The sequence below is a fragment of the Mauremys reevesii genome, linkage group 4, assembly GCF_016161935.1.
Source record: "Mauremys reevesii isolate NIE-2019 linkage group 4, ASM1616193v1, whole genome shotgun sequence".
NCBI classification, from domain to species: Eukaryota; Metazoa; Chordata; order Testudines; family Geoemydidae; genus Mauremys; species Mauremys reevesii.
Genome location: NC_052626.1, coordinates 75324552 through 75454728, shown reverse-complemented (window position 1 = coordinate 75454728; position 130177 = coordinate 75324552). Strand labels below are relative to the sequence as shown.

Below are 130177 nucleotides of genomic sequence, written 5' to 3'. Positions count from 1 at the left end.
TTAGTGCAATAACCATTAATTTTAAATATATATAAGGTCTATATAGCCTACATATTTACAGGCATGGACTTAGATATGGAAAGTCTTAGATCATGTACTGTGATTTATGGATTTTAACCAGATTTAGTGTCTAGAAATTCACCATGTCTGTTCCATCCACTTGATGTCCACCAAGCTAAATGCCTGGTACCTTTGAATGTTTGTCCGTACCACTGTCATCTCACTGGCAATGACCCTGTTCGCCTATTCCTCTGGTACTACATCGCCCTGGTATCTTAAAGTGGTATCTCAATCTGATTCTGAGAGAGTTCCTACAGATCAGAATTCTTTTCTACAACCCATCCATGTATCTCCTCTATCTTCAATGCACAGCTCGAACTCTTGGCACTGAGACACACGCAGATTGATAGAAATACTATTGTGGGGTTGGGCCACAATCCTATACCAGATGCAGCACTTACCCTTCTGGCGTCCTTGAGGAGTTCCCCTAGATTCAAGGGCAATTTCTCCTCAGCACCAAACTCCAAAATGGTTGAGGCACTATTCTCAGTCTGCTACCATCTTTAGTGCTGATGCTGGCACAAGATCACTATCCAGGTGCTCTTCACCTATGGGTACTGTCCTGTTCTCATGGATGCTAGCACATGATCTCCACCTGGGTGCTGGTCTCTGGCCAGAACCATCCTCTGTGTTGACATTGCTACCCATCATGTGAGAGAGGTTTTACCTCCAGCTCCAGTTCTTCTCCCTTCTGAGCTCTTAATCCACTGGACCAGACAGACATTTTGCTGCCTCCAGTGAGTACCACCTCATCCTCCACAGATGAAGCAACTGTATCTGAGTCATCTACTCCAATCACTGATGACTATAAGGAATACCAGGAGCTCATGAAGAGGTTAGCTAACTCTGAGGCTCCAGATTGCATTAGTCCAAGATAACCCTCTTTGGCTTGTGGACATCTTGCATTCTTTTGGTCCAGCTAGAATGGCTCTGTCTATTTAATGAGATGACTTTGTGCCCTGAAAAGAGGTATCAAGGACCTTCTCAAGGACATGAATAACTTTATTCACATCCCACCCAGGGTGCTTGATGTTGGTGGCTGTGAATGAAAAATTGAGACACTAATGAACAAAATCCATTCCCAAGGAGACAGAAGCTAAAACACTTGATTTATTTAGAAGAAAAGTTTACTCCTCATCTGGCCTACAATTTAGAATAGCAAATCACTAGGTGTTACTGGCCAAGTATTGCATCCCAATATGAATAGTCATGTCTAAATTTCAGGACAAATTACCAGAGGAGGCAAAAGAGGAGTTTAAGGCCTTTATTAATGAGCATTGTCCAGTTCTCCACTCTTCTTTACAGGCCGCACTAGACAATGCAGACTCAGCAACTTGAGTGATGGCCATGGCCATTACTATGCATTGTGCTTCATGGCTCCAGGGATAAGGCATTCTGCTTGAAGTGCTGCAGACTATAGAAGATTTGCCAGTGAAGGCCCTAAGTTTTTCTGGCAAAACTGACAAGGCTCTGCACTCTTTTAAAAGATTCCAGGGCAACTCTGAAGACTTCAGGGATTTATACCCCTGCTGTAAAGAGGAAGTTTTTTCATCCTCCTGTCCGGTAGAGAGATCCCTTTTATCCATTATGGCAGCCTAATTACTCCAGGAGATACCAGAGGTCTCAGAAAAAGGGACTGCTTCCCCATGTTTCTCCATCATCTGCTACCACTAAACATTCTTCTACCTCAAAGCAGTTTATTTGACTTCTTGGTTGAGGACCGTGAACCGTTCATGGAGAGTTCTCCTCCCTATGGCAGTGGGTTATTCCACTTCCTAAGGGTTGGATCACATCAGACCAGTGGGTTCCAAACACAGTGGAAAGAGATATACTCTACAGTTTGCATCGATGCCTCCCATTCCCTGTCCCTTTCCAGTGACCAATCCCACAAGCCCATACTGATCAAAATAGTACAGTCTCTGTTGCACTTATGGGCCATGCAGGAAGTGCCCCCTCGTCTTCAGGGGAGGGATTTTATTCCCAATATTTTATAACAAAGGCCAAGGGATGCCTCAGATCCATTTTGGACCTGCAAAATCTCAACCAATTTAAAAAAAAAATTGTATGGTTACTCTGTCCTCTACTATTCAGACCTGTCTCCTAATGATTGGGTGCCCTCAACTTAAGGATGTGGCTATACGCCAGAGTCATTATTAAGATTTGTAATAGAAGAGGTTCCTTATCAGTTCATAGACCTTCCGCTTGGCCTGTCTTCTGCCCCCTGAGTTCTCAAAAAATGCACAACAGTGATGGCAGCACATTTTTGAAAGATGGACAGCCAGGTGTATCCATACTGGATAACTGGTTGCTCCATGGACAGTCTAGACAGCAGGTGTAAGAAGGGGAGCAAAGGGATCAGTCTTGCTTCCAGTCCTTGGGCCTTCAAAGACAAATCATTTTTTACCAATCTCATGAGCGGGGCTGGCTCAGGGTGTCTGTCTGACTCTGACTAGACACTTTGCCTCTCCCAAGAGCCACTGCATCCCCACAATGATGAGGAACTGCCTGAGACTGCTAGGGCATGTGGCAGCTTGCCACATATGTGACTCAGTGTGCAGATAGCACATGCGTAGCTTCAACTCATCTCTGGATCATGTAGTGGCGGTTGAAGTCAGTTAAAATCCACTGGATAGGCTGACTTACGTACATTCAACTCTCCTGTCCTCCCTGAACTGGTAGATGGACTCGGCCAAAATATGCAATGCAGTTCCCTTTGCTCTGACTCTAATCACAGATGCTTCAATACTTGGCTGGGGCGGGGGCACAAATCTGTGAAATGTAAGAACTCAGGGTTTATGGTCACATCAGGATCTCACCATCCACATCAGTATCTGGGAGCTTTGGGCTATATGCCTGGCCTGTTGAGTATTTCTTCTTCACATAGCTGGCTGCTCAGTGCAGATTCTCACAGCCAGCACTGTGGTGATATTTGACCTTAATGAACAGGGAGGGCCAAGTCTGACTCCTCCCTGCCCTCGCCCCCCCCCACTCCCTTTGCCAAAATGCATTGGGCCTTTGGAATTTTTGCATGAAGAATGGGATATCGCTGAAAGCATAATCTCCTGTCTGCTGGATTTCAGAATTCACCAGCAGACAGACTCAGAAGGTCATTCATTAGAGACCACAAGTCTCCCTCAGATCCACATGGGGTATACCAGAGTTGGACCGGTTTGCCACCTGCCAGAACAGATTTAATTTGACAGGAGGCCTCAGCCCTGGGTCAATAATGGGTGTCTTTCTGATGTTATGAAAGGGCAAGCTTCTTTATGCTTTCTCCCATCCTGTTTAGTGTCCAGAGTACTAGCCAACATCAGACAGGACCATGCCAGTCTAATCCTAATAGCACCTGGCCTTGTCAACATTAGTTTTTCAGTCTGTTGAACTTCTGAGATCCAATTCCCCTCCCTATGAATCCGAATGTAATCTCACAAGATCATGGCCAAACTGCATCCCAGCCTTGTCAGTCTGCATCAAACTGCCCAGATGCTAAGTGGTTAGATCATCAAGAGTCTGCCTGTTCTGCCACAGTGCAGAGTGTTCCTTTGAATAGGAGAAAGTCTTCTACAAGATATACAGACCTTATGAAATGGAAAAGGTTTTCATTTTGGTCCTGATAGAGGAATTCCTTCCACAGCTATTATCCATTTTAACTTGGACAACCTTCTTCATCTGTCCTGTCAGTTCATTCAGGGTATACCTTGCTGCTATTTGTTTTACCCTCCTATAGGGAAGTGGCAAATCTGTTCTCCAACCCAATTGCTATCAGGATTTTAAAAGGTTTACCTCCTGTAAAGGATTCAATCCATGCCTGAAATTTAAACTTGGTTCTATTAGGGTTAATGGGACTCCTTTTCAAACCATTGGCCATCTGTTTATTGTCCTGTCTACCAAGGAAGGTTGTGTTTTTAATAGCTATTACCTTGGCTAGGAGGGTTGCTGAGCTGCAAGCTTTTATGGCTGACCCTTTGCATACTTTTGTTTTATAAAGATAAAATGATTTTATGTGCTTACCCCAAATTTCTTATTAAGGTAGTTTTGGATTTTTATTTGAATCAGACTCTATCTGCTAATTTTCTTTCTGGAGCCTCACCCTCAAGGATGGGTACATTGGGTTCTGTTGTAGATCAATAAAACGTACATTGGGTATTAGAAAGAAGCAGCTTTTTGCTTGGCCAATCTAAGGGATTTCAGGTATCCCCTCAATTGTTTGTTTCATTTGCTGATTGTATGAAAGGGAAAACAGTTATCTCCCGGAGGATCTCCTGGATTTCTAGTAGTATTTGTTTGTTAGGACCTGGCTACTGTTTTATTCCTGCACAGAGTGCTAGCTCACTCCACGAAGGCTCAGGTGCCTTCAGCAGCTTTCTTGGGCAATGTTCTGGTTTCCAACATTTGCAGGGCTGCAGCGTGGTCTTTGATTCATATGTTTACCATTCATTATGCCATCTCCCAGGCTACCTGTCCTTATCTTCTTTTAGCAGAAACTGCATGTGAATCACTTAAAGTGGAACTGATGTGCAATGAATCAAAGACAAAACAATGGTTACATACCTGTTCTGTAACTGTTCAAGATGTGTTGCACATGTCCATTCCACAACCCACTATCCTTCCCCCTGCATCCTGGTTGCTAGATACATTGGCTTCTGCTGTGAGAAGGAACTGAGATGGCTCAGGCAAGCAACATGAGTGGGTAGAGGATGAATGTGCTGTCCTGACAGGTACCAAGATGGGAAAAAGTTATCCAGTTCTGGTGCATGGACAACTAAAGTAGAATGGACATGTAAAATACCTCTCCTTGAACAAGTTGTGGAACAGGCATGTAGCCATATATTTAGCATCAGCAAAATCTTGCATCAGAATGAATTCTTCTCCAAACATATTGCGCTAGGTGGAGTAAGCAACCTCCTTCCACTAAAATATAAATAGTCAGAGCTGTGGTTCTGTTAATAGCATTACCACTGTCAACACGAAACACGTTCCTTTGTTCTAACCATTGAATTTTTCTGCAGGCCAATTCTCATCCCTCCTGGGATTCATGAGCGGTCAGTGCTCTATCTGTAGGCATATAGTCATGCATGTGGCATAGTGAAGAATCATTACTCAGCCCTTTCTCATCTTCAAAGCATTTTACAAATCACTAATGAGTCGGGATCATAATTTCCCTCTTTGTAAAAGGAAGATAAAGAGACAGAGGCAAATAACTTGTTCAAGGCTGTAGCTAGTCTAAACTTAAAACTAGCTGCAGTACCTCCCAACTGCACCCCTTCGTGGAGAACATAAATAGCTTATCTAGCTGAGGCAGCAGTGGGGAAGGAAATACACAAGCAGCCCTGAAATTGCTTCTAGCTTTGGACTTTTGAAATGGGGAACTGAGGCTCAAGCCCCCATGCTCACTGCCTCTGGAAATAATCATTGGCATTTAGTAGCCAGCAGCATGATTATTGCTGTACAAACAGCAAGAGCTGCCCTGGCCTGAGGTGGTGAGCTTCCAGCATAGATCAGATAATAATTAGCAGCTAGGACTTTGGGGGCTACACTGCCAGTTAATTTGGAGATGGGGGTAGGGTGTGCTGGAATATTGTGGGACGAGGGCAGCTGATGGGTGGGAACCTGTGCTCTACCACTGAGGCTGCAGACACAGCTGGAAGGTTTAGGGCACCCCACTCTTTCTTCAGCTGCTCAACCACTGCTGATGTGTTTTCTAGCATAACAATTGTGTCTGAGGGCTTGGCTACACTTACAAGTTGCAGCGCTGGGAGTTACAGCGCTGCTCATGCAGCTGTGTAAGGGCCAGCGCTGGAGTGTGGCCACACTGACAGCTAACAGCCCTGCAGTGTGGCCACACATGCAGCACAATACAGCGCAGTAATTAGAGGTGCAATTTTGGCAGCAATACCACAGAACACGTCATTCCGCTTCCTGTTTGCCAGCGCCCCGTGGTGCATCGCTTCACATCCCAGCATTCATTCCGGCAGCGTTTGGCGCCATTGTGAGTGTCTTTCTGTTACTCTCTGTGAATCGCGATTTCTGTGGCAAATGGAGCCCGATCTGCTGAGGACTCTGCTGATGAGTGTCACCAGCACAACACGTTTGGCAGTCGAGCTATTCCTTCAGCTCCAAAGTGACAGTGAGGAGTCCGACGATGATATCAATATGGATTTGTCGACACTAGAGTGCAAATGCTCAGCACCGTGAACGCGCGCTTGGGCTCGGGAAACAAGCACTGAGTGGTGGGATCACATCGTCATGGAAGTCTGGGATGACAAGCAGTGTCTGCAGAACTTTCGTATGAGAAAAGCCACTTTCATGGGACTGTGTGCTGAGCTGGACACAAGATTGAGAGCTGCCCTGACGGTGGAAAAGCGGGAGGCTATTGCAATCTGGAAGATGGCAAATCCAGACAGCTACCGGTCGGTCGGGAACCAGTTTGGTGGAAAGTCGACCGTGGGAATCGTTTTGATGCAAGTTTGCAAGGCAATTAATCGCATCCTGCTAAGAAAGACCGTGACTCTGGGAGCGTGCAGGACATTGTGGATGGCTTTGCACAAATGGGTTTCTAACTGTGGAGGCGATAGATGGGATATTCCTATTCTGGCCCCACCTGGCATCAGATATTTCTCTATGGTTCTCCAGGCGCTTGTGGATCCATTGACATTTACACAGGCTGGCCTGGAAAGGTGCATGATGCACGCATCTTTGAACAGTGGCCTGTTCAGGAAGATGCAGGCAGGGACTTTTTCCCAGACAGGAAGATCACAGTAGGGGATGTCGAAATGCCCACTGTGACTGCCTTGGCTCATGAAACCCTATACAGGGAAGCTTGACAGGAGCAAGGACCGGTTCAACTACAGGCTGAGCCGGTGCAGAATGACTGTGGAGTGTGCTTGGCTCGCTGGAGATGTTTGTATGGGAAGCTAGACTTGGGGAAAGCAGCATCACCCTCCATAATATTTGTGAAGGGAAGGGTGAAACATTCAGTGAGGCATGGACCACCGAGGTTCAAGTCCTGGAGGCTGAATATGCACAGCCAGAGAGCAGGGCTAATAGAGAGGCCCAGCACAGGGCTTCAAGGATTAGGGATGCCTTGAGGGAAGAATTTGAGGCTGAAAGCCAACAGTAATGTTGCTGCCTTGCATGGGAGTGAATTGCACTGCTTACACTGTTATTCTATTATCCATAATAATAATATGATTTGCAGTGCCTCTTTCTTTACTGGGCTAAGGTGTCTTTCACTACCTGCTATAATAAAGACTGTTTTCAAAGCCAAGAATTGTTTTATTGAAAAGAAAAACTTCCTTGACAGACAGACAGACACACAACATTTCATTAACACAAGAGGGCAAGGGTGTGGGTTGGTGAACTGTACAGTCACAAGTTTGCATATGCCATGTCTGGATTGCTGTTTAATGAATCCTGCACTTCAGGGTGCATATACTGCATGGTGATGGGGTTGAATGCAGAGGGTAAGGGTGGTGGTAGGTATCAGGGCTGGTTGGGACAGGTGTTGGAGGCAGCTGGTGGAGGTAAGAGCCTGGATGCTGGGGAAAGGTGGTTGGAGCTGACATTGGGGCACAAGGCACAAAGGACGGGCGGGTGGGGAGTAGCACGGTAGTGCTCTGCTTGCATGGCAACGAGTGACTCTATAGACTCCAGGATGCTTAGCACCTCTTGGCCACTGCATTTCTGGTCCTGCTTTCTTTCTCTCGCCACTCCTTCAATTCTTTTCTCTCTGTAGCAGAGTGCTGAAGAACAGTTTTCAGCATGTCCTCTTTGCTCTTTCGGGATTTTTCTCAAATTTTGAAGCCTCTGTGATGTTGAACATCTGGGCAGTCCAGTCAAGGTCACTGTACACACAGAAATGACAACATTTAACACGGGCAGCATTGTATCCACTATCTCCAGACATGAATTGTTACACTGAGGAGTTCTCACTTGCAAGTTCTCACTTGCATTCTTTATCCCAAAAGGAAAACACAACAGAAGCCACGAAATGGTGAGTGAGGAGGCTTGAGTGAGAGGGGAGCTGGTTGCTTGGGTAATCTGGAGTGCTAGAGGGGTTGAGTGAAGATGCAGATGCAGGGGTGATCTTATCTCCCTATCTCTTCACTAAAGAGTCTCCCAACATTTTCACAGGACTTAATCCTGGAAGATGTTTCAGTCACTAGGGAACAGCGGGGGCTCTTTTAGAGCAATGTGGATTCCGCCCGGGACCCTATGCGGCGTGCCTGTGTTCAGAAATGGTCCCCTGGCCGAAGAGTGGCGCACTGGGACAAGGGACACAGTGGCTCTGCCTATAAACCCGCGCAGGCATATTGCCCACGCTCTGGATGAAGCTTTGCTGAGATAACTGAAGCAGATTACTGATAGACCACATCAACGGGCTATTCCACATCTAGACGCTGCCATGCATGCATCCATAACCCCCTTCCTCTCCAGAAACATTTCCACCCAGAAAATAACCTCTGCCTGTCCTTCTGCAACTGCTGGCTGCTGCTGCGATTGGGTACTTTCCTCCTGGCTTGAGAAGAGCTCCTGGCTGCATGCCTCCAGGAATCTGCGGTTTCTTCCCCATCCCAGGAGCTTCACTCAGCCTCCTCCTCCTCCTGTCCCCAGCCTGCTCAGAAGTGTCCATCGTTACCCTGGGATTGGCAGTATGTTGTCCATCTCCTTTGTAATAGGCACTCGCAGCTCTTTAACTTTCACCCTGCATTGTAGTGCGTCCTGATGGCCCCTATCCAGCATGTCCCTTGATATCTGCTCAAAGATATCGCGCAGCTGTGCCTGAACAGACGCCTCACCCCAAACACTGATGAGGTCCTGCCACCTGTGCTCCATGCTGGGGAGGCATGGTTACCTGTAACCTGTAACTGATTAACTGATTGCACTCCACACCTGGCTGCAGCAAACAGGAAGGAGATTTTTAAATTTCCGGGCATTTCACCTGAGGCAAGAGCAGTAGAGTGCAAACTGATGTGCAGAGTGGCTGAACAGGAATTCTGGGATAGCTCCTTATTCCCTGGAGGACAGGTAAAGCGCTGGTGAGTGTCGCTGAGCAGCGCTGGTGTCACCAGCGCTGCACTGCAGCGCTGGAAAGCCTCCACCAGCGCTGCAACTTGTAAGTGTAGCCAAGCCCTGAGTGTGGGGGTGATGAGTTACTCTTGAAGTCCTTTCCACCTCTCCTTTTCTGTCGCTGGGCTATGGAAATTGATGTGGCTGGGGTAGCAGGGTCTGTCTAGTTGACCATGGTTACTAGGACCCTACCAAATTAATGGTTCATTTTGGTCAGTTTCACAGACATAGGATTTTAAAAATTGTAAATGTCATGATTTCAGATATTTAAATCTGAAATTTCAGTGTTGTAATTTTAAGGGTACTGCTACCCTTCTGTGCTGGTGCTTTCAGAGCCAGCAGCTGCCAGCTCTCAAGGCAAAGCTGCCATCAGCAGTAGTGCAGAGGAATAGTATGGTATAGTATTGCTACCCTTACTTCTGTACTACTGCTGGCGGGGCATTACCTTCAGAGCTAGGTGCCCAGCTCCCAGCAAGGCAGGGCAGAAGGGTGGCAATACAGTGAATCCCCTACAACTCCCTTTTGGGTCAGGACCCGTAATTTGAGAAATGGTGGTCTCCCCCTGTGAAATATGTATAGTACAGGGTAAAAGCACCCAAAAGACCAGCTTTCACTGTCCTAGATGCGTTTTTTGTGGTAGTGAATTTGGTAGGGTCTTAGTTATAACTAGGGATTCTAGAAATACATTTGTGCCTGAAAACCATGGATTTTGAATTTTTACAGAGCATTTTTACATTTTGTGGAAAAAAATAAAAATATTTACAGTAGAACCCTGTTTATCTGAGTCCCCAATATCCTGCTTAACTAAACCACCACCTGCCTGAGAGTGGCGCCTGTCAGCCTGGGGGGCGTGGGGACTGTAGAGTGGAAACTTGGCTACAGGGGGTGCTGGTGTAGATCAGTAAAACATGCGCTTCACCTGCTACCGGTTGCGGCGAGGAGAACGGCCCCTCGGTTTCCGCGCTAATGATGGGGGGGGTTTGGGGATTTTTGTTTTGGGGGAGAATTTTGGATTTTTTTATCCCCCCAAAGCGCAGTGGGAAGCCTGGTTCTAACGGGGCAGCGCGGCCAGGGACCGCCAGCGGCCGCGGGGTGTCATGGGAGAAGCGGCTTCATGTAAAAGGATGTTGGGAGGGTTTCTAGCCCCTCTGGGCTGCACGGAAGCGCTGCCTCGGAGTCCCCGTCCCCCGGGGGCGGCTCTGGGCGCCGGGCTGGACACACGAGACGCCGCCGGCCCTGGGCGGGGCCGAGCCGCCTTCGTTTAAGGGCGGGCCCCGGGCAGGACGGAACCGGTACGCGGGGAAACGGAGCCGGGTGGCCCAGGAAGCGGCAGCAGCAACTTCCGGGCGGAGCGGGGCTGGGGCAGGCCCGGGCGCCGCGCTCGGGTCCCCGCGCAGCTGGGCAGGGTGAGGCGCCGCCGAGCTAACCCCGCGCTGCCCCCGTGGGGGCCGGGCAGACAGATGCTGCCCCTCGGTGGGCGGGAAACCGCAAAACCCTGAAGGGTGCAAACGCGGGTGGAGCTGGGGCCCGGCCCGACCCTCAGCCAGGGCCTGGCGGGCCTCGCTACTCCTGCGTTACTCCGCGCTCATCCAGCGCTGCGCTCCCAAGACTTGTGATGACAGACCTGCAACCGCCTCCACTCCCACCCTCCTCTGCATCCTTCACCGCCATTGCACGCAGCCCCGCCGCCCCGTGCACCCCCCTTTTCTGCTGCATCCTGCCCTGCTTCCCCCTGCACCAACTCGGCTGCACACACACCCCGGCCGCCCCATGCCCACTCTCCTCTCCACCGCTCCCCACCGCATGCACTGTTCTGCAACCCTCAGGCACCTCCTTTCACACTCCTGCCCCATTTCCCTCCACACACAATTCCCTTCATTTTGGTCCTCCTCACCCCCCCTCCCCACGCAGGGCTGCTGGTACTGGGGGAATGGTAGCACACACCCCCTGGCTTGAAGTGGTTTCCATCATACACAGGGTTTATAGTTTTTTTTTTAATGTCTTTCAGCAGCCCCACTATACAATTTTTTCTAACACCACTGCCCACGCATGCTCTCACACTTTCACCAGTATTTATTCCCTCTCCTGTGCCCCCTCATGTACACACATACATAAACTCCTCCTTGCCCCCAATAGGCGCACAACTACTTCTCCCTTCCAACACTTCCCTCCACCACCCACCACTCCCTTGCACCTGTGCATGCACACACAGACTCACTCTCCTCCTCCATGCACACACAAATAAACAGTCTCCTACACATGCACAGATGTGCCCACTTAGCTTCTCTGGTGCTCTGGGTGCTGCATAGTAAAACTAGAGTAAGTTAAGTAAAACTTAACTGCAGTTAAGCATAGGCATCGCCTATTACCTAGTCATTTGTTGGTTTGTTTTATTTAGGATTGTGTATTCATTCCCTCCCTCCATCTGTCAGTCTTTAAGGTGCCACTGGATGCCTTGTTGTTTTCATTCCCTCCCCATATTTCTTTTTCCTCTCTGAGGAGGTACCCTAGTTACTATGGCAACATAGATGTCATTAGACTAGGCGGTGCTAAGTAACATCCGCAAGGGCAGCATAAATTCTGTTTATAGGATATTCTGACACAGCTAGCAGGTTTGCAAAATGTACTAACCTAAAGGAACACTTTCATGGCCACATGTTTGAAACAGGTGCCTAGCTTGCTGTCTGTCTAGAAAAGATGTGGAATGTCTGGACACGCATAGTAGAATACTCAGATATAAAATCCCCCTCCTCCGCCCCCTTGTGGGGGGATGTGTAGGTCATCTCCCTGTAGAGTTTATGGATTAGAAAGCAGCATTAGGGAAGAGTGTAAGAAAAGAAGTAAACAGTGAGGAAAGGGACATTTATAGGAAATCAGAATTACTTACTGAGGTCTGCCTGGGCAGGTTATGTTGGGAGGTAAGCAGTGCCTAATTTGTAACGAAAGAGGTACCAGGGCTCAAGCAATTTTTTTACATTCATAACTGCTGCAGCAAGACCAGAGGTGCTGGGGCTATGAACTGTCAAGCCCTGGAACAAATTAAACAGTGGGGTTAAGACAAATGATGACGTCTATAATGTGTAATGCACCAGCTCACTAGAAAAGTGTTTCCATAAAATCTGTTGATATTTTAATACTGTACTTGGCTGTAAATTGCCTAACCAACTTGTTTTTTATGTTTGAAACACAGTGGGGCGCGGGGAATTAGACCAGTCTAAGGTGCTGGAAGATGCTGTGAAAAAGCATGGAAGATAAAAGACGGAAAGCCAGAGTACAGGGTGGTTGGGCTGGACCTGTTCAGAGCAGAACAGCCTCATATGCAGGCAAGATATTGTGTATTTCTTTGTGTGTTCCTGGTTATGTTAATCTTTTTTTCTCCTGTCTTTTTTAATTTTTCCCTAATATTTTATAGAGATATACTAATCCTGAATGAATTTGATTTCTTGTGTGATCCTGGACACATCATTTGATTCAAGTAGCCCAGCTGGAATATTGGAGAAAACTATAATTTCCCTGAGGATTGATACTATAGTTTAGCTGAGTTGAGCTGCCTTGAGGAAATTAATTATATAAAGACTTACTACTCATCTGTGACCCAGACATTTAGTATTATAGGGGGAGCTGGTAAGAACACCTGTAGCTTGGCTGTCTAATGCTTTGCATTAGAAGCCCATGTTTTTTCTAGCACGGGGTCGGCAACCTTTCAGAAGTTGTGTCCTGAGTCTTCATTTATTCACTCTAATTTAAGGTTTTGCGTGCCAGGAATACATTTTAACGTTTTTAGAAGGTCTCTTTCTATAAGTCTATATTATATAACTAAACTGTTGTTGTATGTAAAGAAAATAAGGTTTTAAAAATGTTTAAGAAGCTTCATTTAAAATTAAATTAAAATGCAGAGCCTCCTGGGCCAACGGCCAGGACCTGGGCAGTGTGAATGCCACTGAAAATCAGCTTGCGTGCTGCCTTCGGCCCACATGGCGTTGGTTGCCTACCCCTGTTCTAGCATATAACTTTGCCACCTTGTAACATGAAGATTGAAACTGTCCATGCTTGCCCTCTGCCTCGTGCAGATTTATGTATTTACTTATCTATTTTTAAATTTCAGAAAAATAGATTATCTATTCTGAGAGAGAAGTTAGGGGAAACAGGTAGGGTAGTTTTGCCAGTGTTAATTTTTTCCCAGCCATTTATTTGAAGAGCTCTAGTATTTTCATGCTTGGAATAAGAACTTGAAATTTGGTAAGGTAATAGTCCTGAGGTGAGAGAGAGCTTTTTGCTACCCCTGTAGAAATGTACTGAAATTTGCAGACTTAGAAGCAAGGGAAAGTCTCCATTTGCACATGTAGAACTTGTTATAGACTTGCTTTTAAAATCTCTATACATTCTGTCTGCACTGAGGCAGCTACTCCCTACCTTCACTGAGCCTTGTGCATACTAAGCATAGAACTAGTGATCCTGCCTTGGTGGACAGTGCTGCAGCAGCAACAAAATACCATTTGGTCTAGGGGAAGGTGTGCAGGAGGAGACCTTCCACTGGCTAGTGTTAATAATTCCATGCTCTTCACACTCATTATTATCAAGAAAGTCCTTATATCTCTGTCTTGGCAAGCAGACAAATCTAATTCCCAAAATTCACGTTGGGATGACTGAGAGGTTGCACAAGGACACTTCAGAGCTGGGAGTAGAATTCAGGTTTCAAAAATGGTAGACCCAGGTCTACTCCACAGCCTCTTTGCCTTTTAGAATGATGTGCCAAATCTGTGTTTGGCTGTGCTCTCCATAAGTGTTGTCCAAACTCCTCTGCAGAGCCGGAAATAGAATCCAGGATGCCTGATTCCCATGCTTGCAAAAAACATAAGAACATAAGAAAGGCCGTACCGGGTCAGACCAAAGGTCCATCCAGCCCAGTATCTGTCTACCGACAGTGGCCAATGCCAGGTGCCCCAGAGGGAGTGAATCTAACAGGCAATGATCAAGTGATCTCTCTCCTGCCATCCATCTCCATCCTCTGACGAACAGAGGCTAGGGACACCATTCTTACCCATTCTGGCTAATAGCCATTTATGGACTTAGCCACCATGAATTTATCTAGTCCCCTTTTAAACATTGTTATAGTCCTAGCCTTCACAACCTCCTCAGGTAAGGAGTTCCACAAGTTGACTGTGTGCTGCGTGAAGAAGAACTTCCTTTTATTTGTTTTAAACCTGCTGCCTATTAAAACTAATTATGTAAGTCACCCAAATGTATTTTGTCTCCACTAGTGGCTGATTCATACAGAGGATCACAGCTTATAACCAGTTTCTTCTGTAGCACAAATTGTAGTGGTCTGTGCTTGGTATCCGGGTTCCAGTCTTGCTGATGATCAATAGCAGAGTGGGGGTGCTCAGTATGTTTCCACATGAAATGTGGGAGCATGTGTAATTCTGTGGGCCAGTTAATGATAGAAAGGTAAGGGAGGTGTCATTTGATTGGTAAAAATATACAGAATCAAAATGACACCTCCCTTACCTTGCTATCGCTAACTTGCCCACAAAATGAGATTTTACTACATTATGCTCCCAGACTGTGATGGAATTCTCTTTTTTTAGTTTTTTTTTTTTAACTTAGAAAATTACACACACAAAACTGTTGAAAGAGCATTGCAAACTGAAGTGCTCCGAAGGTAGGAAATGCTGGAATTAAAGTTGCCTCTATCACCTTAATTCAGCCCCCCCGGTGTGTAGATTCTTTGGGTATGTAATAAACACATTTCCTAAATATCTTTTGAGTAGAACCATAATATTCCCTAAAGCCATGCCACTCATATTTTCAGCACCATAGGGGGATGAGCTCCTTGATGGAAAGCCTCTACTACCTTTAACTTACCATAAACAATGACCACTATGATTTTAAATGACTCATTTTTGTCAATTGGGTTGAAACAATTTTTATTTACTTCAGTTTATAAATTAGTAAAAAATGCTCCAGTCCTAGATTTTAGGTGCTTTTAATGATTATTATAAACACGCCTGACTCTTCCCTTGCTTTTTTTAAAAACTTTGACGTAAGGGGGAAGTCCTTGAAAACTGAACAGTGGTTCCATTAGTTGTCCCTTACTGGAATATTGGGTTTTCCGCATAGTGAGATGTTCAATTCTCTGATTCCACTATTTTGCTTGAGCCTGTTCTTTTCTTTGCCTTAGCTCCAGGGGCTTCTGCGGCCAGGAACCTTTTGTCAGTGGGCACTGATCAGACCTGGATGAGAAGAGAGCAGCTTTCATCCAAAAGACAATTTGTGTTTAAAGAACCAGCAGAGGTAAAAACGTAGATGGGTGTCCTGTCATTTCATCTTTTTGTTGATCAGTGGAAAAACAACTTATTTTTAAAATTAGTTGGCTGTATGAGGAGTAGTTCAAGAATACAGATATCTCAGTCCAAGCTTTTTGGGCCTCTATAACACACACTTTACAAACATATTGCATGTGTGGCTTACAGAAAGCTAGGATCATCTTAACTGACCCCAAATATTTTGATTTTCATTCTCTACCAATGAGAACGCACTTTGTTCAGCAAAAGCAAATAAAATATTCTGGTCTAAAGCCAGAAAAGTGAGCTCTGCCTATTGCTCCTTCTGCTGGGAATGATTCGTTGGCAGCATAGTCAACTTCTGACTTCTGGTGGGCAGAGGAGAGTTAAGATCCAAAGTTTCAACCCTTACCCCTTGGTCTGCCAGGGGATTACAGGGTAATGTGCTCACCCCAGTGGGAAGTGAGTTTCTTGAATGGAATTGGAGATTGGTTGCTTAGCCTTGTAAGACTGGAAAGGCAGTGCCTCACTTTTTTCTTGTAGCTGTGCCAACATGCTCTCTGAATGGGACTACATCCTGCTTTCCTCACATGGAAGGAGGTTTACTATGATGAGGCAAACTGAAAATGGTATAGTTGAATGGGCCCTCCAAGAGTGACATTTACGTGAGGGAGAGAAGTTGGTCTCACTGAGACAACTGGAATGATTATCAGGACAACATGGTTGCTGATGACTTCCATTCTAGACTTAAGCCCTACTATGTAGGTGCCGACTATGTGGGTGCTCTGGGGCTTAAGCACCCACCGAAAAAGACTAGGGGGTGCTCAGTACCCACAAGCCACCAATAGGTGCAGGAGACATGTACATGGCTCACAGTGAAACCAGAAGATGGAAAGCATCCACCAGCAAAAACAAAAGTTAGTGCCTGTTTCCCCCCCTACCCTTCCTTTCTGTTGCAGTGGTAACGATTAAACCACTTCTGGCTTTCACAGGAGACAACCATCCCAAGCTATGCAGGGGATTTTAGACTAGTAACTCTTGCTGACTAGTCTCTCTTAATATTTTTTGCTGCTTGTCTGAAACTGGAGAATTGCTCAGCCCCTCCCTCCAGGGAGTCGCTTCTGATTTTTAATCTGTGAAGGCAGGGAAAGGGATTCTCCAGTCTCAGCTGGTGTCCAGCATCTATATGAGCAAACCAATTCTCCTCTAGCTAGCCATACTTGCTGTAATTAGCAGGTGACTCCAAAGAAGTACTAGCTGCTGGTGGGTGTTTAAGTGTGATACTGTCACAGTTCCAAAACTGCCAGAGAATATATCTGTGTGTTGATTAGCATTTCAGTACTGAGGGGCAGGCAGGGGTTGAAATCCCAAATCCATTCTACTGGAGGTGGAGCTGGGACTAGAATCAAAGCCCCCTGTGAAGATTTTGGTATCTACACAATCACCACAGGTCTAGGAGTTCAGCCCTGTATAGCTGAGGCATGTCGGCCCATTGGTGTACTTACTTATCTGGTTTTCTTGTTGCCTGTCAGGTGGAACGCAAAGCTCCAGAGCCAAGAGTAATAGAGTGAGTATAATACTGGATTCACTACCCTCATTGTGTTACTTTCTCCTCCCCCAGCTCATGGTGGGATGGACTAGATGGGTCTTCTGCATTTCTAATTGCTATACCCCTGGAAAGAATTTTCAGTACAAAATATAATGTCCAGACTCAACTCTTTGATCCAAAACAGATTTTATATTCAGTAAAGTCCAAATCTTTTTTCATTTGTTTTAATTGTTTTGTTGGGTTCCTACAAACCAGTAGGAAAGAACAGTGGGGCTTTGTAATAAATTGGTCAATTATACATAATGGTTTTGGATCTGTGCAAAGGTGGTAGGATCAACACACATAGCTTTCTCCCATCCTCTTTATTCTTTTGCCATGACAATGTTGTTTCTATGCTTTGGGTTTGTAACATGTGGGGATAAGGCGTTAGGTTGGGTGTATTTGGAGGTTTGTAATCCAAAACTAGTGTGTGTTCGGGGGTGGGGGTGGGGTCTCCACGCTGAAGAATTTTTCTGCTTTTCTATTCAGAACAGGAACAGAATCAAGTAAACTGTCAGGTATATTTTTAACACTTTGGTCAGTGTGTTAATAGTGATGATGAAGGTCCCTAGATTTAAAACCTGTTTTTCCTTCCCAACAAAGTTAGCTTGCTGTGTATGTATTATCAATTCTCCCTTGTTAACATATTTATCTGGAATGATCCTTAATATAAACTGTTTTGGAAGTTACAGCTTGAAATCCCAAACTTCTTGATGTAAGGGCAGATCCAGATGCAGTCAAAATTCCAGGCTACATCTGTCCCATGTTTAGTGCAAATAGCAGGGATGGCAGATCAAACACTTTTTACCATGAGGGCTGAAGAATTGTAGCTGTTCTTAGGTGTGACCATCAGACTGATAGTGGGGCTGTGTATTCAAGTGCTTCAGGCCATTGATGATCTTCCAGTGTGACATGGAGAGCTCATTCCCAGTATATGCTTATTCCTTGTCTGTCTGCATGTGTCATCCAATCATTAAATTACAGACTTTGGAATGGAAATTTGTTTGGGGTCAGAGGAGTTTCCTTAATGGGCAGTTCCTCAGAGTTGGGTTGTAGAGCTAACTCTTAATATACTGTGCCAGTCATTTATTATTTCTTTCAAAAAATGTAAATATTTCCCTTTTGGGAATTTTACATCTGCAGTTCAAGTACTAGACTAGATAGCTATTGGTTACAGAAAACTAATCCAGGTGAAACACCCACGTGCCCAACACTGGTGTGGTTGCGAAAATAATTTCACTTAATGTACTCTTGTTATGGGACGTGCAGAGAGTTTCTGTCCTGATTCACTGAGAAATCATTGCTCTAGGATGTTACTAAATAGCATTTCACTAGAGGCACCTAGAAAAGCTATGACAGTAGCTGACCTTTCTGTCTGTTAATTAAAGCTTCACAGTTCCTATTTCAGAGTGGGTGATAGAATAGTAACAGAAAGGAAAGTACAGCTGTATCAAGAGAACTTAATAAATACATAATTTTTAGAAATACATTGAAGGCCCACTGGCCCTTTTCAGTTGTTCTACTTCTGTTTAAGGGGGGATCAGGGTGGAGGAGACCCCAGCTGCCATTATGGAAATCTGGCAAGCAGGATAGAGTTCATATAATGCCCTTTTCTTCACTAAGTCACTGTACATTATTGCACAAGTCTTTTGGGATTACTGCTTCAGCAATCCTCATAAACACCTCATGATATGCAATACACAGTTCATTAAATATCACTTTTCTCACTATTATATACATTAGCCTCTGTGGGCATGCAAATGTGCACAGTGCTGTACAGTAAATAATTGTGCAGCACAGATCAAGAGTTCTTGCCTCAAAGAATGTACATTCTAAAGCAAGAGTGTGATGTAGGGCTGCCCAGAGGATTCAGGGGGCCTGGGACAAAGCAATTTTGGGGGCCCCTTCCATAAAAAAAGTTGCAATACTATGCAATACTATATTCTCGTGGGGGCCCCTGCGGGGCTTGGGGCAAATTGCCCCACTTCTCTTCCCCCCCCCCCTCCAGCGGCCCTGATGTGATGTAGTTGATAGAGCAGAAGACTGAATCAGGAGAGGTGAATTATATTGCTTGTTCTACCACTGACTTGCTCTATAGCCTTGGGCAAGTCGCTTTAACTCTCTGTACTTCATTTTCTCCTTCGTAAAATGAGGAGGATGATACGTACCTCACAGGCAGCATAATTAATAATCTATGCTTTTAGATTCTTGGACAGAAGTGATATACAAGTGCAAAGTCTTGTTTATTAATAAAGTCATTACAAAACATCATACATGGATTGGGTGTGGATGTGAAATCAAATGTATGCGGAGGAAATGCTTCAGAGTACCATACATTTACTACAGTTCTCTGAGGGTGGGGAGGAGGTGGGTAATGGTGGTTAGTAGACTGTTCAGGCATATGGGACAGCATGAAGTTTGGAGCTAGTGAAGGAAACAATGGAAGTAGTTGAGAGACAAGCTCAGGCTGACCATTTATAGACCAATATCTGCACTTCACAGCAATGCAGCAGGTAGCTGATAGAACAACTATTTTACCTCATGCAGCAGTTAAAATGTCATTTTCAAATCTGTCACCTGGTTTATATGTGGCACGTAGCACTTCCCACAGCATATTTATTTTGCTGGGCTAGGTAAAAGTGTCTTCTAAGTGAAGTTCCTGAGTGTGGTCTCCTCAGTATGAGTCAGACTGTGTGTGTTTATATTATGTATTTGGAAGGGGAATAGGGCCATGAGGTCCTTTTTCCTTTAGCTCCCCTTCATCATCCCTCTCTACTTTTCTCTGGAGCCTGTAAACCCTGTAGTGAGTATGTGGCCAGAGTGGAGGCTCCCACAAGCAATGCGAGGTGATCTGTGAGGGTAGAGCATGTTGTTTCCACAGCACTCCCAGCTTCTGCTGGCCCTGTCTCTGGCTTCCTTCTCCCTAGCCTCATTGCTTCTTCATGGTAGTATGTTGCACTGCCCTTAGACCACTTTCCTTAACCCAGGTTTGCATGTGACTGGACCATGCAAGTCATCCATATGTATTATCTGTTTCTTGTATTTCATCCACCTGATGGCTGTTTCCTCTCCATGTCCTCAGTGAACAGGGCCTGTATGAGATCAGCACGTTGCCAACAGGAGTGTCTCGGTAAGTGGATGTATTTATTTATTAGCACCTTGGTTGCTATTGAGTAATGTAATGGCATTCAGTCTTTCGAAGGTCTAATCTCCACTGGGATTTTGGTGATGCAGAGGATGGCTCTGGCAGGGATGTTGTTTCTCCCATGCCACCTTATGTGTAAGATGGCGCTGGAGGGGGGATTCTGGCCCCTGGCATAACTGGTACATCAGGCTGCAGTGATGTGGTTAATTCTGAGCAGCATGGAAAAAGTTAGGAATCTATTGTTGGTGTGAGTGAAAATGAATTTATGCTGGTTATTATTGTGTTCAACTTCCAATGGTGTAGTGGAATAGATAAAGTGGCCTTGATTGATTAGTCCATACCCTAGTGTAGGTCACTATAAACTCTTGGCTAGCACTGGGCTAGTAACTCCATGTGTTCCTGGGAGTACAGCAGTGTAACAGAGGGGCATACTAATGGCTAGAGCCCTGCAAATATCCGCTTTATATCCACTGATCATTTTTGTGGATCGCGTATCAGATGTAGGTACAAATTTTGTATCCATGTAGGGCTCTACTAATGGCCTAAGGAGCCTTGGTACAACAGGATCCAGCTTTTTAACAGATTGCTAGTAGTTGACTAGCTATAGCAAGGCGTTCAGGCTTCTCACCCTTCAAAATGACTACCCCTTTTTATTGCTGATGGAATATAGGTATATTTCAGCAACAGTTCCACTTGAAACTGGTATATCTGGTAGCAGTAGGTGCTTATTTGCAGAGAATACTTTTTAGTACTTCTAATCCAAAACAGAAGGAGATGCAATGCGTGCAGAAGACACTAGTCCACATTTCCAGTGATCTGTGATCACAACTCTGTGCTAAGGAAATGAAACTCATTCCATACACAGCCTTCCTGCCAATAAAAACTTCTAGGTAGTCCAGAACAGGAATAAGGCACTCCATGGCTCGTTGTATCACATTGGCCAAGCTTACTGCCAGTCCAGAAATCCCTGCAAAAGCCATGAGAACAGTCCTGATGCTACATTCTAGATCCTCTACATGGAAGAATTCTACAAATCCCTCAGAGCCTCCTTGGTTAGCTAACCATTCTTGTTTGTCTGTGACTAGCAGGAATCATGATCATCACAGATGTGTTTGTGTGTGGATGCAATTCTTTTGGCTTATGCTTTTCAGGTGTTTTGCAACAAAAGTACCGAAAGAAACAAAGGTCACAATTCTACCTGTTTGTTATTCCATCACTGAAAATGTGGGTCATAACTGCAAACACTGACTTTAGATCCTCCTAATTCTTGATGTCTAGCTTCTGAAGCATCCCTGGGAGGCTCCCCGCTCCCGGTTCCTGCCTGCCCACTTCTTGTTAGGATTCTAGTCTTTTCTGATTAGACAGAGATTTAGGTGCATTAGGATGGTAATACTCTATGCCTCTAAACTGATCTCTGAATATTATTTATAATCTGACCTGCCAGCAGTGGAGCAAAGACAGCTGTTCTGTCATCTTTACTTATATTAGGATTATCTGTCTAGTTCTACTTTTCATTAATTTATATCCTTTTCCTGGTCAAAGCTGTGATATCCTGTGACCTAATAGGAAAGCCAGACAGGTAACTTCTATTTTCCGCTGACAAATGAATGCATGGTGGCTATATTGTATGGCTAAAGAAGTGATGGAAAAATTTTAGGTATGAAATTTGACTTGCTTTAAAATAATGAAAATATGAACAGAGAACAGTCTTGTGGAATTTAAGGCACTGGTTTAGTAAAAGACTTACGCACATGCTTAACTTTAAGCCACATGAGTTTAAGCATTTTGCCTGATCAAGGCCTAAAATGTTACTGCTTCGATACATTTTAAAACAAAAGCTGATAATCTCATGTATTTAACTAGCTAAATGCTTTTAGTTTCCCCTGCTTTATTTGCTTCAGAGTTAGCAGTAATACTTCCCAGATTTTTCTGCCTATCAATAATACAAAAATGTGTGGGGCATGACGAGGCACTGTATAGACTTGAAGGTTTTCATTTTGGCTCCATCTAAAAACTTGAAAAACATTTATTTTCTAAACACAAAAGGACAAAATCATTGACCAGCAGGAAGGGGGAAGTGACACACTGCTAGGAAGGTTTTACAAATTCTGAAGAAAAAAAGTATCTTCTGTATTAATTTGGGGATTCTGTTTGTATGTACAGTAGGATACAAATGCCAGTTATTGTAGGAATTGAAAGTCATGCTGTAGATAATCCAGAAGCAATTTTCCTTAGATGTGCAGTAACGTCTCAGGTTCAATCTAAGACCTCAGAATTGCAATAGCTTGGTCATTCTTAATATACCAGAACCTCTCCCAGTTCCTTTATTACGTCCTTTTAGTTGAGTTTCCTTTTGGGGTTGAATACTTCATAAAATCTCATGTTGTGCTGCACTGTGGCTAGAATTTTTTAATTGTGGCTAGTGATTTTGGCTACCCCTGTTTCTGGGTGCCCAACCAGAGAGATCTTAGGGTATGTCTACACTACAAGACTATTTCGAATCAACTTAATTCGAATTTGTGGAATCAACCTTATGAAGTCGAAGTTGTGTATCCACACTAAATACACTAGTTCGACTGTGTGAGTCCACAGTAACGGGGCCAGTGTCGACTTTGGAAGCGGTGCACTGTGGGAAGCTATCCCACAGTTCCCGCACTCCCCGCTGCCCATTGGAATTCTGGGATTTCCCCCCAATGCATGCTGGGGGGGGAAATGTGTCAAGGGTGGTTTTGGGTAACTGTCATCATTGAACCGTCAATCACGCCCTCCCTCCCTCCCTCCCTGAAAGAGCCTGCGGGCAATCTGTTCGTGCACTTTTCTGCTCAGTGACAGCGCGGGCGCCACAGCACTTTGAGCATGGATCCCGCTGCAGTTATGGCCGTTGTCAACTCCTCGCACCTTATCGTCCACCTCTTCCACAGTCAGCTGCTGAGAAATAGGGCTACTTTTCAATGGTGCTGCGAGCACTGGTGGACCATGGGGGACATTTTACCAACATCAACGTCGGGTGGCCAGGCAAAGTTCATGACGTGCGTGTTTTCAGGAACTCTGGTCTGTTTAGACGCCTGCAGGAAGGTAGTTTCTTCCCGGACCACAAAATAAGTCTTGGGGATGTGCAGATGCCTATAGTGATCGTCGGGGACCCAGCCTACCCGCTAATGCCCTGGCTCGTGAAGCTCTGTTCAGGCGCCTTGCACAGCGACAAGGAACTCTTCAAGTACCAGCGAGCAGTGAGCAGCGTGACCTGTGACTGTTCAGTTTCTTTACAGAGAAGCTGAACCTGCCCCTGTTTCTTTACCAAGTTACTGTTGACTAGCATCTGCAGTTACATACCGCGCCCACCCTGCTTCCCCAACTTCCAACACACGTTTAAAAATAAAATACATGTTCCACTGTAACTTTACAAAGGTTTCTTTATTGATGACTTTGCGTTACAGGGTTGAAACTGGGACACGGACTGTGCTGGGTAGGGTGTGCAGTGATGTAAAGACCGCCTGTAAACTTGAGGAATGACAGACTCCTGCTCCCAGAGCGGTCTGCAGTGCCGGACTGGATGTTTCAATGGAGCCTGCCATCCCTCCTTTTTGGGACTCTGTGTGCGGGGGCTATGTGGCCTTTTGGTGGGGGAGGACGGATACAAATTCCTCTGCTGCGTGGCTCTGTGGTCCAGGACAGGGACCGTTGCATGAGATCTGTAACCCCCCTCCCCCGCTACAAAGTCACGTACCCCCCCCCCCCCACAGAACCTGCAAACCACCTCCCATACCAACCAGGGTGCGTACTGACTGCAGTGTGTGTGTGACCTGCTGCTGATCCTGCCCCCATGTCTGTACCCTGGTAAAGGTGATTGTCCTGTCCAATTACCAACCCCCTTCCCCTCCTTCAAACACAGTCTCCTCTAAAAGAACATGACGGAAACAGTAATTAACAGAAAAGTATTTTTTATTATCAATTAGACAGTTAGGGGATGAAACTGGGATGGGGGCTTGGGTGAGGCGGGAAGGAAAGGACTTCTCAAAATTTAGGGTATGAGAGCTTTTGGGTACTTGAGCACTCTGCTGGGGTGCAGTGACAGTTTTCACGGCCTCTGGCGCCCCTCCTTCTGGTTATTTTGGGTGAGGGGGGTATGGGACTTTGTGGCGGGGGAGGGCGGTTGAAGATACACTGCAGGGGGGCTCTGTCCTCCTGCCTGAGGTCCTGCAGAACATGCACAAGGCGCCGGAGCATGTCCGTTTGCTCCTTCATTAGTCCAAGCAGCATTTGAGTCGCCTGCTTGTCTTCCTCACGCCACCTCTCCTCCCGTTCGCTGTGTGAGCGCTGGTACAGAGAGAGGGTCTTCCTCCACTGGCTCTGCTGGTCCGCCTCGTCTCGGGAGCACCCCATAAGTTCAGCGAACATCTCGTCCCGTGTCTTTTTCTTTCACCGCCTAATCTTTGCCAGCCTCTGTGAGGGGGATGCTGTGGCAGGTCTGGAGACAGTCGAAGCTGTGTGATGGGAAAAAGGGAGTGAATTCCTTGCAAAGATACATTTTTGCAAACAATGAACACAGTCTAGTCTGTCTCTGTGAATTCTGGGTTGAGATCCCAGTGCCTGATGGGGCAAAAACCATTTTCGCGGGTGGTTCTGGGTAAATGTCGTCAGTCATCCCTTCCTCCGGGAAAGCTACAGCAGACAATCATTTCAAGCCCGTTTTCCCTGGATTGCCCTGGCAGACGCCACAGCGTGGAAACCATGGAGCTTGTTTTGCCTTTTGTGCCTGTCACCGTATGTGAACTAGATGCCGCTGACAGAGGCGGTCCAGCAGCGCTACACAGCAGCATGCTTTTGCTTTTGCATGACAGCAGAGATGGTTACCAGCCATACTGTACCATCTACCAATCCATAAATTGGTAATAAGATGGTCATGGTTACCAGTCCTTTTGCACTGCACCATTTGCTGCTGTCATAAGTGCCCCTGGCTGCTCTTAGCCAGGGGCACAAAAGCCAAAATTGGGAATGACTCCCAAATGAGTCAATCCCTCCTTTTTGGTATCTAAAAATAGAATCAGTCCTGCCTAGAATATGGGCAAGTGTACTAGAGAACTACTGTATCAGAGAACCAGAGAGCACAGCTGATCTGTGTCAGATCCTGCATAGATTATGAGCTGTATGCTATTCACAGCGGGTGCTCCTACAACACCCCTACCTGTTCATTCCATTCTTCCCCCAGCCTTCCTGGGCTACCATAGCATTGTCCCCCCACTTGTGTGATGAAGTAATAAAGAATGCAGGAATAAGACACAGTGACTTGTTAGTGAGAAATGAGTGGAAGGCAGCCTCCAGTTGCTATGATAGTCCAGATAGGACATTAAGGAGTGTGGAGGAGAGGAGCCCAGCATCCTGCTGCTAGTCCAGGGGCAATTGAATCTTTTCTTTACACATGAAGGGTGGGGGCTGATGAAGCTCAGCCCCCTGTTGCTATGATGAAGACGGTTACCAGCCATACTGCACCATCTACCATGAAAAATTAGGTTCACCTGACATTGGGGGACCTGACAGATGCTAGTCGGCATGGTTACCAGTCCTTTTGCACCGCCCCATGTGCCAATAGGCTGATGATGACGATGGATATCAGTCATATTGTACCGTCAGCCACCCATGGCGGGGAGGGGAGCAAGGATGTTGGTGTTGAGTGCTGCACCATCGCGTCTATCTGCAGCATTCAGTAAAGATAGGGTGACATGTAAAAGAGTCAACAGAGGATTGTTTTCCCTTTCACTTCTGGGGGTGGGGGGGGGTGCGTAAATTGCCGAGCTATGCCCTGACCCACCGCGGACACTGTGTTTGACCCTAGAAGCATTTGGAGCTCAGCCAAGAATGCAAATGCTTTTCCGAGACAGCAGGAACTGTGGGATACCTTGCGTCCTCAGTCCCCCTCCCTCCATGAGCGTCCATTTGATTCTTTGGCTTTCCGTTACGCTCGTCACGCAGCAGCGTGCTGAGTCTCTGCTATGCCGTCTGTCCGGAGATTTTTTAAAAATACTTTGGACCAGGCGTAACATTACAGTAATTCCCCTAATTAGATGCAGGAGTCTCCGAGCGAGATCACGCTGAGGACGGTCACTGAAGGAGATAGAGAGCGCATGCTGCGTGAAAGCCAGCACAAACCAGGGCCCTATGCAGCCGTGCTCGGGGAGGCAATGCTCCCTGAGTACCTCATGAAAGCCTCGCACGGAAAAGTGTGCTACCACGGAGCACCCAATAAGGCAGCTCTCCCCAGGAACCTCCTGCGGAGGCTTTTCGATTACCTCCAGGAGAGTTTCGTGGAGATCTCCCAGGAGGATTTCTGCTCTATCCCCATATATAGAGAGACCTCCTTTTCACATACTTCAGATTCCTGTTATATTAAGAATAAAAGTTTACATGGTTAAAGCACTTACCGACTGCTCCTTCCCCTGATTCAGGATCCGGGTTAATGGCCGGGGAGGGTTGGTAGGGGATCTCCGTGACGGTGATGAAGAGATCCTGGCTGTCGGGGAAACCAGCGTTGTAAGCGCTGTCGCCTGCCTCGTCCTCCACAAACCCTTCCTCATCTTCCCCATCCGCAAACATCGCCGAGGAACTGGCCGTCGACACTGTCCCGTCGTCAGAGTCCATGGTCACTGATGGGGCAGTGGTGGCAGGCTCCGTAGCGTCCGTTTGCCGCTTTGATTTTTTGGTAGCCTTGTCTGGGGTCCTTGATTTTCACACAGCGCTGCTTTGCATCCCGGCTGTATCCTCTGTCTCTCACGGCTTTGGAGACCTTCTCGTAGGTCTTTGCATTCCCTTTTTTGGAGCACAGCTCTGAAAGCACAGACTCCTCGCCCCACACACCGATCAGATCCAAGAGTTCCCGGTCAGTCTATGCTGGGTCCCTCTTTCTATTCAGAGATTACATGAACTCCTCTGCTGGAGAGCTCTGCATCGCTGCCGGTGCTGCTGAGCTCGCCCCGATGTCCAACCACGAAATGAGATTCTAACTGTCCAGACAGGAAAAGGAATTCAAATTTTCCCGGGACTTTTCCTGTGTGGCTGGTCAGAGCATCCAAGCTCGGACTGCTGTCCAGAGCGTCAACAGAGTGGTGCAGTGTGGGATAGCTCCCGGAGCTACTAAGTTCGATTTGCATCCACACCTAGCCTAATTCGACATAGCCATGTCGAATTTAGCGCGACTCCCGTCGTCGGGGTGGAGTACCGAATTCGAACTAAAGAGCCCTCTAGGTCGAATTAAATGGCTTCCTGGTGTGGACGGGTGCGCGGTTAATTCGAATTAACGCTGCTAAATTCGAATTAAAGTCCTAGTGTAGACCAGGCCTTAGAGAGGGTAGATTTTCTAAAGGTCGTGAGCACCTACCTTCTAAACCCTGGCCTTTTTAACTCATCTCCTGTTGGTCACGTGAAAATGGAGGCACCCAACATCATTAGATGCTTTTGGAAAATCTTGGCCTGTTTCTACAGGAGGTGTAATTGCATTTAAATGCAGTTCCAAATTATCTGCTGACATCTGCACTATTAACCCTTGAAATTGGAGTATTTAATAAAAACTCAGGTATATGCACGGTGTACGTTTTCTACTTACTCTCTTCAATCTGTAACTTTTCTGCAATAGGGTTCATTTGATTCCTGGCTTCATTGACTCAAAACAAGCAGACTGGATGTTTGAACAACTGCTCCAAGAGATCCCCTGGAGGCAGAGAACTCACCTCAGGCAGGGTAAATGTGCAGTATTTCTCTATGTAATTGCCTTGACTCCTATGTCAAAATCCTTACTCTTGTTTTCATTTCCTATCACCTTGACTGTTAGAACTCCCTTGTCTCTTCCCTCCCAAGTCTCAGTTTTCCAGGCTCACTGGTAGAGGGTGCTGCTTCTGCTCAGTTTTTACATATCTAAAGAGGCATGTCCGCATCATCCTATCCTCAAACAACTCTGTGATGTCCCATTAATTCCAGATCAAAGTGAAAATTCCCCTCCTAGAACTGCTCTGCTCTGTCCCTTCAAACATTCTCACCATTGATGTTGCTAGTCTTCTCCTCTGCATTCCCAGCTTTTTTCTCTTTCTCTTCACACATCATCTCTCATTTAAAATCTCAGCTGTAAATAATTCTCTTCTCCCTTGTCTTTACCTACTACATTTTCTTTTTCTGCTTCTATTCTATTTTATTTAATTCTGTAAAGCATGTTGGTTGCAATTTGTTAGACTGAAGAACACAGCCTTACTTTAGACTGAGACACACTTATGTGTTCAGTAAGCGTGTGAAATGCCTGCTATTCCAGTTGTGTTCACTGGGAGGCACCTGTGCAATTTCTTAGCTGCTGTTACTCAGCTCTGGGCATAAGGTTATATTATTATTAACTGGTATAGAACAGGCCCAGAGAACCCTTGTCCTAGTCCTGCCAAGCAAGCCATTGGTCCTAAACAAACCCGTTCAAAGCCTGCATTTCTTCTTTGAGTGCTTGCTCATGTCCATTCCATATTAGGTATGTGTGCTCACCATATGCACCAATGCCAGAAGTTTTTCCCTCAACAGTATTCGTAGGGGACCGGCTCTGGCACCCCTGGAATGGCGCGATATAAGGGGCACCACCAGCTCCCCCAACCCTCAGTTCCTTCTTGTTGCCAGTGACAGTGCTGGAACTTCTGCTGCTTCGGCTGCCATTGTTTCGTTCTCAGTTCTTGCGAAATTTGAAAACCTGTAATATAGTTATTAGTTCTTAGTTACCCTTAGTAGTAGTTCTCAACTCTTCCTTAGTCCTGAATGGGATTCATCCAGGGGATGGGGCATGCCCCGGTCCCAGGCTTTAAGCCCTGCGATCGCTGCAAACAGCCTATGCCCATCAGTGATCTACATACCAGCTGCCTAAGGTGCTTAGGCGAAGGGCACATAAGTGACAAGTGCTGTATCTGCAAGTCCTTGAAACCTAGGACGAAGAAGGAGCGTGATGTCAGTCTGAAAGCACTCCTGATGGAGTCGGCACTCACTCCAGCACCAGAGCAGCAGTCCAACTCCGCACCGAGCACCGCGGCATCTGTACGCAGTGCTCCACCAGGACCATCCACGAGTCGGCACCGATTCCCCCTCCACGGCTTCTGTGAAGAAGCCAAAAAAGATTGTGAGAAGAAGATCTCCTATCTTCCAAAAGGGAAAGGAGAGGACTGGGGGCGAGCCACGACCTGTGTTGGGCAGCTCAACACCCTCATTGGGAACTTGGGCCTCAGGTTGAGCGGTACAGCCCATCCCGTACTTCACTTGCGACTCCAGATAGCGGTGCAGGCCCAGGCCAGCTTCAGGTGCTGTTGACACCTGACGTCCTTCAAACAGCTCAGGAGATCCTGACCCTCACGGTGCTGCCCACACCAGCTCCAGCAGTACCCCGGTCTTGGGGAAAACCCGCATTGGGACCTATATGTGTGTCCCCGCCTCAGTGGCCCCGTTCCTCATCGAGAGGGACGTCCCGCTATCGCTCGCCTGCCTCAAGCTGTCATGCCTCAGGACTAGAGAGGAAGGCTCAGCGGAGCCCTCTTTGGTCCGCGCACCAGGGGCACCGATTTAGGGACTTAAGGCGCACCTCACCAGTGGAATGGCGCAGACCCTCTGAGGCATGCGCCACCCAGCAAGAACTCCAGGACCAGCCCCGACCTTCTCCCAGGGCCCGATACCAATCCCGGGACCGATCAGATACCAGAGACCGCCGATCGCTGGGCCGTCTCCGCCCGTCTCCAAGAAGGAGATTGCCCTACTCAGGACGATCCTCCTGGCAACCGGCCCGTAGTAGCTTCCAGTCGATGTCCCAGTACCGGTCAAGTAGCGTGAGGCATGGATCACCGGGTTTCCGATGCAGATCCGCCGAATGCCGTCAGTCCCCAAGAGCCTGACCAAGACAGTCTCATTTGGACAGGTTAGCTTCAGGCCACAGCGGCCAGCACCAGTCGGACAAGAGCCACCACTTAACTCGATCCTGGTCACCCGGTACCGACCGCTACACTGGTAACTCTGGCTCGGAGCAAGGTTCTCTGACTGCAGGACAAGTCCCGGTACCGATGGTACAGACTACATTATCAGCAGCGAAACTAGCCCCATGGCCCCAAGAGCAGTGGCCGGTGCCATGGTACCCGACACAGCCTTCCCAGGCTGCCCGATCAGTTTCGGGAGCCTCAGAAAGGCCAGCAGCCTTGGTATCCTATCCCTTTCTGGTGCTCGAGGCTTCATGCGGTAAGACCCTGCAGGTTCAGGAGGACCCAGGGGAACAAGCTGCTGGACCACCAATGGACGTGGATGTTCCTGTGGCACTGGCATTGTCCTCATCATTTCCGGACAAAGCTATCATGAGGCCCCCTCACCCAGCGCCTTCAGGATGATGCCAGGGCTCACCAGGAACTTTTGAAGAGGGTCACTTCTAACCTGGGGCTTCAGGCAGAGGAATTAGAGAGTCCGAGGGCTCTTCTGTGTGATGTCCTTGTCTCCCGCAAGGTGGCCCTACTCCTTCATTAAGGAGTCTCCAAAACCACTAATGCCCTGTGGCGGACCCCCACTTCTCTGACCCCATCTTTAAAAGGGCCAAACTTAACTACTTTGTGCCAGCCAAAGGGCATGAGTACTTATATTTCCCATTCTGCCCCCAGTTCCCTTGTGGTCGAGGCGGTTAACCACAAGGTGAGGCAGGGATAATCTGGGGCCACCCCCAAAAATAAAGACTTGAGGAGGATGGATCTTTTCGGACATAAAATGTATTTGTCTTCCAGCCTTCAGTTGAGAGTAGCCAACCACCAAGCCCTCCCTGGCCGATATGACTTCAGTATGTGGCAAGCCATGGCCAAGTTCAAAAGGTTGCTCCCCGACTCTTCCAAGAAGGAGTTCGGAGCAATCCTCGGGAGGGTACAACTGCAGCCAGGGTGGCCCTCCATGCGGCATCTGATGCTGCTGCCTGCAGCACGGATTCCACTATCTCCATGCGGTGAGTCTCTTGGCTGCTCCTCTCTGGGTTGTCCCTGAAAACCCAGCAGTCAATGCTGAATTGCCCTTCGACAGCAGGGCCCTATTTGCGGAGCAAACAGACAGCAAGTTGCATGGCCTCAAGGACTCCCGCACCACCCTAAAAACCCTGGGTCTCGACACCCCAGCCCCGGCGCATAAGTGGTTCAAACTGCAGCGGGGCCGGGAAGTCAGCCTCAACAGGACCAGCCCCATAAATGAGCCAAGGGTTGCAAGTGCCGCCTGAGCCACCTGCCACCAACCTCTGCCCAGTCGGGCTCAACCTGTAATAAGCAGGGAGCCAAACAGTTGTTTTGAGTGTGCGCCTGCGGGTGGCCTACCAGACTCTTCCCCGGATCCATCTTTCCCAGTGTTCTCCAACTGCCTTTCCCCTTTCCTTCCAGCTTGGACTGCTATAACTTCGGACCGCTGGGTCCTCAACGCAGTGGAACAGGGGTATACCCTCCAGTTCCTTTCTATCCTCCTTTCCCACCCACCTTCCCCAGCCCTCTTCAGGGACCCCTCTCACGCAAGTCTCCTCACACAGGAGGTGAAGGGGTTACTACAGCTGGGTGCGGTGGAAGAAGTTTCTCTCGAGTAGAGGCACAAGGGGTTCTATTCCTGGTACTTTTTAATCCCAAAGGCCGAGGGCGGTCTGCGGTCCATCCTGGACCTGCAAGTCCTCAACAAGTACCTCCAGAAGCTAAACTTCCACATGGTCTCTCTGACTTCTATTATCCTCTCCTGGATCCAGGAGACTGGTATGCCACCCTTGCTTGGACTCATACTTCCACATAGCGAGCTTTCAAGGACACATAGCGGGCTTCCTCCGGTTTATGGTGGGGCCCCAGCACTACCAGTTGGGCCTGGTGACAGCACCGAAGATGTTTACCAAGTGCATGTGGCTGGTAGCGGCTTACCTCAGGTGCTGGGATATCCAGATCTACCCGTACCTCAACAACTGGCTCATCAAGGGCAGCTTCAGGTCTCAAGTTGCAGTGCTTCAAGCCATGTGTTGCTCTCTGGGCCTGCTGGTGAATGACAAAAAGTCAACGTTTGTTCCAGTGCACAGGATAAAGTTCATCGGAGCAGTCCTCAACTCTACCTGCACCAAGGCGTTCCTCTGCTGGAAGGGTTCCACATGATGGTGAACCTCATTGTGGAAGTCTCCGCATTCCCTCTGACTACAGCCAGGGTCTGTGTGTGCCTGCTGGGCCACATGGCAGCATGCACTTACGTGGTCTGCCATGCTAGGCTCCGGATGTGGCCCCTGCAACAATGGCTGGTGACAGTCTAGTCCCAGTCCCGAGACCCCCTGGAGATTGTTACCATTCCCCAGGCGATACTTACCTTGCTGCAATGGTGGACCAACCGAACAGTCCTGGAAGGGGTTCCATTCGACAACCCTCCTTACTCCATCGAGTTGGTGTCAGACGCCTCGGCTGGGGGCACATCTCAGCAACCTTCAGACACGGGATGTGGTCCCCAGACACGGTTACACATAAACGTCAAAGAGCTCCGAGCAGTCCGGCTGGCGTGCACAGTCGTCTTGCCCCACCTGTCAGGCAAGGTGGTACGAGTCCTGACGGACAACACAGCCTTGATGTTCTACATTAACAGACATGGGGGAGCGTGCTCGTCAGCTCTCTGTCAGGAGGTGCTCCATCTGTGGGACTTCTGCATCAGCCATGAAATCCAACTGGAAGCTTATCTTCCCGGCATCAGGAATACACTCGCAGACCAGCTCAGCAGGGTCTTCTCCTCTCACCACGAGTGTTCACTCCATACAGAGGTAGCCTGCATGATCTTCCAAAGGTGGGGAACTCCCCAAGTGGACTGTTCGCTACCAAACAGAACAGGAAATGCCACCAGTTTTGTTCTCAACAGGGTCTGAGCAAAGCCTCCCTCTCCAATGCCTTCCTCCTGTCATGGTCAGGGAGCCTGATGTACACATTCCCTCCGATTCCATTCATCAGCAGGGCCCTGGCAAAGATCAAGCGAGACCAGGCACGGGTCATCATGATCGGCCCAGCGTGGCCTCGCCAGCATTGGTTTGGCATGCTCATGAGCCTGTCAGCGGCCCCTCCCTGGCCCTGCCCAACCGACCGGACCTGCTGTTGTAGGACCGCGGTCGGCTCTTAGACCCCGACCTCGGATCCCTCCACCTCTCGGTGTGGATGCTGCAGGGCTGAACCCGGAGGAGCGGACCTGTTCGGAAGGAGTCCAACAGGTTCTCCTGGAAAGTAGGAAGCCCTCAACTAGACTGACTTACCTGGCCAAGTGGATGAGGTTTTCCTGCTGGCCATCCGAACAGGCATCTCTTCCTTGCTTTCCTCCATACAGGCTGTCCTGGACTACTTGCTCCATTTGAGGAACCAGGGCCTGGCACACTTCCATTAGAGTGCTTCTTGCAGCCATCTCCACTTTTCACCCACCAATCCAAGGACAGATGGTGTTTTCCCATTACATGATGGTCAGATTCTTGAGAGGGCTGGGGAGTCTCTTCCCAAGATGTGGGCTCCCGTCATGCAGTGGGATTTTAGCTTGGTCCTCTCTAGGCTCACTGGCCCGCCCTTTAAATCTCTGGGTTCCTGGTCCCTTTCCCATCTGTCATGGAAGGTCACGTTCCTGGTGGCGGTGAGGTTGGCGAGAAGGATCTTGGAAATTTAAGCCTTGACCTCAGAACCACCATACACGGTCTTCTACAAGGATACGGTTCAGTTGCAGCCCCATCCGGCCTTCCTGCCAAAGGTGGTCTCCACCTTCCATATGAACCAGGAGATCTTCCTCCCGGTGTTCTGTCCCAAACCACACAAGACCAGTGAAGAGAGGCATCTTCATGACCTGGACATCTGGAGGGCCTTGGCTTTTTACTTAGAACATGCCAAGCCTTTCCGAAAATGGACTCAACTCTTCATCGCTACAGCGGATAGGATGAAGGGTCGTCCAGTGTTCTCACAGAGGATTTCCAATTGGATTGCTTTGTGCATAAGAACCTGTTACGACCTGGCAGGGTTCTGCCGCCGCTGGTTGTCGGAGCCCACTCGACAAGAGCACAGGCATCTTCAGCGGCCTTCCTGGCATACATCCCTATCCAGGACATCTGGAGAGCTGCAACGTGGTCCTCTGTCCACACGTTTACCGCTCATTATGCCATCTCTCAGCAGGCCAGGGATGGCACTGGGTTCGGCAGAGCTGTGTTGAAATCTACACCTCTGTGAACTCCTACTCGCCTCCAAGGGTGCTGCTTTGGAGTCACCTAATGTGGCATGGACATGAGCAAGCACTCGAAGAAGAAAGACTGTTATCTTTTCCGTAACTGGTGTTCTTCTAGATGTGTTGCTCATGTCCGTTCCACATCCCGCCCTCCTTCCCCTCTGTCGGAGTTTCCAGCAAGAAGGAACTGAGGTTGGGGGGAGCTGGCAGGACCCCTTATATTGTGCCATGCAGGCGCCACTCCAGGGGGTGCCAGAGCTGGTCCCCTGCGGAGATTGCTGAGGGAAAAACTTCCGACACCGGTGCATGTGGTGAGCATGCACATCTAATATGGAATGGACATGAGCAACATGTCTAGAAGAACACCAGTTATGGAAAAGATAACAGTCTTTTATTGAGGCATGCTAAAGGGAGTGCAGAATGGTAACAGTTACATATCGAACACATGAAGTAACCACTAAGCTAATTCTGCCACAAGCTGAAGATGCTGAAAGTGCTTTTATCCTGTTTTAGGCTCAAACCACACACTAGGGATATCTGGCAAAATGTACTGGTTCAGCCCAGCTGCAGACAACTTACATTGTACCTCAGCAATGCTCCACCTTCCCATTGCTCCATCCTTTTCAGTAGACATTCCCTAAAACTGATGCAAATGTTTTGGGCAGCATTTAAACTAACAAAAAGCAAAGCAACCAAGAGCTACAGGTAAAGCTTCAGGTTAGCCTCACTATCCCTTGCGGGGGAGGGATAGCTCAGTGGTTTGAGCATTGGCCTGCTAAACCCAGGGTTGTGAGTTCAATCCTTGAGGGGGGCATTTGGGGATTTAGTTGGGGATTGGTCCTTCTTTGAGCAGGGGGTTGGACTAGATGATCTCCTGAGGTCCCTTCCAACCCTAATAATCTATGATTCTATGATCCATACCTCACCCCAACGTGCCTACCTGTTGTAGCCCAGAAAATGAGAAATTTTGTGTGATTCGAGACCTCTGCAAGGCATGGACCCCACACAGAGAGACGATTAGAATTTCAGGCCTGTTTCTGAATTTACTTGCTTCATTGGGTACCATTTATATTCTTCATGTAGGGGTGAGCACTTTATAGGGGCCACCTTTTAATTTTGGGTGAGAAGGTTAGTGCTTCTTGATCATCACTTGCAAAAAGCTTCTCGAGAGTCTTGCACTTTCACCTCCTCACTTCCTAGCCAGTTGATACCTGATTTGTAAAGTTTTCCTATTGTTCTTTCTTTAGATCTATCTTACAAAGAGCCCAGACTTACTTCCTGGTATGGGGAACTTCCTTACACTTACTCCAGGTTAACGATGCAGCCAAATCCTAATGTACGTATTAATTTATGATGGCTTTTTCTTTGTAGATTGCAGTAATAACTTTTTAAAAGTTTTTTAAAAGATAGACAAACATTTGAACTGTGATCCCATCTGATTCCTGATTACCAAAGTAGGTCAATGGCATATATGCCTGCTTTATGGAGTTTCATTATTTGTGGATTTATTCAGACTTATAATTTATCACTTTGATAAGGAGCCTTTTCTGGTGGTAGAGGATTAGCAATCACTACTCCTAAATTCTATTCTAGGTTCTGCTTCTGACCAAGTTCTGACCTTGGACATGTCTCTTAACCATTCTGTATGCCTCAGAGACAATATAATATTCTTTATGATGATAACTCCCTTTAAGAAACTTTAAAAATAAACACTTCTTGATTCTTCTTTAGGCAGCATTCAGGCATATTCTCGCTGCGTGTCTGAGTGTAATCAGATTAATACACATGACCTGTCTGTTTAGCAAGATCAGATTGTACCGTATAATTTCCCACGCCATTTTGCTATTTTTGAAGGGTCAGAAACCTTGCTAAGTGACTTTGTTGACTTTTTGTTCATGCTCAGTCACACTCTGTCAACCTGTTGTCCATTTGGACTGTCTCCGGACGTTTCTTTGTTTGAAATTTCCATGGCAATAGAGTCCCATGAGTTAAGCCATAAATTAAGAATAACTAGTGAGAACTAGGTTACATGAGAAAGTGCTTCTGTCGAGTCCCAGATATCTTCACTGCTGCCAAGGAAAGATACGTCCCAACAAAGCAGAATTTGATGGGATTTTGCACACAGTGCTTGAGTAAACAATCTGAGATGGAAGGGTCTGGCAGTCATGATAATGCTCTAGTAAAGGCTGTGTAATTTAGGATGGAAAAATACAGACAGCCCATAGATTGGGATGTATTCAGTTACATAGTGTTTTATTTAAATGTTTTTCTAGAAAGAGGTGGTGGAGTCTGGATGGCTCTGGAGGTTGGCAATGCCATATGGAGCCTTTCCACCTGCTGACCGGTTGTTCAAATCAAGCTCAGAATAGCTAAGCAGTGAAAGCTATTACCAGTTGGTGGGGGGTTAGTATGAGTTTAGCGACGAGGCAAGGTGGTGGGTTAGTATGAGGAAAACTTGCCTACCACTGTGTGTGATGTACTACTTCTGTGGAAAAGCAAAGACCCTCAGTCTTCAGGACTGTCAGTCTGATTCTCACTCTCTCCTCCCCTTTTCTGACTCCTTTGCAGCTGGGGATTTCCCTGGTGTGAAGGAATCCTCCAGTGGCATAAAGTCTGCAGAGCTCTGGCAATCCCTGCCTGGCAGAATGGGACCATTACCCCCAGTATATCTTAAAGCAACCTTAGGATCCAGGTAGAGGGATAGAGGTTTAGAGCATAGCTTAGCCACACCCAAGTATCAGTCCCTGAAAGTTTGATTTGTAGCAGTGTGGGGATAATAGGAACTTGAAACCCTCCCAAGTGCAATAAGTGCTTATGGTTGTGTGAATCATGGTATTAGAAAAATGTTTCCTTGTAAGCAGTGAAATATTTGGTAACCTGGTAACCTTTCATAACAAGAGGACTTCAGTTACTGCTCATTTACAGTGGAGTTCCTATTGAATCACACATTCACATCCACATTTCTACCTGATGAGGTTGCCGGTGGGAATATTGTCAGAGTGGAAATCAAAGAAATTCAGTAATGATCAGGCAGTTACTAGAAAGTGGTGCTGGTAATTCCTCGTGAGCCCTTTCCTGTCATTTCACTTCTAATTCCTCACAAACTGTAATCCTGGAGATCCAATGGTTTTCTCTTCGGGCAGCCCACTTGTTAAATGTGACACTTCAATGCAATAACCTCCCTGAACTACAAGGTATTTTCTTAGATAATCATTCACATGGCACCTAGGTATTGATGGTGGTGACTGAACTAGAAATACCTAGGATAGATAAGAATGCTGTGATTAGGTTCCAGTGCCAGAACCAGTAGATAAACGGACCCCTGGTGAACATGAATGAGGCAATGTGGTCTTTTAATTAGAGGAGGAGACTGGGAGCCGAGACTCCTGGATTCTAGTCCATCCACTGACTCACTGTGCAACCTTGAATAAATCCCTTAACCCCATGTGCCTCAATGTTTCCACTTATATTATGGGGGTAATGATTCTGACATATCTCACATTGGGGCTAGAAACTTAGTTACTGGCTAAAAGCACTATGAGATCCTCAAATGAAAGGCATGATATAAATGTGTAAAATCATTATTAAATACCCATGATGCATTGGAAGCAATAACAGTAGAATCTGTATAATTGCTACAGAGACTGGGCACAGAAATATGTTAACAATACAATGGCTATAGTTCATGGAGATTGAGATCCACTTATGTCTTGAATCACTTTATAGCATAAACTATTAGAACATTAAAATCAAAACACAGAAGGTGAGCTAGACTCATTAAACAGTACTATTAGAGCAGGAAATGCAGGGACACAGAGTGGCAATGTTATGCCAGCACTCACCGTGTACTCCTGGTGACCAACTCCAGGCTTCATGTGCCAGTAAGCCACTGGTTCCAGAAGGGCTGACTTCCTCATGACATATCTGCAAAACTCATGACATATCTGCAATTTGCATATCATGCAAAACTGAGGTCTTGACCATTTGTGGTCATAGAAGATTGCAGTTCAGTGTTCTTTAGTCATCATCTCAGTTAGCAGCCATAATGTTTATCCCTGGGCCCCTTAAGTAGATTTCATTCTTACAGTTAACCAGGAGGGCTGGAACAGCCACAATGCTACGAAAGGCCAGATGGCCATGCGAGGCAGAATGGCAGCATGGCCTTGGTGATGAAATAGCATTGACTCAGTGCTACCATGACCACACAGAGCAGAAGGGCTGCACTTCTGCTGCACTGGAAGCATGTACTAAAAGTTTAGGAGAGGCATAGGGTCAGCTGGCTTCATGTTTATTATGCAAAAATATTGTGGGCCTTGTACCCCTTCCAGTCCCAGTGATTTTTCCTTTGCTTTGCATCTCTGATACCCTGAAACTTTTCCCCTTCTGTACTGGCACTTCCTCCAGTGCACCTATCTCACCTCCTGCTCTTCTCCCTATGACCACTTTGCTGTGCTGATTGCAGTGGCATCCTCTGCTGACCATGCTGAAGGAGCACATCGAAAAGACCACCAGTCACACCTTCAACTCTCTGCTCTGCAATCTGTACCGAAATGAGAAGGACAGTGTCGACTGGCACAGTGATGATGAGCCATCATTGGGGAGAAACCCTGTCATTGCCTCGCTCAGCCTTGGTGCCACCCGAATCTTTGAGATGAGGAAGAAACCCCCACCTGTGAGTGTTGTCTTACTCTCACCCTCATTCTCATTTTCTCGGGTCTTGGGATCTAGATAGCAGTGTGAGGTTCCCATCACTAGTAATACTACATTATTGTGAAATGCAAGATCCCCAAAAGGGGAGGACACTGTATCTGCTTTCCAATGTATTATGTCCCTCTCAAAATGACTCCAAAATACACCATAATCTGTATACAGTAAATACAGAAATCACTTCACCTATCTCTGAAATGCAGCCATTCTGAATTGGAATGCAACAGCTGTTTAACAATGCACAGGAACATTTCACTACAGTGAAATTACGTTTCGAGGATTCCTGCAGCCATGGTAAAGACCTTCCAAGTTAGCTAGAGCAGTGATTCTCAACCTTTCCAGTCTAGTGTACCCCTTTCAGGAGTCTGATTTGTCTTGTGTACCCCAAGTTTCACTTTACTTAAAAAATACTTGCTTACAAAAATCAGACATAAAAATACAAAAAAGTGTCACAGCACACTAGTACTGAAAAATTGGTTACTTTTTTCTCATTTTTACCATACAATTATAAAATAAATCAAATGGAATATAAATATTGTACTTACATTTCAGGTATAGTATATAGAGCAGTATAAACAAGTCATTGTCTGTATGAAGTTTTAGTTTGCAATGTTGCTAGTGTTTTTTATGTAGCCTACTGTAAAAGTAGGCAAACATCTGGATGAATTGATGTACCCTCTGGAAAACCTCTGTGTACCCCCAGGGGTACATGTACCCCTGGTTGAGAACCACTGAGCTAGAGCAATGTCAGGAGAAGCCCCTGCGAGAAGTGGGCACATAAAATTAGAAAGGGGTTCTCACACAGACTTACTGAACTACCATTTTTGTTACCAGTTAAGTGATGCCTAACTATAAGGTATGTGGGGTAAAGAGCAGCTCCAGTGGATGTCCAGTACATAAAAGACCTCTTACCAATGGCCACTCCTTGGCTCTGGTGTATGAGTGAGTAGTGAGAGATAATGGACTGGGGGCGAGGAGGAGAGCAATTTAATTTATTTCTCTGTGATGCCAAACTGCCTCCTCATACCTCTCAAATTAAGCAGAGTCTGAGCCAGGCTATTACTTGGATGGGCACCTCCTTTGACTCCCGCTGATTCTGCAGGAAATGGTATTGATGATTAAGTAGGTAACACTCTCCCGTCTGAGTCAAGGCTGACCCAGCTGTGTTGGGAATGCTGTGCTTTTAGAAGGGCTGACTTCCTCATGAGTTGCAAAACTGAGGTCTTGACCATTTGTGGTCATAGAAGATTCCCTAGTAAAAGTAATGGATCAGTCCGGTATCCTGAGCTGACTGTATTTTGACTTTGGGCAGTTATATTGTGCCTTCTTATTCCTCCCTCTCTCTCCTAAACTGTTATGTGCTGCTATTGTGTAATGTTAAATTGCTTCTGCATTTCAATGGTGGGTGGAGTGGTTTTATATAGTTTGCAAGCACTTTGGGATGGAAGTTGCTGTCTATCTGTAAAATGTTGCTGTTGGCTTTGCATACATTGATGCAGAAAGCAATGTAGAAAACTACTAAACTATCAGGAAAAACCTCTTCATGTAGTAAGTACAGGGGCTATTAGAAGCTGCACTTTAGTAGTCTGCATGGACCATTTTGTTTCAAACAGTCAAGTTCACAACTGGATTCTACTTGGGAGGAGTAAATTACATGAGTCACATTTCATACTAATTTTCCCCACTTGTCTCTTCTCAGTTTAGTATTTCTCTGATTCCAAAACAGGTGAGTCAGTCGCATCAGTGGCCATATTAGTGTGTAATGCCCTGACGACAGGGAAAGTCAACAGGAGACTCCTTTGGGAAGCTTTAGTTGGTGGCAGGATTGACTAGATGCAGGGAATATTTCTTTTGGGAGAGTCAGGGTTTAGTGAAGTTCACTGAAATTCAGTGTGAACGGTGCAGTTTTCCCTTAGCACTTGAAAGAAGCATATTAAATGTGCATAGCCTCTGGGCAAGCTTTCTATTCATTCTCAGCTTCTGGAAATTTGTTCACTGTGGGGAAAGGAGAGAATCGTGCCCACTCCATACAAGTTTGACTGTTGCCTTTAACTTGATAGAACAATTTCTTATACAATGCAGTGTGGAGCAAAGTATGATTTCCTAATAGAGAGATCCCTGAGGGCCACTCATTCCTTTCCTCAATATCCCTATACCAAGGCTCCTGAATCTTAGTTTGTAAATAAAGAGTATTCCTTTGCTTTGAAAGTGTGACATTCCTGGCAACATCAGTTGCTGGAAACATACTGGAACTGTTTACATCTTAGAAGCAGATCACAGTATCTTCCTAACACCCTCTGCTTTTTTTGCCCCTTGTCAATATGTCTCCATGAGATCTGCTATGGATCTTTTCTGGCATGGTGATGATTTATTGGGGCCAGGGATTTTGAGTGGTATAAAGTTTGACTGTGTTCTCAGAGAGGTTGGAGCCAGAATATAAACGTCGTAATAGGAGAGCATTCTTCTCTGTTTCTCTCTATTGTAGTATTTGCATCAGTGAATGCTACAGTTAATATTGCAAAAGAGTCTTCGCTATAACTCCTTAGTTTCATTTAGGCATAGCTTTCCATATATGATCTCAGCTTAACATCTGTACTCTTGGAAAATTTCAGAGAAATTCAGTTCAGCTGGTTTGTGTATGAAACAAAGACATGTTTCCAGCTGTAAAAAGAAAAGTTTGGGTTACTTTAATTTGCATTCAGATAACTGAAAAACAGCATGAAGGTGTACATCAATGGCTGCTAGAGAAATAAAATCAAGTCAAAGTAGGAGGAGGAAGATTTGGGTGGTTTTTAAAGTAAGAAGTGACAGAGGAAAACTTTCTTCTTGTTCATTTGGGGTTAAGGAGGATACCATGAATGGCATAAAGCACTGTAGGCTGCTGGGCCTACTGTCCCTCTCGATAGCAGCTCTTATGTCAGAATATGTTCTTCACAAGCAGAGGAGAATTTATTGTGGGAGGGTGCCAGGGATCCTCCTCACCCTGGTGGTATTGTGCGGGTTGTGAACACTCCATATCTGACCTATCAGTCCTCATCCTCAAAGGAATCACCTGCACAACACCTTTAAAGGACGAGCATGAGAACTTTAATTCCTAATTCTGCTAGACACTGAGTTAAGTCGACTTAAGTTATGTTGACAACCATATGCCGCTTTAATTACATCGGGTGTGCACATCCACACAGTGCTCTTCTGTTGGTGGAGCGCATCCACTGTCGATGCTCTTGCAGCGACAGAACATTGCATTGCGGATAGCTATCCCACTGTGCAGCTTGCCACCCTCTGCCCCTGGGAGATCTGAGGATGGATCTCAGTGCATCATGGGGGCATGTTCACCATCCCATGATGCAGTTCTTTCCATCCATGGGCTTCCAACTTTGTTTCGTGCCTTTTTTGAACAGCCCCGGTAAACTCTGTACCCACCATCTCTGCCGGAAAGCATGGCTCCTGAACTGCTGACCAGTCTGGTGATGAGCATTATGAACACAAAGTGGCTAGTCCTGCAGTATTACATGAGCTGGGAAACAGAAAGTGAATCTGTGGTGCCTGTCCTGCTGTGTGAAATGGAAAGAAACAATTCACAATTGCTTCTGGCATTCACGGAGCAGCTGCACATGGTGCACCGTCTGTACTGAGCTTGGGAAACAAGCACTGAATAGTGGGATCACATTGTGATGCAGATATAGGATGACGAGCAGTGGCTGCAGAACTTTCAGATGCCAAAGCCACTGTCCTGGAACTGTGTGTGGAGTTCACCCCTGCCCTGTGGTGCAAAGACACCAGAATGAGAGCTATCCTCGGAGTGGAAAAGCGAGTAGCGATCGCTGTGTGGAAGCTTGCAAATCTAGACTGCTACTGGTCAGTCTCAAATCAGTTTGGAGTTGGAAGGTCCACTGTGGGGGTTGCAGTGATACAAATGTGCAGGGCCATTAATCACCACCTGCTATGGACTGTGACTTTGGGTAATGTGCAGGAAATAATCGATGGCTTTGCAGCAATGGGATTCCCTAACTTCAGCGAGGCAATATCCCAATTTTGACCCCAGCCATTTTGCGACAGAGTACATTAACGGAAAGAGCTACTTCTCCGTGGTCTTGCAGGTGCTGGTGGCTCACCGGGGCCATTTCACTGATATCAATGTGGGTTGACCAGGGAAGTTCATAACACACGCATCTTTAGAAACACGCGACTGTATAGAAAGCTGCATGCCAGGACTTTTTCCAAACTAGAAGATTCCAATGGGGGATGTGGAAATGCCCATAGTGATCCTTGGAGACCCTGCCTGCCCTTTGCTTCTGTGGCTCATGAAGCCTTACACTGGGAACCTAGACAGCAACAAGGAGCATTTCAACACAGGCCCAGGAGGTGCTGAATGACCATTGAATGTGCTTGTAGCTGATTAGAAGGTCAGTGGCACTGCCTTTTTGGCAGTTTAGACCTCAATGAGGCGAATATTCTGATGGTTGTAGCAGCTTGCTGCTCTCTGCATAACATTTGCGAAGTGAAGAGGGCAAAGTTTCCCGATGGGTGGAGCTCTGAGGTGGATCAGTTGTCTGCTGATTTTGAGCAGCCAGATACCAGAGCAATTAGAGGAGCTCAGCCTGGTGGCTGTTAGAATCAGGGAGGCTCTGAAGGAGCATTTTGATAATGAGCACCAGTAATGTGTCTTTATGTGATGTATTTGGTCAGGCAGTGTTTACTTGCCACCTTAAATGGCCCCTGTAATGCTTGCTTCCTGAGCCTTTAATTGAAGGGGGCCTATCCTGCCTATAACCACTTTGAATTTTAGCAGCAACTACCATGTGCATGACATGAATACTAGACTTTAATAAAAGGATAAAACACTTTTCTTTTCTTTTTGCAAATGGGACATGGCAATGAGGAGCAGTCTCTTGGTTCAAGCTCTCACAGCTGTGTGTAACTCCAGCTTTCATCATGAAACCAGTCTCTAGGGGTGGATTGCAAAGGGTGCTGTGATGAACAGGAAAATGCAAGGAATGTGTTGGGGGAGTTTGGGGAGGGCATGGAATGACATTCTGTTTTGGCTGCAGGGGGAGTCGTGCATAGATGTGCTCAGACTGCAGCAGTATGAGGGACTTGAGCATCTCTGTCTGTCCCTCCCAGTAGCTTTATCATCTGCTCCTGTCCATCGATCATCTGCTCCTGTCCATGTCTCCTTTCCAAGCTATCTAGCCTGTTTTTCATTTTTTGTCTCTTTCCACGCTCTTGTTTCGATGTGTGCTGCATCTGTTGACTGCAGCACTACTCTAAAAATCTCCTTCTTCTGGTTTCCCTCCTTATCTGACAGAAGTGCTCTGCCAGTGTGTAGGGGTTGGTCCTCAAGGGTACATCTTCAGAAGCCAAAGAAACAATGAATAGAGATGGTGTTGAGTGTGCACTCAAAGCCATTAATCACAAAAGTAACATACACCTCTTTCTCACTGTCCCTTTGCTAGCACACAGCTCAGTGGGAGTCCCAAATACGGTGAGTTTGTTATGGGGTGGAGGCTGGGAATGGGTAAAAAGGGACAAAGGGTCTGAGTGGTTTGCGAAGAGGATCACTGTACACACCTGGGGAGAGTACTGTGAATATTGGCACCCTTTTTCACAGGCTGGAATAATCAAACCTGATATCTCACTCCTGAGGGTAACCCAGGATGCAACGGTGCAGCTCCTGCATGCATGCGGCTTCAGACTGGGTCCGTATGCTGCTCACCTGCCTGTCGCTTTGGTCCCTGCAGTAATAATTGCCAGTTGGTGCGGCAAAGTTTCCTATAGTGAGGGCAGAAACAAGGCAGCTTTGCCAAGGAATCTTCGGCAGAGAATTGCAGAGTGTCTACACAAAAGTTTCCTAGAGATCTCTATGAAGGATTCCCTGGGACATCCCAGTGTACAATAACAAACTTTTCAGTCAGGTCCCCACTATGTAGATCTATAGGCTCTGTTGTTAATTTCTATCCCTTATCCCTCCTTTACCATATAACAAAATAAATGAGACCTCAGTCTCTTATCACTGTGCAATATCAAAGCAAAATGCCTGCTTACCAGCGCTTGCCTCTCCTGCTTCATGAGCGCCGGAGCCAGAGTGCTGGGACTGGCTAGACACCCCCAGAGTCAAAAATAGGCCTGGGGTTGCCATGCCATCAATTACCTCTGTCACATGTCCCACATCCTCCTCCAATTCCACTTTCTCATCCACCACTTTGTCCTCAGGGTTGACTCCGCTGGCTGCTGCTTCCAGTTGCCCCAAAGTAACCATGGGGCGCTTGGTGGTGGGGTCACTGCTAAGGATGGCGTGCAGCCCCTCATAGACACAACATGTCTTCAGCTCTGCACCAGAGTGATGATTGGCCTCCCTTGCCTTCTGGTACCCCTCCCTCAGCTCCTTGATCTTAGCATAGCACTGTTGCATGTTGCTTTCATGTCTCTTCTCCCGCATGCCTTGAGCAATCTGCCCAGAGATATCAAACTTCCTACAGTTTGAGCAAAGCTGCGAATGCGCAGCCTTTTCTCCCGACAGACCTAGCAGATTCAACAGCTCCCGTGTATTCCATGTGAGAGTTTATGTCTTGCGGAAAGCTGGTGTGGTCAGCTGGAAAGATGGTATGTGAACAGTCCACGTCATGTAAACAAGAAGAGTTTCAAAAATGCACAGGCCTTTAAGCAGGGAAGAGGGGCATGCCTGTGTACCTCCAGGGCAGCAGAGTTCAAACTGCTGACCAGAGCGGTCATGATGGGCATTGTGGGACACATCCTGGAGTCCATTTAGGGTGACAAAAGCAAACACACTGTCGACACTGGGGGGCATCACAAAAAGCTCTATGTGGCTTGTAGAGGTGATTTCGTTTTGTTGGCATAGCAGGGGAGTTAAATCAGTGGGAGGAGCATTGTTGTGTGTACACCTCCACTGCGTTATCGATGAAAGCTGATTTTTGTCAACAAAACTGTGTAGTGTAGGCAAGGCCTAAAAATCATGGTCTCCAAAGGGCAACTGGTTTTTATGGCTCACAGCTGATACTATTGCTAACCTTTCTTTGGGCTGGTCTACACCGGGGGGGGGGGGGGGATTTATCTAAGATATGCAACTTCAGCTACGTGAATAGTGTAGCTAAAGTTGAAGTATCTTAGATCGATTTACCTCTCGTCCTCACGGCACGGGATCGACGTCCGCGGCTCCCCCTGTCGACTCCGCTACGACCGTTCGCGCTGGTGGATTTCCGGAGTCGACGGGAGCGCGTTCGGGTATTGATATATCGCATCTAGATGAGACGTGATATATCGATCGCTACCCACCGATACGGCGGTAGTCTAGACATACCGTTTGTCTGCAAAGTTTGCAAACCTTTGACAAAAAAGGTGTTAATTGCCCACTTCATTTTAAGTGATTTCTTACAATCTGTGTAAACCCCTTATGCTTAACAATCGGTCCCACCTTGTGTTTAGTTGTGACATTCTAGTTACCTTTTCCAGACCTGAAGAAGAGCTCTGTGAAGCTTGAAAGTTTTTCTTCTACCAACAGAAGTTGGTCCAATAAAAGATAGTACCGCACCCACCTTGTCTCTTCCATTAAAATGGCACGCTCATCTGGTATGATAACATCTACTATAGGGGAGAAATAGACCTGTTTGAAGAGTTGTTCGTGCACTAAAATTATGCATTATATAGGTATAATGTTTGTTTTATATGTTTACTACATATGGCTGTAGTTTTATATTGTCTAAGCTAAACAGGTGACACCTTTTAAAATTCTTTCTCTAGTTCTATTTTGCATTTTAATAGAGATGTCTCTTGGAGGCTCTTGGGTTGGCTAAAAGGGAAGTACTCAGTAGAATGTTCTAAAGTGTAATCCCCAGACCCAAGATAACCTTTGGATGAGTTTCTGTAAATAGTATCGTGTGCCTGAATGGTAATCAAGTTTAACATCTTATACAGCACATGATGCATGTTCTTTTCAAATTCTAAACGCTGTGGTATTTTGACTAGCTTTGCAATTTCCCTTTGAGCTTCCTCTGACGCCAGAAGCTCAGTCAAGCAAGAATTGCAGGAGTCTGATGGAAATTATAGCCTTTCAAAATGTACTATCAAGATGTGATTGTCATATTTTAATATGCTATCCCTATTTTCTTGAAAAGATATAAACTTGACTTTAGGCATTTGGAGTCTGATTGCTGCTCTGTACAAAAAAAAAGGTTACGGGTCAGTGAACACAGTTTAGGAAGGGGAAGGAGAATTCAGATTAATAGTTGTCACAGGCTTTCAAGCTATCTAGTTTATCATCTGCTAGTATTAGAACTTCAGGTTATCCAGAGTTAATCCTGAAGCCCTTCTGAGGGGTGGATAAATAAATCACTTCCCTCCAAAAATCAAATACACAAGTGTTCTGTAGGTGCTTGTATTTTTGAGCTGAGCTTCTGCTGAAGGGGTAATAGGAGATTCTAGTAAATGTATTATTTGGTTCAGGGATTTCAAAGGCCAATGTGCCTCTTTATATTTTGCCTCCTGATGTTGCCTCCAAAGTAGGGCTGTCAAAATGGAAGGTATTACAGATGTTAACCCTTGTGTCCTGGTTAGATTGGAACTTAGATTATGTTCTGCCAACCTGAAATTCCACCTCCATTTTCAGTTGGATACATGATTAGTCTCCTCTTCATGCTTTCTCATGTAGTGTTTTTGTGCTTAGGGAAACTGCTACTGGATTTCATAAGAACATAAAAATGGCCATATTGGGTCAGACCAATGGTCCATCTAGCCCAGTATCCTGTCTTTCGATAGTGGCCAATGCCAGGTGCTTCAGAGGGAATGAACAGAACAGGTAATCATCAAGTGATTCATCCCCTCTCGCCCATTCCTAGCTTCTGGCAAACAGAGGCTAGGGACACTTCAAAGCATGGCTTTGGATCCCTGCCCATCCTGGCTAATAGACATTGATGGACCTATCCTCCATGAACTTATCTAGTTCTTTTTTGAAATCTGTAATAGCCTTGGCCTTCACAACATCCCCTGGCAATGAGTTCCAAAGGTTGACTGTGAGGTGTGTGAAGAAATACTTCCTTTTGTTTGTTTTAAACCTTCCGCCTATTAATTTCATTTGGTGACCCCTATTTCTTGTGTTATCAGAATGAGTAAATAACACTTCCTTATTTACTTTCTCCAAACCAGTCATGATTTTATAAACTTCAATTATATCCTCCTTTAGTCGTCTCTTTTCCAAGCTGAAAAGTCCCAGTCTTATTAATCCTCATATGGCAGCCATTCCATACCCTTAAATCATTTTTGTTGCCCTTTTCTGTACCTTTTCCAATTCCAATATCTTTTTGAGGCAACCAGATCTGCACACACAATTCAAGATGTGGGCATGCAATGGATTTATATAGAGGAAATATGATATTTTCTGTCTTATCTATCCCTTTCATAATGATTCCTAACATTCTGTTAGCTTTTTTTGATTGTCGCTGCACATTGAGTGGATGTTTTCAGAGAACTATCCACAGTGACTCCAAGATCTTGTTCAGTGGTAACAGCTAAATTTAGACCCCATAAGTTTTATATGTATAGCTGGGATTACGTTTTCCAGTGTGCATTACTTTGCATTTATCAACATTGAATTTCATCTGCCATTTTGTTGTCCATTCACCCAGTTTTGTGTGGTCCCTTTAATTTTTCATGGTCTGCTTTGGACTTAACTATCTTGAGTAGTTTTGTATCATCTGCAAATGCTGCCACTTCTGAGGTGGCTTCATTTCACTTTTGGGTTAAGTAATCTTTGTGTGTACTCTGTATAAATGGCTTTGGAACCCGTTGGGATGAAAGGTGCCATGTAAATACAGTATGATACATGGTGTATTAAGGTAGAGCAGTGGTTCCCAAACTGGGGTTTGCAATATGTTACAGGGGCTTCTCAGGAAAAAAATCCTTAATGGCGGACAGAGCTGTCCCTAGGGACCCCGAGCAGCACAGGGCCAGCAGCCCGGAGCCCCTGGACTTCCCAGAGCTAAGCAGATCAAAGCAAGCATATCTATCAAACTTCAAGACTCCTTATAAGAAATGGAAAGGGAGGTGGATATTTTTTGCTCTTTCTTAAATTAAATAGGTAGCTAGTCTTGGTTTTAAAATTATGAAAAACAAATTTAAGCTTTGTTGTAATGTGCGTTGTTTGCCTGGACTACTCAAGACCTGAATGCTTGTGTAGGAGGAACTCTTTGAGTTGGCATCTTAAATACCTTCCTGCTGTTTCACATCTGATACTCCTTGATGAAACATAGGAGCCTTGTCTTATAACAGGCTTATTCAAAGTGATACAAGCTATGAAATTGAGATCTTGGAAGAATGTTACCATTTTCATAATGTAATAAAAATACTGTAATGATAATAATTAATAATAAATAGTGTGTAATAAGCAAGTCATAAAAACAAATTTTATATTTGCAAGATCGCCGCTTTTATAATTTATATTCAGGTAAAGGAGAAAATTCCTAGAAATATTCATTTGTAGGAGGGGATTCGTGAGACTTGACATTTTAATGAAAGGGGTTCACAGGTTGTTAAAGTTTGGGAACCACTGAGGTAGAGACTTGCCTTGATAGAGAGAAGAAATAAAAGCAGCCCCTCTCTGTTGCGTGCACACACACAACGTGAGGACTGTAAAACAGTGTAAGCTACTGAGGTGGTAAAATAGTGCTGCTGAAAGGTGCTAGATTGCTGGCCCAAGTTTTCATCCACTAACAGATACAGCATAATTAGTAGCAGTGCAAGTGTTTCCCAGGCTGCTCCATCAGTGTGTCTCAAATCATTAGGAGTTAGTGGCTTAGCCTCTAATGCATTCAGTCTTTGCCTATCTTCTGAGACAACTGTCAAGGATACTAATGGTCTAAAAAGTGATTTATTGCAAAGTTGACATTTGTCAGCTAGAAACTGGGATCCTTCAGTTCATTTCATATAGACCACTGAAGAACTGTCACATGGTGATGTGTTCCTAGAGTCATTGAGTTTTAAGGCCAAAAGGCACTACCAACTCATCTAGTCTTATCACCTGTATATCACTGGCCCCCAACACCACTCAGAACCCGCACGCTAAACTCAGCACCTGAAAATAATCAAATTATAATAGTCCACAGGCAACTAGACTGCTTTGAGCCATAGGCAGACAGTTTTAGGGACCAAGGCACACCAGTGCCCGAGGTCTCAGCAATGGCAAGGAAATAATTGAGAATCCTGGCAAGTGACCTGTACTGCCAATCTGACCTGGGGGAGAATTTCTTCCTGAATCTAAGGGCTGCTGAGCCTTGTCCTTTACCCTCACAAGTGACACCATCATACAATTGCACTTGTAAACTTGTCCAGCTTTCTTAAAATTAATTAAGTTGTTTGACCCCGGAACTCCTATTGGGAGGGTGTTCCACAACCTCACCCCTCTGATGGTTAGAAATCTTCTAATTTCCAGCCTGAATTTGTTCATGGCCAGTTTATATCCATTTGTTCTTGTGCCAGTGTTCTCCTTTACCTTAAATAGCTCTTCACCTCCATGATGTTTAGCCTCTGGTGTATTTATAGAGAGTAATCATATCCCCACTCAGTCTCCTTTCCCCTAGACTAAACAAGCTAAGTTCTTCCAGTCTCTCCTCATAAGATAGGCCCTCCATTCCCCTGATCATCTTAGTAGCTCTTCTCTGCATCTATTCCAGTTTGAATTAATCTTTCTTTAGCATGGGTGATCAGAATTGTACACGCTATTCCAGATGAGGTCTTACCTTGTGCCCTGTACACTGGCATTAATATTTATCTCTACTGGTAGTGCCTCTCCTGATACTTCCTAGGATCATATATGCCTTTTTCACAGTTACATCACATTGGTGGCTCATCATCCTGATATCACCCACATACCGAGGTCTCTCTCCTCCTGTCATTTCCAGCTGATGAGTGCTTAGGTTGTAGAAGATTCTTATTAGAGCCTATGTACGTGACCCTGAACTAGGTACTCTTGAATTACATCCTGTTAATGTACTCCAGTCTTAAGTCATCCAGATCTTTCCATACAATATTTTGATCCTCCTCTGTATTGATGATTCATCCCAACTTGGTGGTATCAGCAAATTTCATTAGCGCACTCCTACTTTTTGTGGCAAGGTCATTAATAAAGATACTGGATAAGATTGGTCCCAAGACTGATCCTTGAGGAATTTCACTAGTAATTTCCTTCCAGTCCAGTAGTTCCCCTTTCAGCACTACTTGTTGCCTTTTGCTCTTTAGCTGTTTCCTTATCCACATTATATTTCTTATACTGAGTACCATCTTCCCTAATGTAACTAATGGTTTCCCATGTGGTACCGTGTCAAACGCATTACTGAAGTTCAGGTATATTTGCAAACTCCCACTGTAAATCTTTCCTATCTAAAAAAGTTATTTTCTCAAAGAAGGAAATCGAGTTAATATGGCATGATCTATCTTTGAAAAATGCATGTTGCATTACATCCCCTTTACCACTTACCTCCATGAATTATTATTCTTTCCTTCACAATTTAGTTTTGTCTCTGACAAGAAATTAAAAGTAGAGTAGATGCAAGTAGCATTCTTCCTGTTTGTTTCCCTCACTTGCTGGAGGGCAAACGCATTTGCCCACTTCTGGCTCTCCCTGCAGCGAAAGCTGTACTGTGTGAACAGTGTCAGTTATGTAATAGATTGAAGATTAGTTAGAGAGACATGGCTAGCCTGTTTGATTTCTGCTAATACAAGAGTGAACCCTGATGGGAGGGAAGAATATCTCATTCAGATTCTACCCAGTACTCATAATTTAAAAAACAAAAAACAACAAACAAACAACAAAACCCACAGTGTGCATTTCGGAAGCAAATTTCCCAGCAGGACTGTTACGGTGACTTGGCATGGAAATTAGCATCATACCAGAAACAAATTTTGTTTTAGCCCTGACTACGTTTTTAAGATCTTTTTTAAAATTCTCTGTGTTGCTTTCTATTGGTTTAGAAATGGGACAGTTTTGTAACTTTGTGCGTGATGCTTTGTCTCTGAATTAATATGTTCAGCTCACTCCCCATACCAAACACATAACCTCTTCAGTCCTTGCTTTTGTATTTCTTGATTGTATCTCTCTGGGATGAATGATTGCTGAATGTCTTGTTTGGATACATCTTTCTGTCACATGCTTATCCAATCAAGCTCCCCCTGAGCAGGAGCCAGCAAACAGAGCTGTAAACAGAGGAGTTTCAGTGGGAGTTTGCAAGGGGAGTTTGCGGTAGAGACTAAGAGACCTAGGCAGAGAACTAGACAGGCTAGTGAAGGGTGTGGGTGGTGTTCTGCCAGTGTTCTGGTGCCTGTTGGGGGTTTGTTTTGTTGTGGGTGGTGATGGTGGTTTGGTTTGGTTTGTGTTTCCCGGAGTAATAGGTTTTAGGTGGGAAGGCTATGACCGATACAGAGGCAGCAGTGGAAGACACAGTGAGGATGACTGGATGTGGAAGCTGCGGCATGTACATGATCCTGGAGGGGGTACCTGAAAAGAGTTTCGTCTGCATGAAGTGCCACCTGATAGAGCTGATGGAAGAAAAGATCCGAGGATTGGAGATGCAGGTAGAAACTCTGGTTGAGTTTAGAAGGGGGTTCGAGCAGATGATGGAGCAAAGACATGAGGAGGCTGAAGGGAAAAGCTCAGACTTGCTGATGGAAGCAGGACCAAAGAACTTGGAGGGGAGGAAAGTGGACATTGGAAGCATGTGACTAAGAGAACCAGGCAGAGGAAAAGATGGGCTAGTGAAGGAGAAATAGAGCTCAGGAACAGGTTTGCGGAGTTGGAAAATGAAGAAGGGGCATAGCAGGTGGTCGCTGAAGGTGAGAGGGCAAGGAAGAAGATAAGAGCAGCTAGTCCTATAGGAAGAGGAGAAGAGTCATTGGAGATAACACCAAATATGAGCCCCAGGAGGATACGGGATGGACTGCGGAGGATTGCAAGGGACAATAGAAATCGAGAGGACTTGCATCCAGAGGGAACAAGTGATAGACCGGAGAATCGCACCATCACCAGGAAAAGGCAGGTCTACGTGACTGGGGACTCCTTACTGAGAAGAATAGACAGGCCTGTAACTAGAGCTGATCCGGAGAACAGAAGGGTGTGCTGTCTGCCGGGTGCTAAGATACGGGATGTGGACCTGAGGCTGAAGAGGATCCTAACGGGAGCGGGAAAGAATCTGCTGATTGTCCTTCATGTGGGAACAAATGATACGGCTAGATTCTCGCTGGAACATATCAAGGGAGACTATGCTTGGCTGGGGAAGACGCTAAAGGAAATCGAGGCTCAGGTGAACTTCAGTGGGATTCTGCCTGTTCCTAGAGAAGGGCAACAAAGGTGTGACAAGATTATGGTGATCAACAGATGGCTCAGGCAGTGGTGCTATAAGTAGGGCTTTGGGATGTATGGCCACTGGGAAGCATTCATGGACAGAGGGCTGTTCTGTCGGGATGGACTTCACCTGAGTAAGGAGGGAAATAGACTTCTAGGGTAGAGGCTGACACAACTAATTAAGAGAGCTTAAAACTAGGAATTTGGGGGAGATGGTTGGGAGATGTCCAGGTAATTTCCACGCCAGATTTTAACATTGAGAGGGAAGAAAACGAAGTAGAAAGGCTACAGCCGTGGGTATGAGAATGGACATAAGGAGGAAGGGTAGTGTAGATAACAGTCTAATAGGTGATACTGGTGGTAGAATGTCTGTGCCTAATCGGGTGAAGAATGTCAGTGAAGCCAAACAGCAAAAATTAAGATGTTTGTACACTAATGCAAGGAGCCTAGGTAACAAAATGGAGGAACTAGAGCTACTGGTGCAGGAAGTGAAACCAGATATTATAGAGATAACAGAAACATGGTGGAATAGTAGTCATGACTGGAGTACAGGTATTGAAGGGTATGTGCTGTTTAGGAAAGACAGAAATAAAGGCAAAGGTGGTGGGAGTAGCATTGTATATCAATGATGAGGTTAACTGTAAAGAAATAAGAAGTGATGGAATGGATAAGACACAGTCTGTCTGGGCAACAATCATATTGGGAAAGAAAGCTACTAGAGCCTCCCCAAGATAATGCTTGGGGTGTGCTACAGACCGCCGGGATCCGATTTGGATATGGATAGAGACCTCTTTAATGTTTTTAATGAAGTAAACACTAATGGGAATTGTGTGATCATGGGAGACTTTAACTTCCCAGATATAGACTGGAGGACAAGTGCTAGTAATAATAATAGGGCTCAGATTTTCCTGGATGTGATAGCTGATGGATTCCTTCATCAAGTAGGTGAAAAACCAACAAGAGGGGATGCCATTTTAGATTTGGTTTTGGTTAGTGAGGACTTCATAGAAGAAATGGTTTTAGGGGACAACTTTGGTTCGAGTGATCATGAGTGAATTTAGTTCAAACTAGTTTATAGCATAAAAAAAATAGATTTGGAACTAGGGTTTTTTATTTCAAAAGGGCTAACTTTAAAGAATTAAGGAAATTAGTTAGGGAAGTGGATTGGACTGAAGAACTTGTGGCTCTAAAGGCAGAGGGGGCATGGAATTATTTCAAGTCAAAGTTGCAGAAACTATCAAAAGCCTGCATCCCAAGAAAGGGGAAAAAATTCATAGGCAGTTGTTGTAGACCAAGCTGGATGAGCAAGCATCTCAGAGCGGTGATTAAGAAAAAGCAGAGAGCCTACAAGGAGTGGAAGATGGGAAGGATTAGCAAAGAAAGCTACCTTATTGAGGTCAGAACATGCAGGGATAAAGTGAGAGAGGCCAAAAGCCATGTACAGTTGGACCTTGCAAAGGGAATTAAAACCAATTGTAAAAGGTTCTATAGCCATATAAATAAGAAGAAAACAAAGAAAGAAGAAGTGAGACCGCTAAACACTGAGAATGGAGTGGAGGTTAAGGATAATCTAGGCATGGCCCAATATCTAAATAAATACTTTGCCTCCGTTTTTAATGAGGAGCTTAGGGATAATGGTAGGATGACAAATGGGAATGAGCATATGGAGGTAGATATTACCACATCCGAGGTAGAAGCCAAACTCAAACAGCTTAATGGGACTAAATCGGGGGGTCCAGATACTCTTCATCCAAGAACATTAAAGGAACTGGCACATGAAATTGCAAGCCCATTAGCAAGAATTTTTAATGAATCAGTAAACTCAGGGGTTGTACCGTACGACTGGAGAATTGCTAACATAGTTCCTATTTTTAAGAAAGGAAAACTACGTGATCCTAGTAACTATAGGCCTGTTAGTTTGACATCTGTAGTATGCAAGGTCTTGGAAAAAGTTTTGAAGGTAAAAGTAGTTAAGGACATTGAGATCAATGGTAATTGGGACAAAATACAACATGGTTTTACAAAAGGTAGATCGTGCCAAACCAACCTGATCTTCTTTGAGAAGGTAACAGACTTTTTAGACAAAGGCAATGCAATGGATCTAATTTACCTCGATTTCAGTAAGGCATTTGATATGGTTCCACAAGGGGAATTGTTAGCTAAATTGGAAAAGATGGGGATCAATAGGAAAATTTAAAGGTGGATAAGGAACTGGTTAAAGGGGAGACTACAACGGGTCATACTGAAAGGTGAACTGTCAGGCTGGAAGGAGGTTACTAGTGGAGTTCCTCCGGGATCGGTTTTGGGACCAATCTTATTTAATCTTTTTATTACTGACCTTGTCACAAAAAGTGGGAATGCGCTCATAAAGTTTGCAGATGACACAAAGCTGGGAGGTGTTGCTAATACAGAGGAGGACCAGGATATCATACAGGATCTGGATGACCTTGTAAACTGGAGTAATAGTAGGATGAAATTTAACAGTGAAAAGTGTAAGGTCATGCATTTAGGGATTAACAACAAGAATTTTGGTTATAGATTGGGGACACATCAGTTGGAAGTAACAGAGGAGGAGAAGGACCTCGGAGTATTGGTTGATCACAGGATGACTATGAGCCGCCAATGTGATATGGCCATTAAAAAAAACTAATGTGGTCTTGGGATGCATCAGGCGAGATATTTCCAGTAAAGATAAGGCGGTGTTAGTACCGTTATACAAGGCACTGGTGTGAGACCTCATCTGGAATATTGTGTGCAGTTCTGGTCTCCCATGTTTAAGAAGTATGAATTCAAACTGGAACAGGTACAGAGAAGAGCTGCTAGGATGATCCAAGGAATGGAAAACCTGTCTTATGAAAGGAGACTCAAAGAGCTTGGCTTGTTTAGCCTAACCAAAAGAAGGCTGAGGGGAGATACGATTACTCTTTATAAATATATCAGAGGGATAAATATCAGGGAGGGAGAGGAATTATTTAAGCTTAGTACCAATATGGACACAAGAACAAATAGATATAAACCGGACATTAGGAAGTTTAGACTTGAAATTAGACAAAGGTTTCCAACCATTAGAGGAGTGAAGTTCTGGAACAGCCTTCCAAGGGGAGTAGTGGGGGCAAAAGACACATATGCCTTCAAGACTAAGCTTGATACCTTTATGGATGGGATAGCCTAATTTTGGCAATTAATTGATCTTTGATTATTAGCAGGTAAATATGCCCAATGGTCTGTGATGGGATGTTAGATGGGGTGGGATCTGAGTTACCATGGAGAATTCTTTCCTGAGTGCTGGCTGGTGAGTCTTGCCCACATGCTCACAGTTTAACTGATCACCATATTTGGGGTTGGATAGGAATTTGCCTCCAGGGAAGATTGGCAGAGGCCCTGGAGGTTTTTCGCCTTCCTCTGCAGCGTGGGGCACAGGTCACTTGCTGGAGGATTCCCTGCACCTTGAGGTCTTTAAAGCACGATTTGAGGACTTCAGTAACTCAGACATAGGTTAGGGGATTGTTACAGGAGTGGGTGGGTGAGATTCTATGACCTGCGTTGTGCAGGAGGTCACACTAGATGATCATAATGGTCCCTTCTGACCTTAAAGTCTATGAGTCTGTGAAATTGATCATAGACCTTAATGAAAAGGGTTAAAGGACTTCCTGGAGGGTGTTTCACTGAAGGTTTACCAGGCTCCCCTGCCCCCTCAGAGCTGTCTTGCTGCAGAGAGCCTTCACTGTGCTGTAAGGATTATTCTGGTGCCGTTACCCTGCTAACTGCAATGTGAGCTGTGAAGGGAACTACAAAAGCCAGTTGGCAGACTATTTCTCAGTCTGTAACCAAGGAAACTGATGGCTGGGGTGTGCGTGATATGTGCGTATGTTAGATAATTGCAGAACATTCGTGATGTTCTGAAAGTGTTGATACCAAAACTTTGTTTTTATAACGAACAACCTTCAAGTGAGATGTTAAAGCAAGGTCCTTCCTGTATATGTGTGAGCAGTGTCCTGACTAAAGTTAAAGATCTCATAGTTCTCTTTGGAAAGAGCAGAAGAATTAACCCCTGGTGTCCTGACTACCACAGATTGATGTAATAGCAGAAGGAGCTGGAACTGTCAGAGTAGAGTCAGAGAGAAAATAAGTGTCATTGACAGTGGGGAAAATAGATTTTTCAGATGGGATTTGAAAGGAGACTAAGGAGAGAGGAAGAGAGAAGCCCTCCTCAAGGCATGATACTCATTCGTGGGCATACTAGACATGACTAGATAGGTAGTCTGTGAGGTCAGCTGGAGGAGGACTATGAAGACTTTGTTTTTAAATGTAGGTCATTTTAATTGGTCGTGGGGGGGGTGGCACTATATGTGAAAGAAAATGTAGAATCAAATGAAGTAAAAATCTTAAATGAATCCATGTGTTCCATATAATCTCTATGGATAGTAATTCCATGCTCTAGTAAGAATATAAGAGTAGGGATCTATTATCGACCACCTGACCAGGACAGTGATAATGACGACGAAATGCTAAGGGAGATTAGAGGGGCTATCAAAATAAAGAACTCAATAATAGTGGGGGATTTCAGCTATCCCCATATTGACTAGGTACATGTCACCTCAGCTGACATGCAGAGACAAACTCTCTCTATACTTTAAATGACTGTTTCTTGGAGCAGCTGGTACAGGAACCCACAAGGGGAGAGGCAATTCTCGATTTAGTCCTGAGTGGAGCGCAGGATCTGGTCCAAGGGGTAACTATAACATGGTCACTATTTCCAAGTGGACCTAATATAATAACATTTAATATTCCTGTGGTGGGAAGAACACCTCAACAGCCTAACACTGTGGCATTTAATTTCAGAAAGGGGAACTATGCCAAAAAAGGTACAGTGACTAGAGTGAAATTCCTGCAAGCTGCATGGACACTTTTCAAAGACACCATAATAGAGGCCCAACTTAAATGTATACCCCAAATTAAAAAACACAGTAAAAGAACTAAAAAAGAGCCACTGTGGCTTAACAACCATGTAAAAGAAGCAGTGAGAAATAAAAAGGCATCTTTTAAAAAGCAGAAGTCAAATCCTAATGAGGTAAATAGAAAGGATCATAAACACTGCCAAATTAAGTGTAAAAATGTAGTAAGAAATGCCAAAAAGGAGTTTGAAGAATAGCTAGACAAAAACTCAAAATGTAATAACAAAATGTTTTAAGTACATCAGAAGCAAGAAGCCTGCTAAACAACCAGTGGGGCTCCTGGACGATCGAGATACAAAAGGAGCTCTTAAAGATGATAAAGTAATTGCAGAGAAACTACATGAATTCTTTGCTTCAGTCTTCATGGCTGAGGTTGTTAGGGAGATTCCCAAACCTGAGCCATCCTTTGTAGGTGATTGTTGCAGTACTGAAGTGTCACTAAAGGAGGTTTTGGATTTAATTGATAAACTTAACAGTAACAAGTCACCGGGACCAGATGGCATTCACCCAAGCATTCTGAAAGAACTCAAAATTGAAATTAACTATGGTTTGTAACCTGTCCTTCAAATTAGCTTCTGTACCCAATGACTGGAAGATAGCTAATGTAACGTCAATATTTAAAAAGGGCTCTAGAGATGATCCCGGCAATTACAGTCCGGTAAGTCTAACATCAGTACCGGGCAAATTAGTTGAAACAATAGTAAAGAATAAAATTGTCAGACACATGGAAGGACATAACTTGTTGGGCAAAAGTCAACATGGTTTCTGTAAAGGGAAATCATGTCTTATAATCTATTAGAGTTCTTTGAAGGGGTCAACAAACGTGGACAAGGGGGATCCTGTGGACATAATGTACTGAAATATTTTTTGGGGGTGGGGGGTATTCCCATGGTAAATTCTTCCTTTCCCTTGCAACACAAAACATTTCCACCTCATGCTGAGCCCATCTCCTGCCACTGTCCTGACTAACTTATAGGAAAACATTAAGAACAATGGTATACAGGTGACTTTACGATCTGGAGTTCTGTGTTGTGGTGCAACTGCATGATGGGGGCAGGAGATCCATACAGGAGAGAATTTATGCTGTAAGGCTGAGTACTCCCCAGAGCTTTAAAGACTCTGAGTTGGGGTATGTCTGTACTACCCACTGGATCAGCAGGCAGTGATCGTTCCAGTGGGCATCGATTTATCGCATCTAGTCTAGACATGATAAATCGACCCCTGAGCGCAGGCGGAGTCAACAGAGGAGCAGCAGCAGTTGACTCACCACAGTGAAGACACTGCGGGGAGTAGATCTAAGTACGTCGACTTCAGCTACGTGAATAACGTAGCTGAAGTTGCGTAACTTAGATTCCTCCCTCACTCACTTAATAGATCTTTTCTTTCTCTAACTTCTCTGATTCTGTGGAATTGTTTTTAGGAACAACTCCAAGGTCATATGAGGTTCAAGAATGTGCTTTTAAGCTTTACATTTACTGCTTCCTACCGGCTAAGCCAGCAGCCTTCCTAATTATAAATTATATCTAGTTAAAGAAGGACTTGAAACAATTGTACCTGTTTGGCTGGGGCAGTATAAACCCAGGCTTTTATTGAGAGTACAGCTGAAAACTATTAGAGCAGCTAATCTCAGTGTACCAAAATGCAGGCCAGTTCCTTTTGCAGGCCTGCGTTTCAGGGGCCACTCCTTTTCTATAAGAGTATACAGAACTGACCAAGCTGATTATATAAAAGTGACCCTGTGTTTCTCCAGATTTATTTTCAGGTATTTAAAACATCACATTTACTCACCTTAAAAATCAAAGAATCACTTTTAAGTGCCAGCACAGCAAATGGTTCTGAAAACCCACCTGGATTGTTCCTCTAACATCAGCTCCAAAGGTAAAGGTTCTGCAATGAGGGCTTTGCAGACAATGTTGATGATGGTGTAGGAGGCAGAATAAAGTCCAGTTAGGGTGCTCATAACTATTGGCTCTGCAGGGATAACAGGAATGCAACCTGTTTTTTGTGAGTAAAGTCAACAGTTTTGGCTCAGAAATGCACAATATAATGTGGTAAGAGGGTGTTGTTTTTACATAGCCACTTTTCTGCCCTCTTATCAGATCAAATCTTCCAATCCATTTTAACTAAGAAGATCACTTGGAAGCAAAGATGAAGTTTGTTCTTGTCCAGACATAAAATAACATGACGCAATCCTGTGAAATGAAACAGAGCTTTCATAATGGTATTTATGTATCTGCTGTTTGTCAGCAGTCATGGACTTTTTATAACTTCTGTTTAAAAACAAAAAACCTCCTCTCTGAAGTTAAAAAACCAAACCCCTCTATCCCAAATCTTTATCTTTGCATATGGATCACTAGGGATGCTTCTAACAGAGGAAGATGATTGTCCAAAAATTCTTGAGTGCCTCATTATGCCTTTTTCAAATAAACATTCTCCTTGCAAAGAGCAGCTAAGCTCTATTCTGAGCAGCACTGAACACCTTCAGCACTCTCAGACTTCAATAGGAGCCATGTATACTCAGAACCTTAGAGAACTGGGGCCCTTAGAGGACACAAAGAGAAACACTAATGGTTCCATTATTCCCAGCACAAGCACTGGCAGTATGAATGACCTCATTCTGTCTCCCTGTGACTTCCTGGGCATGAGGAAATGTGGCTGCAGTTCTGAGTCCATTCTATCATGTCATGCTTTTTGTTATTTAGAACTCTTTATTTGGGAATTAATCTGAGACCCACCAAACTTATTTCACTTAAATCTCACGCTGGATTTAACGCTCCCATTTTAGAGGTGAAGGCTTTATCTGTTAAGCCTTTCATCCATATTCCTCTTGTCCTTGTTGGTTTTTAATTAGGAATTGTTCATACCCAAATTTACTATCTCATTTAAACTCTGAGGCCTAAATTTTCAGGTGATATTGACTGATACTCTGATTTTCAGAAAGCACTGGGCACTTGTCCTTGTAAAATGTGTCAAGTTGGGCACACGAAAATGAAGCACCCAAAATAATGTCCCTTTTGAAAATTTAGACATTGTTTTTTGTTTTTGTTTTTTTAATTAATGGAAAATAGCTTTGTATTGTAGTGATTTTTAAAATAACACTTTAAAATACCATATTCTTCTTAAAGTACTGTAGTTGTCCCTGTTGGCGCTCCACGTCAGATGCACATGTGCCTATGGGCCTTTGATTGGAGATTTTCAGTAGCATTGTCCACAGGTTTGTCCCTGTGCCGTACCTGTTCCTTGGGCTCTGGTCTGAGGGTACGTAGGGAAGGGATCCCCTGCTTCTGCAGTTCTTTCTCAACCGCCTGCAGCCTGAGACTGAGCCTTACCGTATCCTTAACTTGTGAACTTTGCCGTCTTACTTGATTTATTCTTATTTTACTTATTTTGAATTTAGTTGATTTTCTTTGTTTTCAGACTTTTTGTTTGTTTTTTTTTGCACTGTACGTATTCCTCCTTCCTTGACAGCCGGGGCTTCCTGCCACCTCAGTTCCCCCTTTGTTTGGGTCTGCCTCTATGTCCAAAGTACGGTCAAAATCCCAGGGTTTAAACTTTGCAAGGTCTGTTCCATCTTGAAGAGCAGATCTAGGAAGCTGAGAGAGGACAGGCTCAATCTACTCTTATAGAGCACACCTTAAGGACTGCCAAGGTGTCAGGGGCCAGGGCCCAACTCCCTCCCTGTACATTGGTCTCAAGAGACCCAAATGTCCCATCGACCTCCAACATCTAAGCTCTGGCAAGCCATTTCAGAACCCCAAAAGCATGCTAAGAAGAAGAGGCCCAAGTCCACTGACAGGAAGTAGAGTACGAAGGAGAAATCTCCCCAAAGATCAGTTGCTAAAGAGACCCCGTGTCCCAGTGTGGGTACAGCTGACGCTCTTCTCCTTCCTGATACTGAGTCTTGCCCACCTTCAAAGAAGACTTCTGGGTCTTCTCATGCTGAGAAGCCCTGTTTGGTATCAGCCTTGACATCCAGTACAGAGCCCTTTTGACTTAAGGACTCTGCAAGGAGATCAGCATCAACACCAACTCCCTTGGTACTAGCTCTTCTGGTACCACATGCTCTTAACAGGTCAAGAGCTTAGAGAACATAGAGATTGCTTCCTCATGCCACCTCTGGTACTGGCAGCTACATCACAGCAGGTAGCCCAACAACTCGCCTCACCAGTACTGAGCTCTTTGCTGCTCCCACAAGACTTCTTTATCCTTCAGGAACCCAACTCTCCTCTTTTGGCCAGTATCAAAAGGGATCATCTGGTGGTACCGTTAAACCAGCAAATATCCACTCTCCCTGTGGCACCAACCTAACCACCAGTCTTGGCCATCTCCAGTACAGATTCCACCTCCAGTACCAAAGTGGCTTCCAGTCCCCAAGAAGAAGGGAGGATGGAGGCCAATCCTACACCTCAGAGTGCTAAATCTGTAAAAATGGAAGCACTTTCACTTCCGGTTCACCCAAAGAGGGACCGTCCCCATCGGAGTCCCACCTCACTTGTATACTCAACTACCAGTTGTGCTTAAGGACCTCTGGCCTGTTGGTGAGCTCCAAGAAGAGCCACTTCGAACCTGTTAAGACTTTTCACTGTCTTGCGGGCGGAGTTTCCACTTTCACACACCTCACAGCATACAGATTCCTTCGGAGCCCAAGGATATGTACAGCACAGGTGCAGACCCACAGACGTTGTTCCCAAAAATCTCTATCAAAAGCACATGTGTATCTGAAGTGGAGTATCTATAGGAACAACACATTTTGAAGAACTGCAGTTACTGTACAGGTAAATAGCCTCTCCTAGGTATTTATCAAACCATTCATTGTCCTCTGTGACTTGTCTGCAATATAGAGTTGTTCTGGATTAGCTATCTCAATAACTCTGTGTGGATGCTCTAATTCTGCAATAAATGTCCACACGTGGCATCATTCAAGGACATTTATTCCAGAATTAGAGCATCCATACGTGGAGTTTTTTGGGAATAGTTATTCCTGTATAACTCCACGTGTAGGTATCTGAAAGTTGAGGTCTTGTAACACTTGTTGTTTCACAAACAGTGGTGTATCAGTGTGAGGCAACTATCCGTTTGCTTCAGGCTGGATAGAATCTTATTCTAATAACCGTCTTCTAGTCTAAATTGTGCTACAATGTTTCAAAATAACATGGGCTCCACTTGTCTTGCAGCTACAGTAGTCTTTCAGATGACACAATAAGTTGTGGCCTGTCTTATCTCTTTCCCCTGAAGCACAGCTCCATTTTATCTGATGTTTTCCATTCTACTAGTGACAGGCTGTGTTTAATTCGCTTGGGAGTAATTGCCATCTTGAGCAAGGGCTGGAACATTTTAGCAATGCCTTCCTTAATCTCCTCCAGGCCAACTGCAATGAGTGTAATTTTAGGGGCCTGCACCAACCATTATAAGAAACAGGAGGAGAGACTGCCTCTGTAATTATAAGTAAATAAGTGAAATGGGAAAAAACAACTTGAGCATCTGTTCTGTGTGTCTATATGATTGTGCTCTACAGCAGTTTTCAAACTTTTTTTCTGGCAACCCAGCTGAAGAAAATTGGTGATGCCTGCAACGCAACGGAGCTGGAGATGAGGTGTTTGGGGTGTGGGAGGGGCTCAGGGCTTGGGCAGAGGGTTGGGGTTTGGGGGTGAGGAGTTTGGGGTGGGGACAGGGATGGGGGCATGGGGTGCAGGAGGGGGCTCCGGGTTTGGGGGGGACTTAAGGCTGGAGTGAGGGAGGGGGTCAGGGCTCTGGGCTGGGCGTGCAGGCTCGGGTGGGGCTGGGGATGAGGGGCTTGGGGTGTAGGAAGGGCCTCTGGGTTGCGGGGGACTCAGGGCTGGGGATTGGGGCCCAGGGTTGTGGTGCAGGCTTACCTCGGGTGGCTCCTGGTCAGAGGTGCAGCGAGGGTGCTAAGGCAGGCTTCCTGCCTGTCCTGGCACCATGGACCGTGCTGTGCCCCAGAAGTGGCCAGCAACAGATCCAGCTCTTAGGCAGAGGCGTGCAAGCAGCTTCTTGCGGCTCTCGCCCACAGGCATCACTCCCCAAGTTCCCATTGGCTGTGAGTGCAGAGCTCGTGCTTGGTGTGGGCTCAGCACATGGCGCCCCGTGACCCCCCCCCCCCCCGCCTAGGAGCCGGACCTGCTGCTGGCCGCTTCCGGGGTGCAGCGCGGTGTCAGAACAGTTAGGGACTAGCCGGTCAGCACCGCCAGCGGGACTTTTAACAGCCCAATCGGCAGTGCTGACCAGAGCTGCCACGACCCAGTGTTTTGCATTCCCGCTGTCATGACCCGCAGTTTGAAAACCACTCGTCTACAGGGACACTGGCAACGTTTAGAATCTTAAAACATGACCTACGTTTTTTCTTGATCTGTTTACAGTCACAGTATATATTTTTCATGAACAACTAATTGATTCAGTGTTTTCTCCCTTGCTGTCTTCTCCTACGCCCAAATCCTACAGGGAAAAAAGTCAGTAGCTCAGTCCTCAGAAGTGACCTTACAAGCCAACTGTTGGAAAGACCCTAAAATTAACAATTCATTATGTGAACAGTGTGGGGAAGCTGCAATAACAAAGCCATGTTTTGTGCAGCCTAGTCCTTGGAACTGAACCTGCAATGACAAACTAGTACGTGTCTTTGCAGTGCAACACTTTTTAAAAAAAAAATTATAAAGACAGATTTCAGTTTCATGTTTCCCAACGTTTGTTATAAACAAAAAATAAAAACACCTTGAGTCTGTCCTTTTAATAGTAGTTCTTCAGTTTAAAGCAGACACTCTATAGCTGAATTTCTACCTTAAACCTCCCTGAATATCTCATTTCAGAAAAGCTTTACACATTTATTAGACAGGGATGGTAAAATTGTCAGTAGTGGTGGAGACAAGGCAGAAGAGTTCAATAAATATTTCAGTTCTGTATTTGCGAAGAAGCTGGATGATGTCACAGTTTGCAGTGATAATTACACACTTTCCGCTATTCTAACAGTAAGTACAGAGAATGTTACACAGACTGCTAACGCTAAACATTTTCAGATCTGAAAGACCAGATAATTTGTACCCAAGAGTTTGAAAAGAATTGATGAGGAGCTCTCTGAGCCATTGATGTTGATATTTTAGAAAACTTTTGGAATCCTGATGAAGTCCAAGAAGACTGGGAAAAAAGTTAATGTGTCAATATTTTAAAAGGGTAAACAGGATGACCCAGGTAACTATAGGCCACTTAGCCTAACATGGATCCCAAGTAAAGTCACGCAAAGCCTGATATGGGGTACAGTCAATAAAGAATTAAAATATGGCAGCATAATTAATACCGCTACATGTGGTTCATGGAATATAGGTCTTGGCAAACAATCTTGACAGCCTTTTTTGATTATATAACAAGTTTGGTTGACAAAGATAACTGTTGGCATAATAGACGTCTGTAAGACATTTGATTTAGAACTGCACGACATTCTGATTTTAAAAATTAGCACTATACTAGAGTTCAAACCGATCACCAGAGAGGTGAGAACAGGCATTGTGGGACACCTCTCAGAGGCCAATTGCATCCCTGGCACCGCAGCGCTGTAGCTCCGGCACAGAAAGCTCTACGCCTCTCGTCGGGGTGATTTTTTTTAGAGCGCTAGTGCGCTGGGAGCCACACCCCTTGTGGAGGTGGGTTTTTTACAGCGCTGGTGCTGCGACTACACAGCCACGTTAAAACGCCACCACGGTAGCGCTTTAACATTGCTAGTGAAGACGTGCCATATGCCTTTTCCATGCCCATGTGCTGTGAAGCTTGTGTTTGGAACACAGGAAGTGCAAGCCACATGGCAAGAGGAATATAATGGGCAGCTGCACCAGCTCCATTTTGTCTTCAGTCCTGCTTCTTACCTCTGGAGTAACTTTGCTACAAACTGAATCTCTGAACAAAGGACTGAATGACCCATTCAAGTTGTGAATGTATTCCAGAGGGACTTTCAAGCCAGCAAACTCACCAATACTGCTAAGACCCTGATACATGGACTTTGAATCTTTGTACGTATGTGACTTTTTTACCATTTAACATCTCTCTTCTTGTTCTTTTTAATAAACCTTTAGTTTTAGAGACTAAAGGATTGGCTGGCAGTGTGATATTTTGGGTAAGATCCAACCTAATACTGACCTGGCAATGTGGCTGGACCTTTGGGGTCAGAAGAACATTTTATATAGGGGGCAGAGTTTTAAAATAACTTCTCACTGTACTGGACCTATGTGCTGACTGGGAGCCAGAGAAGTGGAATGCAATAAGGGAGCTGTGTGATTTCCCCGCCCCCCCCTCTTTTTTTCACTTCTTGATAACCAGTGTGGGGGATCAGAAGCACAGTTTGAGACTGGTTGGGGAGTTTAACTTCATTGTTACCCACCAGTCTTGGGAGTATCTGCGCAGCTTTTCTCAGCCTGCCCTGACTTTGGCATTTCCAGTGAGGGCTACCCCAGATGCACAGGGTCACCTATGCATCTTAATACAGATAAACACAGGTCCTGCATTGAGGAACCAAGAATGTAGGTCACTTATGAGATGTAGGACTGTATTTTGGAAAGCAATAACTCAGACAGGACTTTAAGGATCATAGTGGATAACCAATTGAATGTGAGTTGGCAGTGCAATGTGGTGACAAAGAAAGCAAATGCAATCTTTGAATGTATAGTCAGGGGACGAATGAGTAGAAGTACAGTTGAAAGGTGTTACTACCATTGTATATGGCATTTGTGCGACCAATGCTAGAATAGTGTGTCCAATTCTGATGACCACTCTTTTAAAAGAATGTTGATAAATTGAAAAGGGTTGTGAAGAGTTACAAGCCTGATATGAGGTCTGAAAAACCTGCCTCACAAAGAGAATAAAGAAACTTAATCTATTTATCTTAACAAAATGAAATTTAAGAGGTTCGTGATTTACAAGAACCTACATGGGGAGATTTTGCATAGTAGAGAGCTCCTTAATCTACCAGACAGACAAAAGCAGAACAAAATATATAATGGATAGACACTGAAGCTAGACAAATTCAGATTAGAAATAAGGCATGATTTCTTTTAGAGAGGTTAATTAACCATTGGAACAATTTATGCTAGGGATGTGGTGGATTCTCCATTACTTGAAGTCTTTAAAGCAAGGTCGAATGGCTATCTAAATTATATGCTGTATTCTAACTCAGCTGGAAGTGATGGGCTTGATGCAGGAATCACTTGGTGAAATTCTAGGTGTTATGGATGAGGTCAGACTAACTAATCATAATAGTTCCTTCTGGCCTTAAAATTTATGAACCTTGGTGAAATATAGCTGCTGCCTGGCAGTAACACAGGGAGTGGTATAACTGCTCTTCATGATGCAATGAGAACCTTATCAGACCTAAGTCTTAATTGATAATCTGTTGAGGGACCCCTTTCTTGTTTTAAGCTCTGATGTGGAGTCCCCTAATGCAGTGTTTCCCTCTTCTGCACATACTTCTGTATTTTTATTTCTTCTTTCTAGGAAGAGAATGGGGACTATACTTATGTGGAAAGAGTGCGGATCCCATTGCCTCATGGAACTTTACTGATGATGGAGGGAGCTACCCAGGAAGACTGGCAGGTGAGAATACTTGAGCAACATGAACAAGCTTTTTTTTCCCATCGTGGTATAGTTTTCTGGATTTCCACAAACTACGCCAGTGGGGACATGAGTTACTGGGAAAGCTATTGGGAGATGTGTGTTATGCAATAACGTGACACTTCACTATATATTAACAGTGCTTTCCGTCCAAGAATCTCAATGCATCCCACAAAATTTATGGCTTAAGTTGAACAGCATCTCTGCAAGATCAGTAAGTGATGTATATCAGAGGGGTAGCCGTGTTAGTCTGTATCCACAAAAACAACAAGGAATCCGGTAGCACCTTAAAGACTAACAGATTTATTTGGTCATAAGCTTTCATGGGTAAAAATCCTCACTTCTTCAGATGCATGGAGTGAAAATTACAGATATATAAATATACTGGCACACGAAGAGAAGGGAGTTACCTTACAAGTGGAGAACCAGTGTTTTCAAGGCCAATTCAGTCAGAGTAGATGTGGTCCACTGATGAGTAGGTGTCAATACCAAGAGAGGGAAAATTGCTTTTATAGTGAGCCAGCCACTCCCAGTCCCTGTTCAACACCAAATTAATGATGTTAAGTTTTCAAATGAATTGTAGCTCTGCAGTTTCTCTTTGAAATCTGTTTTTGAAGGTTTTTTGTTGAAGAATGGCTACTTTTAAATCTGTTATAGAATGTCCAGGGAGATTGAAGTGTTCTCCTACTGGCTTTTGTGTATTACCGTTCCTGATGTCTGATTTGTGTCCATTTATTCTTCTACGTAGAGACTGACTGTCTGGTTTGGCCAATGTACATTGCAGAGGGGCATTGCTGGCACATAATGGCATATGTCACATTAGTAGATGTGCAGGTGAATGAGCCCTTGTGTGGCTGATGTGGTTGGTGTCACTACAGTAGATATGGGGACAGTAGGCAATGGGGATTGGTTCCTGGGTTAGTGCTTCTGTGGTGTGGTGGGTAGTTGTTGGTGAGTATTTGCTTCAGGTTGGGGGGCTGTCTGAAAATGAGGATTGGGCTGCCTCCCAAAGTCTCTGAGAGTGAGGGATCGTTTTCCAGGATAGGTTGTAGATTGCTGATAATGTGCTGAAGAGATTTTTAGCTGGGGGCTGTACATGTTGGCCACTGGTGTTCTGTTATTTTCCTTGTTGGGCCTGTCCTGTAGTAGGTGACTTCTGGGTACCAGTCTCGCTCTGTCAATCTGTCTCCTCACTTTCCCAGGTGGGTATTGTAGTTTTAAGAATGCTTGATAAAGATCTTGTAGGTGTTTGTCTCTGTCTGAGGGATTGGGATTGGAGCAAATGCAGTTGTATCCTGTGGCTTGGCTGTAGACAATGGATCGTGTGATGTGTCCTGGATGGAAGCTGGAGGCATGTAGGTAAGTATAGCGGTCAGTAGGTTTCCAGTATAGAGTAGTGTTTATGTGACCATCACTTATTTGCACTGCAGTGTCCAGGAAGTGGATCTCTTGTGTGGACTGGTCCAGGCTGAGGCTGATGGTGGGGTGGAAATTGTTGAAATCCAGGTGGAATTCTTCAAGGGCCTCCTTCCTGTGGGTCCATATGATGAAGATGTCATCAGTGTAGCGCAAATAGAGGAGGGGCGCTAGGGGATGAAAGCTTAGGAAGCGTTGTTCTAAGTAAGACACAAAAATGTTGGCATACTGTGGGGCCATGCGGGTACCCATAGCTGTGCCGCTGACTTGAAGGTATAAGTTGTCCCCAAATCTGAAATGGTTGTGGGTGAGGATAAAGTCACAAAGCTCAGCCACCAGGTGTGCCGTGGCCTCATCAGGGATACTTTTCCTCGCAGCTTGTAGTCCATCCTCGTGTGGAATATTGGTGTAAAGAGCTTCTACATCCATGGTGGCCAAGATGGTGTTTTCAGGAAGATCACTGATGCATTGTAATTTCCTCAGGAAGTAAGTGGAGTCTCGAAGATATCTAGGAGTGCTGGTAGCGTAGGGTCTGAGGAGAGAGTCCAAATAGCCAGATAATCCTGCTGTAAGAATGCCAAAGCCTGAGATGATGGGGCGTCCAGGATTTCCAGGTTTATGGATCTTGGGTAGCAGATAAAATACCCCTGCTCGGGGCTCTAGGGGTGTCTCTGTGTAGACTTGTTCCCATGCGATAGCAGGGAGTTTTTGAGCAGATGGTGTAGTTGCTTTTGGTACTCCTCATGAGATCGGAGGACAGTGGCCTGTAGAATGTGGTGTTGGAGAGTTGCCTGGTAGCCTCCTGTTCATATTCTGACCTGTTCATGATGACTACAGCATCTCCTGTCCGCCCCTTTAATTATAATATCAGAGTTGTTTCTGAGGCTGTGGATGGTATTGCGTTCTGTACGGCTGAGGTTATGGGGCAAGTGATGCTGTTTGTTCACAATTTCAGCCTGTGCACGTCTGCGGAAGCACTCTATGTAGAGGTCTAGTCTGTCATGTCAACCATCAGGAGGAGTCCACGCAGAGTTCTTCTTCTTGTGATGTTGGTAGGAGAGTTCCTGTGGGTCAGTGCACTGTTTGCTGGTGTCTTCAAAATATTCCTTGAGTCAGAGGCAGCTAAAGTAGGCTTCTAGATCACCGCAGAACTGTATCATGGGCATGGTGGGGCAGAAAGAGAGTCCCCGAAATAGGACAGACTCTTTTGCTGGGCTAAGTGTGTGGTTGGATAGATTAACAATATTGTTGGGTCAGTTAAGGGTACCACTGTGGTAGCCCCCTGTGGCATGTAGAAGTTTAGTTTACTGTCCATTTTCCTCTGTAGAGAAGTGAAGTGTGCGTTGTAAATGGCTTGTCTCGTTTCTGTAAAGTCCAGCCACATGGAAGTTTGTGTGGAAGGTTGGTTTTGTATGAGAGTATCCAGTTTTGAGAGCTCATTCTTGATCTTCTCCTGTTTGCTGTATAGGATGCTGATCAGGTGGTTCCTCAATTTCTTTGAGAGTGCATGGCACAATCTCTCACCATAGTCAGTGTAGTATGTCGATTGCAATGGATTTTTTACCTTCAGTCCGTTTGGTATGATGTCCATCTGTTTGTACTTGGAGAGGAAGATGATGTCTGTCTGTACAATACCCACCTGGGGAAGTGAGGAGACAGGTTGACAGATCAAGATGGGTACCCAGAATTCACCTACTACAGGGTAGGCCCAACAAGGAAAATAACAGAACACCACTGGCCATCACGTACGGCCCCCAACTAAAACCTCTCCAGCACATCATCAATGATCTACAACCTATCCTGGAAAACAATCCCTCACTTTCACAGACCTTGGGAGGCAGCCCAATCCTCGCTTACAGACAGCCCCCCAACCTGAAGCAAATACTCACCAGCAACTACCCACCACGCCACAGAAACACTAACCCAGGAACCAATCCCTGTAACAAACCCCATTGCCTACTCTGTCCCCATATCTACTGTAGCGACACCATCATAGGACCCCACCACATCAGCCACACCATCAGACCACCCTGACTGAATTGGCCTTGTCAGCACTGGTTCTCCACTTGTAAGGTAACTCCCTTCTCTTCATGTGCCAGTATATTTATGCTTGTATCTGTAATTTTCACTCCATGCATCTGAAGAAGTGGGGTTTTTTACCCACAAAAGCTTATGCCCAAATAAATCTGTTAGTCTTTAAGGTGCCACCGGACTCCAAGTGATATATAGTGATCACTCCACCCACCTATGTAATGGTCCTGCATTTAGAGAGGCAGTGACGAACACAGTATGCATCTGAAAGTGCATAGGCAATTTAAGAAGACAGAACATAATGAAGTTGTAATTTGGCCTAACCACTCTACTGTTACAAAAAGTTCTGTGGGTTTCTTAATGGCCCTGAGCAGTCAGGACATGGGTTTTATGTCTTATCGAATTCCAGTATTATGAAAAGTGAGTAATGTCACCATCCTGTAAAATGAGGATACAAAATATTTTGTATGTGAATATTAAATGTGTTTTTAATTGTGCAAACTCATTCTTTTTGTTCATAATGTTTATAGCATCGGGTACCTAAGGAATATCATGCCAGGGAACCACGGATAAACTTGACATTTAGGACCATTTATCCAGACCTTGAGGGAATGCAAAGGTGAATGAAGACAACTGTCTTGGATATTACTGGATATAACATCACGGCTGATCCAAAGCTTCAGACCTTGTGCTGGTTTGGAGCAAGAAGCCATAATAGATTCAGTTACTGTCAAACATTTGATGGGGAGAGGGGAACGGAGCTGTCATCATGGAGAACTGTGACAGTCACAAGTTTCCTGTAACATGCAGATGATACTGTTGTATTTTCAGACATAAGATGCTATTTAATTTTGCTAATTCATAGACTTCATTTTGTTTGATTTTAAAAAACAATAATGACCTGTCCCTTTGGAGAGAGGTGAAAGTGCTTGCATAAAATTAAAGATATGAGAGTTCACCCATGGGAAAGCAGCTTCAGTGATCAGTGCTTTTTTATCACCACCCCAATACCCCGGCAAAATGTGAATGGGTTTTCATAGCAGAGACAAGTAACAGAAAATAATCCTGTCATACTGCTCTACATTAAACTGTGTAGGTGTGTGTATAAATAATACTTTGCACTTACATAGCACATCAACTCAGAGATTCTTGGTGCACTTATAATTAAGGCTATGATTTGGTCCTGGTGGCTGCGGAAGTCATGGAATCTGTGACTTCCGCAGACCTCCATGACTTCAGCCTGCAGCAGCTGGGAGCTGCAGGGTACCCCACCGTCCATGGTGGCCGAGAGCTGCAGAATACCCCGTGGCCCAGAGTGGTGGGGAATCCCCCGCTGCTCCCCAGTCTCTGCAGGGAATTTCCCAGAGCTCCCCAGTCCCTGAGACCCCTGGCAGCTCCTCTGCTGCCACTGCCAGCAGGGGAACCCTTGCAGCTCCCCAGCCTGGCGGGGAGGGAGGGGAATCCCCCAGAGGTCCCCAGGCAGCAGGAGATCCCCTGCAGCTCCCCAGCCTCCATGGGCTGGAGTCACTCCCAGTTACTGGGCAGGGGCCGGAGCTTCCAGCCACAGCAGGGCAGGGTGATGGACCCTTCTCCCCTCCCCATTGGTCATGAACATTTTTAGTAAAAGTCAGGGACAGATCACGGCTTCTGTGAATTTTTGTTTATTGCCTGTGACCTATCTGGGACTCTTACTAAAAATATCCATGACAAAATCGTAGCCTTACTTAAATACTATAACCTAGCTCTTACATAGTGCTTTACTCTGTATATCACAAAGCACTTTACAAAGGAGGTAAGTTGTATTGTTGTTTGCATTACAGTAGCTAGAGGCCCCAACCAAGATCAGGACTCCTGTGTGCTATGTGTTATACAAACAGCTCTTGCCCTAAGCAATAGGTGGGACAGACAAGAGTGTGAGGGGAAACAGGCACAGAAACAAGAAGGGATTTACCCAAAGTCTCACAAGTCAATGACAGATTTGAGTAGAACTCATATCTCCTGACTACCAGTCCGGTGCCTTACCCCCTAGACTATGTTGCCTTGCTGCTTCACTGGTAACCAATAAAGCCTTACACCACACCGACAAGGTTGAGGAATATTATTTCCATTTTATAAATAGGAAATCTAAGTTGCAAAGAAATTAAGGTCAACATTGGGGAAAAGTGGCCAAGGATTGTGGGTGCTTCAGATTTTGAGACTCTGTATTTGAGATACTTAGGGTCTGATTTTTCAGCAGTACTGAGCACTTGCAACTTCCATTGACTTCAGTTGGCGTTATGGGTGTCCAGCACCTCTGAAACTCTGGCCTTGGATATCTCAAATTGGGTGCCCAAAACTCCTGACTATTTTTGAAGATTTGAGCCTAAATTATTTCCCCATTGTCATGAGAACCCACCACTCCTGACTCCTCATCCTGCTCTGTGACCATTAGAAAATTCTTCTGTATGTATGTGTAATCTCACAAATTCAGATTATAGTGAAAAACACTTCCATCAAACTTCTTGTGTTCCAGACAGGCAAACAGCAGCTAAAACCCAATTCTAGGTAGTCTTGCAGGAACTGTTAAAAGCTTGCCTTGCCTACCTGTCTTGCCTGCTATTGGAACCAATGAATTCATGTTCACTGTTCTGTTAAGCAAAGCCAGATATGCCCATATGTGGCTAAATACCCTCTACAGTTACTTGTTCGTCAGCTATGCTAGGCTGCAGGATAGTACATGTTCATTTTCTATGTATTGTGGGACCACAAGCACTGATAAACATTCTCTGTATTGTCTCACATCAGTTAAACTAAGCTTGATGATGCCCCTCTCTGTTGTCAACGTAAGTCAGCATTTAAAAAAAGTCTGCTTCTGATTAGCCAGTGCTATCTGCTGCATTATGGAAGAAAATTGTTCCCTGATGACAACAGTCAAGTGACTAATTGTCTGCTATGCGTAAATTTTCATTTTTACTGGTGATTGTAAAGGATAAACTCTCAAGCCACTGCGGTACTCAAGCTCTAAATTGGGCAGAATTGATTTCTCAGTGAATCTCACGAGTATAATACTGTTATGATGTCTGCCTAAAGCACTGTACAGCATTTAAAACTGTATTTCTAAAGTGCATGAATGGTGATGGGAAAGAGTTATTAAAATTGAAGGGGTTATGTAAATAAACCCAGGGTTTTTTTAGATGCTTTTTTTGTGTGTAGTGGGGGCAGGGTTCACCCTGGTTTCCTGATGTTATCCTGACTCAGTTTCTTACTTTCAGATGGAAAGGTCTGATAAAACTATAAGAAGTTGGTGTTGAAGGATACAGCCATTTGCTTTGCTTTCTGTTGTCATCTGGTGCTGTGCGCAGATTCCTGGTGCCATGTTGGGTGATGTAGTTCCTACAAAAAGAACTATTTCTCCTTAACCAGGTGCCTGAGTTGACTCCTCCCAGAGGCTTGTACTTATATGTCTGTAACTTTCATTGCTGCCCAGCACTACATCCAGGCAGAAGCACAGTCCAATGGTTACTTCAGACAGTGAGCCTTCTCTACTGCTGCCTGTAAAGTGTGAAAAAGGGAAAGGGGACATCAGCCTATCTGAATAAACCGCAAGTGTGTGTTAAGCTTGACAGAGCGCTTACCCTGCCATGTCCAGAGACAGGGCCAGATCCTCAGTTGTGTACATTGTTGTAGCTCAGTTGAAGTCAATCCAGAGATCAATCCAGAAATTGACAATACAACACGCATGCAGTATGTGCAAATTAATAATTACTACAGTATGAGAACCACTGTTTTTGCATTTAAACTCTAGAATCATGAGATTTGTAACCTTAACATAAGTTATATTTTAATTTCCCTGTGGATTCCGAAGAGAGAGAAATCCTTCTCCTGAGGTGCTGAAAGCTTCACGGTAGAGAGGTCAACTCCTACAGACTTTAAAAGTCACGCATAACCACCTACATTCTCTCCTGTGCTGAGATTCAGTTGGTACAGGAGAGCTTAGGGGCTGCTCTAACTTCTGTGCCAGCTGGCTGTGTTTCCCCTGTGGGACCACACATCAGTTGAGAATTGGTTGAGTGAAAGTATGCTGTGTCATGCTCTCTCCTGTCCCATACATCGTGTGGGTGGGGTAGTTGGCATAAAGGCTGATTATGCCTCTTTATGCCAGGTGAAAACTTCCCCACACCGGAGAGATAATCAGCTAGCCAGGTAGGGCAACCGTCTACCATTTTGCACTACTTGAGCAGCAGAAAATGGCCAGAATACGCAGAGAGAATCTGGCCCAGAATCTGTTTCTACATTGAAATCTATCTACAGAGGAAGTTTTCTGTGTAGATACTAGCCCTGATAGTTCATAGCTCCCAAAGTTACTATGCACAAAAATAAGATTTCAGTGCTCATAACACTGGGTTAATGTGGGTGGGAAAGTGGGTCCTGACAGCAGAAAGGCCTAGGCCTCACTGAGGATCAGCAAAACTGAAATTTCAAGTAATAAACTTCAGCCATATTTTTTTTCATTCTTTGAGTAAAGCAGCGGCCTAAAATTTATTTTAAATGGAAAATGTTGTATTTTACCTTTTGATAACTCAAAGATAGTTGAAGGGGTTTATCTCTGATTTTACAGATTTGAAAAAAAAATCCCCTCCGAGACTGAATATGAAATATTTCATCCAAAAGACTTTTTTTAGAATTAGAGTATACGCCTCACACACCATAGTGTCTTTCTCTTTCATCCTAGGCCTGTTTAATAGACTACATAGTATTCCCAGGCAAAAACTACAGTAAGAGGGAGTGAAGGTTGAAAATACGTATCGGTAATCTAGGATAAAATGTAATGTAATTATCCCCTAAACAAGCAGAGGATTCAGAGGTGAGGTTAAACTTAAATCCAAACAAGATATGTAAATACTCAAGGCATCCTTAACTTTGCCCTCTAATGACACCATGCAATAAGCATGTGATAATAATCAAGACATTGCAGTGTTTGTGGTCCCAGATTAAAATTGATTTTTGAAGACATTTTAGATTTTTTTCTTTATTTTCCCTTGTATTTCTGTGATGGAATTCCCATCTTTTTTCAATTAAAAATGTCATACTTGATCACAAAACAAGAAACTCAGAGAATGTAGCCATATGATATTTACAACAATATGAAGATAGGTACTTATCTAAAAATACATCTTTTTTTTAACCTTTTAGGGCCAAATTCCTTAGGATGTGTTGGTTGCTGTACACCACTCTAGAGAAGCCTGAACATGTTGGCCAGTTAAAGTGGGTTTACAGCTGCTTTAGACTGCAGCACATCGTGCATAGTGCACAACACATAGTGCAGCACAATGGGCATTTAAAAATATATATACTTAGGATGCATGGTAATTTTTTGTGCCTTTTTTTATATAACTGAACGCTTATCTGTCAGCAGAGGCTACTTCATTAAAATCTTCTCCTTTAGAGAAATGTGAAGAATTCTTTCAAAATGTCCATCTCACACTTTTTTCAGTTGAAGTGAGGCTATTAGTTGTCCTCCGTTAAGATGCCCTCTATCAAAATGGCTGCTACCTCCTATTGTTCCAAATGCATGAAACCAAGCTCCCCAGAGGGATGGTGAAGAGAAGTAGGATAATGGAGGCAGTGGCCATCTTTGGTACAGGTGGGCTCTGGCCTCTCTCTCCCATTGAGAACAATGCAAAATGGTGGCCATTTTGAAACTAGCAGTGTCTGATCCACAGTCATACAGCAAGTTAATGGCTTAGATCACATCAATACCTCCTGTCTCCGTATTCTTTGTAACTACTTATTCCTCTAGTTCTTGCATTAAGTACTCCTGTATAAACCTCTTGATGAGGTTTAGGTTGCATGTGAAACTACCTTGGGGTTTTATATTGTTACCCATCACTGTAGTATCTGAGCATCTTCCATGTAAAATCCATAGTAATAGTATGGTTCTAGGGGGCTTCATGGAGCCCCTGACGTGTGTCTTTTTATGGAAAAATCTCTGTTTGAGGGTAGGGTGGTTTTAGATTTACTTCATTTGTACCATGTCAGATTAATTCCCTCCATTTTTATTTTTCTCCCTTTGGGACTGATAGATGTGGCCAAGTTACCTCCTGAACACTAATTCACAGAGAGGTGGGACAGCAGTGAAGGGGTTAAGCTGAAGAGCCCCGTGCAGCAGTCCTGGCAGAAAGGGGTAGATTTTCATCATAGGGTTTAGGACAAGTGACAGATGATAGGTGCTCGTGCAGCCCAGAATATCCTCCTTAAGTGTTGGCACCACTGACTTGGCTAAAAAGCATTTAACACTAGCTTTGCCTTTTCTGGTAATAAACACTTTCAGCCTCGAAATGGAAGCTGCATTACTTTTTTTTTTTTTTTTGTAAGTGCTCTTTTTAAATGCTCAAGGTTTCCATAGCAACCCATTCAATTTGTTTAAATGGGAGCTAACTGGCCCATCCTCCCTTCACCAGCCTTCTGCTGAAAACATGCCTGTCGTCCCATTTTTCGCCAAGCCGGAGGGCAACTTTGGTGCATTTATTGCGTCAGCAATGAAGGCTTTTTGTGAAGCGTTCACTCTCCTCAGGGTTGCTTCAGAAACTGCTGAATCATTCAGCTGGGCAGATGCCAGACTTCTGTTGCTTTGCTTGTTGGCCTATTTGATCTGCCTATTTCTTGATCCTTCTAACATTCATCTCAGCTACTTTTAAAAGGAGGTTGGGGCTGTATGCCAATGGCCTTTGAGCAAGAAGGAAATGGGCTTTCTGGTGTGATTCCTCAGGACAGTTACAATTCCTTCCTTAATTACAGGAAAATGGGGCTGTAATGAAGTTTAAGGAGGGGGAAATATGAAGGGGAGGGTCTTGCACAAAGTAGTAGTTTGATTTAGATTCCTTAGTTGAATGATTTGCTATTATACACCTAGAAGCACCATTATGGCTAATCAATACTAGTCTCCACTCTGCAATCACAGGGTATTGACCACATGGGATATGTTCACCTGATCCTAACAGAAGAGACTGCTCTGATGCGCCACTAGAAGATTTCTTCCCACAAAGCCCCTGGGCACACAGTTTAACCCTGTGCATTTGAATGCTATTGTTGTTTGTATCATAGTAGAGCTCAGAGGTCTCAACCAAGAGTAGGGCCCCTTTCCTTTAGGTGCTATATAAACACGGTAAGAAACAGTTCCTGCCCTGAAGACCTTTCACTCTAAAGAAGACAGATAAAGGGCGAGAGAAGAAGCAGAGGCACAAAGAGAAGTGACTTGTCCAAGGTCAGAGCAGATGAATTCTTGACACAGGACTCCTGAGTGCAGTGCCTTGTCCACTAGGTCACACTGTTTCTTACGTGCTCAGTGTTTCCCTCTGCACCTTGCTCTCTCAGGCAGAGCTGAGCTCGATATCTAGTCCATGGCAAGAAAAGAGACAGCTTATCTTTACAGTGCTCCTTCAAAGTGAAATAGCAGAAGGAAATAAACCCCAAAACACAGGCACCTTGTTTATTTGTGGAGGCAGCAGAAGGGGGATTAGCAAACCTTGGTTGGTGGTGTTTTCTGGGCGGAAGTGATGCACAGAGCTGGGCTCCCTATGTTATATAATCAACATGCACTTAACCCACCTACTTAACATGAGTAGGGGAGGGGGAGGAGGCAAGTGTGTGGGTAGGAAGGTGCTTGACAATCTGTGTGCATGATGGAATATGCTAGCAACTGCATTTACGCAGTGAGAATGAGGCCTTCCTAGTTTAAGAGCTAGAGTAGGTTGCCTCCCTTGGTCAGCCTGACAAACCATTGTGCTTCCAGCCCTAGCACAATGAAGGCTTTGAAGTAAGGTTTTGCCTGCTGCATGCAGGGGTGAGCTTTCCTCTTCCTGCCTTGATGATGCTGTTAGCAGTCAGAGAGAGAACTGAAACGTGCTGATTTCAATCTCAATAAATTGCTCTGTACAGTACTTTTCACAGGTGTAAGATGTCAGTTAATTTTTCAGTGACCCAGTCACCTCTTCAGCCAGCTCCTAGCTTGGCTGCCTCATTTAGTTCAGAATGGCTCTATTTCATCTCTATAACTCCCCTCTCCCCCAGCTCCCGCTATTCTTACCAAGCTGATTTCAGAACTTGGGGAGCAATGGAGTTTCTAATCTGACAATGTTTTTTCATTCCTGCTTGTCAGCATTAGCCTCACACTAGATGTTCTCAGGGCAGGACTTTGGTTGCCAGAGCCATCATCATTCAGGCATTTACTTATTCTGTTTTTAGTTCTTTAAAGCTGCTGCTGCTCCTATTTGTAAAGTGCATTTAAAATCTAAAGGTTTTAAAGAAGGAGGGAGAGGCTCAACCACAGTCCATGGGAGATGATTCACAGACTCCTTCATCTCATTGACAGGAAATTTCTGAGGTTTTTATCACACACAACAGTTAATTTCTCTTCAAATAAATCAAAACTGCTTCAGGCCACTTTTACATTATGTTTTGAACGCTAAATATGGTTTATTATGTGTTTAGTGCTCGCTGGGCTCAGCATTGTGCAACCCATGGAAGAAGACATGAGAGAGGCACTTTTGAAAAGTTTAAGATGCATTTGCAAGAGTGATTTAGGAACCTAAGGCCTTGTCTATAAGGGAATAACCTAAGGTGTGAATTTAATCCAGCATAGTTTTATACCAGTATAAGGCCCCATCTGGACACCCTTAAGGCTTGTCTACATATACAGCACTGCAGCAGTGCCGCCATAGCACGTCTGGTGAAGATGCCCTATGCTGACGGGAGAGCTCTCCATCGGCATAATAAAACCACCTCCACAAGAGGTGGTAGCTGTGTCGGCAGAAGCTCTCCCACCAACAAAGCACTGTCCACACCGATGTTTATGTTGGTGTAACTTACGTCGCTCAGGGTAGTTTATTCACACCCCTGAGTGACATAAATTATGCCAACATAAGCTGTAGTGTAGACATAGCCGAAGTCCGGTAAAAGGTACCTTGTATTTGGTTTAGCATAGGACAGAGGTTCTCAAACTGTGGTCCATGGACCATAGGGTGACCAGATGTCCCAATTTTATAGGGACAGTCCTTATATTTGGGGCTTTGTCTTATATAGGTGCCTATTACTCCCCCCACCCCATGTCCTGATTTTTCACAGTTGCTGTCTGGTCACCCTAGTGGACCACCAGTGTCCACAGATAGTTCCCTCTAAGGTGTGCGCCTGGGTGGCCGCACACGAGAGAATGAAGGGCCACCCACCTAATTAGTGGAACCACATAGGCATGGCTCCACTAATTAGGTGCCTGGACCCTGGAGAAGACGCACATATATGGTGAGGTGGTGGCCTTGGGGGGAATAGGGGATAGCTTGGAGGGGGCAGTGGGGTGAAAAGAGGGAGTTGGGGGAATTTGAGATGTGCAGGGCTGCGGCGGACAGAGAAAGAGGCGACTTTCCCCAGCTCCAAGGCTTCGGCTGCCAGGGAGAGACCCCCTCCTTCCCAGCCCCATCTCGGGGGTTGCCGCAGTGGAGGAGAGAGGGCACATCCATTGCATTAGAAAGGTAAGACTACTGGTATTAAAATATGAGTTGGTGCTTATATTTGTAGAACAAAAAAGTTGTTTATTATAAGGGTTTTTTTTACGAGAGTTAGCTAACAGTACAAACAACATTTGGAAAGATCATTAAGATCATTTGGAAAGATCTGCCAAGACCCTCAGCAATTTTCAAGTGGTCTGCAGAAAAAAAAGTTTGGGAACCACTGGCATAGAGATTCTCAAACTTCATTGCCCTGCAACCCCCTTCTGACAACAAAAATTACTACACGACCCCTGAACCTGCCCGAGCCCCACCACCCCAAGCAGGGGGCCAAAGCCCAAGGGCTTCAGATCTGGGCAGGTGGCCTGTAACCTGAGCCCCAACATGCGGGGCTGAAGCCGAAACCTGAGCCCTGCCACACAGGAAAGATTTACCAGTTATACTGGTATAGTAGTACAGATATAACCCCTAGCGCCCCTCCTCTATTTGCGCTACACTGGGCAGTGGGGCTCGGGCTTCGGCTTTGGCCCTGGGCCCCAGCAAATCTAATGTCAGCTCTGGTGACCCCAATTAAAATGAGGTCATGACCCACTTGGGGTCCCAACCCACAGTTTGAGAACCCTGGTTTAGCATGTGTCTCTTGGGGAAAGGGTTTCAGCTCAATCATAAAAAGCCACTTTTGTGCTGGAATAAGAGTGCCCACACAGTAGGGTTATATCTGTACTACTATACCAGTATAACTGGTAAATCTTTCCTGTGTAGGCAAAGCCATAGACTTTGTCTTCACTGGAACGTCGTCAGCAAAACTTTTGTCATTCAGGGGTGTTTAAAAAAAAACCCCACGAATGACAAATTTTACTGACGAAAAGCATCGGTGTGAACAGCGCCTGACAACGCCGCTGCTGTTTGAGCGCTCTCCTGTTGACAAACAGCAGCTACACTGTGTCTTTTAGTGACACGGCTGTAGTGGCACAGCTGTGTCACTAAAAGGTGCGTAGTGTAGACAAAGCCTTAGTCCCACTGACTTTCAGTGAGAACTAGGCTCCTGAGTCACTTTGATGCTTTTGAAAATATTACCTGCCATCCCTGTTTTATGTGATATCTCTCCCTATGCCTAAAGAATTACTTCAAAGGCACCTGTGACTATGGTATCCAAGTGTAGCATTGAAAAATCCCTAATCAAGAGTCTTACAATCAAAATTATACAAACAATACGGTTCAGATACATGCTATGGCAGATGCCCCAACAAAGGGCCAGTCTTGTAATGTTGCAATTTGTTTGTTTCTTCCAACAACTATATTGTTAAGAAGCTATTTTAGTGGAGAAAGGTGCTTGGTTGTTAGAGCTGATGGGAAATTTTCTGACTGAATAATTTTCCATCAGAAAATGGTGATTCCAGGGAACCAAATATCAGAGGGGTAGCCGTGTTAGTCTGGATCTGTAAAAGCAGCAAAAAGTCCTGTGGCACCTTATAGACTAACAGACGTATTGGAGCATGAGCTTTCGTGGGTGAATACCCACTTCGTCAGATGCAGGTAGTGGAAATTTCCAGGGGCAGGTATATATATGCAAGCAAGAAGCAAGCTAGAGATAACGAGGTTAGTTCAATCAGAGAGGATGAGGCCCTCTTCTAGAAGTTGAGGTGTGAACACCAAGGAAGGAGAAACTGCTTTTGTAGTTGGCTAGCCATTCACAGATCCCTCACTTTCACAGGCCTTGGGTGGCAGGCCAGTCCTTGCCCACAGACAACCTGCCAACCTGAAGCATATTCTCACCAGTAACTGCACTCCGCACCATAGTAACTCTAACTCAGGAATCAATCCATGCAACAAACCTCGATGCCAACTCTGCCCACATATCTACACCAGCGACACCATCACAGGACCTAACCAGATCAGCCACACCATCACCGGTTCATTCACCTAAATGTCCACCAATGTAATATACGCCATCATATGCCAGCAATGCCCCTCTGCTATGTACATTGGCCAAACTGGACAGTCCCTACGTAAAAGGATAAATGGACACAAATCAGATATTAGGAATGGCAATATACAAAAACCTGTAGGAGAACACTTCAATCTCCCTGGACACACAATAGCAGATCTTAAGGTGGCCATCCTGCAGCAAAAAAACTTCAGGACCAGACTTCAAAGAGAAACTGCTGAGCTTCAGTTCATCTGCAAATTTGACACCATCAGCTCAGGATTAAACAAAGACTGTGAATGGCTAGCCAACTACAGAACCAGTTTCTCCTCCCTTGGTGTTCACACCTCAACTGCTAGAAGAGGGCCTCATCCTCCCTGATTGAACTAACCTCATTATCTCTAGCCTGCTTCTTGCCTGCATATTTATACCTGCCTCTGGAAATTTCCACTACATGCATCTGACGAAGTGGGTATTCGCCCACGAAGGCTCATGCTCCAATACATCTGTTAGTCTATAAGGTGCCACAGGACTCTTTGCTGCGATTCCAGTGAAATGTTTCAATTCTGTCAAAACCTTCAACAGAAACCAGGCATGTTTCCATCAGAAACCAGCCTCATTTCCTGCCAGCTCACCTCCCATCTTCCTAGACTCTGTGGCTTCTAAGTAGCCCTCCTGGTGGGGACCCGGGGTTTCCAGGCTCCTCAGTAGCCTGCCTGGCTGACTGCCACAGAGCTAGAGCTTCCAGGCTCCCAGCTCCTCAGCAGTGCATCTGGCTGGCAGCCAGGTAGTCCAGGGATCTGGGCAGGCCAGCTCCCAGGGTTCTGCAGTTGGCTGGTGTCCAAGGCTGCCCAGTTTCCTGGCTGCCTGCTGGCCAGCTCACTCAGCGAGCCAGGTGGCAGCTTCCTCAGGCTGCCTGCTGGGCAGGCAGATTGCCCAGGGCCCTAGTTGCCAGGGCTACCTAGGGGTCCAGGCAGCTGGCTGACTGGCTCCCCTGGCTGGCTTCCTGGTTACCTGCTCTGCCTGCCCTGGCTGGCTTCCTGGGTACTAGGGCTGCCCACCAGGTGAGCAAGTGGCTGCCCAACTCTCCAGCTGCTCACCTGGCAAGCCAGTTGGAGCCAGCCCAGAACATTTTAAAAAATCTGTTTTGGCTTTTCCATAAAGGAATTTTTTGAAAATTTCCATTCCATGGGAAATTGTGCATTTCCAACCGAATCCGAACAAGCACTGGTTTTGGAAATGTGAAATTTCCCATCCAACGGAAACGCCAGGTCCCACCTAGTTCTATCGATTGTAGTACAAAAACAGTACATTTACTAATGGCAATTGTACAGCTAAAGCTATGAAGGGTTAATACTACATGTCTATAAATGATACCAAATGTAATGGGAGCCATCCCAGCAGGTTACTCAATTCAGTTTAGTTAAAACCCACTGGATTTATAAAAGTACAGTTTACTCTTTAAAAGTCTGCACTTTTAGGAATGAACTCGTCTCCAGTTGGCTGTGTCTCACGCCTACCTTCTGTCCCTAAGCCAATGAGCATGCAACATTACAATAACAGTTGAGCAACAGCTGCCACTCATTCTGACATCCATCAGACCAGTTAAACTAAATATGCATCAATCATTTGGTAAAACGGCATCTCTGTCATGGAACATTTTACAGATCTTTCACTTTGAAAATAAATATCTCAGCTTTGCCTCTGCATTTATTATTACTACAGAGTAGCAGTTGGAGACCATTATCCTGTGACACTGCCACTTAAACACCCACTTGTGTCTTCTGCTATTGCTTACTGTTTTAAAACACGTGGTAAGGAGAGTATTATTGCCATTTGCATAGCACTGTGAAATGCAAAAATATCACAATGTGGCCAGCTTGGGATCTAATATGATTAAGATTTAAGTATATTTAAAGTTCCTTTGGGAGGGTCTGTAAACCAAAGAGAGAAATCTCTATGCAAGTCCATCTCTAGGGTCTCAGAAGACATCTGAATACTGAGAAAGAGTAGGGCTTCTTGGTCAACAAATTAAATTTTGTTCCAGGTTTCACAAACCTTTTGCTCTAGTTCATTAATCAGATGTCATCACAGGAATGTGACCAGTGTAATGATGATTAAAAGACAGTCAAGGTATTCAGAATTTTTAATGTACCTTTTGTTCTTAGGGTAGTAGTCAGAACCTTTTTGAAGACCTATTGTAGACTATATAAGAAAGACTTTGATCCCTGTGTATAAGAAATGCTAAAGCAGGAATAGGTGTGGGACAAATTGATAAATATCAAGAGATAGGATCCTATTTTGGATAATCAAGATTATAATGTGGAGTACATTTATTTTGTATCTATATGTATTTATCTAATCCTTATCACTATACCATCTGAGCACCACACAATCATTAGTGGATTTTTTTTACTCCCAGCCCCATGTGAGGAAGTGAACTATTATCTACATTTTAAAGATAGGGACCTGAGATACAGGGTAGCTCAAGTAACATGCTCCAAATCACACACAAAATCTGTGGCTAAGCTGGGAACTGAACCTGGGTTTCCTTCCTGTGCCTACTCTTGCACAAATGGTGCACAGAGTTCAATGATAATTGTAGGTGACACAAGTAGTGATGCCTATAATCAAGGTTCCCAAACCTTTTCATTTTAAGACCCTGTTTTCAGTTGTTTACAGCTTTGCCAAACAAACGGTTTGGGTTGAAATGTCCCATGCCGGACATCTGCCTGGGGCTGTTTTGTTTCAGTTAAAACAATGGTCAGCTCTAAGAATGAGGTTGGGGGGAAATATGTTGTTTTTTCCATGTTACTAAAGTCCTAACAACTATTTTCATTGAGAAGCTCTAGAACCTCCGTAGTTTGTGGAAGAGACATGAACTTTGACAGGGGGTTGTCTTGGTGGCCAGGATGTGCCTTTAGCTATTCCCATGAAAAATCAACGAAATTGGGCCAAGTTTATAAACCTCTGAAAAATCTCAGCTCACATACCCTCAGTGGAGGATTGTTAAGAGTTTGATAACTACATTATTTGAAGAGTCCATCTCTATTAAGAATGCCTTCTCCCCTCCCAGCTCCTACATGGATTGGACTGCATGTGCACCATCACCACATAGTGACTACCATGCTCCGTGCTGGGCCTGAGCTGGACTTTCCATGCATTTTTTCCTCCCAGCAGCTGAGGGTTGCCATGGTGCTGGGCAGTAGAACAGATTTTGCTCTCAGTGCCCCTGCTGGTGGTGCCCAGGCAGCCTGGAGAAGGTGCAGGAACAGCCTAACTTGAATGCACAAGCCAGGTGAGGAATAAGGTGGGGAAGAGATGCTGGATCAGGAGATCAGAGTACAGTAACTCCTCACTTAAAGTCATCCCGGTTAACACTGTTTTGTTATTAGGTTGCTGATCTATTAGAGAACATACTCGTTTTAAAGTCGTGCAATGTTCCATTCTGTCTGCCCGGCATTCCAGATGGGGAGCGGGCAAGCCCCCGACCCTGTGCCCCAGCTGGAACACTGGGTGGAGCAGGTCAAGCCCCCATGTCCCGACCCCGCTACGCCCCTGCATCAACCAAGCTTCACAATCATCACTGGGGAGTACAGTATTAAATTGTTTGTTTAAAAATTATTTAAAACTTATACTGTATATTGTGATGGGGCAAGGCCAGATGGCTACAGTAAAGTAGTGAGGAACAGGCATGTTAGCCCCAGGCTAAACAAATCCCTGGTACCAGGGTAACCAAATGGCAGTTGCTCCAGGTTAATCAAGACACCTGGGACCAATTAAGATCCTTCTAGAAGGCAGTGGAGATAGCTGCATTGATTGGGACACCTGAAGCCAATCAAGGGCTGGCTGGAACTAGTTAAAAGCCTCCCAGTTAATGAGGTGTGTGAGTGAGAGGAGCTGGGAGCAAGAGGCTCAATGAGCTGAGTGCTGTGCTAAGCTAAGGAGTACAAGCATTATCAGACACCAGGAGGAAGGTCCTGTGGTGAGGATAAAGAAGGTGTTTGGAGGAGGCCATGGGGAAGTAGCCCAGGGAGTTGTAGCTGTCATGCAGTTGTTACAGGAGGCACTACAGACAGCTGCAATCCACAGGGCCCTGGGCTGGAACCCGGAGTAGAGGGTGGGCCCGGGTTCCTCTCAACTCCTGATCAGACACAGGAGGAGTTGACCTAGACTGTGGGTTCCACCAGAGGGGAAGATCATTGAGGTGAGCAAATATGCCAATAAGCGCAGGACCCACTAAGGTAGAGGAGGAACTTTGTCACAATATGTATATAATGTCTTGGGGGGGAGGGGAATCTCTGGAACCTAAACTCCACTATTTACATTCATTCTTATGGGGAAATTGGATTAGCTTAACATCATTTCACTTAAAGTAGCATTTTTCAGGAACATAACTACAATGTTAAGTGAGGAGTTACTGTATATGGGGGCAAGGGTTTGCAGCAGGAGACAGAAGTTGGTGAGGGGGCAGAGATCAGAGCAAAGTGTGTGGGTGGGATGATAGGAGCAAAAGGATGTTGGGGTGGGGGGGAAGGCAAGATCTGGTAGAGGCAGGGCAGGCACAAGGGTGAGTGGAAGGAGTTAAAGACTGGGACAGGGGTGAGAACTGGGTGGAGGCTAAGAGCAGTGGATGGATGGGAGCATAAGTCAGATGTGGGGGATGGGTAGGAACAAAGGGATGGGAGAGGGGTACGAGTTGGCGGGGAGGGGAATAATAGCAGGAGGGGCAGGACCATTAGAGAATATTCCCCTACAGAACCTGGAATTTAACCTGTTATTTCTGAGTCTCAACACCAATAGCTGTGAAGCACATTGGCAAAGTGTGTCTCTGTCCACTCTAGCGGCAGTTCCACGTAGAAGTTAAGAGCCTTCTACTGCTACCAGTTACTCTGCTCACTTGGTAGAGGACTGTGCTCTGTTAATCTAGTGATCCCAACCCTACTGTCCATATACTTCTGTCAATTTTTAAGTTTTTTTTAAAACACTTAATTTTTTAATGCTCCTCCTGTGTTAAAAGAGAGTGTAGGAAAAAATGTGATCATATACTTAAAGGCTGTATCATAATACATATGCAGTGGGGCTAAACTGAGATTCATGGACAATGAATGATATTGCTCATGGACAAGCTGGGTTTACACCAATATCCAAGTATACTGGGCTGCAAATGCAGTGGTTTGTTCTTGAATAGCGGGGCCATACACACAAGCTTCTTGTTGCATTAGTTTGTTACAGCACTGAGGAGCTAGCAGAGGCTTGGCTGAGTCACTCCTTAACAAAACAGGCATTTGGACTTCATCCTGGAGACCCTCACATTTCAGTTATTATAAGAAAATTTCTAGCCCTTTCCCCTGTGAAGAGTAGCCAACATAAACTGATACAAACCGATTGCAAAAAGTTGGGCTCCGCTTCTGCAGGAGGAGTCTGGGGGAGACATAAAGATCCTTTTTAAAAACACAACTTTGTGTGTAAAATGAGTCAGTTTGGAGGGGTGTCTCAGAGAATCAACTCAGCGACCCTCCCCAGAAACCACACTGTATGTGCACAGTGATGGGATCATGGGGGATAGGAATCATTTGTTTGGAAGGACAGTGACAAAAAAGCTTTTTCAAAAGCCCACCCCAGAATGCGGTGGCTTGTTTGTTAATTTCTGCCCATCCTGGGGCTGGGACTGAGGGGGCTGCTGTTCACTTAGGTGGCTCCCATGCCCTGGGTGCACCTCCTATCACCACGACAGCAATTAAAAGGGAGACTTCCCCACTGCATCTCCTACCAGTGACTAGGATTTCATGGAAATGCACCACGTAGTGCTCACAAACCTGTGTCTGCCTACAGCTCTAGCAGTGCATGAAGGAGAGGAGACCAAGGTGATGCTGCTGTGAATGAGACTAGTGCCTGCACACTAAGCCCCAGCCCGGAGTCTGAAAAGACGGTACAACGAAGAAGCCTGGCACCTTGCTCCCCTCCACAGCTGCCCAGAGTAAGCCTGCTCCTTCCATGCCTACTAGAGTCGACCCACTCCTGCACCCTACCACCTACAGCAGCCAAGGAGACCCACCCATCTCAAAAACAAAGAGGGGACACATTCTCCAACTGACCAGCAAGCCCAGAACCAGCATTGATCTGCTTCCCACCTGAACAACCACAATGTGAAGCCACGGGACTCTGACCTGTCATGAAGAAGGAGATGCCAGGTAGGGGAGCTTCCAAGGACAGGGAAATATGATGGTGAGGGTGGAAGGACTGATGGATTTGGGGGAGTATTTTACCTAGGGGCTATGACAAATCTCTCTTCTTGGTGGAATATTGTGAGGGACCCTCTAATTATTAATATGTTGGCAGCATATCACTGTATTGGATAGTTGATTGTGAGGGCTGAGCTATGTACAATGATTTGTTATTGTAGGATGTCCCTCAGAGCTGGGTTGCTGGCACAGATTACTTTTTAAAGAAAAACAAAAGCATGTAGAAGCACTAACTACCAATACTGTAAAGGAATATAAGGGCTTTCCAAACACATACATGGGGAAAGGGCATGTCAATCATGGGCTGAGCAACCGTGAACAAGTGTGTCCCTTGCAAGTAGACAGTGACAAGGAAAATGATCCATATACATCCAGGGTGTAAATCATTCAATGTAATGGGATTATGCAAGAGTTGGCCTTGGCCCACTGAGTGTTTTCATTGAAGATGTCTTGTGATTGTAAAAATGTGGTGACATTCTGCATGTGAAAGTGCAGATGTCTCTTGAAGGCCATTTGAGCTCTCGGCAGCTGAGCTGAAATGGGTTTGCATTACAGTTTGTTGAATAACAGCAAGTCTCCCAGTAGCGAAGATACGACTCAAAGTTTAAGGGAAGAAAAAATAGCTTTTGGCTTTAAAATACTGTTTGGATTGTTTTTCTCTCTTGATGTTTGGAGGGCAGTGTCTGTTAGGTTCCAACAATTGAATTCTTTATTATTTTTCTAAATGTGGTTGTTCCATAGCAGGAGTGATACTGAAGACAAGAAAAGATCAAAGCAGACCAAAGCCTCCCAGCCCTCAGCACACGTGGTGAATAAGCACAGGAAGCAGAATCTCTAATAGATATGCACAGTGGATCAACAAGTTTTGATGGCTTTCAAAACTAACTCTGACCTTGACAATATGTTGTGGTCCTACTTAAAAGCCACCTGGCTGAAATGTAAAACATGCTGCCATACTTGTATTTGTTGCTAATGTAGGTGCATATTGCTGACTAAACACTACTGAGCACAGGACTGGAGGTTCAGGAACTTGATCATTCTGATCGGAGTTTAGATACTGATTCCCTCTATAACCTTAGCAAGTCATTTAACCTATGTGTTTTAGTTTAGCATTCTATGAAATAGGTATGGTCATATGGGACTTACTTACTTTACAAGCCAGGACTGTGAAGATCCAGTAGTTCTTCTTTGTAAAATGTAATTAAGAAGCTAAGGGTTTGTATCTCATTCTCATTAGTCTCCAAGACAGAATAAAAAGTAATCTAAGGTGCTGCAGAGAAAATATAGGTTATATATTTAAAAAAAAACACCGCCTGACTAGAAGAAACATTTTGTCAGTAGAGCAAAATGCAGATTCCCCCTCCACAGAGATGTTTGAGGGTAGATTTGGAACATGCCTATCAGAAATGAGTTAAATCAATCTTGCCACAATGTAGGGAGATGAACTAGATGACTCATGACATCACAATCCCTACCCACACTAATCATGCTATTGCAGAACTGATTTCTTTGGTGGCATGACCTGCAGGTATGGTGGTTTGCCTAATGGGAAGGCAAGATTTGCCTAATGGAAAGTAATCTGTTTGCAGTCTTTTCCCTTTAAAATTCCTTTCTTGCAGGAAAGGAAGAGTCTCCCCCATGTCTCCACCCCCGAACTTCCTGTTCTGTGCAATTTACCCTGATGGGAAGGAAGAATTTGTAAAGGGTCATGCTGGTATTTCCCTTGATTACACGTCTGAAAGAGTAACTGGTTGTTTGCACAGTGGGTGACATGGAATTCCTGTGATACTGTTTTAGCAATGCCAGCAGTTTCCTCTTCCATAAAGATGGGTTTTGGACTGTAAAAATGGCCCAAAGGCCCTAGAGAAGTTGAACTGACATTTGAAATATTACCAGCTATAGATAGAAGTGAGAAAACCCCTCCTAAGCAATGCCCTAGTATACAAGTGACTTCAATTCCTGCACTATGTAGGGAAGAAATCTGCTCATACGATATGCATAGCAGGGAATATCTGTCATCTATATGCAGGGGTCACATTTCAAATAACAGGGGCAACCTTGATTAAAGCCAGGACTTAAACCATTGGAACAAATATAGTTTTTTACATTAGCGCATTCCAGGCCTAATTTAGGAGATTATGTCACTGGATATTTTCACTGAATTGTCTCAAATAAAATCTTAAAGCCTTCTAGTTATTACCATGGTGATGTTGCGCCAACTCTGCAGTGAAATTATCCAGAGCCTTTTATGATCAGAATTGTGAGGGATGAAATGCCCATTCTGGATGAAGTGAAGCCAGGTTACTCTAATGCTGAACTTTGTTTATGAAGTTGTGTGGTCTGTTTGTGTCCTGGGAGAATGTTTAGTTGCAGATTTAAAATCAATTGCACTTTTGCAGAGCCTCTGGTGCCCATTGTGCACATGTTGGTAAGGCAGGTCAAAGATACCTTGGTGTATACAAAAGGGGAAATGCTCTCCTTTCCAATTGGAACAGCGCTTTGTTGGGGGATCTGGTCACCGAAGGGCTAAAACACAGTTTGCTCTTGCAAGGTAGACAGGCCCAAACTAATGTATTCTCCAAACCATGCTGCATTCTTGACCTCTAGAAGGATTGTGGCACAATGTGCGGGTCTGTCCTGACTAAACCAAGTTGTGTCAGGGATGATGACTGTGCTGTAAGTGGGATTTTTCAGAGAGAGACTTCTTACTGTGCAGTGAGTATCTTAGAGGTAAAATTTAGCCATTTAAAATCAACAGTGAAAACAACCTCTTCCCCAAACTGGAATGACTCAGTTTGACCAAACAGAGAATTGTTCCCTTATTAAGTTAATTTTGTCTCCCAATAAAAGGGCTTCATGTTGAACCCAGCCCAAATGCTGCTTTTCAGAGCCAAAGAGCTGGGAGATTGCAGCAAGGCACATTATAAAGCTAGGGCTCTTAATGGTTATTTTTCTTTTGAATTGGCAGCCAGCGAAGCAGCCATCCTTCTAGAAACATGCTAATAAGAGGGTGGCTGCAGTTGCCTTTGTCCCAAACCACAGGAGAGGGCCCTTGGTTTGTTTTAGCCAGCTTTGTGAAAGGGCCCTAATTGAAACCCTATTTTCCAAGCAATTCTGAAGTGGCCATTAGCCCCGCCTGTGTGTGTCCTTGCCATTGATTAGGGAGTTTGGTGTGGGAAGGCCTGAGCCCTCATGAAAAGGAAGCAAGAGGTGCTATGATTGTGGCCTTGCAAAAGCAGGTGCCTTTCTGTGTGCTGAGCAGCTGCAGTGGGAGCAGGACACCTGTGTTATGCACATGCCACTCTGCTTCTCAAGAAGCACTTGCCTGCCTCTGCCACAAACATGTGAGGCTCCTCCTGCTGGGCAAACCCTCTGCTAAGAGCCCTGAAGAATGTATTTTCTTCCCTCTTCTAGTCTCAGTTCGAAATACCCAATATTCTTGATAAGACACAATCTCCCTCCTTCCCACTTCCTATCTAACTGGATTTTGGAAACTCTCCTGGCATGGGACCTGCACTGGACCAAAGCTCCCTGAGAACAGACTGTAGGGAACAATCCTGCATCTGTCCTAGAGCGGGACACACTGACCTACTAGCTCCTTTCCCCACTGCATTCTAGTTCCTTTTCTCTTTCTTTAACCCTTGGGGTTTTTCCGCTTCTGATAATCTTTAGCATGTACATCTTTAAACCAGGGCACCAACCTTCACTAATTCACAAGTTCCTGTTTTATTTTAATAATTGTAATACTAGATGTGATGGGTTCCCCCCCCCCAGGGTGCCACCTGGAACTGGGGTAACACTGAGCCCCCTGACCCACCAGCCTGGGTTTCCTCTCACACTATACTGCTGTGACAAGCTGCAGAGCCCTCCAGCCTGCACTTTCACCAGCAAACGTACAGGTAGGGACACACCCAGCTGCAGTTACATGCAGGCTTTCTGACCAACCCCTGCATAGGAAGGCTATAGCTAAGGCAACTCCCAGTTCCTCAGGCATGCACCCCCTCTGGAGTATAAACCCAAAATTATACTGTCTAGTGCTGCACAGGGACCTGTACAGCCTAAGCTCATAAAATTTGTCCCTTCCCTCAATGTGGCGAGAAATATGCAACAGCCTTTGCCCCGAGTTATGCTTCCCACACACTTCACTCCAACTCACTGGTTTAGATAAAGCAAAAACAAGCTTATTAACTACAGAAGATAGATTTTAAGTGATTATAAATGATAGCAAAGAGATCAAAGCAGATTACCTAGCAAATAAACAAAAAAATGCAAACAAAGCTTGCAGATTCTCACCCTAAGAGATGATACAAGCAAGCTGCAGATTTTTAAGGGACAAGCTGCACTTGCGTTACAGCTTGGAATCCCCAGGTGTTTCATTCACAGGCTAGAAATCCCGTTAGCCTGGGTCCAGCACTTCCTCCAGTCTTTGTTCCTCAGGTGTTTCTAGGAGTCTTCTTGTGTGGGGACTGAAGAACACCAGATGATGTCACTCCCTGCCTTATAGAGCTTTTGCATATGTCGGGAACCCTTTGTTCCCAAAGCTTGGGTCCCATCCCGGTCTGTGGAAAAATACTGACATCCCAAGATGAAGTCTAGAGACATGTGGTCTCATCATGTCCTTGTAGAGTCATAGCAGCCATTACTTGGAGGCAGTCTATAGCATTTTCAGGAAGGCTTCCCAGGTGGGAGATAAGCTTCTCCTAAGACCTATTGTTTTTTCCTAATGGCCCATTGCCCTGAATAGGCCCTTTCCCACCCACTATCTAGACTGAAAGCATCTTGTCTAGTGGGCATTACCCAGATGTAACTACATTTGAAATAGATACATAATATTCGTAACTTCAGATACAAAAGTGATATATGAATACACATAGGATAATCATATTCAGCAAATCATAACTTTTCCAATGACACCTCACATGACTTGACTTGCATAAAATACATTATGTCATAATAATATCACTGCAAAGAATATGGGGTGCAGTGTCACCCCAGACATTTAAAATAGACTAATACTTTTGCCCTTGTATTGCACCTTCCATCTGAGCACAGCACTTTATGAGAATTAATGAAAGCAGCCTCATAATGCCCCTTTTACAAATTGGGAAACTGAGGCACAGAACGGTTTGGTCACGTGTCTTCTGTCACACAGTGAGTCAAAAGTGGCAGAGCTGAGAAATGTATCTGAGTCCTGACTCCCCACCTCCTGATTTAACTCCTAGACCGTGCTCTCTCTCCTACATAGTTCATTTGTTTTGTTGCTGAGAACTTTTTTTCCATTACCCTAGAGTGCTGAAGTTGACTTCCTCAGCTGAGTCACTCTGGAGCTTTGAGAGTGCATCCCGTATCTGACCTGAGCTCAGTCCCTGCTGCATGTGAGGGGGTGAGCAAAGGAGCAAGTTGCTGCTTGTCCAGACAGCCAGGAATCCTTGCCAATAACTAATGGGTATTACAATCCTGTTGCTGATGCCAATATTTTTTTCAGCCAGAGAAACAGCTATATAACACCCCCCCCCGCCAAATAAAAACCCATGAAGTGAAAGCCAAACAATTGACTATCAGCATAGTTGTTCTTCCAGCACTAAAAGCCTCCCTGACCTTGTATTCCAAGCCCGCTCCCCACATGCCAGTCAAGCCTCAATTACCAGGCATTTCAGGACAGGTAATATCAGCATCCAAAGAAAGGCTTAAGGCTACCTCTGCCAAGCTCTAATGCCCTCTCTTTCCTTCCCAGCAGCCCTGTGTTCTCTTCACACAGGAGTCAGAGAGACAGGATTCACAGAAGGATTGAGGTCATGTTTGCTATGAAGGACTAACACAAACTCTTCAAGCTGTGTGCTTCACAGGAAGGGAGTTATAGGTGGAATGTATGTGAAGAGAGGCCTGTTAGAACCTCTACTGCCCTTCTGCCTGAGCCCTAAGCTGGAGATTGTCTGCAACATAGAAGGAGAAAGGAAAGAGATGCCAGGAGCAGCTGAGCAGCCTCAGCCCCCAGGTCTGAAGTGGACAATAATAGGAAATGGACGTACGTGTAGTCTGTCTTCCCCACTCCCACTGTGAAACCTGAACTGGATGCAGGTACCAACTTGGGCAGTGCTTGCATGCTAGGTCAGCAGTTCTCAACTCAGGGTCTAGGGCCTCCTGGGGGGGCAGTGAGATTGTTTCAGGGGGGTCCACTAAGCAGGACCTGTGTTAAACTCACTGGGCCCAGGGCAGAAAGTCAAAGTTGCATCATGTGGTGCTGAAGCCTGGGACCATGAGCCCTGCCATCCAGGGCTAAAGCCAAAGCCTGAGCAACTTAGCTTCACAGGGCTCCCGTGGCCCTGCTTGCTTCCCCCTAATGCCAGCCCTGGCTTTTATATGCAGAAAACAGTCGCTGTGGCACAGGTGAACCCTGGAATTTTTATAGCATGTGGGGGGACTCTTAGGAAAAAAGGTTGAACTCCTGCACCAGCTTACAGGACATGGTAGGAAGGAGGAAACAGCCAGGGAGGTGTTTGGGGGATTTCTTCAAGTGGAAAGAAGCATGGCAGAAGTGGGTAATAGGGATCATTAGATACACAGTAACATGATCACAATCACTTCCTCCGCTCCCAAAATGTGGGGAGGCCGGGAGTGTGGCCCCTGGCTGAGAAGTTAGTGGGTGTTCAGCAGCTAGGGAAGGATGGTGGCAAATCCCCAGCTAGTGTGAATAGGGCACAGGGTAGCGGAGCCTGCTGCTTTCCCGCCCCGGGGATCTGCTCCCCCCGTCACGCTCAGTTAGGGCTGATGTTTCTAAGGGACAACAGCAGCTGGACAGGTGAGCGCTGAAATCCGCCCGGGGCGGGGAGCGCCTGGCACCCCGTCGCCAACCAGCCCCCCACGGGTGGGCTGCAAGCGGAGCGGCGCAGGCTGGGACCTTCCCCCTCAGCCTGCCCGGGCCGGGGCTGCAGCCGGAGAGCGGCGCGGCGCGGGAAAGCCCCGGGGCCTCCCCAGCACAGTCTCTCTGCAGCGCGGGGGCGGCGTTATTTTAGCACAAATGACTCGCCGACGTCAGGCGGAAGGGAAGCGGCCGGGCAGGCTTTAAATGGTAGTCGGTGTCATCTGCGCATGCTCCTGTGTGGGCCGAGGGGGCTATATAGCGCCGGGACGGCACCGGCACCGGCAGCTTTCGCTGAGCACAGGAGCCCGCCTCTGGCCGCAGCGCCCGCGCTCCGCTCCGCAGAGGGACCCGCTCCCGGCCGGGACAGCGAGCGAGACTCCGCCGCCAGGCCTGGGACGTGAGCTGGCTGTCGGGGAGCCCGGCCCGCCTTCGGCTGCGGACTGAGGGGACCGCACTGGGCTCTGGCTGCGCTCGGAGCCCGCGCCCGTCCCCGTGGTGCCTGGGACTGCGCGCTCGCCAGCGGCCGCCTGCTCCTCTCGCTCCTGCCCAGCTCACGTCTCGCCGAGCCGCAGCAGAGCGGCTAACATGATGGCAGCCAAGCAAGCCGAGCTCATGGGCATCTGCTCCAGCTACCAAGCGGTCATGCCTCATTTCGTGTGCCTCGCCGAGGAATACCCCCAGCCCATCCGCCCCGCCAAGATCCCCAAGGGCAAGCCGAGGAGACCGAGGCAGTCCCGCTTCAAGACCCAGCCGGTGACTTTCGATGAGATCCAGGAGGTGGAGGAGGAAGGGGTCTCCCCCATGGAGGAGGAGAAAGCCAAGAAATCCTTCCTGCAGTCCCTAGAGTGCCTGAGGAGGAGCACCCAGAACCTGAGCCTGCAGAGAGAGAAGCTCAGCAGCTGCAAGCTGCGGAACAGTTTGGACTCGAGTGACTCGGACTCTGCCCTGTGAAGGGACCTTTGGGGCTCCGTGATCACCCATCACAGCAGCTTTGCAAACACACTCGACAGAGAGAGAAGGGACTGTGCGTGCTTCGTAGTGAAGCCTGCAGCCGCGAGACATAAGCGCAAGAACTTTATAGTTATATTTTTCAAGGGAGACTATTTGTGGAGATCCTTGCTACCGAGAATTGCTTTCCAAATAACGGCCATTGGACACTCTTTTGTATTATAGGTTAGATCCTAACTGTTAGTCAGTATGGCAAGGGGGGACTTTGAAGGGACCATGATGAAGGCTTTATTTAAGAAGGGGGTGAAGTTCCTTTGAATTATCCTCCTGATAAAGAACCAGTCGGGAGTGGGATAGATTCCAAGAGCAATTTGCAAGTAAGGTCAGGATGTTTTCTAAGAAAGCACTTTTATGTTTGTTTCTATTCGGGTGTATGAAAGTTCTGATTTGAAAAAAAACTTTTCTATTTGTTAAAAGAAATCTGAGCTGTTTTGGATGCAGTGAGCTGCTGGACTTTATATTTATTTTTGCATTTAAATTGTTGACTGCATTAATTTAATATCTTTCTACCTGAATGTCTGTTATTATTTCCATAAAAGAAATAAAACTCAATATATTTGCATAGTGCATTTTGGAGAATATTTATTGGGAATAACTATATTCCTGTTTCTGCTTTCTTACCCTTTAGTGGATATATGGGCTTAAAATTGTTGACCGCTAACCCAAAAACAATATCCTTTTTGGAGGGGTGGGAGGTGTTGAGGGGGAAAGGACATTGTCAAAGGGGTATTTCACTTCATATCTTAAAGTATATACTATAAGAATTTAGCTAGATGACATCTTTTTTTTAAAAAAAAAGCTTAGCATAAAGCAAGTAATAAAACAAGAAATTAGATGATTGGTAAGGAAACTTGCTGACCCTTTTTTTTAAGTTAGCAAAACTGGGAAAGTCTAAATTATTCTTAGAATTATTATTATATCATTATTGAATGACTATTCTATGTTTTGATCAGACTTTCTGCCTTTGACAAGTAAATTGGTCAGTGCTACAGACATGCTAAGTGGGTTTTTTTGTTTTGTTTTTGAGAATTACGTATAATTATATATAATGCAGTTCCATTTAGTAGATCAAGAAGCTGCAGGGCACTCTGGACACACAGAATTTTCTCAGGTAGGAGAGTGAAAGATTTTGCTGAGGATGAAGATCAGCCAGGAATTAATCTGTGGGATTGTTGGGTTGTTTGTTTTAGAGTATGCAGGGTCTTTTTAGAATCTCTATCTGTTGCAGACACCACAGTATTTATGCTGGGAGCATTTACACAACCTCTGAAAAGGGAAAAGCAAACTCAAGGGTTGGGAATTATTTGCTTTCTTCTTCCACTTTCTTGAAGTGCTGTTAAGCTGATTGTTCATGCCCATATGAGCATCTCTCCCATCTCCTAGAGCCTGCTAGACAAGCCTCAGGCTGTTCAGACTTCCTAATTACTAGATATTATCGATACAGTTAAGGCTGCTGGAGGTCAGAGCCTATGACTATATAGTTTGCCCAATGAGGGTTTGATTTGAGGAGGCCTGGGGAGCGACTTTTTCATATGAGACCACAGTTCAGTTGTGGCATTGATCCTAAGTGAAATCAGATTTGGCTATGTTTCTAGGGAGCTGTGGAGAGAACATAAGACATATCACTGAACCATACCAGAATTTGGACATCTGCGGTGCTCAGGGCTGGATTAGTGTGAAGACAGAAATTGAGGTGGACAGGATGCAAGTCAGGATTGAGGTGCATTGCCACAGTGCAAAGGGGATTGGAGGAGTGAAATTGTGGGGTGTGCTGCTGGAAAGGATTAAAGTGCATCAAAAGAGCTGTCTTGGATGCCCAGCACTGAAATAGCAATGGGCGCTTTGGGTCAGCGTTGAGGGGCATCAGTGAAGCTGTGTGTGGAAGCTTGCAATTGGACTGCTCCCTTCTACTTTTGTAAGCACTAAAACAGCTGATTTTAAATTCATTCAGAATGTAGGAACCAACTGACCCTAGGACTAGTATAAAATCACATACACAACCTAATAGGTGAGGGAATGGCTCTGGGACATAGGCTTATGCTTCCCTGTCACTAAGCATTTGACACCATCACAATATCTGGCAACGCACCTTATGAGAGAGCCGGAGCTTTTCTCAATGTGGCAGTAAACTCCAATGGCTGCTTTCTGTACAGACAACCACACAACATCCATGCACAAGGAAGAGTCACAATTCTACCCCAAGAACGGGTTCAGGCATGCAGACAGTCTCACTGAAGTCTAAATTAAAAGAAATAATTAATTACCAGAAATCTGGGTGTTTTTCCTTGCCAAATTCCCCGCGCTGTTCCAGCTCCTGAAATAAATCTGTTTAGTGAGGTGGTTTGAAGCTTCAATCTAGCACTTTAGCTTCATCTCTTAAAAACAGCATTGAAAATACACAGCAGGGTAATGAACTCCACAGTGTTTCTGGGATACATGGCTCAGTGGCAGCATCCTTCCCCATTTCTCAGGCGCGCAGAGAGGCTGTTCAGCCATGTCTTTCTTCCAAATTCAGGTCCAGGTTCTGCTGTCCCCTAGAAAAGGCAGAGTCTCTCAAGAGGAATCTTAGGCTGAGTGATAACATCCTTTCCCCTGCCCCCCTTTTCCTCTGAATTGCTGGGATTAAAAGGAGGCCATTTACCCAAAACCCTTTCATCTCTGGGTTTGTGAGTAGCTGTGCTGCCATCACAGGCTAGCTGCAGAAGGCTGCACTGATTCAGGCTGGTGACAGGAACAGAGAACCAGGCACTGACTTTCCTGGAGGGGAAATATCTACATTTACTTTTCAGTTCCAAGACACAAATCCAGGACGTGGTGAGGGTTTGTTCAGCGAACAAAAAGGATTCAAGAATCTGCTGCAAAACAATTTTTGAGAAAGCACCTCATATTCTAGCTAAAGTGGGGTAAATTAAGTATCTCTTCAATGATCATTGTTATTGTTCCCCTTCCCTGCCCTTCCTCTCCCTCCCCTCTAGTGAATATCATGCTGGTGGAAGGTGCCAAAGTGACAGTCCTAGAGGCTGGGGGTCTTTGTTCCCAGAACAGGTACAGCTCAGGCAACAACACTGCAAAGCTTCCACTGGCCAGTGTGTTTTAGCCCTGTTCCAAAGGGGCACCCTCAGTGTGAAAGGGAAATGCACTCCTTGTGGGCCCAGGCTGTCCTTGTCCTCTAATTGGAAGGTTACTGTTGTGATGGTGTATTTGTGTGATGTCCCCTAGAAATTGGACTAAGACCCAACAAACTCATTTTACCCAGGTCACCAGACAATCATTCGATGACAACGACTTTCCGTCACCACCTAACTTATACCCAAAGCTTGAGATATGGCTCGTGCATTTAACATTTTAAAAGTTCTCAGCAATCCACCCTGCTTCCCAAAAGGCATGATTTCCCCCCTTTTACAAAGGACACAGATGAGGCACAAACTCCCATCGAGCACAGTATGTGCAGGATGGGGCTCAGTGTGGGGGGATGGTTTATTAGATCTGACCTTTATTAGATTTTTCCCTCATGCTGCTTTTACAAAAAGCAGCAAAGAGTCCTGTGGCACCTTATAGACTAACAGATGTATTGTCGCATGAGCCTTCGTGGGTGAATACCCACTTTGTCGGATGCATCCAATGAAGTGGGTATTCAACCACGAAAGCTCATGTTCCAATACGTCTGTTAGTCTATAAGGTGCCACAGGACTCTGCTGCTTTTACAGATCCAGACTTACACAGCTACCCCCCGCTGCTTTTTGTGTAAATTATACCAGCCACTGTAGCAGGGGAGACAGTGAACCCTGCACCTAGTGCTTGCTGGATAATAAGACCTCCATCTTTATTATTTTTAAGGCTACCCATGTTTATTCTGTTCCTGATTTGTGTCCAGTCTTCTTAGAGCTTGTCAGTGTTCACACTACGTGGCTGCAATGATGTAAAGCAGTAGTGTAGGTATGCTGTGTAGGTGTAAAGTGACTTGCAGCGGCATGGCTTACCTAGTCTCAAACTTCTTACGCTGGTACAGCACAGCTACACTAGGGGTTTAGAGAGCAACAACATCAGTGTGTGTCCGTTGGTGCAAATATCCCCCATATAGACAAACCCTTCCTGAATTTTTCCAAAGCATTCTTGGTTGAGCTTGAATTGGTAAATGAACTGAGGATTTCCAGTTGCAATTTAATTCCAATCCCAAAGGCAACAGGACATTTCCACCCTGCTAATTGCACACATGGTTCCTTTATTTGACTCCATCTCCCAAAGTTTCTGAATTGGTGGAATGTTGTTCTAGTCACCAAGTATTTAAAACTGATGCAGAGTTTCTAGGTTTATAATAACCCTAGGAGGACTGTTTTGTGTTGTGTGGTCATTGGTACAACTAGGACACCTAAACTGTAGAGATACAGGGCTCGCATAGCTCCAACTGACTTCAGTGGAATTTTGAGAGGTCAGTTCATCGTAGGATTTGGTCTGTGGCAAGAAGTTTCTTTGTCATAGTTCTGTTGCATTACACGTTGATAAACAGAAGCAGTTACTGCTAGCTTGACTGCTGTTGGTCTGATCCTGCCATACCACTCAAGCCTGTGAAAGGACTGCAAGGCAGGGCCTATTAAAAAATAATTACGTACATGGTTACTTGACTTACATAGTAACTTCAGAGCTAAAGGACAGAACAAAACCAGGAATATATACTTAATTGTTTGGATAATAGTGAACTTTAGTTACTATGTAACTACCTGCTGTTTTAGTTCATTATTAGTGTAGAGAGTGATATATATTCATAGGTCCTTTCATATACAAGGGTCCCAAAATGATTTTAAGAGTATAATAGATGTTGCAGTCAGACAATCTGTGGCTGTGATCCTGCTGAAGTTCACAAGTTAAGCAGAGTGATGTAGGACCCGTATCTGGATGGGGGACCTTAAATGAACACAGGACACTGCAGAAAGTGTTACTAGTGACTCCGGAGGTGGTGGTCTTTCTTCTGAATCCATACTGAACCAATGCCCCAGCTGTGGGATTAGGGGGCACTCTACTGGTAGAGGTCTGTGGTAAAACTATGATCCTCATTTCTTGCAGCCAGGGGATCAGCCTTTGTGTCCTGGCCAAGTTCCTCCTCAGGGAATTACATTTTGTCTCCCTAAATTCCCCTTGCAGTTTCCATTGGGTACAGTATTCATCATCTCCTGCCCATAATGATTGTTTAGTGTTGCTGTGGATGGTTAAACTTTGCCAAGTAACACCTCTGAGGTGACTGCATCCAAGTTATGGATGATGTGATTCCTGCCTGTAGCATGTACCAGTTTAAACTCCAAACATTTTTTTGTGCTATAGAAATGTAAGGTATTATCAGGGTAAACTGTAAAGGCAAACACAGAAACCATTAAAAAGAATGAAGAGTACTCGTGGCACCTTAGAGACTAACACATTTATTTGGGCTTTCACAAGCATGGGCCATCAGCTCCTGTTTTACTGAGAGGGGGATGTTGCATGGGACAATGGGATTATTATTTAGTCCTCAAGTTTTATCAAAAAGCATTATGGGCTCTTTAGCTCCCAGCTGGGCAGCCAGCTGAACTAGATATAAGGTGTTGAGATGAGTTCCTGTCTGCATCCTGTAGAACTTGCCATACCAGTATTGCCCTGGCCTCTTCGTTTGTCATTCAGTGTTGAACGCATTCTAAGACAATATGCATTTCCTCACCTTTTGGGGGCGAAGCCAGACTTTAAGGCACCTGCTCCCCTACATGGTGTTAACTTCGCTTGTGCCAATCAGAAACTAACACAAACAGGTTTTGGCCCCGTCCCCTATAACACTTCTAAGATGTCATTGTGGGTACTTTATGGCCTGCCTGCCATGTGCAGGCAGGGAGAGGAGAAAGAAAAACTAATCCTGTGTATACCCGTGTATCCTGTGTATGCCCGTAACCGAGCCTGATCACCTCGAAGCCTCTCTCTCAGCTCACGTGTTTCAAACAGAGCTTCTACGTTTGCCGGTCGTTATGCGTTGGTTTGTATTTGTAAGTATCAGTTATTACTAAATGCTGCATCTTTGTTTATAAATATTGTTAGTAGATATTTTAGTCATTGTGTGTTTTAAGTTTCATTAACTCTATTAGCTAATCATACACTGCTCCCTTACCCCTTGTAATTATCCCCAATAAAACTTTTAAATTGATTAAGTTTAGTGTGTGTGTGTGTCTGCAGTTTGCATCGTGACCCACACTCCCCTTGCATCCCTTACCAATATAGTCTGTTGCCACGTGCAGCCTGGTAAATAACAGGCCTGCATTTTCTTTCGCCCCTGCGAGTCCGTGGCAATCTACATAAGGGAGTCCAGCTTAACATTGGATCCAAAGCAGCCTGTAATGGCATATTACTCAGAGTGCTCAGTCCATATTGTCTAGAGGCGAGAGTGCTACCAAGTATGTCAACACTACCTGGCACTTAAATATACAGGGCAGCATTTAATGCCACTTAATTGATGGTACAACCAGTTTAACTGATGCCAAGGGGCACTGAGTGCTCCTTATGGCCGCATAACTAACCAGTAACTGCTGTGCCATTTTCATGTAATTCTCTGGAGTCAGAGCATTAGCATCAAGCCTAAATGCATGACCTCTATAGTTATGCACTGAGGACTTCTGGGTTAGCAAATGTCATCAGTGGGTGAGTGTGTTATAACTACCATAGGGCCAGCTCCTGCTGTCAGATGCAGTGGTGGCAAACTGGAATAATTCCACTTACTTTCTTGGAGTTACTCTAGATTTGCCCCTGTATAAATGGGATGAGTCCAATTCTTCCTATACCCCTGGTATTACTAAGCATGTTTCTGAACCTAGCACAAATGTGCAAGCCGTTGCTTCTCTGCTGCATAATACTGATGCTACCATTTTGCTTAGAATAGAGTCTTACAGAGGTTTAATCGGATTTGTGTGCCAGAAGCAATGCATGGTGTGCTCCAGCAAGCTTGATGACATCTGTTTTTCTGCTCAGACACAAGAGTCTGTGGTAACAGAATCCAATGGGGGTGGATTTGGTATTTCCTCTGGAGCTTCCATGTGTTTGTATTGATTTTGAAATGCAGAGAGACTTCTTTCCCCCCCCCCCCTTTCAAATTAAAACAGGGTCCACTTGACTCTGGTTTCAAACAAAACAAGATCTGCTCCGGTAATTTATGAGGTGACTCTTTGTTTCCAAATATTTGCATTGGGGAGGTTGAGTTTATTTACTGGTGGACGGGAAATTACTTTTCTCAGTCTGATTTAAAACCCTGTTGTTGTGGAGGATTATTTTCCCTGTGAAGAAAATGACCTTTCTTGGGCAGAAGGAGGCGGGGAAAGAAGAGGGCGGGAGAGGACACAGCATGTCTATGAAATTACTCTTGGCTTGGGTAATAGAAAACTGCGTGAGGGATATTTATCGGCTTGTTACTTTCCATCTCGGGTTCTGGTAACTCAGTATTTTCCCCTTTGAAAAATGTTCTGAACTCTTGACCGCTTGTGGTCATCAACAATCTATCTCATGGCTCTTTTCACAAGAACAGGTCATGTCCTAGGGTAATAGCATTTTGCTGACCCAAATTTCCCAGGCAATTTCACTTAGAAAACATAGTTTTTTCACTATTCTTAAAAAGTGCTGGGTAGTTTTAGTGCCTGCTTTTAAACAGCTGCTGTGTTCCACACAGGAGGTGGATACATTTGAGCAGTGGGTAAGTAATGTCTGTATGGCACTGGTATATCAGCTGGTAATGCATACAGGTATTTTCCACAATGATGTTGTTCATTGTGTGATTATGGTCATTGGAGCCCCAGGACTCCCTGACGCTTTCAATATATAAATCAGTGCAGGCTAGGTTATCAGATTTTGGAGGATGGAAAAAGCCCAGAAATCTTACAGACAGAAAGAAGCCTGGAAAAATGTAAATCTGATTGTCTGCAGAGAGGCAGTTAAGATACAGAGTTCTCTGGGAATGGAACTGCTGCAAGGAAGGGGAAAAAATAAAAAATCCAGGGAACAAAAAGGAAGATAAAAAATAAAAAACCCAACCCCAGAGTGGAACTGGATGTGGCCCATATGTCTAAGAAGGCAACCTAGAGAGCCTGTTTATAATCTGCTCTCATAAGCAGCACCCATGAGCCCAGGCACCCATTGAAATTTGGATAGCTTTGCCTAGTAATTCTAAGTATGAAGTATATTGAACTTTTTATTTAGATCCCTCAATTGTTTCCCAAAATAAACATTAGAGCCATGAGCCATATTAGCTTCTCTCACTCTCTCTTGTTTCTAGCTATTACATTTGTTTTATGGATGTTTATTGCTGGATAAACAATGTCCCTATGCAGTCAAATGATAAAGATGGCGAGAGATTGTAGATGGGTCATTAGAACAGGGTATTGGGTTTCAGGACTTCTGGGTCTGGGAGGGAATATGCTGGTTAGAGCATGGGCTTGAGAATCAGGACTTCTGGTACTATTCCTGGTTCTGCCACTGACTCATTGTGTTATTTTGAGCAAGCCACTCGCCCTCTCTGTGCCTGAGTTTCCCCATCCATAAACCCAGGGGTTGTGAGGCTTAATTCATTAATGCTTGCAAAAGTTAAGTGCTACGTCTGAGTATTATGCAGGTCACTAGAAACAATGGCTGGTTTGCTGAGAAAGGAGAGGATTGCTGAAGAGACAGGACTTGTGCTTGGGAAACCAAACCCTCAGCAATCTGATCTCAGAGTTTATATAGCAGATAAATTGCAAAACCACCTGCTGTACCAAATAATAAGTTCTTACGCTGCCTGGGACCTGAGGACAAAGACTGGCCCTGTCATGTTCAGACTCCACTGTATAGATTAGCACCAATAAAAGACGAGAGTGGCAGCCCGTAGGATCAAGGCAGCCCCCTCCCCCTGCTTAGACTGCAGGGCTGATGTGTTAATAGGAAGCCTAGGTAAGTAAATGAGAGGCGGGATCCTGCAGCTTGTTTGTGAGCCTTGTTCGGGATTCCAGTCTGAGAAAGTTGGGTAACTATATTCAAACTCTGCTAGGCTTTCATATACCCTCAAACAGCACCATCTGTGAACTCTGGGACATGGGCATGGATTCCTCACACCCTCCTCCCCTTTGCCGGATCAGGTGACGCTTCCACTTTAGGAAAGGGTTTATTTCATTAGCACATGTGGGGGCAGCCTGAGCCTGGGGGAAAGGATGGATTTCATCGGATTTGGGCAGAGTGCATACTGCTTGGGGAGTCCTCAGAGCCAGCTCTTGATAAACCCAGAAAAGTGTCTAGTCTATATGTTTTAGTCATCTGGGAGACTGAAATCATGTAATTACAGAACAAATTTCCCACATACTAATGGATCTCACACTGACAAGAAGAGGCTTCCACTGGGACATGGAGTCATCCACCTGGAGGCGCAGTGTAGGGAGGACTTTTCTCCCCACTCCACATACACACGTTTTACTGTCCTGTTGATGTCCCTCTCCAAAGGGCTGCTGGTCTCCTGTATTCTCACACCTGCTCTTTCTCATCCTCCTTCCTCTCCCAACTTTACTTTTAAGAGGTTGCCTCACTGCACTGAATAGTTCAGTCTGTATGGCCCCTTCAATCTGTGCCCTTTCTTCTGGGTGGCAGCAGATCCAGCTAGGGCCACCTGAAAGAGGGAATTTTGAGATGTGCATACCTAAAAACGAAGAACTGGGGCCAAGACTCACCAACTCATTTCACAAAGCTTGCCAACTGTAACAGTAACTCAGTCCCTAGGGAATTGGATTGGATTCAGACAGGTGGACTAAAGAGGAAAGGCTACATATCCCATTACAGTCCCTGCGCATCTACCCATCCATCTATCAGTCCGTTAATATCATGCTCATCACTGTGGTATCCAAGCACCTGATTCTCTGCGTCGTTTCAGTTTCCCTGTAGAGTTCAGAGTTTCTTTCTTCTCTGCAAGTTGAAGGCACTTCTGAATGTCTCACAAATAGGCAGCTGGTAGCCCAAGAGGCTATGTGTATATGATGTATAACACAATGGATTCATTTGTGTTGAGTCAATCTACCTTCTTGGAAAAGGGAACACTTCTCAGGCTTCGTTTATATCCTGTTGGATTCAGGTGATTCCCAGGAATATATTTGCTATTTCCTTCTTTTTGTTTTGGTTTGTCTATATATTATATAATGTCAGATGAGTTAGCTAACTCCTAAGTACATTTACATCACATATTACGCAGCATGTTCTTCCAAATCCCACCTGGCACAGTCGTGGAAGAGACCACATCGAGAACTGCTGAAAACTGTCATCACTGAAGTCTTATCTTTGCCAGAATCTAGGGTCAAAAGGTTGAAAAGAGGTCACTGATTTTGAGCGTGCAAATGTCAAGACCCCTGGGGCCTGGTTTTAAGAAGTGTTGAAAATATGCAATTGCAGCTGAAGTCACTGGGAGCTGGGGCTGCTCAGCACTTCCGAAAATCAGGCCCCAGGGATCTCAAAATTTGGGCTTCCAAAATCAGTAGCTATTTCTGAACATTTTGGCAGCTTTATGAGCATGAAGCCATGATAGCCCCCAAGGTAAATCACTGTTGCATATTCCCTGTGGATCTATCCCAGAGGTATGTTTGATTTCCTGTTTCTATTGTTAATTTCTTTCTAAATATTTGGAGCCTGAAGTTAAACTGACCAACAGCAACCAATTCCAGAAAAGTTCTAAACAAATGGATGCTAAGCATGGTGCTGGGAGCTGAGGTCTTTTCAAATCCTGAGTCAGCCATACAGAGGAGCTTGGTGACTTTCCAGGGTTAATATAGAATGGAAAATTTCAGGGACCATGGTTAGACAAAATAAGTTTTTCCTAAATAAAAATGGACCTGGTCCAAATTCTGTGCTGACTAAGTAACTCCATTGCGGCTAATGGAATTATACTGAATGGGGGATAAATCAGCCTTGACTTTGGCTCCATTTGTGTTGCTGGAACCCAAACCTCAGTAACAAGTAGAACAGAATTGTATGTGGAAAGTGGGAATTTGTTTCTTGCTGGTAGAAATGGGCAGGACACATTTGGTATCTGATGAATTTCTAATTCAGATAGCATGGACTGAAAGTCTCTTGACCCAGATCTCACAGCCCTCTGATTACAGTGGCTCCCAGTGAGGGGAAGACAAAGATAAGTTCATACAGCCACATGGGCATTTGGATGCTTCTCTGATTCACACCAAGAGCCTGAAATCTTGGCCAAACAGGCTGTGCTGCTGGGGTTTCTGATACTTCCAGTTCCTGCTTCTGTTCAGGCTGCCATGATCTGAAAAGGGCCCTGTTGCTGCTAAGCCCGGCACTGTCCCCTGTGGCAATGCTTACCCTTGAGGAAGAGCTGTGAGTGCTGAGCAGACCCCTTTTTCTCTTCCTCCTGGGGAAAGCTTGTCACCCCCATTCCACCTCCTCCCTCCACTTTGTTATCAAGCTAATGAAGTTTGTACAGACCTGGAGCCTGCAGAGAGGCTGAAGGGCAGTTCCCTCCTAAGTAAAGGATCCTTGGTTTGTAGCAAAAGTTCTCTCTGCTATAAAGCAGGAAGAGACTAAAGGGAGAACCTGCTGCTATCTTATCTATGGCAGGGTGCCTCTGTCACTCCAGGTGTGTGGGCGGGCTGTGACAGAGCTGACTGCAGGTGGGAGGCCTCTCTGGCTCTCAGCCTGTTACTGAGGTAGGGTCCTTTAAGGCCAGATGTTATACAACAGACACATACTGAATGGGAGGAGAACATGTGGTCTGTCATCTTCCCCTCAGTCCTGGCTGCCTGCTGTGTCCCCAGCAACTTCACTTCTCTCTTGGACTCTCTAGGATTCCACATCAGACTGAACTCTCTTGGAGTGAAATGCAAAATCGTCATAATAAAAGGACGTCAGCGCTGATGAAAGGTGGCCGAGACTAGCGAAGTGAAAATCTGCTTGCCCTATCTGGGAGAGATGCACAGAGATCTGCTGGGACATGCAATAACTTGTGGTGATCAGGGCTGAAAGGGGATGTGTAATGATGCTCAGTTGAACAGAGATATATAGGGAGAAGCAGGTGATCCACTGTAATATGCAGTAAGCCTTGGCTGTGCAGTGACACTGGGTTGGGCAGATGCATGGGGACCAGGGGCGGCTCTAGCTTTTTGGCCGCCCCAAGCAGTCATGCGCGGGAGGCGCCCCGGAGCCGCGGGAGCAGCGGACCTCCCGCGGGCATGACTGCAGAGGGACTGCTGGTCCCGCGTGGCTCGGCTGGACCTCCCGCGGCTGCGGACGGCTCGCGGATCCCGCGGCTCCGCTTGAGCTGCCGCAGTCATGCCTGCGGGAGGTCCAGCCGAGCCGCGGGACGAGCGCCCCCTCCGCAGTCATGCCTGCGGCAGGTCCGGTCGTCCCGGGGCTCCGGTGGACCTCCCGCAGACATGACTGCGGCAGGTCCGCCGGCCCAGCCTGCCGCCCCCCCCCCCGGCAGTAGGGGACGCCCCCTACATTTTGCCGCCCTAGGCACCAGCTTGTTTTGCTGGTGCCTAGAGCCGCCCCTGATGGGGACCCAGAGACATGCAGAGATGTGCAGTAACTTGCAGAGCTCAGTGGCTGAAGACAGATGTATGGGGACAAGGACATGCAGGGACACTGGGACACATAGGGATGTGCAAGGACATTTGGAAAATGTAAACTGGCTTTTTGGATGCCATAGGTTTAATAAACATCTGAAATCCCCAGTGCTGCTGCCCAGTCACAATGCCACATCCATGACCACGCTGAAGTCCTCAAAATACTGCCCAGTGCCATATCTTTATTTCCCATAGCATCTAGTTAAGATAGTTTTAGCCCTGAGGAATCTATTATAGCCTGTACTATGTACCAGGTAGAATCCCAAAGAGATTGGCTCTTTGTATTCCCCAGTCAAGCCTGCTGCAGTCCTGCCGCAGGCTCTGGAGTTATATTATGTGTTCTGCTGGAGAGCACAGTGCATTTCCCCATCTCTCTTTTCTGAAGAGTAAGGAAGGAAACATTCTAGTGAAACTTATGCCTGTTTGTATTGTTGCTTAGCTTACAAAGACAAAGAGCTCTTTGGAGCAGGGTCTGTCTATTTCTCTGTGTTTGGAACGTGCCCAGTCCACACTGAGCACTATTGTAATCCAAATTACATACACAAAACTATGTTAAAAGAACTCTGTTAAGGCTGCAAAGTCAAGCACTCAAAAGTTAGGCAATGCCAGATTTCAGGTTTTCTGTGCAACCTTAATTCAGCCCCATTCTATATATTTATCATGATACAGCCTAAAATTACATGATCATATACTATTTTTTACACAGGACGCTTCTTCATTCAGTGCAAAGGACGGTCAATACTCACTTAATATTCAACTTTTTGTTTTATCCTTATTAAGTGTGACCTTGCTATAGAATTATTAATTTCCTTCTGGACTCCATGCTACTCATTACTATAGTATTTGAGTGCTTAATAGACACTAATTAATTTATTTCCACAACACCTTTGTGAGATAAGGAGTTATTGTTATCCCCATTTTACAGATGGGAAAAGATTAAGATCAAAAGCATCCATGAATTTTAAGAGCCCAATTTGAGATGCCTAGGGTCTGGTGTTTTTTTTTTCCAGAGTACTTACAAATATATAGCACTTCATATGTTCAAAACACAACTCTCATTAACTTCAGTTGCAGTTGTGAGTGCTCAGAACTTCTGCAAATCAGACCCCAGAGTCTCAGGTCAGGCAACCAGAAAACGAGGGATACACAATTAGTAACTGTCACAGTTCCCAAGGTAACTGCACCTTTGACCCCTTCATGACCTCACTGAAAGCATCCCACTTAAGTCTCCAGCCATCACCTGTCTGAGGACGAAGTCCGAGCACTCTCTCCTTCTAGACTGAGGAGTTAGGCTGCAGTTCTTCCTGCCATTCACTGTAGTTACCCCCAGCAGGTCTGAGCTTAGTTCAGCATCAGCAGCTCTGCTCTCTCTCGGGGGCAATGACAGGGTTAACCAGTGACCAGCCAGCCTTTAGAAAGCAAAGAGAAATGCATTACAGAGAAAACATAGCTTAAAAATAATTAACAGCTTATATGCAGGTCTTAGCTTATCAGGTGGCACCCATCATCCACAGAGAGACCCTGGTAGGAACAAAGGCCCATATTCTTATAGGAACTTAGGCTCCTAACTTCCACTGATTTCAGTGGGAAATAGGTACCTACATACCTTTAAGGATTTGGACCAAAGTACTTCAGACCCTTTCTTCAGGGACTGTGCCTCTTGGTCACAGCATCATGTCAGTTCTTGGATCAAAGGACAGTGATTTCATCCCTGTGTCAGTATGATCACTTTTTGACAATTCAGTTCTTTCTTAACATTCTTTAACCAGTTCAAGTCAGTATAGCCAGCATCCCCTAAAGGGGAGAGATTTCCCCAGGCTTGTTGACGTGCCTGCAGATTTGCATTAAATATCTCCCCCCCATGGTTTTGCCCTTCATGCTTATGAGAAAAATCAAACACTAGTAGTTCTTGAGAGACTTGAACTCTGATCTAATCAGCATGTATTGAATTCTGAAAGGGAAGAGCCACCTCATGATGCAAATCTGTCCGCCCCAGCCCCCAGTAGCATGTGTTTAAATAGACCAGGGGTCAGCAACTGGGCCCAGGAGCTGAGTGAAGACTGGCCTGCCAAGGTCTCTCTGTGGGTGTGTAGGCCTGACAGACTGTTAGTTTGAGTTGTTACCAGGACCCTGTTGGAGAGCGTTAAGACAAGCTGCTGCAGCTGTGGGGGCTGAAAGCTGATCCCACCTGGGCGGAAGATTCTGTTTGTTTGTGTTTATGTGGGACTGTGACATGGAGATGCTGCTACCCTGGAAGAGGATGAACTTTTTCAGTAGTTTTGCTGGAGAAGTCTCTGGAGGAAACGGAGGCAAAGCTACTGCAGTAACGTACTATGTCACGAGGGAGTACGCAGAGGTGGCACCTCTCAGCGCTGTGCAGGGAGCCCAGGCCTGGACTGAGGTATATTGCAGAGCTGTGTGGAAAGAGAAGCTTGCATAATACTCTGGCCGGTACACAGGGGTGGCTCTAGCTTTTTTGCCACCCCAAGCACGGCAGGCAGGCTGCCTTCGGCGGTTTGCCTGCGGGAGGTCCCCGGTCCCACGGATTCGGCATACTCGCTGCTGAATTGCCGCTGAATCCACGGGACCAACGGACCTCCTGCAGGCAAACCGCCGAAGGCTGCCTGACTGCCGCCCTTGCAGGGACTGTCAGGCTGCCCCCCACGGTTTGCCACCTCAGGCATGCACTTAGAGCGCTGGTGCCTGGAGCCGCCGCTGCCAGTACAATTGGGAGGTACTTTCTTGAGCACCATATCCATCCACATTTGTGACTTGCTGGGGCTGTTAAAGGGGCAAGTGCCATTTGGGCAACAGAGCACCAACTATCTGAACTGTGTCTCCCAAAATCTCATTGACAGTGCCCTGAAGCTTATTTTAGCAGCAGTGGGGAAATGCCCCCATATAGTTTCTCTGTAAAGTCTTGTGTGAATACAGCTGGCAGTTAGTGTTCAGAGCTGAACGAAAGCTACCCCCAGACAAGAAAACTAGGCCCCATATAGAGCAGAGAGCCTCTTCTCACCCACATTTGTTCCATCCATCATGAAACACCCTGTGATTTCTTGCTATCACCCAGAAGCGAAATGAATGAACCTCAACAAGAGCAATAACTCTGCCTAATGTTAGAGCTGACTGACTGCTTCTCCCCAGCTCTCTGCACACCCTCCATGCTGATTTATAGCTTAGACAACCCTCGCCTCCATAATCCCAGTGGATTCACATTTTCCATTTTATTATCACTCATCCCGCTTGACGCACTCAGGAGCGGGACAGGGTGTCTGACTCCAACTCCCTTCAGCAGTTCCTACCCTGTATCACATTTTTCAAAGTAAATGTTATTGTTACTCTCTATCCCCCTCCCACCTCCCTTGGTGAAACTGATCTGAAAGCAGATCTTATCCTTGCAGATCGCAGCTGGGTTCTGATCACACCACATGTTTTTTTAGCAGACCACTGCACAATATTTAATAATCTGGTAGCTGCTGGTAGTCAACTGTTTGTATAAAAGAATCCAGGGCTCTAGGCCAAGGAAAAACCTCTTTTCTATTCCTCTGCATGGCTTTGGGATTCTCCATTAGAGTATAGCTTTTAGAAAAATAGTCAGTCTTGATTTCAAAATTGTCATTGATGGAGAACCCATCATGACCCTGAGTACATTGTTTCAGTGGTTAATTACTCTCATCGTTAAAAACGTACACCTTATTTCTAGTCTGAATTTGTCTAGCTTCAACTTCAAGCCATTGAACTGTGTTACACCTTTCTCTGCTAGATAGAAGAACCCATTATTAAATATTTGTCCCCCATGTACGTACTTATAGACTGCAATCAAGTCACTCCTTAACCTCTTTGTTAAGCTAAACAGATTGTGCTCCTTGAGTCTATCACTATAAGGCAGGGTTGTTGGTTTTTTTTATCATTCTTGTGGCTCTTCTTTGAACTCTCTCCACTTTATTAACAACTTTCTTGAACTGTGGACACCAGAACTGGATACAATACTCCAGCGGTGGTCACACCAGTGTCAAATATAGAGGTGAAATAACCTCTCTACTCCTATTTGAGATTCCCCAGTGTATGCATCCAAGGATTGCATTAGCTCTTTTGTCCACAGGCTCACACTGAGGGCTCATGGACAGCTGATTATCCACCACAAACCCCAAATCTTTTTCAGAGTCACTGCTTCCCAGGATAGAGCCCCCCCCCATCCTGTAAGTATGGCCGAGATGTTTTGTTCTTAGATGTATACATTTAGCTGTATTAAAACACACATTGTTTACTTGTGCCCAGTTTACCAAGCGATCCAGATTGCTCTGAGTGACCTGTCCTCTTTATTGTTTACTATTCCTTCAGTTTTTGTGTCATTTGCAAACTTTATCAGTGATGATTTTGTTTTCTTACAGATCATTGATAAAAATGTTAAATATTATAGGGCCAAGAACCAATTCCAGTGGGATCCCACTGGAAACACACCCACTTGAAGATGATTCCTTGTTTACTGTTATATTGTGAGACCTACCAGTTAGCCCAAGAGGAGAGATTGAGCTGCATCATGGGTGGTGGAGTGTAACCAGGGAGCTTGCCTTATAAAGGAGAATGGGGGCACGAGGCATCCAAACTACAGCTCCTGTGAGGGACCACAGTGACATTCCAGAATCAAAATATTTTGATTTTCAATTTTTTGCCAAAAAGTCAAAATTTTCCATGGGAGGTGGGCAGGAATTTTCTGACCATCTCCAGTTAATGAGAGTTATACAGCTGTACCATGAGGCTATAAGACACCCTCTTCTTCCCTACCACCAACATTGCAGTGGTTCTCAATCTTCTTTTATACCATGACTTCCTGTTACACTAGAAACATTTTGGAATCATCCCCTCCCATCCATCCATAAAGAAAGAGGGTGGACACAACATCCTAATTGATAGGCTGTGGTTTTAGAGTATGTAACTAGGCACATAGCTATGGCAGACCCAAGCACATCAGAGTGCTATACTAGTTCCTACCATAAGAGGGCAAGTTGCACTCTCATGCTTTAAGCATCATGAAGTCAAGTCACCTAATAATGCAGTGTTGCAGTGCAGATGTCTTGCCCCCATCTCTGTGAGCTCTGCATCCCTTTGGGCAGTACTTTATCATGATTATAACTCAAAGGAAGGGAGAATGTTTGACCTTAATTAATTTCTCACCCGGGATGTTTAATACTGTACCAACCCCAGCTGTTCTCACCCTACTCTAGCTCCCTGGAAACCATCTACCCAAACATACACAGACACACCACCCACACAAGCTACTCCTAGGCCTGTGCACATATAATACACAGCTATCCACTCAAACTAGCACAGGCCACATATAACCAAGCACACAGCATATGTACGCTCATGCACACCACACACAAACAGGCAGGTACACCCAAAGCCTCTACCCCAGCACTGAGCATGCACAAACACAGCACCCCCTGCCTCCTCACACATGGTTCATTTGTCGGCTGAAAATAATAAGATTTTCCTGCACAAGCAATAAAAACTAACTAGACAGCCAGTTGGGCGGAGGGAAAAGCCAAAGTCAGAATCTCCCCTCCAAGATGCAGACATCAGGAACCAGCTCTGCTGATGGGTGGCTTTGCACTTGGAGCTGAACCAGCTGGCTTCTGCCATAGAGCGAACTGCCAGCTAAACACAAAGGCTCTTTATAGTCTGTAGTTTGGATGGCTGGATTGAGCCACATAGAAGACCACTGCAGGAATATGTACCTAAACCACATATGCACACACAGCTACAGACACATACCTTCCAGGAGATGAACACGTGCATATACTGCCATACACCAGCCCAAATGCAGGTCCATGCACACACTTCTCACAAGTCCATGTGCAGGACCATGCACACGCCCTACAAAAGCCTACATGCAAGCCCATGCATAAATCCACCGAAAAACTCATTCACAGACCGAGTGCTGTACAACAAACCTACATGCAAGTCCATACACACATCATATACAAACTAATGCACACATGCAGGAAACTACAGTCTCCAGGCACTAGTTGAAGTAGATGGAGCAGGCAAGGCTCTTAGGGATGTTGAGCTGTTATATACAAAAGCAAGAACTCAAAAAGGAATGGTCAGCAAAGAGTTTTGAACCTGCACTTTATGGCACTTTAATATTAATCATAGAATCATAGAAATGAAGGGCTGGAAGGGACCTTGAGAAGTCATGTGGCAGGATCAAGTAAACCTAGACTATCCTTGACAGGTGTTTGTCCAACCTGTTCTTAAAAACCTCCAATGATAGGGATTCCACAACCTCCCTTGGAAACCTGTTCCAGAGCTTAACTACACTTTTACTTAGAAATTTTTTCCTAATAGCTAACCTAAATCTCCCTTGCTGCAGATTAAGCCCATTACTTCTTGTTCTTCCTTCAGTGGTCATGGAGATCAATTGATTACTGTCCTGTTTATAAAAGCCCTTAACATATTTCAAATATGTTATCAGGTCCCTCCACAATCTTCTTTTCTCAAGACTAAACATACCCAGTTGTTTTTAACCTTTCCTCAGAGAAGATTTTCTAAATCTTTTAACATTTTTGTTGCTCTCCTCTGGACTCTCTCCAATTTGTCCACATCCTTCCTAAAGTGTGGGGCCCAGAATTGGACACAGTATTCCAACTGAGGCTTCACCCGTGCTGAGTAGAGCAGGACAGTTATCTCTCGTGTCTTACATACAATACTCCTGTTAATACACACCCCAGAATAATAATTGATTTTTTTGCAACTGCATCATATTGACTCATATTCAAGTTGTGTTCCACTATAACTCCCAGATCCTTTTCAGCGGTATCACCACCTAGCCAGTCATTCCCCGTTTTGTAGTTGTGCATTTGATTTTTCCTTCCTAAGCAATGTACTTTGCACTTGTCTTTATTGAATTTCATCTTGTTGATTTCAGACCAATTCTTCAATTTGACAAGGTATTTCTGAATTCTAATCCTGTCCTCCAAAGTGCTTGCAACACTTCCCAGCTTGGTGTCATCCGCAGATTGTATAGGCTTATTTTTCCACTCCATTATCCAAGTCATTAATGAAAATATTGAATAGTGCCCGGACCCAGGATTGATCCCTGTGGGACCTCACTAGTGTCAAAGTTAGACTCAGGACTCACAGTTTGTCAGACCACTCTGTTTTATTAGCACAGCGCTCTGCTAATAACACCCAGATAATGTGAGCACCATGCAAGACACAAACTATCTTATTTATACAGATAAAAGGGTGAGAACTTAACAAGGTAACAAAGGAAGCAGAATCAGATAAGTTTACCTGGGCTAGGCATGCATATCTTATTTCCTTACTAACTATTACCCATCTTCTGTTAATGTTTCGCCATTAGCACCATTGTTTATGCCTAATGTTTCTTTTCCTGGCACCTGTATTTCAACATTTCTTATTTCTGCTTAAAGGTACATACAACATTTCTTTAATCCATTCTTATTTTTACAATATAATTCATTCTACTTTCACACTAGATACGCTGTCCCAGTTTGACAGTGAAACATTGATAACTACTCTCTGTGTACAATCTTTCCACACACTTTATAGTAAATTCATATAGACCAAATTTCCCTAGTTTGCCTTCAAAAATGTCTTGTGGTCTGTGTCAAAACCCTAACCCTAACCCTAACCCTTACTAAAATCAAGATATAGCACATGTATTGCTTTCCCCTATCCATTAGGCCAGTAACACTGTCAAAAGAAGGAAATTAAGTTGGTTTGGCATGATTTGTTCTTGACAAATCCATACTGGCTATTCCTTATAATCCTATTATCCTCTAGGTGTTTACAAATTGATTGTTTAATAATTTGTTCCAGTATCTTTCCAGATATCAAAGTTAGGCTGAGTGGGCTATAATTTCCAGGGTCCTGTCTGTTCCCCCTTTAAAAGACAGGCACTATGTTTGTCCTTCTCCAGTTCTCTGGGACCTCACCCATCCTCCATGAGTTCTCAAAGATAATTGCTAACAGCTCTGAGATTGCTTCAGCTAGTTCCTGAAGTAAGCTAGGATGAATTTCATCAGGTCCTGCCAACATGAATACATCTAATTTATCTAAATACTCTTTAACCTGTTCTTTCCCTATTTTGGCTTGTATTCCTCCCCCGTTGTTGATAATTGTGTTAAGTATCTGGTCACCATTAACTTTTTTTTTTAGTGAAGACTGACGCAAAATAGGCATTAAACACCTCACCCTTCTTCATGTCATCGGTTATTAGCTCTCCATCCCCACTACATAGAGGACTTTCACTTTCCTTTCTTTCTTTTGCTCCAAAAGTATTTAAAGAATCTCTTCTTATTCCCTTTAATGCTTCTTGCTAGGGTGTGACTCATTTTGCGCCTTAGCCTTTCTGATTTTTTCCCTACATATTTGTGCTATTCTTTTGTATTTCCCCTTAGCAATTTGTCCTTGTTTCCACTTTTTGTAGGACTCTCTTTTAATCTTCAGGTCATTAAAGAGCTCCTGATGGAGCCATATTGATCTCTTAAAATGCTTCTGATCTTTCCTTTATATTGGAATAGTTTGCAGTTGTGCCTTTAATATTGTCTCATTGAGAAACTGCCAGCTCTCCCAGTGGCCTCAGGGACATGCTGGCCGCCACTTCCCGCAGCTCCTATTGGCCAGGAATGGTGAACCGCAGCCACTGGGAGCTGCGGGTGGCTGTGCCTGCGGATGGTCAGTGTAAACGAACGGCCTGCCAGCGGATTATCCTGATGGGTCGCAGGTTGTCCACCACTGTCCTAAATGCTCAGTTCCTAGAAGTGCCATGCAACACAATGCTCAACTTCTAGCTAGACTATGCCGCCTGAGGTCAGTTCCTTGCTAAGCCACACTACCCATGCCAATATTTATGGGACAAGGATGTGTTTGGTTTTTTTTTAAGTGGCTGCCCAGGACTATAGCAGGCCTGAAATGTCTTCACAGTGCCACAGCCTGGTATTTGAGTCACAATGTGGTGATGCAGCATCAAGGGTTCACAAAATGACTTAGCCCTTAGGACAGAGTGCAGTGGCTGTAGGGTACTGAAACATCGAAGGAGATGGTGTCAGGGCTACTTCACGTTCATTGGCCTGATAAAAAGTCTGCAACAGATTTAAAGCATATTGACTAACCTAATGGTTTCCTGTCCCTTGATCCCCTTCTTTTCTCCTCCTGCCACATTATAGGGGCTTATCTTAAGGCTTTAGCTAAATACTTTTTCCAGGGAAGGTTTCTGAGGGGCAGGGGACGTTCCTGGGGCCTCTTTCTTTTCACCAAGTGTTTATAGACATCATACAATTATGGCATATGTTAAACCTGGCCTGATATTCAGATATGCTGAGCCTAAGTACAGTGTGAGTTTGGTACCCCCCAGGATCAAACTCTTAATGGACTCATGATATAGGAGAGAAACAGCTGATCCTTTACACCACTGGGCTGCACAAGGTTGTTATTCTGGGGGTGTCTGTGGCTGCATGTGGGGGCTGGCCGGACACTTGCCCAGTTCTGTGTGTGGTAACAAATTTGAGATGTCTCCTGTATAAACTGTTCCGACTTTCATGGATGGGTCCAATCCAAACAGCCCTTTGGCTGTGTTGCCGCAACCTCCCCCCACCCCCAGCCCCTTTTCAGTTCTGCAGAAGGGATGGATCTGATTTCAGCTGTCAGCAGTTAGCTCTCCTGGGGGTAGGTAGAAGAGGAATATAACCCAGAAGATAAATGGTGCCTGTTAGTCTTCTCTGTGTGTCTCAGAGAATGAGGTTCAGCATTGTTGTCTAAAGGCTGACAGCTCTCCCTCTGCACAATGTTCCCCAGAGACAAGTGCATAAACCACCAACTCCTCATGTATCATGTTCCAGCAGGAGGGGATCCAAAAAGGCTTTTAGATGAGGGATTTCTGCTCTCTGACTATTGATTGGTGGGAAGGGAACAAAATACTCTTCATGAAAAGAGAATCCACATATCTCTATATCTAAACCCATGAAACTTAACCCCAGCTGCTGAGTAGGAAGGCACACCCAAGGAGGGAACATGGGGTGACAGAGAATCTCTTAGGACACAGGACTGCTAGGTGCCTGACTTCTGATCTTGGTTGCTTCTCATAAATGGACTGTCAGGTGTGATTTAGTGGTGGGAGCAGGGAGATGGGACTGGTGGGTTCTCTTCTGTGCCTCAGTTTCCATATCTGTAAGAAAAGGGAATAATACTTGTCTTCCTCAGGGTGTTTGTTAGGGATGTCCATGGTATTGGGGGTGGTGGGTTCATGGCATTCATTCATGCCTTGCAGCATTGGGCGCTTGCAGCTAGCCATTTACCCTTTCCTTTCCTAATGAGACTTTGTGCCAGATGCAGAGTGGGGCTGTTACAGCATTTTTAAAGCAGATGGGCCATCAAACAGTGCCAGGACTGAGTACTGTGATCTGTTATCCCACTGAGATGAGCTATTTCATGTCACCACTTAAGGGAGATGTGGGCTACTTGGTGCATATGATAGGAGCCAGCCTCCATGCCATCAAGTGAGGAGTAAATTCCATCCATTACAGAGCAGGTCCAGTGATGTGTAAAATGCTGCTTCTGGCCTTTCCTCGTGATTCAGGGTATAAGCTGATCACCAGCTGGGAGCCTCAAGAAAAAATAACCCCCACCTCCATCATTACATTGTGCATTGAGTAGGGAGAAGGGTTATGCCTTCTTCTAAAGCATCTCACAGTCTCCATTGCTGGAGACTAGATGCTGGACTAGATGGACTTTGGGTCTGTTCTGTATGGCAGGGAACAGGGGATATTTGACAAGATGATACAGCACAATAAGCAGGCAGAATAGTAGCCTATCTGTACCAGTAATTTTACCTTGTATGGCAGGTAGGCAGGCAGGCAGGATACAGCTGTGTGTGTGTGTGTGTTTGGAATTTATTCTCTAAGCTGGAAAGGACCTATGGTCCTTGAATAAGGTCCCAGATGCTTGATCATGCTCTAGTTATGGTTTAAAGGACTTTATCTGCACCCTAAATTCTGTGAAGATCCCTTATTATCAACCTTTCCCTGCTGCTGGCTTATAAGGGTCACATCAGGCTCTCTCACAGATACCAAATACCCTTCTCTCTTCATGGTCACAGCTGAGAGTTCAGAATGAAACTGATGCTCCAAATGGGAAACTAGTATCTTCTTCTAAGGATGAACTAAATAAATGTAACTTATATAGAGAGTGTTACAGCATCTCCCAAGAGTGTGTGGGAGAGTGGATTAGGCCCAGGAGCCATTCCATGGACAAAGGAGGTGAGTGCTGAAAATAAAAAGAACAAAGCAAGTTTAGGACAATTCCGCTAATTAGGGACTATTCATTTTCATCAATTTTGTATCCTTTTAACCAAAGGATCCAGGCAGGTTTTTAATTCTGAGACGGGGCAACCATTAGAGCATGGGAAATGCTATTGATCTCGCCCTGCACCCAAATGCGCTATCCACATGCCTCATTCTCTCCTCCTCTTGTATGTAGATAATGTTTTGTGGCGTGTCCTGTGCACACACAGTAGTGCACAGCAGTAAAAGATGCTACATGTCTGTATTGAAATCTGTGGGGAAAAAATTCTACAGTATATGTAGTATTTGTGAGAGAAAAGAGACTCTGTCTTACTGCAGGAGCTGTCTTTGTTATAATGCCTGTACAATGCCAAGCACAATGGGGCCAAGACATTTTGAAATCAGCAGCTCCAGATAATTTGCATCCAAAAGTTTTAAAAGAGCTGACTGAGGAGTTAAGTGTACCATTAATGTTGATTTTCTGTAAGTCTTGGAACACTGGGGAAGTTCCAGAAGACTGGAAGAAAGCTAGTGTTGTGCCAATATTTAAAAAGGATACATGGAATGACCTGGGTAATTATATAGGACTGTCCATCTAATGTCAGTCCTGGGCAAGATAATGGAGTGACTGATATAGGACTCAATTAATAAACAATTTAAGGAGGGTAATATAATTAATGCCAATCAACCTGGATTTATGGAAAATAGATCTTGTCAAACCTACGTGATTTCTTTTCTTTGATGAGATTAAAAGTTTGATTGATAAAGGTAATAGTGTTGAGGTAACAGACTTAGACTTCTGCAAGGCTTTTGACTTCGTACCTCTTGATATTTTCATTAAAAAACTAGAACAATATATCATGAACATGGCACACATTAAATGGGTTAAAACCTGGCTAATGATAGATCTCAAAATGTAACTGTAAACATGGACTCATCACTGAATGGGTGCATTTCTAGTGCGGTCCCACAAGGATCAGATCTTGGCCCTATACTGTTTTACTTTTGTTATCAATAACCTGGAATAAAACATAAAAGCATCACTGATAATGTTTGCAGATGGCACACAAATTGGAGGAAAGGTAAATAATGAAGAGGACAGGTCACTGATACAGAGAGATATGGGTCACTTGGTAAACTGGGTTCAAGCAAACAATGTGCTTTTTAATATGGCTAAATGTAAATGTATGCATCTAGGAACAAAGAATGCAGGCCATACTACAGGTTGGGAAACGGTGACACAAAAAGATTTGGGGGTCATGCTGGATAATCAACTGAACGTGAGGTCCCATTGCAACACTGAGGCCAGAAGGGCTAATGCAATCCTTGGAAGCATAAAGAGGAAAATCTCGAGTAGGAGTAGAGAGGTTATTCTATCTCTGTGTTTAGCACTTGTGCAACCACTGCTAGAACACTTTGTGTCCAGTTCTTGTGTCCACAATTCAAGAAGGAAATTGATAAATTGGAGGGGGTTCAGAGAAGAGCCAAAAGAATGATTAAAAGATTAGAAAACCTGCCTTACAGTAGTAGTTTCAAGGAGCTCCATCTATTTAACTTAACAAAGAGAAGGTTAGGGTTACTTGATTACAGCCTGTAAATATCTCCCTGGGGAACAAATATTTTGATAATGGGTTCTTCAATGTAGGAGAGGAAGGTGTAACATGATCCAGTCGCTGGAAGTTGAAGCTACGCGAATTCAAACTGGAAATTAGATGCAAATTTTTAATAGAGAATAATTAATCATTGGAACAATTTACAGCGGTTATGGTGGATTCTCCATCACTGACCATTTTAAAATCAAGACTGGATGTTTTTCTAAAAGCTCTGCTCTAGGAATTATTTAGGGAAAGTTCTATGGCCTGTGCTATGCAGGAGGTCAGACTAGATGATCACAATGGTCCTTTCTGACTTTGGAATCTTGGAATTTCAGAATCCCCCTAAGTGCTACCACAATACCTATAATAGATTAGATTGTCTAATGCATTTTCACCAGAGGCAAAGTTAAGACAGCAATTCATCCTTAAAATTAGCATTTTTCAATGTTTAAGTGCTTATTAATGCAATCTTAATGTTTTCTTAACATAGCAAATTGGTTGTATGTCAGGGTGGGGGAGAGGACGTGAATGTAATTGTGATGGGTTCGGTCACAGAGACCCCTTTGGGACTGTCACCTGATGTGTTGAGACTACCTCTGAGCCCGTTTTCTCTGCCAGTTTGGGCCTTCAGAACCCTGCCTTGTTGAGCCAGATAGGCTAATCTACTGCAACACAGACCCATGGTCTGACCCACGCCCCCAAAGCTGCAGACTGAATTGAAAACAGCTTAGCAAGTGCTCCTTTCTCTAGCACCCAGACACCCAGCTCCCAATGGGATCCAAACCCCAAATAAATCCATTTTACTCTGTATAAAGCTTATACAGGGTAAACTCATAAATTATCCACCCTCTATAACACTGATAGAGAGATATGCATAGCTATTTGCACCCCCAGGCATTAATTACTTACTCTGGGTTAATTAATAAGCAAAAGTGATTTTATTAAGTATAAAAAGTAGGATTTAAGTGGTTCCAAGTAATAACAAACAGAACAAAGTAAATTACCAAGCAAAATAAAACAAAACACGCAAGTTTAAGTAAGTAACTGAATACAGATAAATCTCACCCTCAGAGATGTTCCAATAAGCTTCTTTCACAGACTGTATTCCTTCCTAGTCTGGGTCACTCACACCCCTGTAGTGACTGTCATTTGTTCTGGTTTCTTTCAGGCATTTCTTTGGGGTGGAGAGGCCATTTCTTAAGCCAGCTGAAGACAAAATGGAGAGGCTTCCAGGGCCTTTTATATTCTCTCTCTTGTGGGCGGAAACCCCTTTGTTCTTCTGTGCAAAATCACAGCAACAAGATGCAGTTTGTAGCCACCTGAGCAAGTCACATGTCCATGAATGATTCAGCTTTTTGCAGGCCGACGCCATTGTTTACATGTTAGTTTGAATATTCTCAGGAGAGCTCAGCTGTGGATTGGCGTCTCCCAAAGTCCATTGTCAGTTAAGTGTTTCTGGATTGGGCACTTACTGAGAATAGTCCTTTCTCTGATGCTTCACTGAGGCTACTTAGAATCAAACACATTGAGATAAAAGTACATAGCCAATATTCATAACTTCAGATACAAAAATGATACACACATACAGACAGCATAATCATAACCAGCAAACTACAACTTTTCCATAGACACCCCACTTGACTTCCTCTGTACAAGGAGGTGCAACAATGATCTATACGGTCACAGTTCATGTCAATAACGTCACAGTAATTATCTGTGGTCACTTAGAGCTTCCTTGGTGTCACTGTGCTGCACACCATGGTTGCTCAGAACTTCACAGAATCAGTGAGAGAAGTTGGATCCTCTTGCTCTGAAAGCACAGAACCCCAAACACATGATCTAGAGAAAAATCTCTCTTAAATGTGGGCCTATGACACTGAGATGAGCAGTTCTGATTCTAGCACAACACAATGCAATTTAAATGCAATTTTAAATGTACTCTGTGTTAAACATGTCTTTCAGATTCTCCCCTCATCCCCGATATTTAAACAAAGCTGTCAGTATTGCCATCCCCAGGCATTCAAAAACCATGAGTCAGGTCCCTCAAAAATCATGAAATTTGGTTTGAAAATCATGATATTTTTTAAAAATTATAATAAATTTTGGATTTTTTTCTTATTTGCTTTCTGGTTTGTTAACCCATTAAGTGCACTTGGATCATATTTTCAAGCTTTACTGCAGAACCATGAGAGATAGAAACTTCTTTTTTTTAAAAATGAAAGCTTTGATTCTCACATGATTCCCAGAAGCTTGGACTTCAAGAAAAACAGCAAATATCATGAGACTCGCCAGCACTGCTCTCTACCTACACCTGAATTAGGGCCCAGATCAATCAAGAAAGCAGGGTCCCACAAACTCTTCTTGGACTGTGTGTATGGGTGGGGTGGAAGGTGACAATTACTGTAAAGATTGGGTGTTGGATAGGACAGGATCAGAGATGGGCCTTCAGAGGTCTGGGATTCTCCTAGTACCGTCAGACTACAGTGGCATTATTAAAGTAGGCCCTGTTTCTGCAGCTGTCTGATCTGAGTTTCTCACTGATAGGTGATTTTGGGAAGTTTCCCCCCTAAGCTCCAGTCTATGCTACAGTATATACCAAGGCAGCCCCTAGCTCATACTCGTCCACTTCAAGAGTGCACAGGTTGGCAATCTCTCCCAGCCCACTCCTGGAGCACACGTCAGCCGTCACCAGCACATGCTGCTAAACTTTTCCATGAAGCAACTCTGCATTCTGTCCTCTGACATTATGTTCAGCTCTGCTTAGTAGTTACCTCTTCCTACCACCCACCCACACTTACTCCCTCTGTGCCCTGCAGGCGCAGTTGTTTGTGGAACACATGACAGCTGCCTGTGTGGAATGTCCTGTCTTTCTGCTTTCCCCAATTTGAAAGTGATGCAGGGAAATCCTTCCCCTCACACACACTTACGGATGCAATGGACATACAAATCTCTCTGTATAAAATAGCCGGATCACTTCTCTATTTTTAGTCTGCCTGGAAATGTTCTTGCTGTGCATTTCTTCTGACACTGATTTCCAGCACTGCTTTGTGGTTACTGTTTGTTTTTCGTTTTTCATCATAAAAAGCCCCACAAAGGCAAATATCTTTGGTTCTCTTGGCCCAGGGATCAGAGTGGAGGTAAGGAGGAAACAATGGCACTCAAAACGTGCCCACAACCCCAGCTCCACCCATAAACCCAAGGCTAGCTGGATATTTCTGCTAAAATGATCAACAGACATTCAACAGTGGAAGTTTCTGATATAATCATTAGGATTCTGGGAGAACATCCCATTAAAATGAAAACGGACAGCTCACACCTCTCAGAGTCTGTCTGCAGACTCAGACAGGTGGCCCTGCATCAGGCATATTCAGTGGTTTTCTTCATAATCATTGGGGCCAGAAACAAGCAATGGTTGAACACTGCAGAAATCTGTTGGAAGCTCTGGTACAGATACCACCCCTCAGTGGCACAAGCCCACCCCGGGTGCCTATTATACTCAGTGCTTATCTAGCACAATGGATCCAACTGCATTATTTCCTTTTATTGATTGCTGTTTGACTCCCAGGGACAGCTCCAGTAAGCATAGATGCGGCTGAGTGAAATAACAACTAATCTATTGTTGTGCCAGTATCTTATGTATTAGGGGCATGGTAGGTGTTTCCTGCTATGCCTCAAATAATTTTACTGTCACCACTGTAATAAAGAATGAAGTGCTAATTCTGGGCAGCAGCTGGAAACTTCATGGGGTTTGATTTCTGTATTGACTCTGTACGTTGCTAAAGTCAAGGCACGTTTGAACAATTTTACAGCACAACGTGTGCGTCACTGGCTGTTGTTTAACCCCATAATAAAGTTGGCTAACTCAAAGCACAGGAGGCAAGTGAAAGAGAATGTATAGAGACAATGAAATGAGAGCAAGAGGCAGAACTTGGATGAAGGACAGGGAGAGAGAGAAGAGCGAAAGAAGCAGCGTCAGGAAGGGGAGGGAATTCTGGAGAGCATAATTATTTCTTTATCTTGATTCTCAGCAGACCCTCTGTTTCTGGATCAGGATGACATGCCCTTCCCCACTGATTTTGTTTTTGAACTTGGCTCATGCACCCTTCCAGCTGGCTCCACATAGCACTTGTTCTGAAAAAGATTTAAATGTATAAACCCTGGGAGTTCTGGGATTAAACTGTTACGGTCACAGAACTGTCACTCCAATGTCTATATAAACAGCACGTGTTTTGGCTTGCATCCATTGGGGGCTTGCCCCCCAGGAATGAGTTACTTTAAAGAGCTCGAGTATTGCCAAGTCTCACCGTTTTATTGCAAGTCTTGCAATATTTGGTGTTTTTTCTTAATATCTCAGCTCCACAAATACTCTGGTTAGGTGAGAATGTCTGCCTTTTTTATTTTTTATTTATTTATTTTTTTAAAGAAGTTTCTAGCTCTCCGGGCTGTGGAGAAAAGCTTGACTATGTGTTCCAAATGCACTCTGTTGGCTCAACAATCAGAAGGCAATTCTTTTAATTTCATAATTTTTAAGCCATTCTCATTTTGGGTGGGGCCGACTCACCTTTTTTGAACACTTGGGGTTGGCAATACTGGGGCTCACACCAAACAAGCATTCCACAGCTCTCTTCAGCTCAGTAGCTGCAGGGGCGGCTCTAGCTTTTTTGCCACCCCAAGCACGGCAGGTAGGCTGCCTTTGGTGGCGTGCCTGTGGGAGGTCCCTGGGCCCACGGATTCAGCGTATCCGCCACCGAATTGCCACTGGATCTGTGAGACCAGGGACCTCCCGCAGGAACGCCGCTGAAGGCAGCCTGACTGCTGCCCTCGCAGGGTGCTGGTGCCTGGAGCTGCCGCTGGGTAGCTGAGAAGAACAGTAAGGTGAGGAGAGAGATGGCAGTAGCAGGAACGGAGTGCCCCCTGTGAGCCGGAAAGGGGAGAGCCAGCTGTACCCCCCACAAAGTGGAGAATTGACAGAACAAGGAGAAATAGCAGTGCCCTTAGGGGTTAGTTCATTCTAGTCTCTGTGCAGGCCAAATCCTGCCCTAAATTACATCTCTGCAACCCCAATAGAGTTGCACAGGTGTAATCAAGAAAAGATTTAGCCCCAGAGTTAGGTACCGAAATACCTTAACAAATCTGGGCCTAAATGCTTAGTCTGTTTTCCTATTGACAGAATCATCCTGTAAAGTTCCTGTTGGTCCTGGTATTTGCACAGCACTTACCTCACAACTAACCATTCCAGCTGAAACGTGCCCTGGAGGGTCAATGACATCTGAAGTTGGGCAGCACCTTGCTTTCAAACAGATGATGTGGGTTGTGTCTTGCTTTAAGGAGTATGGCTTGGGAAAAGGACAAGAGTGGGATTTAATTCACTCCCTATTTCTGTCCTGCGGAAAGGTAGTGACTTATAAAGCTTCATGTCTTATGAGCCCTTTTGAGAACTTGCCCCATGATGGAACAGCCAGAGACTCTGCTCTCATTAAGTCCTTGGCAAAACTGTCATTGACGTCACGGATTGTGAGTTAGACCAATGCTGAAAGCTTTTGAAAATCCCACCCAAAAATGTCAACCTGGCATGTTTCCTAAAGCCACAGGGTAACCGGAGTCTAATTCACTCACTTTATATCTCCTTATCTAGCAAGTTCTTATTGAGCCTTAGCTAACCGGTTTCCTCCAGACCCAAATATTTTAATTGCATTCTGTTACACAGTGATACAGGTAAAGGCAGGAAATCTCCACTTTGCTTATATCAACTCTGAAAACACTGATATCTCTCTCACTACCAATTGGCTGTTAGGAGACCATTTCAGTCTCTAAGGGATTGAGGAACAGTCTTCAGGGAACATGAGGAATAAAGGATCTTCAGTGTGTAGACACCAAGGTGACCCTTGCCTTTATAAATAAACACAGGTAGCAAGGAAAGAACCCAAGTTAGGCAGAGAAAACCCACAATAAGAGAGTCCAGATTTGTTGGCTCTGTGTCATGGTTAGAAGAAAAGATGGGGAACCAGAAGGAACCTGGGCTTGAATCCTGGCTGATCGCCTGTTTTTTCCTTCCATTAACAGTGAACCCTATGCTAGTTATACAACCTCCTTGTTGTGTCTCAGTCAGTTCAAATGGAAAAGTGGGGGTGAAAACCAAAAACAAATTGCCACCAAAATAACCCTCTCCAATCCCCATGGAATTGCTGAACGAGACTGCTTGTTCCCCTTCAGAATAGCTTTCAGAGGTTATTTTAATCCCTTTTTAGTTGCAAATGTCATTTATCAGAAGCAGCATGGGTTGGTTGCCAGCTCTTTCAGAGCTTTGACAGTCCAGAGGGGAAAAGGCTCTCAAAAATAACTGGCCGCCTTCTACTGCATATTTCCCTGCCCAAGGGATAGTTGGGATGTAATAATGGGAAACAGTCATCTGATGGAGCAGAGCCCAGGGACTAGTATTGTTTGCTTGGAACCAAAGATTCCTGTGTCATATTCACTAGTTAGTTCCCAGGCTTCCGAGCTTCCTGTCATTGGTGTTAATGTCTTCAAAATCAACACAACAATCATTAGGAGGCAAGAGGCATGGGACTGGATGAGCAAAGGGCTATGGAGTCTTTCATCTCTAGGTCACTGGTCTGAAAGTGAACCTAGCCAATAGTGACCATCTTATGGCCCCATTCAGTGGTCTCGATGGGTTGATGGTTTCAACCTGGTTCGTAGTAGATGTATCCATTTTTATGTTTTTAAAAAAGCATCGCATTTTACACTAATTGCCATTTCCAGCAGAGAAGCAAAATACGGAACAGGCCACAAAGCCTGAATCATTTTCCTCTGAGCCATGTTGACAATGGACAGATTATGGGAAGCTTCTCTACTTCTGTGGATAAATAAAAGGCTTCAGACTCCAGTGCTGTTATCCTGGCATCTTTCACAAGCACCAACTTAATTTTAAAATGTTCTAAGAATAGACTGTGAGCTATGGCTGATCATCAGATTTCACTGCACAGGGGGAGGTAGACAGAAATGAAAGGGGTGACAGGTAGGTGTGTGCGGTACAGTGGATTTGGTTTGGTGGGAGGGGTGAGTGGAAGGACTTGAGAATTTTTTTAATTCTCCCTGGAAAATGTTGCTACATGCTGGATTTTGTTTTTCTGTCATTCTCTAGTGTTTGCATTGACTTTGGAAGTTGTCTACAATGGGAACTTCAGCCAAAGAGTCTTTCAACAGCAGAGCGCTCTAAAAGGGGTATCTGAAGTACTGGTCACAAGGAGAGCGACAAGCAAGTACTAAATAAACCTGGGTGAATGGATGGGTCATGGGGGCCTGTACCAATCTTGGGGAGAGTATGGAGAGGAGGTCCCTGGGCAAATATGTTTATAATGGCTATTAATTATTTGCACCTAATTTTTCTTTTGACTTGATACAATAATACCCAGTCCTATCCCAATACCCAAGGCATGATTGTGTTTCTTGCCCCATCATGCAGATTCCTGTATTTTGCAAACCATGGTATAAATTGCAAACTGTTATAGACGCTAACTTCATACTGCATTAGTAGACACTGATAAGCCACGCCCATCCTGGTAACATCCTTGTTTCTTTATATTCCTAATATGTTTCAAGGAAGGGACTGGGGTAACTAAAATAAGTAAAAACAAAATGTAAGTGATAGAAATAGAGCTGCTCAAAAATTTCAAGATTTAAATGAAAAAATGTCAGTGGATGTTTTCATTTTCTCACCACTTAGGTGTGAAAATACAGTTGCCCAGGGAG

At 45.0% G+C, this 130177-nt stretch overlaps 2 protein-coding genes and 1 long non-coding RNA gene across 10 annotated transcripts; all 3 read left to right on the top strand.

Annotated features, from left to right (window-relative positions):
• The first annotated feature begins 10272 nt into the window (after positions 1–10272).
• On the top strand, positions 10273–72379 carry ALKBH3 (alkB homolog 3, alpha-ketoglutarate dependent dioxygenase). Of its 8 annotated transcripts, none has more exons than XR_005597925.1 (12): positions 10405–10535; positions 12320–12452; positions 15311–15423; positions 16946–16980; positions 20084–20131; positions 27774–27877; positions 35599–35687; positions 38814–39023; positions 63904–63950; positions 65179–65337; positions 66304–66369; positions 67847–67945. XR_005597925.1 is itself a non-coding variant. In XM_039536566.1 (11 exons), exons 2-10 carry the CDS (start codon positions 12374–12376, stop codon positions 67911–67913), a joined length of 792 nt encoding a protein of 263 aa, XP_039392500.1. In that variant the 5' UTR covers positions 10405–10535; positions 12320–12373; the 3' UTR covers positions 67914–67945; positions 71941–72379. The 8 variants fall into 8 exon arrangements, 4 of the variants coding, with proteins under 4 accessions (XP_039392498.1, XP_039392500.1, XP_039392497.1 ...); XR_005597927.1 differs by having other exon boundaries at positions 64817–65337; XR_005597924.1 differs by lacking the exon at positions 65179–65337 and having other exon boundaries at positions 65386–66369.
• A 14302-nt stretch (positions 72380–86681) lies between these two features.
• Positions 86682–91562, top strand: LOC120405290. The gene is made up of 3 exons (XR_005598476.1): positions 86682–86801; positions 88652–89010; positions 89803–91562. It is a non-coding gene; the product is annotated as an uncharacterized LOC120405290 (long non-coding RNA).
• A 4602-nt stretch (positions 91563–96164) lies between these two features.
• C4H11orf96 (chromosome 4 C11orf96 homolog) lies at positions 96165–97498 on the top strand. Its single transcript, XM_039538795.1, has one exon. The coding sequence runs from the start codon at positions 96509–96511 to the stop codon at positions 96872–96874; it is 366 nt and encodes a 121-aa protein (XP_039394729.1). The 5' UTR covers positions 96165–96508; the 3' UTR covers positions 96875–97498.
• The last annotated feature ends 32679 nt before the right edge of the window (positions 97499–130177 follow it).

Coding starts and splice junctions, on each gene's coding strand:
- ALKBH3 (XM_039536564.1), top strand. CDS start 12,374: ATGGAAGATAAAAGACGGAAAGCCAGAGTACAGGGTGGTTGGGCTGGA. Junction 15,424..16,945: donor TGTTTAAAGAACCAGCAGAG/GTAAAAACGTAG, acceptor GTTGCCTGTCAG/GTGGAACGCAAAGCTCCAGA. Junction 39,024..67,846: donor TGAGGAAGAAACCCCCACCT/GTGAGTGTTGTC, acceptor TCTTCTTTCTAG/GAAGAGAATGGGGACTATAC.
- C4H11orf96 (XM_039538795.1), top strand. CDS start 96,509: ATGATGGCAGCCAAGCAAGCCGAGCTCATGGGCATCTGCTCCAGCTAC.